The sequence below is a fragment of the Salmo salar genome, chromosome ssa09 (genome assembly GCF_905237065.1).
Source record: "Salmo salar chromosome ssa09, Ssal_v3.1, whole genome shotgun sequence".
Classification (NCBI taxonomy): Eukaryota; Metazoa; Chordata; class Actinopteri; order Salmoniformes; family Salmonidae; genus Salmo; species Salmo salar.
In genome coordinates, this window is record NC_059450.1 from 135,948,406 (window position 1) to 136,077,675 (window position 129,270).

The 129,270-nt window shown below is 42.6% G+C and overlaps 1 protein-coding gene, 1 long non-coding RNA gene and 1 pseudogene across 6 annotated transcripts; 1 reads left to right on the plus strand and 2 right to left on the minus strand.

Moving 5' to 3' along the window:
- Positions 1 to 49,915: 49,915 nt before the first annotated feature.
- Positions 49,916 to 106,668, minus strand: LOC106612963 (CMP-N-acetylneuraminate-beta-galactosamide-alpha-2,3-sialyltransferase 4). 5 transcript variants are annotated; one of them, XR_006771186.1, is made up of 13 exons: positions 106,376 to 106,668; positions 93,490 to 93,546; positions 75,570 to 75,641; positions 74,272 to 74,344; positions 73,821 to 73,913; positions 67,430 to 67,527; positions 63,974 to 64,037; positions 63,385 to 63,480; positions 60,777 to 60,966; positions 60,247 to 60,384; positions 58,908 to 59,724; positions 50,575 to 50,727; positions 50,413 to 50,449 (listed from the first exon to the last, which is right to left on the minus strand). XR_006771186.1 is itself a non-coding variant. In XM_014214690.2 (12 exons), the coding sequence occupies exons 3-12, from the start codon at positions 75,589 to 75,591 to the stop codon at positions 50,360 to 50,362; spliced, it is 1,017 nt and encodes a 338-aa protein (XP_014070165.1). In that variant the 5' UTR covers positions 75,592 to 75,641; positions 93,490 to 93,546; positions 106,376 to 106,668; the 3' UTR covers positions 49,916 to 50,359. The 5 variants fall into 5 exon arrangements, 4 of the variants coding, with proteins under 4 accessions (XP_014070165.1, XP_014070166.1, XP_045580623.1 ...); XM_014214690.2 differs by lacking the exon at positions 58,908 to 59,724 and having other exon boundaries at positions 49,916 to 50,449; XM_014214691.2 differs by lacking the exons at positions 58,908 to 59,724; positions 93,490 to 93,546 and having other exon boundaries at positions 49,916 to 50,449; positions 106,376 to 106,638.
- Positions 90,111 to 114,828, minus strand: LOC106612945 (toll/interleukin-1 receptor domain-containing adapter protein-like; annotated as a pseudogene).
- A 3,830-nt stretch (positions 114,829 to 118,658) lies between these two features.
- Positions 118,659 to 120,791, plus strand: LOC106613042 (uncharacterized). Its single transcript, XR_001330413.2, has 3 exons — positions 118,659 to 119,483; positions 119,590 to 119,864; positions 119,976 to 120,791. It is a non-coding gene; the product is annotated as an uncharacterized lncRNA (long non-coding RNA).
- The last annotated feature ends 8,479 nt before the right edge of the window (positions 120,792 to 129,270 follow it).

The following is a 129,270-nucleotide window of genomic DNA, read 5'->3' on the forward strand; positions in this document are numbered from 1 at the left end:
TCAGACTTGAGAATTAGATACATTTTTGCAGAGGGAGGATATTGTATATAAACAGCAAACCTTTCTTGGACACTGTGGCTTTTTCAGTACTTCTCTGAGCATAAGCTCAAACTCTGAAAGACAGATCATGAGTTTATTTAGATTAACCTTGAGCCTGGAACATTATTGATGTGGTGGGGAGGTACAGTAGCTAGGCATTATTACCTACACTAGAAAATATGTGAGGTGCTTATGAGTAGTGAAGCACACCATTGCCCTGTTTCGTATCACATTCCAATGATAAAACTGGGGGGGGGGAATGCAATTTCAGAATGTGTCCTCCCCGTTTCCAGTAAAAATTGTGCCCCTGATGAAATGCGTCCCTTTTTGCTTGGAACACAAATAGTTACATTTTGAATCATAATGTACGTAGTTTATTTCTGCAGAGTTTGAGTGATGCTTTCGCTGACAGCCGGCAATTTTTGTTTGTTAGACAGGAAAGAATAAAGGACCGTCTGCTAGTACCTTCTGTCTTGGAGCTTTTCAGTCTCATAACATGTAGTTAAGGAAAAGGGCAACCAGATGGTTATTGGAGAAAAGACTACATCTCCCTAATGATTTGGACATCTTTAGTGAAGGAACATTCAAATGAGGATGAAGCAAAACATGTTAAACATGTCCTCATTTTGTCGAAGGATTAAAACGATGGTAAATAAAACAGGAGCTGCTGCTTTCTTTCCAGTTTGATTTGTGTACATTTATAGAATTATATTGAATATAATAATAAACGACATTCATCAATCTGACTGCATTATTTTGTGAATAAATGCAACAGGCCTTGTGCGTGTCAGGAGGATCTAGTCAAGGTAGCAAGCCTCTCATCACCTCTCAGTATGACTAGAATGAACACGTGCCACCGTTTGCAATTATTAAGAGGCTAGATACAAATAGCTAATCCTGGCGACCAATGTTCTAGCATTAATTTATTGAGTCAAGTAGTCCAGGAATATCAAGGTGGAACCCAAGCCTACTGTACTATGTGTAGTATAAATAATATTTACCAATAGACTTACTAAATTCTGAGCATATAGTCAATCAAATTATTATTCTGAACATGGAGGAATGCATTTACTCAATTCAACTAATGGAATTTATTAGTCATGAAAGAATTAACACTCAAACAATCACAGTGTACATTAAATACATGATACATTACAGAATACCCAGAGTAAATGACTATCAACTAAATAAGACTTGATGTGGTTAGACGTGTTTTCAGTTCAGAATAATCTCTAAAACAAAAAACAATGTGAGTCTGATACACACAGGAGCTTGGAAGCAAGTTCTCCAAGTATGAGTGAATACACTACCCATTTAACCAAATTCAGGTAGAAACTCACACTAAACCAGAATTAACATTTCTTGCACTTTGCTAATTTAAACAAAAGGCAGAAACAACACACTCAGATTCTAATCGAATCAACTCAATTAAAATGATAGGAGTCCACTCTTGTGTCGAAACCTCTTTTGAACTATCCACCGTCCGACGAACAGAATAACACAGTTTCCCTGTAACAATAAATCCATAGCGCTTACAGTACAATAAAACATAAAACAAATTGTAGCTCTTTATGAACTCTTAAAACAAACATGACAATTTCATTCACACAGTAACATTCATTTTGTCGATTAAACCTCTCCCCCTGGCATCAGTGACCCCAGGACTTCTGTGGGAACGTCTCTTCCCCGGAGATTTCGACGGCTAAATTGGGGTTCTCTCCTGTGAGATGCAAATATACAGCCATCCATCCAAACAATTTATTGAGGCCTCATGCTGTGCTCCCACACCAGCCAGTTAGTTGCTAGTCGCGAGTATCACCTTCTCTCATTTTTCCACTACACATTTGGAATGATGTATGGGATAGAACTCTCTTCTTTTCGTCATCGGAGGCCTCTTGTGATTCAAGAGGGAGTGTTCTGTTCAAAGTGAGAAAACCTACATCAAAGGTGCTGGTAAATCAATAGGCCCAAACAATGGCTCCAAGTAGAGGCCTCAGTTAGTTGTGTCTTGAAGCTCTATCATCAAAAGATACTTTGTGGTAACAAAGTTCTGAGCTTCTGCGGGGCTTAATTCTGCGCCGAGACAGTTTTCTATACCAATATTAAAACTCTACAATCAGTTGGGATGCAACTTTCTCGTTCAGCGGAATCTGATAAACAGACTTCAAAAGATAGGCAAATGGTTCTGGGCTACTTAAGATTTGATTCAGAAACATCAAAACACCCACCACAGTATACAGTAGGACTGAGTCAGTAGTTGTACCTGCAGTAAGGCCTCTACAGTAGAATAATGTCCACTGTGTCCAAAAATATTCTGATTAGCTATCTGCAAAGAACACTTGAATAACTTGTTGACAAAACACCAACTTGGCACAGACGTCAATTCAACGTCTATTCCACATTGGTTCAACGTAATTTCATTGAACTGATGTGGAAACGACATTGATTCAATCAGTGTGTGCCCAGTGGGTATGCCCTGAGGTACCATTTTCATGGCCCGTTTTAATTGTAAAATAATATGTACTGCCTACTTTGCAATATGCTACTCATTGGTATTAAATAACTGCAGGGACCAAATGACATGTGACCATATGAGCCACACTTTTGTTGCTCTATTATTTGTTTACTAGTGTTCCCTTACTGTTCTTCACCTTGACTATGTGTTCCCCACTTCCACCTACACACTAAAACACAGTGTAAAACACAAGAGGTATACAGTCCTCACTCTCACTACAGTCGTGACGCATCGCTGGATGACTAAACAGTTTTTCCTCCTACTGACTCACTTACACTCTACACTACTGCAGGAGTTTAACAGTATTCCCTTTTCTGCTCAGCCATACAAAATGACACCTACCGTTCCTCATAAATAGAATATATTTCATTTAAATTACAACATTAAGCTTGATATATTCTGCATAAGGCAAAAACCACTCCACAAGTTATTTTATTAAGCGGAATATCTTGTCTACTTGTGCTGCTCTATTGGGGCACATATCCATACAGCTACAATGTCTCTTAACTTTTAGGGTTACGGATATTCTGGACCGGTTCCCGGACTCTGCCAATTACAGGACTAAAATTGGCCCTTTATGTTCAATGGAGTTACATAGTTGCAGGATATCTCGAATTTGGGAAAATTTGGTGGGTTAAGTCAGGCCAGGTTAAAGGCTATTGAAGTTAAAGTTAGTGTGACCAAGGAGGAAAAACTCTAGTGAAAGTTCAGTGATTACTCATCCGATCCAAATGAAATCCTCAGTGAGTGGACCCTGGCTGACTCCTCTGGCTATAAACCTCTAGCTGTAAGTTGCATTTGGATTATAAGGGAAGTGCCGGATGACAAGGAACAAATTTATAACAACCGGAACCATCATTTTCCTTAGCCACTGCAATTTATGAATTTACTGTATGCATGTACTGTATTGACTTCGTATGTATGTGTATTGCCTAGTCCCTTTACATAAATACTCCTGTATAGAAGCATGCTGCAAGGTCCCGCTGGATGTCATCCTTCAATCGTCAGCAATAGTATAGTAAATTGTACTTACACATACATAGCTAAGTTGGAAGAGAAATTGCTCACACAATTGTCACTGCTCTATACAACTAAACAAAAGAGGTTGCAAGCCTCAGTTTCAACCACACTTTATTTTTCTCTAACGTGAGTTTCTTCTCCATTGCTGTTCATCTCAAACAGAGAAAGTACAGGCTTGTGACCTTTCCACAGATTCCCCTGACATCCTCCAGCCTGCAGCCATGGTTCTCAGTCACAGCCTCACTGCAGCATACTTAATGCTTCTCACAGGATCATATGTTAAGTGTCAGAAAACGCCTTGGATTTCATGTCCATAGTTAATGTTTTAGTAGTAATAATGAAGCGTTGTACGTGTAAGTGCATCTGTAATTGCACTGTGCACTGTGGTTTGTTTGTCTACCCTTCGGCATTGGATTAGGACTACAGTATATTTGGCCCTTTCAATCATGGTAATGAGCACCTTGCTACTGGAAGGCATTTATGTTAATGATAGCTTCCACTGTTCCTTGCCAAGTCCACAGTCTAATTCCCACATCCACTTCACTTTACCTTTAGCTTCCTGTTGTGTTGTGATCCTATTGTTTAGCCTACACGCTCTAGGATCAGACAACACTGGATGCCTGATTAACATGGACTTGGGTTTGAAAGGTAAGCTCTGTTAACACGTAGTGCACACATAGTGCTGTAGCATCGTCTAATTGAAACCCAGGCCTCTCTGGAGACATAAAGCGAGGCACTTGCATTGTGCTCCATGAGGAAGACAGAGGCAGACCCTCTTGGGATGTTTTGGTACTGCACTGTTCTTGCTGTCCTGACTAAACCTAGTATGTATGGAGAGTGTGTGTTCAGCTATGCAACCCTATGCAGAGGGGCTTAGTTTGGCATTGTTACAGTTGATTCATGTTTTGACAGGATCATTTTCAATGGCTTTCTTTTAAATCTGGATTCATTTATGCAGATGGCTGTACTGACTGCTTGAATCTGCTCAATGCAGTATGCAGTATTTCCAAGGTCCCCCTAAGTGTCACGTCCTGACCAGTAAAGGGGCTGTTTGTTATTGTAGTTTGGTCAGGGCATGGCAGGGGGTGTTTGTTTAGGGTGTTTCGGGGTTGTTTGGGTTATGTTCTATGTTAGTGTATTTCTATGTTATTTCTAGTTGGTCTATTTCTATGTGGTGTTTATTGGGTTGACCTTCAATTGGAGGCAGCTCCTTTTCGTTGCCTCTGATTGAAGGTCCTATTTATAGGGGTGTTTGTTCCTTGGGGGTTTGTGGGTAGTTATTTCCTGGTTTAGTGTTTGTTGCCCTTGACGGAACTGTTTGGAGTCGTTTGTTTTGTATACGTGTTTATTTTGTTTTTCCTTCTTCAAATAAAAAAAGAAGATGAGTATACATTTTCCCGCTGCGTTTTGGTCCACTCCTTACGACAATCGTGACAGAACTACCCACCACCAACGGACCAAGCAGCGGAGGAAGGAGCAGCAGCAGAGCTATAAGGAATCATGGACATGGGAGCAGATACTAGCGGGAGAAGGACCATGGAGGAAGGCTGGAGAGGACCAGGAATGTTATGTGGGTACACGACTGGCAAGGAAGCCTGAGAGGCAGCCCCAATAAAAAAAAATTGGGGGGGGGCACATGGGAAGATTGGCTAGGTCAAGCAATAGACCTGAGCCAACTTCCCGTGCTTATTATGGGGAGCAACGGATCATGAGAGCACCTGTGTATGTGGAAGTGCGTACAATTTCACCCATGCGCACGCACAGTCCGGTGCGAGCGATCCCAGCCCCTCGCAAGTGCCGTGCTAGAGTGGGCATCCAGCCGGGTAGGAGTATGCCTGCACAGCACATCTGGCCACCAGTGCGCCTCCTAGGCCCAGGCTACCCTACGCCTGCTCTACGCACGGCAGCCATCAGGCCTCTGCACAGCCCAGTTCGCCCTGTGCCAGCACTCCAATCGTGCAGGGCTACTGTTACCATCCAGCCAGGACGGGTTGTGCAGGCGGTGCGCTCCAGACCGCCAGTGCCTACTCATGACCCAGTGTATCCAGTTCCCGCTCCTCGAACTAGCCTTGAGGTGCGTGTTTCCAGTCTGGTGCCTCCAAAGCCAGCACCACGCACCAGGCCTCCAGTGCGTCAGCCCAGTCCAGTACGTCCTGTTCCCGCTCTTCGCACTAGCCTTGGGGTGCGTGTCTCCAGTCTGGTACCTCCACTACCACCCCCACGCACCAGGCCTCCAGTGCGTCAGCCCAGTCCAGTACGTCCTGCTCCTGCTCCTCCCACTAGCCCTGTGGTGCGTGTCCCTAGTCTGGCGCCTCCAAAGCCAGCCCCACGCATCAGGCCTTCAGGGCGCAGTCCCCGTCCAGAGCTTCCGGCGACAGTTCCCCGTCCAGAGCTTCCGGCGACAGTGCCCCGTCCAGAGCTTCCGGCGACAGTGCCCTGTCCAGAGCTTCCGGCGACAGTGCCCCGTCTAGAGATGACCCACAGTCCGGAGCCAGCAGAGACGGCCCACAGTCCGAGCCAGCAGAGACGGCCCACAGTCCGGAGCCAGCAGAGACGGCCCTCCAGTCCGGAGCTCCCAGAGTCGCCCTCCAGTCCGGAGCTCCTAGAGTCGCCCTCCAGTCCGGAGCTCCCAGAGTCGCGCATCAGCCCGAGGTCTCCAGCAACGCGCCTCAGCCCGAGGTCTTCAGCAATACGCCTTAGTCCAGAGACTTCGGGAGGGGTAAATAATAATAAGCAGTTAGCGGGGGTGGACAGGTTAGGTTGGGGAGTAAGGCCGGAGCCTGAGCCACCTCCGTAATAGGAGGTTGGGGAGGGGGTGGGAGTAGCACAAGAACCGTCGGTGATGGTGGCCAACCTCCCTTCCCTCCCTTTAGTTAGGGGATTCTTTTTGTGTTGGTTTATTTTTGTGTTTTTTTGTTTTGTTTAAGGTGCATCCGGGGTCTGCACCTTTGGGGGGGGGGGGGTACTGTCACGTCCTGACCAGTAAAGAGGCTGTTTGTTAATGTAGTTTTGTCAGGACGTGGCAGGGGGTGTTTGTTTAGGGTGTTTTCGGGGTTGTTTGGGTTATGTTCTATGTTAGTGTATTTCTATGTTATTTCTAGTTGGTCTATTTCTATGTGGTGTTTATTGGGTTGACCTTCAATTGGAGGCAGCTGCTTCTCGTTGCCTCTGATTGAAGGTCCTATTTATAGGGGTGTTTGTTCTATGGGGGTTTGTGGGTAGTTATTTCCTGGTTTAGTGTTTGTTGCACCTGACGGAACTGTTTGGAGTCATTTGTTTTGTATACGTGTTTATTTTGTTTTTCCTTCTTCAACAAAAAAAAAGAAGATGAGTATACATTTTCCCGCTGCGTTTTGGTCCACTCCTTATGACAACAACCATCTTTAATTAGGCAGTGAATTAATATTTATACCATGAGGTGGTGGCTTGGGGGAAAGTTTTCTCCAAAAAGTTGTTTGTTTTGTTATTGGATGCCTGTTATACAAGAAAATAACTTACACAAGAGGACTTTTAATGTCAATTCCTTCAAAACCTTTTTTCAAAGTTTGTACAAAAGATTCAAAAGCACCTCCATTTGAAACCATAGAAGATCCAAGTTGAAACCCAAGTATTTCAACACTGAATGGACTTTGATGTAAATCGTTAGTGACACCTGACAATTCAATCTCCTGTTGTCACTCATAGTGACTCACTTCCACCATTCAGTGCTAGGACATATCATTTTAACCCAAAATGCTATTTTATAATGTTGTGTTATTTACTTTACGCCCACCGTTTTATACTTTTCTTTGGGAAGTGTGTCTTTGAATGTGTAATAATTGTTATCCATTGGATTTGCGATTGGACTTGGCCAGTGTAGTTCCTTCCTCAGGAGAGTGACTGAGAAGGAATGAACTTTTAAGGCCTCTTTATTTACAGTTGGACGGCTCCCTGTATGCTGGCTGGCTGTTCTCTGCTAGAACAGCCTCTCTCTCCTCAGAGACACAACCAAGGTACACAAGGCTGTAGAGTGGAAATGGAGGGACATTTGACTATTGGGTTGTTCAATTAAACTATGCTGAATCCTCCAAGGAAGATGGCCCAGCTCAAGTAATTTATTAAAGTTTATTTCTAGGGATATTGAAAAGAGCTTGTATTACTCCAAAAAAGAACATTAAGAAATTATGATTTTTCTATTAGAAATGATTTGCTCCTAACTACTGCTTTTGGCTTGTGTAATTTATCAAGATGGTGAAGATATTACTATTTGACAACCAGGGATATTAACATCACACAATCAATGTATAGTGTGTTACCCTACTAATGTGTAGTAGACCAATTTATAGTGTGTTACCCTACTAATGTGTAGTATATCCATGTATAGTGTGTTACCCTACTAATGTGTAGTATATCAATGCTCCAATTCATGTCTGTGTCATTCTTAATCCAAGAATATTCCCAGTGGGGAGCTTCCTGTCATGTGTTATTATATGGGCCAAGGTACAGCGAGCCATCTGCAGCATGACAAAATCCTCATGTCAGGAGATGAGATCATGTGGAAGCCTGGTGACTAGGACACATTGTGCAGCATGTCAGCATGTCATACATCAACTGGGTATGACAGGCACCACCTGTGTTTTGGATGAGTAGCGTTTAAACACACATTTAGTTACTCTGTGAAATTTCCAGTAGTATTTTTATGATTCCTTCATTGGCTTCTTCATAAACGAGTGAAGGAGGAGTGGAATGGACATAAAACACCAAGCTATGTGTATGAAACCACTGCTGACACAGCCATTGTAGGAGATTTACACTGGCTTCTGGCCAGGAGCCTTGACACCAGCAACTTTCACAGTGGCAAAGTATTTATCCCTTTCCAAGAGTCCTGAGTCCTCGATACAGTCCACCTCACTCTGCTGTGTCCGCTTCCAGTCAATCCATTCCCTCTCACATCCTTCACGTTATGTGACTGCTGCCTTCTGTTTCACAGACAATTGGTTGCTTGGCTCAGTTTCATCACAGTACCCCCTTGCAAACAGAAGTGCTGTCAACACATCCCCAATACCCACTATGTCTTGTCCATTTTCATCATGGCCCAGGAGTCAAATTAAATCAAATCAAATGTTTTGTCACATTTGTCCCATGCGCCGAATACAACAGGTGTTGGTAGACCTTACCGTGAAATGCTTACTTACAAGCCCTTAACCAACAATGCAGTTTAAGAAATAGAGCTAAGAAAATATTTACTAAATAAACTAAAGTAAAACAATTGAATAAAGAGTAACACAATTAAATAACAATAACGAGGCTATATACGGGGGTAACAGTACCGAGTCCAAGTGTGGGGGTACAGTTTAGTTGAGGTAATTTGTACATGTAGGTAGGGGTAAAGTGACTATGTATAGATAATAAACAACAAGTAGCAGCAGAGTAAAAACAATGAGCGGGTGGCCATTTTGGACCTAGACTTGGCACGCTTGCCGTGCTGTAGCAGAGAGAACAGCCTGTGACTGGAGTCTTTGACAATTTTTGGGTCATTCCTCTGACACCGCCTAGCAAATAGTTCCTGGATGGCAGGAAGCTTGGCTCCAGTGATGTACTGGGACGTACGCACTACACTCTGTAGTGCCTTACGGTCGGATGCCAAGCAATTGCCATTCCAGGCCGTGATGCAACCGGTCAAGATGCTCTCGATGGTGCAGCATTAGAACTGTTTGAGGATCTGAGGACCCATGCCAAATCTTTTCAGTCTCCTGAGGGGGAAAATTTGTTGTTGTGCCCTCTTCATTACTTTCTTGGTGTGTTTGGACCATGATAGTGAGCAAGACAAATGAGATGATCGTGGACTACAGGAAAAGGAGGGCCGAACAGGCCCCCATTAACATCGACGGGGCTGTAGAGGAGCGGGTCGAGAGTTTCAAGTTCCTTGGTGTCAACAACCCTTACCACCTGGGGCCAGCCCGTCAGGAAGTCCAGGATCCAGTTGCAGGGGGAGGTGTTTAGACCCAGGGTCCTTAGCTTAGTGATGAGCTTTGTGGGCACTATGGTGTTAAACGCTGAGCTGTAGTCAATGAACAGCATTCTCACATAGGTGTTCCTTTTGTCGCAGTGTGGAGTGCAATTGAGATTGCGTCATCTGTGGATCTATTGGGCCGGTATGCGAATTGGAGTGGGTCTGGCGTTTACGGGATGATGGTGTTGATGTGAGTCAAAACCAGCCTTTCAAAGCACTTCATGGCTACCGATGTGAGTGCTACAAGGCGAAAGTCGTTTAGGTGGGTTACCTTCTCTTTCTTGGGCACAGGGACTATGGTGGTCTACTTGAAACATGTAGGTCAGGGAGAGGAGAGCGTGATCACACAGTCGTCCGGAACAGCTGCCGCTCTCATGCATGCTTTATTTTTGCTTTGCTCGAAGCGAGCATAAAAGGCATTTAGCTCGTCTGATAGGCTCGCGTCACTGGGCATCTCGCGGCTGCATTTTCCTTTGTAGTCTGTAATAGTTTGCAAGCCCTGCCACATCCGACGAGCATCAGAGCCGGTGTAGTAGGATTCTGAACCACTTCAGTGTCCGATTAGATCAACTCTTCCTAACACCTCGCTTCTACAGGGCAGTCAAGGGAGCTACAGTTGAAGTCGGAAGTTTACATACACCTTAGCCAAGTAGAAGCTCAGTATTTCACAATTGCTGACATTTAATCCTAGTAAAAATTCCTTGTCTTAGGTCAGTTAGGATCACCACTTCATTTTAAGAATGTGAAATGTCAGAATAATAGTAGAGAGAATAATTTATTTCAGCTTTTATTTCTTTCATCACATTCCCAGTGGAGTATTTGGTAGCATTGCCTTTATATTGTTTAACTTGGGTCAAACGTTTCGGGTGACCTTCCACAAGCTTCCAATAATAAGTTGAGTGAATTTTGGCCCATTCCTCCTGACAGAGCTGGTGTAACTGAGTCAGGTTTGTAGGCCTCCTTTGCTCGCAAACGCTTTTTCAGTTCTGCCCACACATTTTCTATGGGATTGAGGTCAGGGCTTTGTGATGGCCACTCCAATACCTTGACTTTGTTGTCCTTAAGCCATTTTGCCACAACTTTGGAAGTATGCTTGGGGTCATTGTCCATTTGGAAGACCCATTTGCGACCAAGCTTTAACTTCCTGAATGATGTCTTGAGATGTTGCTTCAATATATCCACATAATTTTCCTGCCTCATGATGCAATCTATTTTGTGAAGTGCACCAGTCCCTCATGCAGCAAAGCACCCCCACAACATGATGCTGCCACCCCCGTGCTTCACGGTAGGGATGGTGTTCTTCGGCTTGCAAGCCTCCCCCTTTTTCCTCCAAACATAACAATGGTCATTATGGCCAAACAGTTCTATTTTTGTTTCATCAGACAAGAGGACATTTCTCCAAAAAGTACTATCTTTGTCCCCATGTGCAGTTGCAAACCGTAGCCTGGCTTTTCATGGCGGATTTGGAGCAGTAGCTTCTTCCTTGCTGAGCGGCCTTTCAGGTTATGTCGATATAGGACTTGTTTTACTGTGGATATAGCTAATTTTGTACCTGTTTCCTCCAGCATCTTCACAAGGTCCTTTGCTGATGTTCTGGGATTGATTTGCACTTTTCGCACCAAAGTACATTCATCTCTAGGAGACAGAATGTGTCTCCTTCTTGAGTGGTATGACAGCTGCGTGGTCCCATGGTGTTTATACTTGCGTACTATTGTTTGTACAGATGAACGTGGTACCTTCAGGCGTTTGGAAATTGCTCCCAAGATTGAACCAGACTTGTGGAGGTCTACAATTTTGAGGTTTTTGCTGATTTCTTTTGCTTTTCCCATGTTGTCAGGTGAAGAGGCACTGAGTTTGAAGGTAGGCCTTGAAATACATCCAAAGGTACACCTCAAATTGACTCAAATGATGTCAATTTGCCTATCAGAAGCTTCTAAAGCATGACAATTTTCTGGAATTTTACAAGCTATTTAATAAAGGCACAATAAACTTAGTGTATGTAAACTTCTGACCCACTGGAATTGTGATACAGTGAATTATAAGCGAAATAATCTGTCTGTAAACAATTGTTGGAAAAATGACGTGTCATGCACAAAGTAAATGTCCTAACCAACTTGCCAAAACTATAGTTTGTTAACAAGAAATTTGTAGAGTGGTTGAAAAACGAGTTTTAATGACTCCAACCTAAGTGTATGTAAACTTCCAACTTCAACTGTAAGTCCCTATAACAATATCAATATTGGTTCTCTTTGTTTTATACTTGAAAATGAGTCAGTGGCTCTAAACACTATCGCTTAAATTTGCTTCCACAAAGAGAATCCATCAGAATCTTAACGTTTGTGTTATGTACGTCCAGATAGCCCACAATTTTGGGTCTTGTGCCCACACCTACCATCTCTGGACAATAAACAATGACTCTAGATTGATAGGTAAATTAACTTTATTAGATCGAGTGCTTGTGATTGCTGGGTGCAACCATCTCATTTGCTGCTGTGGTTGGTATCATTGATTGGGTGTGATCGGGGTCTAACATACCAATTAAATGTGTTCCTGTGGTGGAGTTTTGATAGGTTATGATATATTCCATATGTTCAATATGAAAAATAAAGTAATGACCAGACACAGATCTAGAAGTGTTGCATGGCTCACACACTCACATTCAGTGGTTGACTGACTACCATAAACTGTAGCACAATGGATCCACCATGAGGTGTCATATTAAGTTAGTATTGTTGTAAACAATTATCAGATTTTCTTCATTGTTGTGCCTCAACATTAATGCTCTAATTTGGTCTCATCTCGGGCTATATTCCTCCATGCTGCAGCAGAGAGGCTCCTCTGTGGCCTCTTCCATCCACAGGGAGTCAGTTTAATAGCTCAGTCTCCTCTTTCGTTCCATCCCTAATCTTCAATGTTTAATCTTTTAATGGCTGCTCATGGCCTTCTTTCCTCCATTTCCTCCTTCCCTCCCTTTTCTTTGTCTCCCTCACTACAGAGCTTTCCCATCATACCTTGTGGTGGCTCCAGAGAACAGCTGTCAGTCACCTGTGGAGACGGTATAATGAGCTCCGACAGAACAGGACTGGGCCTCAAAATGGTGCCGCTGTTAAATGTCCCTCCCAGCCACAGTCAGTTTCCTTTGAAATCTGCATACTAGGAGAAGCTGGAATATTAAAGTGGGGTGTAAGACTGAATCAGTTGCAATGAGCATAGTTGGAATCAGTGTGGAATGAAGATTAAAATTAATTCCCAGTTTTTGCTTTACCATCCTTCACTGCCAAGATGAGCTTGGTCAGGCCCAAGGAGCAAAGAATTGGCTGCCGGATATTCTGCTGATCCATGGCTTCATACAGCATTTTTTTACAGGTCAGAGACTGTTGCATTGCTGCCAGAGATGTAAAAGAAATTATTCTGGTAGGATGAGGACACCATTCGGACACATATTGTCAGTCTGAGAGGGAAGTGCCAAATGAAAGCTAGGAGCTGAGTCACCACAGAAAGGAGGGTTGTTTGATGGTTCGTTCCAACATGTCCATTACCACAGGGATGTGTCCTGTTCTTAACTCCTGTACTGATGTCTTGCTATATCATGTTATGGTTTCTAAAAACCACCATGCTAATGGGGAAGACGATACAGAAATCAAATGTCACTACAGGATATAAATCAATTGGTGGAACATTTTAACATTTTGTTTGTGAGACAGATATTTACTAGAGCTGTCTAAATGTCAAAGTGGGGTTGCGGGCTTTTCTTTCCAGTAACTGGCATTCTGGCCCCACAGGCCTCAATGCGATCCAGAGGCTATTCAATCTTGTGTGTGTATGTGTGTGTGTCCGCACGTGCATGTGCGCGCGTGTGTGTGTGAGACCATGCTAACTGGGACAGCAGCCAAGGGAGAGTTGCTCTCCAGCTGCTCCTCCCTGCCTGCTTCTGTACCCCAGGGTCATCTCAATCCTCTGGGACGCCATCACACAGAACACATCCAGCTCCCTTGGTGTCACAATGTGGCTGAAGGGGGTTAGAAGAGGCTAAATGAGCTCCTGACAGACTAGCCTGGTGCTTGTCACAGTCTTATTGAGAATCCAGCCCTCAGGCTCCTTTTTCTCAGAATACAGTTATAACACTCTTGCTTGAATCATTCGTGTCAATATATTTAAACCTACAAGTGACACTTCAATTAGTTGTTTGTAGACACATACAACTCTGTAAGGCCAGCTAACCAGATGCAGGAATACAAGGGATATTTTTTTGTCTGGTGCCCATTCGGTTGTCAAATCAAATCAAATTGTATTTGTCACATGCGCCGAATACAACAGGTGAAACAGTGAAACGATTACTTACAAGCCCTTAACCAACAATACAGTTTTAAGAAAAATACCTAAAAAATATATATATAAAAGTAACAAATAATTAAAGAGCAGCAGTAAAATAACAATAGCGAGAATATATACAGGGGTACAGGTTACCGGTACAGAGTCAATGTGCGGGGGCACAGGTTATTTGAGGTAATTGAGGTGATATGTAGGTAGAGTTCTTAAAGTGACTATGCATAGATAATAACAGAGTAGCAGCAGCATACGGGGGGGGGCAGGGGGGCAATGCAAAAAGTCTGAGTAGCCATTGGATTAGATGTTCAGGAGTCTTATGGCTTGGGAGTAGAAGCTGTTTAGAAGCCTCTTGGACCTAGACTTGGTGCACCGGTACCGCTTGCCATGCGGTAGCAGAGAGAACAGTCTATGACTAGGGTGGCTGGATTCTTTGACAATTTTTAGGGACTTCCTCTGACACTGCCTGGTATAGAGGTCCTGGATGGCAGGAAGCTTGGGCCCAGTGATGTACTGGGCCGTACACACTACACTCTGTATTGCCTTGCGGTCGGAGGCCGAGCAATTGCCATACAATCAAATTTAATCAATCAACCAAATGTATTTATAAAGCCCTTTTAACATCAGCCGATGTCACAAAGTGCTGTACAGAAACCCAGCCTAAAACCCTAAACAGCAAGCAATGCAGATGTACGGTGGCTAGGAAAAACTCCCTAGAAAGGCCAGAACCTAGGAGGAAACCTAGAGAGGAACCAGGCTCTGAGGAGTGGCCAGTCCTCTTCTGGCTGTGCCAGGTGGAGATTATAACAGAACATGGCCAAGATGTTCAAACATTCATAGATGACCAGCAGGGTCAGATAATAATAATCACAGTGGTTGTAGAGGGTGCAACAGGAGTAAATGCAACCTCAGTGCAACTTCAGGAGTAAATGTCAGTTGGCTTTTCATAACTGATCATTCAGAGTTAGAGACAGCAGGTGCGGTAGAGAGAGGGTCCAAAACAGCATGTCCGGGACAAGGTAGCACGTCCAATGAACAGGTCTGGGTTCCATAGCCGCAGGCAGAACAGTTGAAACTGGAGCAGCAGCATGACCAAGTGGACTGGGGACAGCAAGGAGTCATCAGGGCAGGTAGTCATGAGGCATCAGGTCCTCCGAGAGAAGAGAGAGAGAAAGAGAAAGAGAGAGAAAGAGAGAGAGAGAGAGAGAGAGAGAGAGAAAAAGAGAGAGAATTAGAGGGAGCATACTTAAATTCACACGGGACAAAGGATAAGACATGAAAAATGCTCCAGATATAACAGACTGACCCTAGCACCACGACACAAACTACTGCAGCATAAATGCAGGAGGCTGGGACAGGAGAGGTCGGGAGACACTGTGGCCCTGTCCGACGATACCCCCGGACAGGGCCAAACAGGCAGGATATAACCCCACACACTTTGCCAAGGCACAGCCCCCACACCACTAGAGGGATATCTTCAACCACCAACCTACTACCCTGAGACAAGGCCGAGTATAGCCCACGAAGACCTCGCCCACGGCATGAACCCGAGGAGGGTGCCAACCCGGACAGGAAGATCACATCAGTGACTCAACCCACTCAAGTGATGCACCCCTCCTAGGGACGGCATGGAAGAGCACCAGTAAGCCAGTGACTCAGCCCCCATAATAGGGTTAGACCAGGCAGTGATGCAACCAGTCAGGATGCTCTCAATGGTGCCCTCTTCATGACTGTCTTGGTGTACTTGGACCATGTTAGTTTGTTGGTTATGCGGACGTATACAGCTCATTGAGTGTGGTCTTAGTGCCAGCATCGGATTGTGGTGGTAAATAGACAGCTATGAAGAATATAGATGAGAACTCTCTTGGTAGATAGTGTGGTCTACAGCTTATCATGAGATACTCTACCTCAGGCGAGCAAAACCTTGAGACTTCCTTAGATATCGTGCACCAGCTGTTGTTTGCAAATATACATAGACCGCCACCCCTTGTCTAACCAGAGGCTGCTGTTCTATCCTGCCAATAGAGTGTATAACCTGCCAGCTGTATGTTATTCATGCGTCGTTCAGCCACGACTTGGTGAAACATAAGATATTACTGTTTTTTTGTGAGATAACCTTAAAAGTGTCATGTTTGCCAAACTTGTCCAACAACGTTCAGTCAAGCACAACCGCTCAGAAATGATCAGAGTCAAAGGGAAAGCTTTTATTGGTGTCATAATTAGATCAAGGAATTCCCCCTGGAGTTCTGGGAACATTGTGTGACAGTTCCTTTGGGACAAACATTCTTGGAACACTGAAAAGAAAATTGACAAGTTGAGGTTACTTAATTACTTGCTGCTATTCGCTTCCCGTGAAGCATAAGGCTGCAACTAGTTCCATGACTGCAAGATGGCGTGAGCTTAGTATTGTCTCTAACCATGTAATGGGAACCAAAACTAGTTTACTGGTAGACACCCAGAACATTATTTATTGTTTGCAGGCCTTTGACAATGGTTGCAGGGGACATAAACATTACACTGTGATCCTTTGAACTCTGGTGGCCAGCAGTGTTTCTTTTTGTGGCCACTGAGATGTAGAGCTGTGCTGGCTCAAGGTAATATTCAATTTGGTGCTCAGAGATAAGGCTTAGATATATAGATCCTGCTGGTTCGACTCTGCAACACACAGTCCCCCATAAAAGTGCCAAGCAGACAGTCTTCACTGGAGCCCTTTGCAGCCACAAAGCAGCTTTAGCATGAAGTCAGCTTATCAAGGTCCCCCTCATTTGCTGATTGAAGCACTTTTTCCCCAGAAATCTATTCAGGTCTGTCAGATATGGTCTTGTTTTGAAAGAATAAGTCACACAGAAGAAAATGTATTACTTGTTCAAACCCAGAGTCTGCTCTTTTGCTTTTTCTTTTGCATTTAGGCTGCCTACTGTTCCTCGGTTCTCCCTCAATCATGCTTGGCAAAAATCTGTTTTTCTCAAAGCCTCTTAATATAATAATATTTAGTTAATGGCTCTCACTGAGATTATAGCACTGACTGAGGTCTCTCATCCAATATCAGACCACCACTGCAGTTTTTTTAACTAAGCAAGTCAGTTAAGAACACATTTTTATTTACAATGACGGCATAACGGGGAACAGTGGGTTAACTGCCCGGTAGTTCTCAAGTGCCATGTTAGGGAGGAGTTAAATGCAAGGAAGAGAGCCAGTCAGTGGGGCCATACATGGTTGAGCTCCACTGATTCAAATGACATCATCATATATCACTGTCATTTAAGGGCTCTTTGAAAAGAAGGCTTGGATCACCTACAATTCAGTTCCAGACTGCAGAGGTGAAGTCATTCTGTACGTTTTCAATCAGCTCACTGTCTTCAGTGGCATAGATAGACCTACATATATTTTAATGTTGTGAAATACATCTCATACACATGAAATGAGTAAAAGTGCATGCAACGGTTGTGACAAATAATCATAGTACTATTTACAGTAAACGAGTACTGACAAACCTACTGAACAAGTCCTCAACATTATTTCAGAACACCATGGGATCCATTTTCCTCTCCAAGTGTCACGGCTGTTTGAAGGATCGGACCAAAATGCAGCGTGTTTGTAGTTCCACATCTTTATTTATTCGTGAAACGTAATGCAATACACTAAATACTTGAACTAACAAAAACAACAAACCGTGACGTAGAGAGAAAACACACTACTCAAAATATAATCACCCACAAAAACAGGTGGGACAAACAACTTAAATATGACCTCCAATTAGAGACAACGACGACCAGCTGCCTCTAATTGGAGATCATACCAAACAAAACCAACATAGAAATACAAAACTAGAAACGGAACATAGAAATACAAAACTAGAAACTGAACATAGAAATACAAAACAGACAAACACCCCCTGTCACGCCCTGACCTACTCTACCATAGAAAATAACCACTTACTATGTGTCACGCTAGTCGTCGGTTAAAGAGGACCAAAACGCAGCAGGTATGTGAATGCTCATCTCGACGTTTTAATGAATACAAAATGAACACCAAAATAACAAACAGAAATAACGATTGACTGACAGTCTGCAAGGCACAAGGCTAACACAGAACAATCACCCACAAATAACAAACACAAACACACCCTAATATATGGGACTCTCCATCAAAGGCAGATAAACAACACCTGCCTTCAACTGAGAGTCCCAACCCCAATTAACCAAACATAGAAACAGACATACTAGACTAAACATAGAATACCTGAAAACCAAACAGTGCCCAAAAACCCCGGAATACTTAAACCAAATGCCCCTTCAACAAAACACACCACCCCGAACCACATAAAACGAATACCCTCTGCCACGTCCTGACCAAACTACAATACCAATTAACCTTATACTGGCCAGGACGTGACACTATGGTCAGGACGTGACACCAAGAGCTGGAATTAATATTATCAGGGAAGGGAAAACACTGCTTTGAGGGTTATGAAACAGTCTACTTACCACTGTATTTTTACATTGTTTTCTATGATTATTATTCAAGCCTTTCTGTATCGGGCAGACGGAGAGAGACGAAGATGACCTCTTCATCGCGTGGGTGGGTGTTACCACATCAAGAGCCGGTCGACAAGAGCATGGAGTTTTACTTTGCTCAAATCATTTGAATTGCATTATACATTTTTTTTCAGATTTAGGAAAAGTGACATTGCAATATTATGCAAGCATATTCATAACCACATATTTCCTTGGGTAGCTAAATTATTTTGAATAGATATTTTTGAGCAACTAGCTAGTTGCTCAAAATATAATGCAATATAATGCAATTCAAATGATAGTGCAACATTTCTATTGTGGTGGTATTCTTGTCTTTCAGCAAATGTCAAAGGCTGGTGCTGTCAATGATTAAGTTCTCTGACATATGCTCTGGGTTTACAGTAAACACTGCGTGTTGAGTGAAATGCTACCATTTATCAGCAAACACACTTATTCCTAGGAAAAAAATGTGCACTCCACATGATGCCATAAATGGACAGCGTACATAAGGGAGTGTGTGTATTTTCTGCTGGTCTCACCAATTTATATTTTCAATGACAAGGCGCACATTTCATGATGCTGCACAAAATGTCATATGGAGATCAGAATTGACAGATCTTCAAATGCTAACAAATGAAATGTGGTTTCTTATCATTTTACTTTACACAAAAACTTATGCTAAATCTAAACAGTGATGCAAAAGATATTCACCTGACCTGAATAAGACAAAACAGTCAATAAACACAAAGTAAAGAGTTTACACAGAAAGTGTGTCTGGGATGTTGTGGGTCAGGCAAGGCCTGCAGAGCAGGCCTGCAGGTAGGCAGATGGGCAGTGGGAGAGGCTTGGCGAAGCCCCCATGTGACATGTCACTTAATCCATTTGTTCCCAAATTTTCTCAGTAATGCCACTATGCAAATCTAATGCTATTAGTACCCGTAACATGTAATCCATATTGCTTTATATATACTATATGTTAATGTTCTCTGACATGTGCTAAGGGGTTTGCCTATAATAAAATGATCAGACATTTAGCCCTATTCCTCAATCCCAATATCTATATACCTCAGCCCACTTATCAACACACCTAAACCCAATTACCCACATACCCCAGCCCTGTTACCCCCTATTCCCTGACCCTAACACCAACATGCCAATACCCTAATATTGATACAATCAAGTACCGAAACACCTATATCCTAGCTCTAAATGCCCTATTTGTTACTCATAGACCACAGTTCCTTTGCCAATCCACTTCATCCCTGTTACTTACTCATCTCAGCCCTGCTACCCACTTTCCTTAGCCCTGTATTCCCCAAGTCACCAACAGTAACCTATATCCAGCTATTCGCAGTACAATCTAACCCTGTTATTTGCATATCTTAGTCCTGTGACCACTGACCTGTATACACTAATCATTTCACAGATACATTTATAGTACAGTGCCATAACAAATATGCCCCAGACCCATTATGGAGGATATGAATTCGCAATATATGTCCATCCAAACCCATTACCTGTATGAGCCTTGTGTATCCCTACACCACATTACTGATATAAACCAGGTACATCCATGGGCATACTCATATAAAACATGTCTACCCCAGTCCCCAAGCCTCAACATGTATACAAACGAAGTCTATACTTGTACTTCAGACCCAATATTCCTACAGAACAGGTCAACACCAGTACTTCAGCTCCAATTTACATACCTACAAAGTCTGCATCTGTGCTTGAACCCAATTAGTCAACTAAGCCAGGTCTAAATGTGCCGAGGCCTGACAACGTATAAACTGTGAACCAGGTCTACCCCTGCACCTCAGCTCCAGTTCTCCTAAAAACCAATTCTACACCTGCACCTCAGCTCCAGTACTCCTAAAAAACAGTTCTACACCTGCACCTCAGCTCCAGCACTCTTAAAAAACAGTTCTACGGCTGCACCTCAGCTCCAGTACTCTTAAAAAACAGTTCTACGGCTGCACCTCAGCTCCAGTACTCTTAAAAAACAGTTCTACGGCTGCACCTCAGCTCCAGTACTCTTAAAAACAAGGTCTACACCTTTGACTGACTCCCAATACTAATATAAACCAGATCTACACCTGCATATCTCAACCCAAATATCCATACAAACGAGGAATCAGGCAATCCCCTCAACAATACTCTGATAAACCAGGTCTACTCCTTTGACTATTCAGCAAAACTCACATAAACCAGGTCTACCATTGTGCAAGAGACACTAAACAAACCTATTCACATTCAAAATGTTTTAAGTTATTACATTAATTCAGTTTATGGGTCTATACATGGACAATTCCTCCTGAAAAAAACGAAATATGACATCACTTATTTAAGCATATTTAAAGGCTAATGCATAAATGGTAAAATCATCTGTAAAATAACATTGATCAAGTATACCCATAACCCACCTCAAATTCAATACACAGTAAAAATGTATAATCTGCTATGATTAAATATATACAGTTGAAGTCGGAAGTTTTTTAACCACTCCACAAATTTCTTGTTAACAAACTATAGTTTTGGCAAGTCGGTTAGGACATCTACTTTGTGCATGACACAAGTAATTTTTCCGACAATTGTTTACAGACAGATTATTTCACTTATAATTCACTGTATCACAATTCCAATGGGTCAGAAGTTTACATATACTAAGGTGACTGTGCCTTTAAACAGCTTGTAAAATTCCAGAAAATTATGTCATGCTTTAGAAGCTTCTGATAGGCTAATTGACATCATTTGAGTCAATTGGAGGTGTACCTGTGGATGTATTTCAAGGCCTACCTTCAAACTCAGTGCCTCTTCACTTGAAATCATGGGAAAATCAAAAGAAATCAGCCAAGACCTCCACAAGTCTGGTTCATCCATGGGAGCAATTTCCAAATACCTGAAGGTACCACGTTCATCTGTACAAACAATAGTACGCAAGTATAAACACCATGGGACCATGCAGCTGTCATACCGCTCAGGAAGAATACGCGTTCTGTCTCCTAGAGATGAATGTACTTTGGTGCGAAAAGTGCAAATCAATCCCAGAACAACAGCAAAGGACCTTGTGAAGATGCTGGAGGAAACAGGTACAAAAGTATCTATATCCACAGTAAAACGAGTCCTATATCAACATAACCTGAAAGGCCGCTCAGCATGGAAGAAGCCACTGCTCCAAAACCACCATCAAAAAGCCAGACTACGGTTTGCAACTGCACATGGGGACAAAGATCGTACTTTTTGGAGAAATATCCTCTGGTCTGATGAAGCAAAAATATAACTTATTTGGCCATCATGACCATTGTTACGTTTGGAGGAAAAAGGGGGAGGCTTGCAAGCCGAAGAACACCATCCCAACCGTGAAGCATGGGGGTGGCAGCATCATGTTGTGGGGGTGCTTTGCTGCAGGAGGGACTGGTGCACTTCACAAAATAGATGGCATCATGAGGCAGGAATATGATGTGGATATATTGAAGCAACATCTCAAGACATCAGTTAGGAAGTTAAAGCTTGGTCGCAAATGGGTCTTCCAAATGGACAATGACCCCAAGCATACTTCCAAAGTTGTGGAGAAATGGCTTAAGGACAACAAAATCAAGGTACTGGAGTGGTCATCACAAAGCCCTGACCTCAATCCTATAGAAAATGTGTGGGCAGAACTGAAAAAGTGTGTGCGAGCAAGGAGACCTACAAACCTGACTCAGTTACACCAGCTCTGTCAGGAGGAATGGGCCAAAATTCACCCAACTTATTGTGGGAGCTTGTGGAAGGACACCCAACACGTTTCACCCAAGTTAAACAATTTAAAGGCAATGCTACCAAATACTAATTGAGTGTATATTAACTTCTGACCCACTGGGAATGTGATGAAAGAAATAAAAGCTGAAATAAATCATTTTCTCTACTTTTACTCTGACCTTTCACATTCTTGAAATAAAGTGGTGATCCTAACTGACCTAAGACAGAGAATGTTTACTAGGATTAAATGTCAGGAATTGCAAAAAACTAAGTTGGCTAAGGTGTATGTAAACTTCCGACTTCAACTGTATATAATAAGTTAGAGCCACTGTATTTTCCCATTGGTCACAAATGCTAAGATATTTTCGTATGCCACGAGCATAATGGATTCAATGTATTGAAAATGAAGGCACATATGTAAACTTGACCCTTTAAACATATTTACAAATTAAAATATATTTAAATGTCAACAATGTATTTGTTTTTTAAGCTGTAGAAGTACACCTTGGAAATGTATGTTTGAGAAATCTTCTCTGAATCATACTAATCACATTAATAATGCATAATATATGACTTGTTTGTTGATAAGTATAACTTTACGTTTTTTTGTGAGAGAGGGGATTAAATGGGTTAAGCCTTGTTCACGCTGGCAGTTTGAAGTGACACAAATAAACATTTTTTTATCCAATTTGAGTGTTATTTTTCCTATTTCAAATCACATTTCAAACCACGTACGTAGGTAGTTTGAAATCAGATACAAATATGATTCCTAGCAACGTGACTTGTATCTGAACAGTTAAATTGGATTTATTTGCCCTCAAGTGGGTTTTCGAATGTTATTTGGCATATCATGTTGCTTGCTAGATACTCTGTTGACAGTTTGACAAAAACATAAGGTAGCTAACTAGCTTGTTAATTGTTTACAAACAAATTAGTGAATGTTCTAGAAAAGATGGATCATCTTATCCTTTGAGGCTGTCATAGTGATCTTACACTATGATTTCAAACACTCAAAGCAACTGGGAAACTTCCATGGCAGGCATTGTTGTCACATTAGCTTGCTACATAACTTCTGAGTGATAGGAAGCACGAGCACCACCAACAATCAGCCTCCACAACTGCACACACACCCGATATTACCATGACAACTAGCGTAGCCATGTCAGCAAATTACTCCAGTCTGAACACACACAAATCTGATTTGGTCACTTGTAACTTGCCTTTTGGACAGTAAGTATTCCAAAACAGATTTGAAAAACAAAACTGATTTGAGCATTAAGGCCTCCAGTGTGAATAAAGCTGGCATGTCACAATTGTTTACATGTCCCTAGTCAGTCAAATGGAACACTACAGTGGCGTTGTTTATGGAAGCATGGTGCCACGCAGACAGTCTTGTGACACTTTGTCCTAGCTTTAGCTGCTGGGGTACAGGAGGAGAGGATGACATACAGATAAAACTGACAAATAAAATAAAATGTTATTGGTCACATACACATGGTTAGCAGATGTTAATGCGAGTGTAGCGAAATGCTTGTGCTTCTAGTTCCGACAGTGCAGTAATATCTAACAAGTAATCTCACAAATCCACAGCGACTACCTCATAAACACAAATGTAAGAATATGAATAAATATATAGATGAGCGATGGCCGTGCGGCATAGGCAAGAGCAGTAGATGGCATAGAATACAGTATATACAGATGAGATGAGTATGTAAACATCATTAAAGTGGCATTATTTAAAGTGACTTGTGATGCCTTTATTAAATCCATTTATTAAATGTATTAGTGGAGATTTGAGTCTGTATGTTGGCAGCAGCCACTCAATGTTAGTGATGGCTGTTTAACAGTCTGATGGCCTTGAGATAGAAGCTGTTTTTCAGTCTCTCGGTCCCACCTTTGCTGCACCTGTATTGACCTCGCCTTCTGGATGGTAGCGGGGTGAACAGGCAGTGGCTCGGGTGGTTGATGTCCTTGAAGATATTTTTGGCCTTCTTGTGACATCGGGTGGTTTAGGTGTCCTGGAGGGCAGGTAGTTTGCCCCTGGTGATGCGTTGTGCAGACCTCACTACCCTCTGGAGAGCCTTACGGTTGTAGGCGGACCATTTGCCATACCAGGCGGTAATACAGCCCAACAGCATGCTCTCGATTGTGCATCTGTAAAAGTTTGTGAGTGTTTTAGGTGTCAAGACAAATTTCTTCAGACTCCTGAGGTTGAAGAGGCACTATTGCGTCTTCTTCACCACGCTGTCTGTGTGGTTGGACCATTTCAGTTTGTCCGTGATGTGTACGCCGAGGAACTTAAAACTTTCCACTACTGTCCCGTTGATGTGGATAGGGCGGTGCTCCCTCTGCTGTTTCGTGAAGTCCACGATCATCTCCTTTGTTTTGTTGACGTTGAGTGAGAGGTTATTTTCCTGACACCACACGCCGAGGGCCCTCACCTCCTCCCTGTAGGCCGTCTCGTCGTTGTTGGTAATCAAGCCTACCACTGTAGTGTCGTCTGCAAACTTGATGACTGAGTTGGAGGCGTGCATGGCCACGCAGTCATGGGTGAACAGGGATTACAGGAGAGGGCTGAGAATGCACCCTTGTGGGGGCCCAGTGTTGAGGATCAGCGGGGTGGAGATGTTGTTTCTTACCCTCACCACCTGGGGGCGGCCCGTCAGAAAGTTCAGGACGCAGTTGCACAGGGCGGGGTCGAGAACCAGGGTCTCAAGCTTAATGACGAGTTTGGAGGGTACTATGGTGTTAAATGTTTCTGTAGTCAATGAACAGCATTCTTACATAGGTATTCCTCTTGTCCAGATGGGATAGGGCAGTGTGCAGTGTGATGGCGATTGTGTCATCTGTGAACCTATTGGGGCGTTAAGCACATTGGAGTGGGTCTAGGGTATCAGGTAGGGTGGAGGTGATATGATCCTTGACTAGTCTCTCAAAGCACTTCATGATGACAGAGGTGAGTGCTACGGAGCGAAGTAATTTAGTTCAGTTACCTTAGCTTTCTTGGGAACAGGAACAATGGTGGCCATCTTGAAGCATGTAAGCACAGCAGACTGCGATAGGGATTGATTGAATATTGGGGTTGCAGGGTAGCCTAGTGGTTAGAGTGTTGGACTAGTAACTGAAAGGTTGCAAGTTCAATTGACAAGGTACAATTCTGTTGTTCTGCCCCTGAACACTGTTCCTAGGCCATCATTGAAAATAAGAATTTGTTCTTAACTGACTTGTCTAGTTAAATAAAGGTAACATATGTCTGTAAACACACCTGCCAGCTGGGGATGCTGTCTGGGCTGGCAGCCTTGCGATGGTTAACATGTTTAAATGTTTTACACCGTGAAGGAGAGCCCACAGGCTTTGATAGTGGACCGTGTCAGTGGCACTGTATTGTCCTCAAAGCGAGCAAAGAAGTTATTTGATTTGTCTAGGAGCAAGACGTCGATGTCTGCGACGGGGCTGGTTTTCTTTTTGTAATCCGTGATTGACTGTAGACCCTGCCACATATACGTATTGTGTTTGAGCCGTTGAATTGCTACTCCACTGTCTCTATACTGACGCTTTGCTTGTTTGATTGCCTTGCCTAGGGAATAGCTACACTGTTTGTATTCGGACAGTCACACTAACAGCGGGCACACGGACAGACAGACAGAGCGGTGCCTGGCAGAAACCCCACCCACATGCCACACAAAATGGCCAGAGAGAGTCTCAGTGAATGAGGCGAGACCAACATCCCGAGGGTACTGCAGGGGTAAACAACCGAGAGCTGCAATCTGATCTGCAATCAGACCCTGGATCAATCACCACACACACACACACACACACACACACACACACACACACACACACACACACACACACACACACACACACACACTGCATTAGCAGTCAAGGTTTATTATTTACACAGTATACCTGTTCCCCCCTGTGATCCTGTCCACCATAGCAGCCAGCCTCTAACTGTAGTGCTGCTCAATAATGCTAACTATTTTTGGCCACAACACCACAGTTTATGAGAAATTGGCAGCCTATAAGGCTTTAAATTATCCAGGACAACTGATTTTTGTTGGTTGTCAGGGAAATTAATTGCTCCTCTTGGCATAAAACCATGGTAAATTAGGTTAATGTCTCTTGAAGCAATGGTGTTAAAATGTTGGACTATAAACTTTTATGAATAGGATTTCAGCAAATGTATTTCAACTAATGTAGTTCAACAAGTACGCCAGGTTTTCCTTAAATCTGTGAAAATAACCATTCCACCTGTCCTTGACAGCTGCCCTTTTAATCCAAGCTGAAATTGTTCATTACAATTGTGAGCTGTCTTCCTTTCTACCTGAAGCTCTGCAGTAATAGAGAAAATCAAACCTAAAACAGCCAGTCATCACTAAAGTGCCCATGCTAGTGCCCATGCTGTGAACAAACACAGGGGCTCCGCACAGAAGACACAGCCACGCAGGCTCACGGCACGCACACCAAAATAGGCTTTTTCTTTTCACTCTTTTTTTCTCCCCAATGTACCCAGTTCCCTAATTACCTTAGCATTGGTGTTTGGGTTTATATGAGCAGTAGCTGAATCGCCACAGTTCCCCTCACTGTGGGCGAGTGAGTGGTGTGTATAGCTACATCCTTCTCCAGGTAGAATACAACTCTTCTTCCTTGCTTCCCACACAATCTGGAGAGAAGCCTTCCTCTGTGCTCCAGGCTCCTAAACTTCAGCATTGAGTCTCCTTCTCTCACCCGCTTCGGGAGGAGTGAGATATACGATACAAAATACCCAAATTGGCCTCAAGGGGGTGACTTCCGGAGTTATGCAGCCAATAGCCTAGCAGTTAAGAGCGTGGCCCAGTAACGGAATGGTCGCTGGTTTGAATCTCTGAGCTGCCTAGTTGAAAAATCTGTTGCTGTGCCCTTGAGCAAGGCACTTAACCCTAATTGCTTCTGTAAATTGCTCTGGATGAGTGTCTGCTAAATGACTAAACTGAAGGGGAAAGAAACTTAAGAAAAGGAGACAGATGAGCTAAAGCAATATACAGTATTCTAATAGGTGATTAGTATGTATGTACCGTATGTACCAGATGGTGAAATTAGATATGAAATGGCTCTTATTATTGTCAGGGAACACTTATTAAAAGGTCCAATGCAGCTGTTTTTATCTCAATATCAAATAATTTCTGGGTAACAATGAAGTACCTTACAGTGATTGTTTTCAATTAAAATGGGGAAAAAATAAACAAAAATAGCTTTTTGAGAAAGAGCCATTTCTTAAGCAAGAATTTTGTTAGGACTGTTTGGGAGTGGTGAGAGTTGGGAGGGGAAAACTGAAAATAGCTGTTAATGGCATAAAGGTTTGGAACTCTTGCTTATTGGTCTATTACCTATACTGAACAAAAATATAAATGCAACATGCAACAATTTAAACGTTTTTTGAATTCATTAGGCCCTAATCTATGGGTTTCACATGACTGGGCAGGGGTGCAGCCATGGATGGGCCTGGGAGAGCATAGGTCCACACACTTGGGAGCCAGGCCCACTCACAGAGGAGCCTGACCCAGCCAATCAGAGTGATTTTCCCCCACAAAAGGGCTTTATTACAGACAGAAATACTCCTCAGTTTCATCAGCTGCCCGGGTGGCTGGTCTCAGATAATCCCGCAGGTGAAAAAGCCGGATGTGGAGTTCCTGGGCTGGCATGGTTTGACGTCGTCTGAGGTTGTGAGGCCGGTTGGACGTACTGCCAAATTGTCTAATACAGGTATTCCCAAACAGTGGTACGCGCAATGCCGTCGGGGGTACGCCAAATAAAAATATGATTCTCATAAAAAAAGAAATAAATATATTTATTTATTTTTTATGTGAATCACATTTTTATTTGGCGTTCCCCCGACGGCATTGTATATATGTATGTATATATACATATATACAATGCCGTTTATATAGTGCTCAAAAAAATAAAGGGAACGATTAAACAACACATCCTAGATCTGAATGAAAGAAATAATGTTATTACATACTTTTTTCTTTACATAGTTGAATGTGCTGACAACAAAATCACACGAGACATGATGTCCCAGATGTGCTCAATTGGATTCAGGTCTGGGGAATGGGCAGGCCAGTCCATAGCATCAATGCCTTCCTCTTGCAGGAACTGCTGACACACTCCAGCCACATGAGGTCTAGCATTGTCTTGCATTAGGAGGAACCCAGGGCCAACCGCACCAGCATATGGTCTCACAAGGGGTCTGAGGATCTCATCTCGGTACCTAATGGCAGTCAGGCTACCTCTGGCGAGCACATGGAGGGCTGTGCGGCCCCCCAAAGAAATGCCACCCCACACCATGACTGACCCACCGCCAAACCGGTCATGCTGGAGGATGTTGCAGGGAGCAGAACGTTCTCCACGGCGTCTCCAGACTCTGTCACGTCTGTCACATGTGCTCAGTGTGAACCTGCTTTCATCTGTGAAGAGCACAGGGCGCCAGTGGCGAATTTGCCAATCTTGGTGTTCTCTGGCAAATGCCAAACGTCCTGCACGGTGTTGGGCTGTAAGCACAACCCCCACCTGTGGACGTCGGGCCCTCATACCACCCTCATGGAGTCTGTTTCTGACCGTTTGAGCAGACACATGCACATTTGTGGCCTGCTGGAGGTCATTTTGCAGGGCTCTGGCAGTGCTCCTCCTGCTCCTCCTTGCACAAAGGCGGAGGTAGCGGTCCTGCTTCTGGGTTGTTGCCCTCCTACGGCCTCCTCCACGTCTCCTGATGTACTGGCCTGTCTCTTGGTAGCGCCTCCATGCTCTGGACACTACGCTGACAGACACAGCAAACCTTCTTGCCACAGCTCGCATTGATGTGCCATCCTGGATGAGCTGCACTACCTGAGCCACTTGTGTGGGTTGTAGACTCCGTCTCATGCTACGACTAGAGTGAAAGCACCGCCAGCATTCAAAAGTGACCAAAACATCAGCCAGGAAGCATAGGAACTGAGAAGTGGTCTGTGGTCCCCACCTGCAGAACCACTCCTTTATTGGGGGTGTCTTGCTAATTGCCTATAATTTCCACCTGTTGTCTATTCCATTTGCACAACAGCATGTGAAATTTATTGTCAATTAGTGTTGCTTCCTAAGTGAACAGTTTGATTTCACAGAAGTGTGATTGACTTGGAGTTACATTGTGTTGTTTAAGTGTTCCCTTTATTTTTTTGAGCAGTATATATATATATATATATATATATATATATATATATATATATTATTTATTTTTCTTCTAACATATTTTCCTTCACATTTTCAAACAGTCCATTTATATTTTCCAACGGGGCTATACACATGAGTGAGATTTTTTTCTCGCCTGAGTAGCCTCGTTTCACTGGCAAAAATAAAATTCAACCATCTAGTGTTCAGCGAAATAACAACACAATGTCAAATACAGGTAGCCTAGTCAAATAAATAACATCCAATCACATTAACCTTTACTCTCTCGCGGGAATTTCACTAACGGTCCGTATGTAGCCAAACATAGCTGCTGCTCATTTTGGTATCTGTACTGATGGCACAAAAGCCATAACAGGGAGACATAGGGGAGTGGTAACGTGTGTGCAAGCAGTTGCTCCCGACGCTACTTGGGTACACTGCAGCATCCACCGAGAGGCTCTTGCTGCCAAGGAAATGCCTGACAGCTTGAAAGAAGTTTTGGACACTACAGTGAAAATGGTTAACTTCGTTAAAGCAAGGCCCCTGAACTCTCATGTATTTTCTGCCCTATGCAATGATATGGGCAGCGACCATGTAACACTTTTACAGCGTTACAGAAGTGCGCTGGTTATCAAGGGGCAAAGTATTGACATGTTTTTTTGAATTGTGAGATGAGCTTAAAGTTTTCTTTACTGACCATAATATTGTCTGACCAATTGCATGTTGACTAGTTTCTCACACGACTGGCCTATTTGGGTGATGCTTTTTCTCACCTGAATGATCTGAATCTAGGATTACAGGGACTCTCCGCAACTATATTTTATGTACGGGACAAAACTGAGGCTAAGATTAAGAAGTTGGAGCTCTTCTCTGTCTGCATTAACAAGGACAACACACAGGTGTTTCCGTCATTGCATGAGTTCTTGTGTGCAAATGAACTCAAGCTTACGGACAATGTCAAATGTGAAGAGCAAAGCACCTGAGTGAGTTGGGTACACAATTACGCAGGTACTTTCCCAAAACGGATGACACAAACAACTGGATTCGTTATCCCTTTCATGCCCTGCCTCCAGTCCACTTACCGATATCTGAACAAGAGAACCTCATCGAAATTGCAACAAGTGGGTCTGTGAAAATGTAATTTAATCAGAAGCCACTGCCAGATTTCTGGATTGGGCTGCGCTCAGAGTATCCTGCCATGGAAAATTGCGCTGTTAAGACACTGATGCCCTTTGCAACCACGTACCTATGTGAGAGTGGATTCTCGGCACTCACTAGTATGAAAACTAAATACAGGCACAGACTGTGTGTGGAAAATGATTTAAGACTGATTTGTGCATCCTTCTCATTAACCTGTGGTGAGTTATTCATATTTTCGATGAACAAATAAGGTTTTATATGGTTAAATAAAGATGGTTAAATAAAGAGCAAAATTATTGATAATTATTATATGATTATTTGTGCCCTGGTCCTATAAGAGCTCTTTGTCACTTCCCATGAGCCAGGTTGTGACAAAAACTCACACCCATTCTTATGTTTAATAAATGCATCGTGTGTGTGTGGCATGCTTACAACGATAGCAGAAAACAACATTTGAGAGTGCGCTGACCCTGGTGCTAGAGGTTGTATGCAGCTGGATGTTGAATGTGTGAAGGGGTACGGGACTATACAAGGTTTGGGAACCACTGCTCTAATAGATCATTGGAGGTGGCTTATGGTAGATAAATTAACATTAAATTCTCTGGCAACAGCTCTGGTGGACATTTGTGCAGTCAGCACGCCAATTGCACACTCACTCAAAAGTTGAGACATCTGTGGCATTGTGTTGTGTGACAAAACTGTACATTTTAGAGTGGGATTGTATTGTCCCCAGCACGAGCTGCACCTGTGTAATAATCATGCTGTTTAATCATCTTTTTGATATGCCACATATGCCATGTGGATGGATTATCTTTGCAAAGTATAAAATTCTCACAAACATGAATGTAAAAAAAAAATTGCGCAAATTCTGAGAGAAATAAGCCTTTTTGTGCGTATGGAACATGTATTTGATATTTTATTTCAGCTCATTTAACATGGGAACAACACTTTACATGTTGCGTTTATATTTTGGTTTAGCACCTAGTTATGACACCAGGCAGGCCAATACTGTCATTCCCTGACCATAGAGAGCGCTCGGGGTTCTTTATGGTGTTTTAGGTCAGGGAGTGACTAGGGGGATTTCAAGTGAGTTTATTTCTATGTTGGTGTATGTGTATGGTTCCCAATTAGAGGCAGCTGATAATAGTTACCTCTAATTGGGGATCATACTTAGTGTGTTCCTTTTCCCACCTGCGATGTGGGATATTGTTTTGTGTGAGTGCCTTTGTGCGCTACGTTTTGCACAATCGTTATATCTTTGTTGTTTTTTGAAGTTTCACGAGAAATAAAATGTGGAACTCTACTCACGCTGCGCCTTGGTCCAGTTATTTAAACAACAGTCATGACAGAATATCCCACCATTACAGGACCAAGCAGCGTGCCCAGGAGGTAAAGGAGAGTTGGACATGGGAAGAAATACTGGGTGGATGCGAGACCCTTCCTTGGCGGGAGTCGCCGAGGAGTAAAGGGGGACAGCAACGACGCCGGGGTCTGCGACCACAAACAGCCCAAGGGCAACCCCAAGATGCTTTTTAGGGGGGGGGGCACAAGGGGCGGTCGGCCGAGCCGAGGAGAGAGCCAGAAACCATCTGGGAGTCGATGGAGCAGTTGGAGGAGGGATATCGGAGAGAGATGTTGGTTAGGTGTATTCTGCAGCACAGGCGCCCTGAAGAGCGTGTCATCAGTCTGGTTCAACCTGTGCCAGCGCCACGCACCAGGTCTCCAGTGTGCCTTCCCAGCCCTGTACGTCCTGTGCCGGATCCCAGCACTCGCCCTGAGGAGCATGTCATCAGTCCGGTTCAACCTGTGCCGGCTCCACGCACCAGGCCTCCAGTGCGCCTTCCCAGCCCGGAACGTCCTGTGCCGGCTCCCCGCACTCACCCTGAGGACCGTGTCATCAGTCCGGTGCAACCTGTGCCAGCTCCACGCACCAGGCCTCCAGTGCGCCTTCCCAGCCCGGTACGTCCTGTGCCGGCTCCCCGCACTCGCCCTGAAGAGCGTGTCATCAGTCCGGTTCAACCTGTGCCGGCTCCACGCACCAGGCCTCCAGAGTGTCTTCCCAGCCCGGTACGTCCTGTGCCGGCTCCCCACACTCGTCTACCAGTGTGTGTGTACAGTCCGGAGTCTCCAGCGACGGTCTACAGCCTGGAACCTCCAGCGACGGTTCACAGTCCAGAGCTTCCAGCGACAGTTCACAGTTCAGAGCCTCCAGTGACGGTACACGGTCCGGAGACTACAGTGACGGTACACGGTCCGGAGACTCCAGTGACGGTCCACGGCCCGGAGCTTCCTGCGCCGGTGCTATGGCCGGAGCATTCCACTGCACCGATGCCCAGTCCAGGCACGGCGTCCAGTCCCACTCCATGGCCGGAGCTTTCCTCTGCGCCGGTGCCCAGTCCAGGCACGGCGTCCAGTCCCGCTCCATGGCCGGAGCCTTCCTCTGCACCGGTGCCCAGTCCAGGTACGGCGTCCAGTCCCGCTCCATGGCCGGAGCCTTCCTCTGCACCGGTGCTCAGTCCAGGCACGGCGTCCAGTCCCGCTCCATGGCCGGAGCCTTCCTCTGTGCCGGTGCCCAGTCCGGCCACGGCATTCAGCCCGGCTCCATGGCCGGATCCGCGGTCTGAGGGAGTGCTACGTCCCGCACCGGAGCCGCCACCAACGCTAGTTGCCCACTCTAACCCTCCCCAACTAGTTGCAGGTTTCACGGTTGGAGTCCGCACCTTTGGGGGGGACTCTAATTGGGGATCATACTTAGTGTTGGGGATCATACTTAGTGTGTTCCTTTTCCCACCTGCGATGTGGGATATTGTTTTGTGTGAGTGCCTTTGTGCGCTACGTTTTGCACAATCGTTATATCTTTGTTGTTTTTTTAAGTTTCACGAGAAATAAAATGTGGAACTCTACTCACGCTGCGCCTTGGTCAAGTTATTTAAACGACGGTCGTGACAAATACTCCATCCACCAAAACAGACATTTCAGGAGGTCTTTTCAAACAGCTCTTACACTAAAAGGGCATTATCATAATTTTCACAATTTCATAGTATTATTCCAACCTCATAGTGTGTAAATATACAAAAAACACAAGAAAATCATGCTTTTGTCTCCACTTGGCCTTTAAAGTCATGGTTTAATCAGATTCAGAATAATAGGAGCTTAGAATATTATGGTGTTGCTGTGTAAATATCTGAGAAGGCAAGAAAATACATCTCAGTTGGATCTATCTGTTTGAACCCATAAATCAATTAGCCAGAGATACACATCTGTGTACTGTTCCCAACACTAATGTCTAGAGCCAGCCAGGTTGGACGGTGTGCACGCATCCTCCTCCAACAGACTGACCTGGTTTCCAGTTGTCTTGTAAACAGCCCACAGTTTCACACCGTCCTGTTCAATTATGTAACTCAGTCAGTTGCATAAGAGAACAGAGACAGAGAGAGAGAGCAGCCCATCCAGCATGACAGGGTGAGCTTCTCTCATCAACACATCAACACCGTGGCAGTTACGTGTATCAACAATCATCTGACCCTTTAGTTGTGGCCAGTAGTGTCTCGGACAGAATATAGAGGGGACAGGGAGAACCGCACTATAAGCTTTTAATCAGTCAATCCCCTCAACATATAATGGTAGTGTTCTAGACCCAGTTTTTCCAAAGTTATGTATGTGGATTTTGCCTTTCGGAAAGGATTAAATGCAAAGAAATAGAATCAATAGAAAGGATGAATAATTGACTTGAATGGGGACTCCCATTCTAATCATTCTATTTCTTTGCATTTAATTCTATATGATAACCAAAATCTGGATACATAACTTTTGAAAAACTGGGCCCTGGAGACTGAAATTGGGGGGTAAAATGGATCAAGTGAATTTGTTTGAACATGCGGTATTAAAATGGTTTTAAATTGGATGGAATGGCCATGCTACATTATCATAATCACAATTGTTACTGTTGATAAGTTGGGTGGTGAGATTACCCTGGCCTCCTCAGCGCCGGAGGAGCTCCTAACCAATTGTGCTATTGTGTGTGTTTTTTCACGTTATTTGTAACTTGTTTTGTACATAATGTTTCTGCCACCGTCTTTTATGACTGAAAAGAGCTTCTGAATATCAGAACAGCGATTATTCACCTCGTACTGGAAGAAGATTTTTTCTTTAACAAGTAAGATACGAAGGATTTACTTCAGACACCGGACAAGGCCCAAATCCCTGATATTCTCATGAAGAAGATATAGGGGTCGTAGGTCAGGGTGCCTTGTAAGAATCCGACAGCGAGTGGGTAACCCGCCTCTACCATCAGTCCTATTAGCCAACATGCAATCATTGGATAATAAACTGGATGAGCTCAGATCAACACTATCCTACCAACGGGACATTAAAAACTGTAATATCTTATGTTTCACCGAGTTGTGGCTGAATGAAGACATGGATAACATACAGCTGGCTCATTTTCCGTGCATTGGCAAGATAGAACAGCTGCCTCCGGTAAGATAAGGGGTGGTGGTCTGTGTCTATTTATCAATTACAGCTGGTGCACGAAACATAATATTAATGAAGTCTCAAGGTTTTGCTTGCCTGAGTTAGAGTATCTCATGATAAGCTGTAGATCACACTATTTACGAAGAGAGTTGTCATCTATATTTTTTGTAGCTGTCTATTTAGCATGACAAACCGACGCTGGCACTAAGACCGCATTCAATGAGCTGTACACGGCCATAAGCAAACAAGAAAATGCTCATTCAGAGGCGGCGCTCCAAGTGGCCTGGGACGTTAATGCAGGGAAACTTAAATCTGTTTTACCTAATTTCTACCAGCATATTACATGACTGTACGTACATACCCCAACCAGAAGACATGGATTACAGGCAACATCGGCACTGACCTAATGGGTAGACCTAACGCTTTCAAGGAACATGACTCTAATCTGGACGCTTATAAGAAATCCCGCTATAACCTCCGACGAACCATCAAACAGGCAAAGTGTCAATACAAGATTGAATCTTACTACACTGCTCTGATGCTCATTGGATGTTGCAGGGGTTGCAAACTATTACGGACTACAAAGGGAAGAACAGCCATGAGCTGCCCAGTGACACAAACCTACCAGAAAAGGTAAATTAGTTTTATGCACGCTTCTAGATAAGCAAGAATGAAGCATGTGTGAGAGCACCAGCTGTTCCGGAATGACTGTGTGATCACACTCTTCGTAGCCGATGTGAGGAAGACCTTTAAACAGGTCAACATTCACAAGGAAGCAGGGTCAGACAGATTACCAGGACGTGTACTCCAAGCATGCGCTGACCAACTGACAAGTGTCTTCACTGACATTTTCAACCTGTCCCTGACTGAGTCGGTAATTGGTAGTTGTGGCTCAGTTGGTAGAGCATGGTGTTTGCAATGCCAGGGTTGTGGGTTCGATTCCCACGGGGGGGCCAGTACAAAAAAAAAAAAAATGCATGAAATGTATGCATTCACTACTGTAAGTTGCTCTGGATAAGAGCGTCTGCTAAATGACTAAAAATTTAAAAATGTAAACATGTTTCAAGCAGACCACCATAGTCCCTGTGCCCAAGTCACCAAGGTCACCTGCCTAAATGACTACTGACCTGTAGCACTCATGTCTGTAGTCATGAAGTGCTTTGAAAGGCTGGTCATGGCTCACATCAACACCATTATCACAGAAACTCAGACGTACTCCAATTTGCATACCGCAACAACAGATCAACAGATGATGCAATCTCTATTGCACTCCACACTGCCCTTTCCCACCTGGACAAAAGGGACACCTACAGTTGAAGTCGAAAGTTTACATATACATAGCCAAATACATTTAAACTCAGTATTTCACAATTCCTGACATTTAATCCTAGTAAACATTCCGTGTTTTAGGTCAGTTAGGATCACCACTTTATTTTAAGAATGTGAAATGTCAGAATAATAGTAGAGAGATGTCACGTCCTGACCAGCAGAGGGAGTCATTGTATTAGTTTTGGTCAGGACGTGGCAGAGTTTTTGTGTTATGTGTAGATTGGTTGCTGGACTCTCAATTGGAGGCAGGTGTTTCTAGTTGCCTCTGATTGGGAGTCCTATAAACAGGTGTGTGTTTTTCTTTGTGTTTGTGGGTAATTGTTTCTGTTCAGTGTGTTAGCTGTCAGGACTGTTTAGCTGTCGGTTGTTTCTTGTTTTGTAATTATATAGTGTTCTGTCTGAATTAAATTATGAACACTAACTCCGCTGCACCTTGGTCTTCTCTCCAGTATGACAGCCCTTACAAGAGAATGATTTATTTCAGCTTTTATTTCTTTCATCACATTCCCAGTGGGTCAGAAGTTAACATACACTCAATTAGTATTTGGTAGCATTGCCTATAAATTGTTTAACTTGGGTCAAACATTTCGGGTAGCCTTCCACAAGCTCCCACAATAAGTTGGGTGAATTTTGGCCCATTCCTCCTGACAGAGTTGGTGTAACTGAGTCAGGTTTGTAGGCCTCCTTGCTCGCACACACTTTTTCAGTTCTGCTTACAAATGTTCTATAGGATTGAGGTCAGGGCTTTGTGATGGCCACTCCAATACCTTGACTTTGTTGTCCTTGAGCCATTTTGCCACAACTTTGGAAGTATGCTTGGGGTCATTGTCCATTTGGAAGACCCATTTGCAACCAAGCTTTAACTTCCTGACTGATGTCTTGAGATGTTGCTTCAATATATCCACATCATTTTCCTGCCTCATGATGCCATCTATTTTGTGAAGTGCACCAGCCCCTCCTGCAGCAAAGCACCCCCACAACATGATGCTGCAACACCTGTGCTTCACGGTTGGGATGGTGTTCTTCGGCTTGCAAGCCTCCCCCTTTTTCCTCCAAACATAACGATGGTCATTATGGCCAAACAGTTCTATTTTAGTTTCATCAGACCAGAGGACATTTCTCAAAAAAATACGATCTTTGTCCTCATGTGCAGTTGCAAACCGTAGTCTGTCTTTTTTATGGCGGTTTTGGAGCAGTGGCTTCTTTCTTGCTGAGCGGCCTTTCAGGTTATGTCGATATAGGACTCGTTTTACTGTGGATATAGATACTTTTGTACCTGTTTCCTCCAGCATCTTCACAAGGTCCTTTGCTGTTGTTCTGGGATTGATCGTGGACTACAGGACTACAGGAAAAGGAGGGCCGAGCATGCCCCCATTGTCATCGACGAGGCTGTAGTGAAGAGGGCATGACAGTCGTGAAGAGGGCATGACAAAGCCTATTCCCCCTCAGGACACAGAAAAGATTTGGCATGGGTCCTCAGATCCTCAAAAATGTCTACAGCTGCACCATCGAGAGCATCACCACCTGGTATGGCAACTGCTCGGCCTCTGATTGCAAGGCACTACAGAGGGTAGTGCCTACAGCCCATTACATCACTGGGGCCAAGCTTCCTGCCATCCATGACCTCTATACCAGGACCTGTCAGAGGAAGGCCCTAAAAATTGCCAAAGACTCCAGCCGCCCTTGTCATAGACTGTTCCCTCTGCTACCGCACGGCAATCGGTATTGAAGCGCCAAGTCTAGGTCCAAAATATTTCTAAACAGCTTCTACCCCCAAGCCATAAGACTCCTGAACAGCTAACCAAATGGCTACCCTGACTATTTGCATTGACACACCATCTTTTTTCTTGTTTTTTTTCATTTTTATTTAACCTCCCTGGGCAAGGTGGGACGTTTCCATCCCACCTAGTCAATAGCCAGCGGAATCGCGTGGCGCGAAATACAAATACCTCAAAAATGCTATAACTTCAATTTCTCAAACATATGACTATTTTACACCATTTTAAAGACAAGACTCTCGTTAATCTAACCACATTGTCCGATTTCAAAAAGGCTTTACAGTGAAAGCAAAACATTAGATTATGTCAGGAGAGTACCCTACCCAAAATAATCACACAGCCATTTTCAAAGCAAGCATATATGTCACAAAAACCAAACCACAGCTAAATGCAGCACTAACCTTTGATGATCTTCATCAGATGACACTCCTAGGACATTATGTTATACAATACATGCATGTTTTGCTCAATCAAGTTCATATTTATATCAAAAACCAGCTTTTTACATTAGCATGTGATGTTCAGAACTAGCATACCCACCGCAAACTTCAGTTGAATTTACTAAATTACTCACGATTAACGCTCACAAAATACATAACAATTATTTAAAGAATTATAGATACAGACTCCTTTATGCAATCGCGGTGTCAGATTTTAAAATAGCTTTTCGGCGAAAGCACATTTTTCAATATTCTGAGTACATAGCTCGGCCATCACGGCTAGCTAATTTGACACCCACCAAGTTTGGCCCTCACCAAACTGATTTACTATAAGAAAAATTGGATTACCTTTGCTGTTCTTCGTCAGAATGCACTCCCAGGACTTCTACTTCAGCAACAAATGTTGTTTAGGTTCCAAATAATCCATAGTTATATTCAAATACCTCCGTTTTGTTCGTGCGTTCAGGTCAGTATCCGAAGGGTGATGCGCAAGCGCATTTCGTGACAACAAATTTCAAAATATTCTAAGCATGTCAATCGCTGTTTAAAAATCAATTTTTATGCTATTTTTCTCGTAAAATAGCGCTAATATTCCGACCGGGCGACGTTGTATTCATTCAAAGGCTGAAAGAAAAAAATGGAGAATTCACATGAACGCGCATCTCCAGTGTCACTGTTCTCAGCCTGACCACTCACAAAATCTCCTGCTGTTTTTTGCCCAGAGACTGGAGAGATGTCATTCCACTTTCTGGCGCCTTCTGAGAGCCAATGGAAGCCTTAGAAAATGTCACGTTACAGCAGAGATGCTGTATTTTCGATAGAGATGCCACAGAAGGAGAACAAATTGTCAGACAGGGCACTTCCTCTATGGAATCTTCTCAGGTTTTGGCCTGCCATATGAGTTCTGTTATACTCACAGACACCATTCAAACAGTTTTAAAAACTTTTGAGTGTTTTCTATCGAAATCTACTAATTATATGCATATTCTCGTTTCTGGGCAAGAGTAGTAACCAGTTTAAATCGGGTACGTTTTTTTATCCGGCCGTGCAAATACTGCCCCCTAGCCCCAACAGGTTAATTATTGTTTACTTCAGTTTATTTAGTAAATACGTTATTAACACTTACATTTTCTTAAAACTGCATTGTTGATTAAGGGCTTGTAAGTAAGATCTAAACCGGACCATGTGACAAATAACATTTGATTTGATTTTGATTGAATGGAAGGTCTCTTCTCTGGCTGCACCACACTGTTATTGACATGGGCCAAGGCACAGAGACGCAGAGGACATGCCTTGATCGAGCGGCAATGCATTTCAGGCTCCATTTCAACTGAAATAAAAAACAAATTTTTTAATTTAGCCGTTTTTTGAATTATGAGCAGCACAGATATGAACCACAGGAGAACCTTTTAAAGCTTGACCTTGTTGTAATTGAGAGCTGAGCTGAACCTCCCTATATGCATAAGACTTCAGAAAGACGTTGAAAAGGGTATTTTTGGTTGAAAAGATGTCTTTCAACCAATTTTGCTCACCGGCTTGTCTAATGTACAGTACTGTAGTTGAAAGCACAGTAAATCACTCTGCCTTTGACAATAACCTATAACGTTAGATTGTGTTGCACAGAGAGACATATCTGCAGTGTATCTGCAGTATATCTGCAGTGACAGTCTGTGTGTCCCTGAGCAGCATTTGCGCATCATCAGTTCACTCATTACAGCGGAGAGAGAAGCACTTACATGTCTATGATCCAGAAGAAAATAAATGTCCCTGTAATTGTAATCTAATTGTGCATCTCCTGACTAAAGGGACATGGGCATGTGTAAGCACTGGCAGACTTACCATTAGGCATAAGAGGCAATTGCCTCAGGCCTTACATCATCAAGGGGCCTCATGAGCTGGGCTCTGTCTTGATCCACTGCATCTGCCAATATCGGCCTTCCACATCTGTGATGAAAGGTGGCCGAGCTACAGCAGTTTTTTGTCAGACCAGGAGACATCCCAAAATTGGTCTTCTCAGGAAAATGTCTGTAGTATCCGAGCAGACTAATATGCCCCCTCGATGGAAAGATAAAACTCTCACGAACAAATGATGTTCTCCGTTTTGCTCTACCCCCACAAGAGTGACAGGATTCTTCTGAAGGTAACCGAGTACCAGCTGAAAAAATCAGACCAGAGGACATTTCTCCAAAAAGTCCAATCTTTGTGCCCATGTGCAGTTGTAAACCGTAGTCTGGCATTTTTATGGCGGTTTTGGAGCAGTGGCTTCTTCCTTGCTGAGCGGCCTTTCAGGTTATGTTGATATAGGACTCATTTTGCTGTGGATATAGATACTTTTGTACCTGTTTCCTCCAGCATCTTCACAAGGTCCTTTGCTGCTGTTCTGGTATTTATTTGCACTTTTCACACCAAAGTACATTCATCTCTAGGAGACAGAACGCGTCTCCTTCCTGGGCGGTATGACAGCTGTGTGGTCCCATGGTGCTTATACTTGCCTACTATTGTTTGTACAGATGAACGTGTTACCTTCAGGCATTTCGAAATTGCTCCCAAGGATGAACCAGACTTGTGGAGGTCTACAATATTTTTCTGAGGTCTTGGCTGATTTCTTTTGATTTTCCCATGATGTCAATCAAAGAGTTTGAAGGTAGGCCTTGAAATACATCCACAAGTACACCTGCAATTGACTCAAATTATGTCAATTATCATAGCAGAAGCTACTAAAGCCATGACATCATTTTCTGGAATTTTCCAAGCTGTTTAAAGGCACAGTCAACATAGAGTATGTAAACTTATGACCCACTGGAATTGTGATACAGTGAATTATAAGTGAAATAATCTGTCTCTAAACAATTGTTGGAAAAATTACTTGTGTCATGCACAAAGTAGATGTCCTAACCAACTTGTCAAAACTATAGTTTGTTAACAACAAATTTGTGGAGTGGTTGAAAAACGAGTTTTAATGACTCCAACCTAAGTGTATGTAACTTCTGACTTCAACTGTATTCCAGTCAGTGCTAGCAAAACAGTCCTGTAGATTAGCATCTGCTTCATCTGACCACTTTTTTGTTGATCTAGTCACTGGTGCTTCTTGCTTTAATTGTTGCTTGTAAGCAGGAATCAGGACGATAGAATTATGGTCAGATTTGCCAAATGGAGGGAGAGCTTTTTATGCTTCTCTGTGTGTGGCGTAAAGGTGGTCCAGTTTTTTTCCTCTGGTTGCACAATTAACATGCTGATAGAAATTTGGTAAAATGGATTTAAGTTTCCCTGCATTTAAGTCCCCAGCTACTAGGAGCGTCGACTCTGGGTGAGCGTTTTCTTGTTTGCTTATGGCGGAATACAGCTCATTCAAGGCTGTCTTATTGCCAGCCTCCGTCTGTGGTGGTATGTAAAAAGCTACAAAAAATACAGATGAAAACTCTCTGGCAGTGGGGTCTACAGCTTATCATGAGAAACTCTACCTCAAGCGAGCAATAGCTTGAGACTTCCTTAGATATCGTGCACCAGCTGTTATTTCCAAAAATACATAGTCCGCCACCCCTTGTCTTACCAGACGCCACTGTTCTATCCTGCCAGTACAGCGTCGTTCAGCCACGACTCCATGAAGCATAAGATATTACAGTTTTGAATGTCCCGTTGGTAGTTTAATTTTCCGCGTAGGTCATAGATTTTATTCTCCACGTCGACATTGATTGTGGTGAGAGTGGCCTGTAGATTGTCATGGAAATTCAGTACTGAGTCATTTCTTCAAACAATCATCTTTATTTAATTTCGATCAATTATTGCAATAATGAGGCTGGTCGACCCCACACCCTTGAGTGTTGGACCAAGTAACCTAACCTTTACACAAATGCAGAGTACTATATATGGCTGACACTAACCATGCTCAGTCATGGTTGGTTCAACCCCCTCATGCAGACCAAGGAGCATCATAATCCACTCTGGGTTCACCCTGGCTTAGTTTCCCAGATGCAAGGATGAATTTGAGACAATGAAGGATTGTTCTACTCCTAAGCTATCTCTAGTAAAACACATTCTTGTCTATGTAACGCAGTCTATAACTCATCTGTCAGTTTAAGCCATCTCCAGTGACCATACGCCCAGATTAGCTGCAGGGAACTAGAGTGGAGACCATAAAAACACAGACACTAGTAGGAAATGTCTTACTATTAGTTAAATATTAATTGTTAACCATTAATATCAAATAGATCAGTTAAATACGTAATTTTCCTATCACAAGATCTCTTGATGTTACCCTGGGATTCTTGGAGATCTTTCGGTCAGCTCTTGGGCTGAATTTGGTGGGAGGACCTGTCCTAGGTAGATTGCCAGTGGTCTGGAATTTTCACCATTTGTAGATGATCTGTCGGACAATGGAATAATGTACTTCAAATTGCTTGGAAATGTAACCCCTCCCAGACTCATGGGCATCAATAATCTTTCTTCTGAGGGCCTCAGGTAGGTATTTTGATCTTGGCATGATGTTACCACACACCCATATGGTTAAGACCAAACCAGACGAAGTTTCTAATATTTATGGAAGGCTGGACACTCCCAAATTACTCTGTAATAATTTACTAATAATTTGCACTTGTTTTGGTACACCTGATTATAATTTTAACCATTTTATGTGATGGTTAAGGTAGTGGTGTACTAACTTTATCCCGCAGAAAAAAATTGCATTTTTGTTTATTTTAATTGCATAACATTATGAAAGTAAAACATTTTTTGTGTTATTTGTTAAATCGGGTTACCTTGATCAATGAATGTGGTTGGAATTTAGATCAAATATCCATGTGCCCAAATATGTAAAAAAAGAATAATTGAAAAAAGACAACTTTCCAGGGGGTGTACTTACTTTTTCACATGACTTTATGTATGCAACAAGGCACTAAAGTAATACTTATTAAAAAAGCCTTTTGTTTGGGGCAAATCCAACACAACACATCACTGAGTAACTGCCTCATTTCAAGCATGGTGGTGGCTGCATCATAGTATGGGTATACTTGACATCGGCAAAGACTGGGTGGGGGGTTTTTCGGGATGAAAAGAAGCGGGATGGAGGTAAGCACAGACAAATTCCTAGAGGAAAACCTGCTTCAGTCTGCTTTACACCAGACACTGGTTTGTGCAGTCTCTTTCTGGGAGATGAACTCACCTTTCAGCATGACAGTAACCTACAACACAAAGCCAAAATTGACACTGGAGTTGCTTATCAAGAAGACAGTGAATGTTCCTGAGTGGCAGTTATGTTACAGTTACAGTTATGACTTTTGTATAGATCGTTGACAAAAAATTACAATTGAATACATTTGAATCCCACTTTGTAACACAATAAAATGTGAAGAAATCCAAGGGGAGTGTAGATTATCTATAGGCACTGTATGTGATGTTGTCTGGCCAAAAAGACTATGGCATGTCATAGTCTTTTTGGCCAGACAGTGTCAGACAGATGGGCTACATATAGTAAGACAGAGGGGCACTGTTTGGTGCGCTTGGATGCTTTCAGACACTTCCAATTGAAGGAAATTTGGCGGGTGCACAGTGCACTGTTCCGATGCTGAAATTATTTGGCATGAATGTGCGAAGGTAACCTACTTTTTAAAGTGATTTGTTTGACAATCAGATGAAAACATCATGACTGGTTCATGTTCATGGCACATTAAAAGGGCTTAGACTGGCCAAATCACTAAGTCCGCTCCTGTGTGTAAGACTTAGTGACTGCATTGGTTAGACTCCTACTGTTTGTGAGCCTGTGCTTGGCCATTCACTGGCAGTGATGATGTAGCGAAATGCAGAACTCCATTCATGTCAGCTCTAATAAGGATGGCACTGCATTTAGAGAGGTTAAAAAACATTAGCATCTGAAAAAAAAATCAGCATTCCTCAAGAGAGGATGGCTTTCACTTCAGCAGTGATAAATTCATTAACTTCTTTGAGGAAAAGATCATGATCATTAGAAAGCAAATTACGGACTCCTCTTTAAATCTGCGTATTCCTCCAAAGCTCAGTTGTCCTGAGTCTGCACAACTCTGCCAGGACCTAAGATCAAGGGAGACACATATCTCTTGACACATTGATGAAAATAATCATGGCCTCTAAACCTTCAAGCTGCACACTGGACCCTATTCTAACTAAACTACTGAAAGAGCTGCTTCCTGTACTTGGCCCTCCTATGTTGAACATAATAAACGGCTTTCTATCCACCGGATGTGTACCAAACTCACTAAAAGTGGCAGTAATAAAGCCTCGCTTGAAAAAGCCAAACCTTGACCCAGAAAATATTTAAAAAATAATCTGCCTATATCGAATCTCTCATTCCTCTCAAAATTTTGGGAAAAAGCTATTGGGCAGCAACTCACTGCCTTCCTGAACACAAACAATGTATACGAAACGCTTCAGTCTGGTTTTAGACCCCATCATAGCACTGAGACTGCACTTGTGAAGGTGGTAAATGACCTTTTAATGATGTCAGACCGAGGCTCTGCATCTGTATTCATACTCCTAGACCTTAGTGCTGCTTAGTGCCACATTCTTTTGGAGAGATTGGAAACCCAAATTGGTCTACACGGACAAGTTCTGGCCTGGTTTAGATCTTATCTGTTGGAAAGATGTCAGTTTGTCTCTGTGTATGGTTTGTCCTCTGACAAATCAACTGTAAATGTCGGTGTTCCTCAAGGCTCCGTTTTAGGACCACTATTGTTTTCACTATATATTTTACCTCAGAGTGATGTCATTCGGAAACATAATGTTAACTTTCACTGCTATGCGGACGACACACAGCTATACATTTCAATAGAACATGGTGAAGCCCCAAAATTGCCCTCCCTGGAAGCCTGTGTTTCAGACATAAGTGATCACCTATCAACACTGGAGATAGTGTGACTAAACATGTTCAATTCTGAATATTGAAAAAATCTGCCTAATGTAAATTTCCAAATATGGAAAGACAATAGCAACTGAATTCATTCATTCATTATAATTTAGCCTTCCCTGTAGCTCAGTTGGTAGAGCATGGTGTGTGCAACGCCAGGGTTGTGGGTTCGATTCCCACGGGGGGCCAGCACAAAAAAAAGAAATGTATGCATTCACTACTGTAAGTCGCTCTGGATAAGAGCGTCTGCTAAATTACTAAAATTAAAAAAAATAAGGAAGTGGATGGCGGCAAATGTTCTACTTTTAAACTCGGACAAAACAGAGATGCTAGTTCTAGGTCCCAAGAAACAAAGAGGTCTTCTGTTGAATCTGACAATTAATCTTGATGGTTGTACAGTCGTCTCAAATAAAACTGTGAAGGACCTCGGTGTTACTCTGGACCCTGATCTCTCTTTTGACGAACATATCAAGACTCTTTCAAGGATATCTTTTTTCCATCTATGTAACATTGCAAAAATCAGAAACTTTCTGTCCAAAAATGATGCAGAAAAATGTATCCATGTTTTTGTCACTTCTAGGTTAGACCACTGCAATGCTCTACTTTCCAGCTATCCGGATAAAGCAATAAATAAACTTCAGTTAGTGCTAAACACGACTGCTAGAATCTTGACTAGAACACCCCCCCCCCAAATGTATCATATTAATCCAGTGCTAGCCTCTCTACACTGGCTTCCTGTTAAGGCAAGGGCTGATTTCAAGGTTTTACTGCTAACCTACAAAGCATTACATGGGCTTGCTCCTACCTATCTTTCCGATTTGGTCCTGCTGTACATACCTACACGTACGCTACGGTCACAAGACGCAGGCCTCCTTATTGTCCCTAGAATTTCTAAGCAAACAGCTGGAGGCAGGGCTTTATCCTATAGAGCTCCATTTTTATGGAATGGTCTGCCTATCCATGTAAGAAACGCAGACTCGGTCTCAACCTTTAACCTCTTACATCTAGACGTTCCGCTAGCGAAACACCTGCTCCAATATCCAATGATAGGCATGGCGCGAATTACAAATTCCTCAAAAATACAAAAACTTAAATTTTTCAAACATATGACTATTTCACAGCATTTTAAAGACAAGACTCTCCTTTATCTAACCACACTGTCCGATTTCAAAAAGGCTTTACAGCGAAAGCAAAACATTAGATTATGTCAGCAGAGTACCAAGCCAGAAATAATCAGACACCCATTTTTCAAGCTAGCATATAATGTCACAAAAACCCAGAAGACAGCTAAATGCAGCACTAACCTTTGATGATCTTCATCAGATGACACACCTAGGACATTATGTTATACAATACATGCATGTTTTGTTCAATCAAGTTCATATTTATATCAAAAACCAGCTTTTTACATTAGCATGTGACGTTCAGAACTAGCACTTCCGGGGAATTTGCTAACAATTTACTAAATTACTCACGATAAACGTTCACAAAAAGCATAACAATTATTTTAAGAATTATAGATACAGAACTCCTCTATGCACTCGATATGTCCGATTTTAAAATAGCTTTTTGGTGAAAGCACATTTTGCAATATTCTAAGTACATAGCCCAGCCATCACGGGCTAGCTATTTAGACACCCGGCAAGTTTAGCCTTCACCAAAATCAGATTTACTATTATAAAAGTTTGATTACCTTTTGTTGTCTTCGTCAGAATGCACTCCCAGGACTGCTACTTCAATAACAAATGTTGGTTTGGTCCAAAATAATCCATCGTTATATCCGAATAGCGGCGTTTTGTTCGTGCGTCCCAGACACTATCCGAAATGGTAAATCAGGGTCGAGCGCATGGCGCAATTCGTGACAAAAAAATTCTAAATATTCCATTACCGTACTTCGAAGCATGTCAACCGCTGTTTAAAATCAATTTTTATGCAATTTATCTCGTAAAAAAGCGATAATATTCCGACCGGGAATCTCCTTTTCGGCAAACAAAGGAAAAATCACAAAGACGGGGGCGGCCAGGGCATGCGCCTAAGCCCACAGTCCCTTGATCGGCCACTTGAGAAAGGCGATAATGTGTTTCAGCCTGGGGCTGGGATGACGACATTCAGTTTTTTCCCGGGCTCTGAGCGCCTATGGAAGACGTAGGAAGTGTCACGTTAGAGCAGAGATCCTTTGTAAAAGATAGAGATGGCAAAGAAGTTCAAGAAATGGTCAGACAGGCCACTTCCTGTAAAGGAATCTCTCAGGTTTTGACCTGCCATTTGAGTTCTGTTATACTCACAGACACCATTCAAACAGTTTTAGAAACTTTGGAGTGTGTTCTATCAAAAGCCAATAATTATATGCATATTGTAGTTACTGGGCAGGAGTAGTAACCAGATTAAATAGGGTACGTTTTTTATCCAGCCGTGAAAATACTGCCCCCTAGCCATAACAGGTTAAGTCTTTTTGAAGACTCAACTCTTCAGTAGGTCCTATGATTGAGTGTAGTCTGGCCCAGGAGTACGAAGGTGAACGGAAAGGCACTGGAGCAATGAACCGCCCTTGCGGTCTCTGCCTGGCCGGTTCCCCTCTCTCCACTGGGATTCTCTGCCTCTAACCCTATTACAGGGGCTGAGTCACTGGCTTACTGGTGCTCTTCCATGCCATCCCTAGGAGGGGTGCGTCACTTCAGTGGATTGAGTCACTGACGTGGTCTTCCTGTCTGGGTTGGCGCCCCCCCTTGGGTTGTGCCGTGGGGGAGATCTTCGTGGGCTGTACTCAGCCTTGTTTCAGGATGGTAAGTTGGTGGTTGGAGATATCCCTCTAGTGGTGTGGGGGCTGTGCTTTGGCAAAGTGGGTTGGGTTATATCCTGCCTGTTTGGCCCTGTCCAGGGGTATCATCGGACGGGGCCACAGTGTCTACCGACCCATCCGGTCTCAGCCTCCAGTAGCACTAGGACCATGCCTCAGGACTACCTGGCCTGATGTCTCCTTGCTATCCCCAGTCCACCTGGTCGTGCTGCTGCTCCAGTTTCAACTGTTCTGCCTGCGGCTATGGAACCCTGACCTGTTCACCGGATGTACTACCTGTCCCAGACCTGCTGTTTTCAACTCTCTAGAGACAGCAGGAGCGGTAGAGATACTCTGAATGATCAGCTATAAAAAGCCAACTGACATTTACGCCTGTGGTGCTGAACTGTTGCGCCCTCTACAACCACTGTGATTATTATTATTTGACCCTGCTCGTCATCTATGAACGTTTGAACATCTTGGCCATGTTCTGTTATAATCTCCACCTAGCACAGCCAGAAGAGGACTGGCCACCCCTCATAGCCTGGTTCCTCTCTAGGTTTCTTCCTAGGTTCTGGCCTTCCTAGGGAGTTTTTCCTAGCCATTGTGCATCTACACCTGCATTGCTTGCTGTTTGGGGTTTTAGGCAGGGTTTCTGTACAGCACATTGTGACATCAGCGGATGTAAGAAGGGCTTTATAAATACATTTGATTGATTGATTTGTCGCTAGCAACATTATTCAGTCATTCTGAATAAAGGGCATCTCACAGTCTCCTGGTGCTCCAGATGTTCAGGATTGGCTTTAGTACATGTACTACATGGTACGACCGGCTGCTAGTGCTGTTGTTGGAACTGCCCCAAGCTTCAGCTTCTATCTTTGAAGTGGCTGTTTTTTGGGGGCCGTGAAATGAGAAGCTACCTACTGTATCCTTTACCACCTTTATGGAGTGCCTTTACGCTATCTAGTGGCCAAAAGCTGACACAGCACCTCAGCTGCAAATAGACTTCCATTTAGGTAAGACAGGTCAATTATCGCTTTTCCCATAAACCAAATAACAATAAACTAAGCCACATACGCCGAGTGTGCAAAACATTGAGAACACCATCCTATAGTGAGTAGCAGCCCCTTTTGCCCTCAGAACAGCCTTAATTCATCAGGGCATGGACTTTACAAGGTGTCAAAAGTGTTCCACAGGGATGCTGGCCTATGCTTCCCACTGTTGTCTCAAGTTGGCTGGATGTCCTTTGGGTGATGGACCATTCTTGAGACACACGGGAAACTATGAAAATCCCAGCAGCGTTGCAGTTCTTGACACAAACCCTTGCGCCTGGCACCTACTACCATACCCTGTTCAAAGGCACGTAAATCTTTTGTCTTGCTGATTCATCTTCTGAATGGCACACGTACACAATCCATGTCTCAATTGTCTCAAGGCTTAAACATCCTTCTTTAACCTGTCTCCTCCCCTTCATCTACACTGAAGTGGATTTAACAATTCTTGCTTCCCGTGTGTATCAAGAATGGTTAAATAAATAAAGGTTAAATAAAAAATGTATAACAAGTGACATCAATAAGGGATCATAACTTGGCTTCACCTGGTCAGTCTGTCATGGAAAGAGCAGGTGTTCATAATGTTTATACACTCAGTGTATGACTCATAACAGACTAAACTATTCCCAACTAAAAAAAAACTACATCCATAAATGAAAAAATGTGGAAAAATGTTTGACCATGACACAGTCTTCGCTAAGAAATTGTAAACTGAACAGAGTGATATTTTCATTTAGATTTAATTTTAATAAAAATGTATTACATACAATAAAATATCCAGTGGTACCATTTCAAAGACAACAATATATTTTTTGTAAGTTAATTAAAATCAGAACTCAGAATTTTTTTTGTTGTTGTTGTAATTTTCAATGTTTGGACTGTATGGACCATATTGTCAGCAGAGAGTCCACAACTGCCATCTGTGTGTAGCCTAGTCCATAAAACACCCACTAGCCTCTACCATCTAGGCATGTGTAGATCTGAAGAAACATTTATAGGTATTAGCAGTGCAGTGAAAATTCCTTGCAGATTTTGATGAAGTTCCTAGGAGGTAAGGGATAGGGGCTGTTTCTGGACCGTGCCCGTGTGTGTGTGTGTGTGTGTGTGTGTGTGTGTGTGTGTGTGTGTGTGTGTGTGTGTGTCTGCACGTGCGTGTGTGTGTGTGTCAGGAGTGAGGGTGTAAGTACAGGATAGCCCCAGAATCCTCTAGTTTTTTTAAGGCTTCTGCTTCGTGGGCAAGGTCATGGTAGGAATCCTGGAACGGAACAAAAGCAGAGCCTAAACATAACATCACAGTGCACTGAAAAATCTACTAGCATGGCATATAACACTGAGTGTTGATCTGTCATAGGAATTGAGTAAAATCCCATCCACACTCACCTTCATGGATTTCATAGTGTCATATCCATAGTAGTGTATAGGATGCTTCTGGTTTTGGGATGCTGGATATCCAAACCCAGCTATGTGGACCACATCACAGTAGTTGAGTGCCACGAACACAGCTAGGATCCCTGTAGTGGGGTGTACCGGTTTCTGTAGGAGTGAGAACCAAAACCAATGAGACCTACAGTATATTATAAACTGTGTGGTTCCAGCCCTGAATGCTGATTGGCTGACAGCCGTGGTATATCAGACCGTATACCAAATGTATGACAAAACATTTAATTTTACTCCTCTAATTACATTGGTAACCAGTTTATAATAGCAATAAGGAACCTCTGGGGTTTGTGGTATATGGCCAACTTCGCGATGCTGTCGTGCCTAAGAACAGTCCTTAGCGATGGTGTATTAGCCATATACCACACCCCCTCGTGCCTTTTTGCTTAAGTAATATACATGTAGTATTATGTTTGACACACTAGGGGGCATCCGAGACCAGTAAAAACTCCCATAGTCCTGCACTCCTAGTACATTAGTTGGCATGACAAGTAAATTACAGAGCAGTGTAGCCTTTTCTTAATGTGTACTTAGACAAAGCCAGATGGCACTAGGATTTTGGACTTTTTGGCTCCAGGACAATGCGAGGGGTGTCCCTGGTTTGATTCCGTTCATGGACACACATCCCTGGGTAGCTTCTCTTTTCAGTTCGCTGCAGCTAGCGACTGGAACGAGCTGCAAAAAACACTCAAACTGGACCGTTTTATCTCCATCTCTTCATGCAAAGACTCAGTCATGGACACTCTTGCTGACAGTTGTGGCTGCTTCGCATGACGTATTGTTGTCTCTACCCTCTTGCCCTTTGTGCTGTTGTCTGTGCCCAATAATGTTTGTACCATGTTTTGTGCTGCTACCATGTTGTTCTTCTGCCATTTGTTCGTCCTCTCGTGTACTTTTGTATTTTTCGTCTTTTTTTGTATATATTTAAATTTTTATTTTCAATCTCTTTTCCATTTTAATTAAATTATACCTTCCGGTAACCTGCCTCACCCAATGTGATACAGAACCGCTACTATTTTACATTTTTAGACCTTATAGCAAGAACCACCTAGAAGCTAACCAGCTAATTTACCTGCAAGCTATTTAGTCATTGTTAGCCACTGCTAGCGGCCTTTACCTTCTGCACAGATAGCAGCCTTTTTTTTAACCTGGATAATACTCGCCAGCTTACCATTATCGGACAGTCTCTCCACTACAACGCCGGATTCCTGCCATAATCCTTGGACCATTACTCCTGATCTTCACAGCTAGCTAGCAACCACCTAGTTATCTAGTACCGAAGCTATCCCTGAGGCCCACCTCCCGGCCTACTCAGTTGTTCACCCGAACTCCACCCAAACACGGCTAGAACCCACTACTCCACCGGTTCCTTGCCGTAAGCTCTGGACCTTGGCACCGGATCACCGCTGCTACCGAGTGGCTATAGCGGCTAATTCCCCTGCCCCGAAGCTAGCACCAGTTAGCCGTGAGCCAGGCGCATGTCCTGGCTAGCAAACTAAATTACTACAACTACAATACCTCTTTCGCCATCTGGCTTGGATCCTTTGTCGACACGGCGCCCCGCCGCACCACCAAGACTGGTCTGCCAATGAATGCTCCATCTGCTGTGCCTTCAACCGGCTTCCGTCGGAGCAGACGCTTCTACTAGCCCCGGGCTACTAACTTTAAACGCCGTGTCGCCCGCGTGCTAGTGTAGTAGCGACTACTCCGCGGCTTCCCTGTTCCATCTATCGCTGCCCCCTGGACCCTATGATCACTTAGCTACATAGCTGATGCCTGCTGGACTGTCCATTAATCACGGTACTCCATTCTGTTTATTTTTTGTTTATCTGTCGGCCCCAGCCGCAAACTCAGGCTGTGTGTGTAGTTAACCGACCCTCTCTGCCCAGTCATCGCCATTTTACCTATTGTTGTTGTGTTAGCTGATCAGCTGTTGTCTCACCCGTTGTCTAGATAGCTCTCCCAATCAACACCTGTGATTACTTTATGCCTCGCTGTATGTCTCTCTGAAATGTCAATATGCCTTGTATACTGTTGTTTAGGTTAGTTATCATTGTTTTAGTTTACAATGGAGCACCAAGTTCCACTCATCATACCTCTGTTACCTCCTTTGTCCCACCTCCCACACATGCGATGACCTCACCCATTATAACCAGCATGTCCAGAGATACAACCTCTCTTATCATCACTCAGTGCCTGGGCTTACCTCCGCTGTACCCGCACCCCACCATACCCCTGTCTGCACATTATGCCCTGAATCTATTCTACCACGCCCAGAAATCTGCTCCTTTTATTCCTTGTCCCCAACGCTCTAGGCGACCAGTTTTGATAGCCTTCAGCTGTACCCTCATCCTACTCCTCCTCTGTTCCTCCGGGAATGTGGAGGTAAACCCAGGCCCTGCGTGTCTCCAGGCACCCTCATTTGTTGACTTCTGTGATCGAAAAACACTTGGTTTCATGCATGTCAACATCAGAAGCCTCCTCCCTAAGTTTGTTTTACTCACTGCTTTAGCACACTCCGCCAACCCTGATGTCCTTGCCATGTCTGAATCCTGGCTTAGGAAGGCCACCAAAAATTCTGGGATTCCCATACCCAACTACAACATTTTCCGCCAAGATAGAACTGCCAAAGGGGGAGGAGTTGCAATCTGCTGCAGAGATAGCCTGCAAAGTTCTGTCATACTTTCCAGGTCTATACCCAAACAGTTCAAACTTCTGATTTTAAAAATTAATCTCTCCAGAAATAAGTCTCTCACTGTTATCGACCCCCCTCCGCTCCCAGCTGGGCCCTGGACACCATTTGTGAATTGATCATCCCCCATCTAGCTTCAGAGTTCGTTCTGTTAGGTGACCTAAACTGGGATATGCTTAACACCACGGCAGTCCTACAATTTAAGCTAGATGCCCTCAATCTCACACAAATCATCAAGGAACCCACCAGGTACAACCCTAAATCCGTAAACATGGGCACCCTCATAGACGTTATCCTGACCAACTTGCCCTCCAAATACACCTCTGCTGTTTTCAATCAGGATCTCAGCAATCACTGCCTCATTGCTTATATCCGCTATGGGTCCACAGTTAAACGACCACCCCTCATCACTGTCAAACGCTCCCTAAAACACTTCTGCGAGCAGGCCTTTCTAATCGACCTGGCCCGGGTATCCTGGAAGGATATTGACCTCATCACGTCAGTCGAGGATGCCTGGTCAATCTTTAAAAGTAATTTCCTCACCATCTTAGATAAGCATGCCCTGTTCAAAAAATGCAGAACTAAGAAGAGATATAGCCCTTGGTTGACTCCAGACCTGACTGCCCTTGACCAGCACAAAAACATCCTGTGGCGGACTGCAATTTCATCGAACAGTCCCCGCGATATGCAACTGTTCAGGGAAGTCAGGAACCAATACACGCAGTCAGCCAGGAAAGCAAAGGCTAGCTTTTTCAAGCAGAAACTTGCATCCTGTAGCTCTAACTCCAAAACGTTTTGGGACACTGTAAAGTCCATGGAGAACAAGAGCACCTCCTCCCAGCTGCCAACTGCATTGAGGCTAGGTAACACGGTCACCACCGATAAATCCATGATCATCAAAAATGTCAATAAGCATTTCTCAACGGCTGGCCATGCCTTTCCCCTGGCTACTCCAACCCCGGCCAACAGCTCTGCCCCCCCCCGCAGCTACTCGCCCAAGCCTCCCCAGCTTCTCCTTCACCCAAATCCAGATGTTCTGAAAGAGCTGCAAAACCTGGACCCGTACAAATCAGCTGGCCTAGACAATCTGGACCCTCTCTTTCTAAAACTATCCGCTGCCATTGTTGCAACCCCTATTGCCAGTCTGTTCAACCTCTCTTTCGTATCGTCCGAGATCCCTAAAGATTGGAAAGCTGCCATGGTCATCCCCCTCTTCAAAGGGGGTGACACCCTAGACCCAAACTGTTACAGAGCTATTTCCATCCTGCCCTGCCTATCCAAAGTCTTCGAAAGCCAAGTTAATAAACAGATCGCTGACCATTTCGAATCCCACCGTACCTTCTCTGTTGTGCAATCCGGTTTCCGAGCCGGTCACGGGTGCACCTCAGCCACGCTCAAGGTACTAAATGATATCATAACCGCCATCGATATAAGACAGTACTGTGCAGCCGTCTTCATCGACCTGGCCAAGGCTTTCGACTCTGTCAATCACCGTATTCTTATCGGCAGACTCAATAGCCTTGGTCTTTCTAACGACTGCCTCGCCTGGTTCACCAACTACTTTGCAGACAGAGTTCAATGTGTCAAATCGGAGGGCATGTTGTCCGGACCTCTGGCAGTCTATGGAGGTACCACAGGGTTCAATTCTCGGGCCGACTCTTTTCTCTGTATATATCAATGATGTCGCTCTTGCTGCGGGCGATTCCCTGATCCACCTCTACGCAGACGACACCATTCTGTATACTTCTGGCCCTTCCTTGGACACTGTGATAACTAACCTCCAAACGAGCTTCAATGACATACAACACTCCTTCCGTGGCCTCCAACTGCTCTTAAACGCTAGTAAAACCAATGCATGCTTTTTAACCGTTCGCTGCCCCACCCGCCCGCCTGACTAGCATCAGCACCCTGGACGGTTCCGACCTAGAATATGTGGACAACTACAAATACCTAGGTGTCTGGTTAGACTGTAAACTCTCCTTCCAGACTCATATTAAACATCTCCAATCCAAAATCAAATCTAGAATCTGCTTTCTATTTCGCAACAAAGCCTCCTTCACTCACGCCGCCAAACTTACCCTAGTAAAACTGACTATCCTACCGATCCTCGACTTCGGCGATGTCATCTACAAAATAGCTTCCAATACTCTACTCAGCAAACTGGATGCAGTCTATCACAGTGCCATCCACCACTGCGACCTGTATGCTCTAGTCGGCTGGCCCTCGCTACATATTCGTCGCCAGACCCACTGGCTCCAGGTCATCTATAAGTCTATGCTTGGTAAAGCTCCACCTTATCTCAGTTCACTGGTCACGATAACAACACTCACCCGTAGCACACGTTCCAGCAGGTATATCTCACTGATCATCCCCAAAGCCAACACCTCATTTGGCCGCCTTTCCTTCCAGTTCTCTGCTGCCAGTGACTGGAACGAATTGCAAAAATCGCTGAAGTTGGAGACTTTTATTTCCCTCACCAACTTTAAACATCAGCTATCTGAGCAGCTAACCGATCGCTGCAGCTGTACATAGTCCATCTGTAAATTGCCCACCCAATCTACCTACCTCATTCCCATACTGTTTTTATTTTATTTACTTTTCTACTCTTATGCACACCAGTATCTCTACATGCACATCATCATATGCTCATTTATCACTCCAGTGTTAATCTGCTAAATAGTAATTATTCGCTCCTATGGCCTATTTATTGCCTGCCTCCTCATGCCTATTGCACACACTGTATATAGACTTTATTTTTTCTACTGTATCATTGACTTGATTATTGTGTTATTGGCTTGTTTATTGTTTACTCCATGTGTAACTCTGTGTTGTTGTCTGTGTCACACCGCTTTGCTTTATCTTGGCCAGGTCGCAGTTGTAAATGAGAACTTGTTAAATAAAGGTGAAATAAAAAATAAAATAAATAAATAAATACAAATAATCCCAGCCCCTGTCCCCACAGGAGGCCTTTTGTCTTCTGGTAGGCTGTCATTGTAAATAAGAATTTGTTCTTAACTGACTTGCCTTGTTAAATAAAGGTTAAATAAAACTGCTGTGTGTAAATAATGATTACCAATGTTCACAGAGGCAGCAGAGGGAAATTGTTTCCACATGAGAGCTGTGAGGGGGGAATAAAATCCCCTTTTCCAAAGAATAGGGTAAATTTAGACTTTTTTTACATTCAGCATCACTCCCATCAAGGGAAATATAGTATTCTTTCTAACAAAGATATCTACATATATTTCAGGATGTTGTGTATCCCTGGAAACAATCAAAATTAATGTAAACATTACAGTTTTGAAAAATAAAATATCTCTTGGCACAATTTATAACGGGTATGGGGTTAATCCGCCTACAAATGTCTGTACTGAATTAAATAATTACCACTTCCTTTCTAAAACCATGTCTACCTTTATTTCCAAAACACAATTCTAAATAATCCCAACCGCTTTTTGTCTTTTAATCATTATAAGCATCTTTTAACACAGGCTTAAGACCTAACAAACAGTTTCTATTTAAAAAGAAAAACACATAGGCCAGGCCCTGTTGTTACCTCATGACTACTGACCTGTAGCACATCTGGAGCCATGAAGTGCTTTGAAAGGCTGCTCATGGCTCACATCAACACCATTATCCCAGAAACCCTAGACCCACCCTAATTTGCATACCACCCCAACAGATCCACAGATGGTGCTATCTTTATTGCACTCCACACTGCCCTTTCACGCCTCGACAAAAGCAACACCTATGTGAGAATGCTATTCATTGACTACAGCTCAGCGTTCAACACCATAGTGCCCTCAAAGTTAATCACTAAGCAAAGGAGGTCATAGACCTGACCGTGTGGTGCAAAGACAACAATCTCTCCCTCAATGTGAACCAGACAAAGGAGCTGATTGTGGACTACAGGAAAAGGAAGACCAAGCACGCCCCCATTCTCATCGACGGGGCTGCAGTGGAGCAGGTTGAGAGCTTTGTTCCTTTGGCGTCCACATCACCAGCAAACTAACATGGTCCAAGCACACCAAGACAGTCATGAAGAGGGCACGACAAAACCTATTCCCCCTTAGGAGACAGAAAAGATTTGGCATGGGTCCTCAGATCCTCAAACAGTTCTACAGCTGCACCATCGAGAGCATCCTGACTGGTTGCATCACTGCTTGGTATGGCAACTGCTCGGCCTCCGACCGCAAGGCACTACAAAGGGTAGTGTGTACGGCCCAGTACCTCACTGGGGCCAAGCTTCCTGCCATCCAGGACCTCTATACCAGGCGGTGTCAGAGGAAGGCCCTAAAAATTGTCAAAGACTCTAGCCACCCTAGTCATAGACTGTTCTCTTTGCTACCGCACGGCAAGCGGTACCGGAGCGCCAAGTCTAGGCTCAAGAGTCTTCTAAACAGCTTCTACCTCCAAGCTATAAGACTCCTGAACATCTAATCCAATGACTATTTGCATTGCCCCCCCTCTTTTACGCTGCTGCTACTCTCTGTTATTATCTATGCATAGTCACTTTAATAACTCTACCTACATATACATATTAACTCAATTACCTCAACTAACCTGTGCCCCCGCATATTGACTCTGTACCAGTACCCCCTGTATATAGCCTGGCTATTGTTATTTTACTGCTGCTCTTTAATTATTATTATTTATTTATTTTTTAAATGTAGGCATTTTTCTTCAAACTGCATTGTTGTTAAGGGCTTGTAAGTAAGCATTTCACTATAAGGTTGTATTCGGCGCATTTGACAAATAGCATTTGATTTGATTCCAGAGATAATTTTTTTAATTTGCATTTTAGTCATTTAGCAGACGCTCTTATCCAGAGAGACTTACAGTAGTGAATGCATACATTTCATATAATGCCTTGCTCAACTTCCCATTAGCGCAACCATTGACTCAACTTACTCCAAGGCAAACGTTTTGACTATATTAGCCCACATAGCTACAAGGATGCACTATCTTGCTAGGTTTAGGACCTCATATTGAAGCTTATAGAGACCCCAACTGATGTATAGAACAATCTTAAAAGTATCTACTTTGGTTTAGATACAAGCATCGTGAAACCTCTAACACAATAAATTCATTTGACTTGGTGAAAATCAGTTTTTTGTCCCTAAGTTGTTTACCACTTTTTCCATGTGGTTTCTTCCTTCACAGACTGAAATGATGGGGTGACTCAACGTATCCCTTTGGCTCAACTTACCCGACTCTCCCTTCTCTGTTCCATGTAATCATTACCCTTGGTTTACTCAACTACCCACCATTTCCAAGGAAGCTTCTTGTTCAGGCACATTATTCCCCCTACTGCTTTCTCAATTCCTTCCAATAGACCCCTACTGAGGTGCTGGGGGTCTGCAGTATAAATCAGCCAAATAAAATACAAATAAAACAACAATACATAAAACCTTCAAAATGGCAGACCAATACTGAGTGCAGGAGCTTTTCCAAGGTAAATGTCTGTCTGTGAGTGAGTGAGTGAGTGAGTCCTGCAGGGCTTTACAAGCATGCTGTCTGACCTGGACAGCCATTACTCGTGCCCTAAGGAGAGAGAAACTGGACCGGAACAACCAAGTTCTCAAACCTGTGCTTCTCCTCTCTTCATCACACTGTACGGGACATTCCTCCATTCCTGGTTCCTAATGCACTTAGCATAAGTGCCTTTTCTTCCTGAGCCTGGCTGGGCTAAATCTGACATTCTGTGTGCATTAGTCTCATATGGTCGGTCACCGAGCGCTCCAACTTTTGTAGTGCCTCGCATAGTTTGGACATTGGCCCATGGAGCCTTGGTGAGGTGAATATTGTCACTGCTGTTCGCCAACCAGACCAGATTGGTGGGAGTCGGACCTTTGTTTAGGAAGGGGGTGGGGGTGGCGGTGGGGGCTGTCTGACTGACAGGGGCATTAGTTAGCCCTCTAGCACTCCTCAGCTCAGTCAGCCTCTGTATTGTAACCAGGGGAACTGCCTGCTGCTGCCGCCTTCTCACAGGGCATGTGGATGACTGCCAACATGGCAGCGACGGGGAGGGGTGAGAGTTTGGCATTGGGGATGTGGGGCTGCGGTCGGGCCCCTGTGACCCTGGAAAGCAACAGGGGAGAGGGGAATGAGGGGAAAGGGGCCAGGATCGAGTGCTCGGCATGGTTCCTGTTCTCGCTCAGAGTAAACAGCCTACGCCCTCCAGCCAGACACCCAGCCAGCCAGGAGACAGCCAGCCAGGGTTGAGCTCATCTGGCCTGTAGGGCCACGCAGATGGAGCAGGAGTGCTATGCTCGGGCTGCCCCGCTGATCGCCTGCAGGACCCCTTCTTTCCCACTGTTCCCTCGGCACAGACACCAGCCAGTTGTGTTTGCGTTTCAGCAGTCCAAAGAGTGCACAGCCTCAGTCTCTGACACAGGGGCTCGCTGGGGGAACAAATTAAACCAAACTTAAGCTGGCTTTGTTCCATCTCAAAGACATCTCCACCATGCACTGAACAAGCCCTCTTGGCAGATGGACCATTTGGCCAATGAAAACATAATTCCACATTAGTTATAGTTCAAATCAATGTACCATGTATTTCAAACCCCAGAATTCCTCAGCCAAACAGAGAATTGTACTCCCAATTTGTGAACAGAAAACAGCTCAATGGCTTACTATTCAAATGTCATCCATCACAATATTCTATTCCGCAATAATTCTTCTTCATTCCATTAGTTCTGTTGTTCCATTCTGCATATGTTCTACTGTTATTTTGTGGAATTCCCAGCAGTATCGTTTTTTTCTTGCTCATCCATTTCTGGATAATCAGTAGAGTGTTTGGGACTGGTAGAAATGGTAGAAATGTATACAGACAGCACAGAACACTGGCCACTTCACATGGATTTATTTTCTGCCCATTACCTGGTTCCCAAAGTGGCTAGGAGTAAACAGAGCTGATCCCTTACCTGTTTGCTCTTTGGTTGAAGTGGGATTTGTAGCAGACTGCTGGCCGTCCCATGCAGGAAGTGAGGGTCCAGCACCCGGATGCGACTGGTCCTGCCCAGCCAGATCTGTGGAGGGGGCTTCCAGAAACCTTTCCTCACCTGACACACACACACACACCCACACACACACACACATACACACACACACACACAGGAAAAGGTGTGTTGATTAGTGAGTGCACACACACAGAGCCCGTGTCTACACAATTGAGGCCCTGTTTAAGTCTCATTCTCCTCAGTTTCTCAGGGCAACCTAATCGATGTGTAAATGAAGGAGTAATGACCCTGTTCCTAATCGTGCTGATAGCGACCATAGCAGCCTGAGCTAAACCAGAGAGTGGAGGTGTTTGGGCTGCTGAGACTACAGTTGGATTTTCGAGTAGGTTTGGCAAGGCTGCCATTGATAATGTACATTTTGTCACTGCGTGGATTGATTGCAAGTACCAGGGAAGCAGCTAAAATGGAGGTGTGTGTGCGCACACATCCAGTACCCTCTTCTCGTCGTACAGGATCTCTTTGAGCCAGCGGAGGTCCTGCTGTTTGAAAGGCACTAGGACCATGAGGGTGTCAGGGTCGTTGTGCATGCTGGGGTTGTAGGAGGCCGACTCAGGGTAGAAGAGACGCATAGTGGTCTTGTTCCCCACATCATCCTCATAACCTCTGACAGGGGCGTCATTCAACCTGCACAGGGACACAGAGAAAGAGAAACCTTAGCCATTCACTTCTATAAAAATAGTCATTAAACAGAGTAAAAACACCAGCACACAATTCCTGTAGTGTAAATAGCAACACTCCAACCACAAAGGGTTTTCTTAGTGAGACTTCCTATTTATCTTATTTTCCCATGACGTTACTTGTAGCCCGCACCTATATACTTGTAGCCCGCACCTAAGTTTTTTGGATTGTTTTTATTACATTTGAATAAAAAAGCAAACAAGTAACAGTGCTACACTGGACAAAAATAACATGGAGGAGTTGCTAAGTTAATTCTACGGTTGCCACCAGTCACAGTTCCAGTATCCTTGCGTGCGAGGAATGTCAGTCACACCATCGCTGGTGAAATTGACTACAGTTCAAGTGACCTTCATATTCTGAGTGTTCGCATGATAAATTGAAAGCTGTTCTACCCTCCCTGTTATGTAACAGAATGCACTCCACTATTTCACCACCATGTATCAAAACAGGTGAAAACCCCTGTCTAGTTTCTAGTGTTTAGGATTTTACACTTTAATACAAGATTGTTCTAATTGTGTCTGGCGTTTTAAGATTTTTCCAGCCTAATGCAAGTGTGGGAAACATCAGGCTTGGTAGGAGAACAGAGCACCAAATGTCAATGAACTCTGTTTCCTCAGCCTGTGAGATTAGATTCAGAGAATGGGAGAAGTAAGAGCTGAGCAGAACAGAACAAAGCAGAACAGACCAGAGTGCATTGTGCCTGGATATGACCTAACCCTGGATATGACCAGGCAAAATTGCCTGGGCTGTTGGTAAGAGGCTTATAAAAAAAACTAAAAATGCATGTGTTCCTTCCAAGGCTATAAATCTGATTTGAAGAGGGCGCTGGGGATGTTTTTCTGCATGGTAGACCAAATCCCCCTTTTAAGCGCCTGAGTTATTAACCCAACAGTTGACTGATTGCATAAAGAAAGGCATTAAAGCAAGGTCACCAGTCTGAGCTGGCCATTATAGTACAGCATTATGCTTCCATGGGCAAAACTAATTAGACTACCCCTCTTTAGAGGACAACGCATCATAGAAAATCTGTTTGTTTTTACTGGATTGCGGGAATTGCTATGGAAAATGCCATTGGGGGACTGGCTAAATGCTATTGTAGCTATAGACTGTACCCTGAGCCATATTTAGATATCAAATGCAGGCCTGCCAACCCTGTCCAACTTTTTAGAGTACCAGACGGGCGCGACAAATTGGAGATTCAACTCGCAAATCTAGTGCAAAGGCATTTTAGAAGCAATGCCTCTATAGCTGATACCGGACACTCATTCATTCTTCATCGCGTAGTCTTCTAAACTCACGACTCCATGTAATGCCAAGATGTTTATATTTGTTTTTGATTATACTTTTGTAATACTTTTTGTGACGTGGATCATAATTACAGTTACAGTCTATCAGATTGCGTGATCCTCCTAATGTTACGTGGAAAATACAACTATTGGGACTCAGAATTAATTGTATATCACACTCGCACAAATGCGACCAGTTATTTTTCGTATTTGCATTTAATTTCTTTCACTAGCAAATGCGAGTGAACTGCTGGCACTTCAGAGCCCACTGAATGTCCATCTTATGTTCGCTAACATTAGCTTGAAACAATTAGTGTTTACCTTTCCACAACACACAGAGCCGAAAAGGGATTTGTCTATGTGTTCACGTACAGCTGACAGTTGGTAAACTCAGCATCACAACAAACAGGAGGTGCAGACCCGGGGTAGCTACATCAAATAATGATGTGTTAATCTCCATGTCCGTTGACACGAACTCTGTACATGTATGTGTGTTGCAGCTCAATAATACAGCCTTCCTTGTTGCTCAGTTGGTAGAGCATGGTGTGTGCAACGCCAGGGTTGTGGGTTCGATTCCAATGGGGGGCCAGTACAAAAACAAAAAAAAATGCATGAAATGAAAATGAAATGTATGATATGTATGTATTCACTACTGTAAGTCGCTCTGGATAAGAGCGTCTGCTATATGACGTAAATGTATAATCGGGATGTTAGATTTACTCTGTGGATTTATTTTTTAATAAAATGTTTAAAAAAAATCAGGCCCTATTCATTTCTGCGTACTTTTAACTCGGATCTCGTACCTGAGTACATGGGCAGAGAATTGTGTAGTTGGTACGCAAAATGCGTGCATGTCGGCAGGTCTGCAAATGATATGGCTCTTGACTGTACTGTCTGCAATATAATGCACTCTATGTACTGATATTGATTAGGAACACCATTAATTGTGCAGGAACATTATTGGATAAAACAGAAATGGGGAGTCGTAGGAATAGTTCAACAGAAGAGGAGGGAGGATGGACTTAATGAAGATTTTTGTGGTAGAAAACAGGATGGAACCATTAGGCTTAATACTTACCGGATCACCACATCATACTCGTTGATGACGCCCCCCAAGGAGCTGTTTTTAATGGCAAACCCATTTCCTATGACTGCACATGTTCTGCAGTCTAGACTGAGGAAATACAACAAAATAAATTAAGTTCAGTATAATTCACTGCTTCCTATTATTACAATCCATTTACTTTAGTGTTGCCTGTATTATCATTCTAGAGTTCAAGACCACTTTCAGACGGGTGACTGTAACTGCACACTACAGTAGAACCACTGGACATTTTCCAACACTGCCATTGTAATAGTGACTGGTCACACTGCTTGGTTTGACATTTGGCATTCTTGCTTGAAATTAAGTAAGGCAGCTTCCTTGTCCACCCATTATATACACACACCACAGGGACGATTTGAGTCATTATGTTAGCACAGCATTTACACTACATTGTGGAGAGTAATAAAAAAAAGACCCTTGTGTATATTGCTCTCAGACGCATATCACCCATCGGTGGTTCTTTGTGATCTTAACAATTATTGTAAGAAATAAAGTGGTTCATACGGCACACCAAAGGTTAACAACCTTGCTAATATGGCTAAGAAACACTCATCACACTTACCGATCAATGCTGGCCGGCATTTTGTAATTGGCAATAATGGCTAACACTCTCAGCAGCAGTAACTCTGGAAAGGAGAGAGGGATTAATAAAGGTGTGATCACTCAGACTGACTGTAGACAAAAGCATTTATTTAACCTTTTTTTAACTAGGCGAGTCAGTTAAGAACACATTCTTATTTACAATGACAGCCAAACCTGGGCAAATTATGCGCCGCCCTATGGGACTCCAAATCACGGCCGGATGTGATACAGCCTGGATTTGAACCAGGGCCTGTAGTGGCACCTCTTGCACTGAGATGCAGTGTCTTAGACCGCTGTGCCACTCGGGAGCCCAGATGCTGAGGACAGTTTGTCTTCACATAGAGAAGTCTATATTGAGAGGACCAATGACCCAATACTGTTTCCAACTAACTAGTCATAAACTCAATACATGTCGCACACGTTTTCTGGAAAGTGGACATTGACTCCATAATGCTTCTCGATCAAATGTATTTTATAAATCCCTTTTTACATCAGCAGTTGTCCCAAAGTGCTATACAGATACCCAGCCTAAAACCCCAAAGAGCACGTATTACTTTATAGCAGGGGAACAGTGGTGACTTTTAGAGCAGTATATGCAAACGGCTGCTCATTCAAAAAGGAACTAGACCAAACAAAACAGGAAGGGACTCGAGTCAACTCTTGGTGAACTAACAGAGTGTAGAGCTTGGCTGAGAATAAAATGTATATATATTTAGTAACTTTTTATATAGATGTCATTTTTCTTTTTCAGAGGGGCGTTACATGTACAAAAACAATAAAATAAATGCATACAAAGATAACCCTGACCCATTCCCCCTAAGGCCCTATCCACCTGCCCGCATCCTCCCTCCCCACCAAGAAACTATGCTTCCCACCCTGCCTAACTGAGATTGTTCTTTACAGAGTCAAGTATATTTGTCCAGGCCTCAATTGTTCCTTCACTAGCACCATTCATTCTCGCTGTCGATAATCCTAATTCAATAACTTCTAATAGTAACTGTATCCACTGGTTAAATGGGAGAGAGTGAGGTGGTTGCCATCATAGAGACAACATTTTTTTTGCAGCATTGCTTCCTGCCAGCAGTAATCTTCTTTGATTGAGAGATTCAAGGGGCTATCATTGTTAAGTAACAAAATAGATGGATTGAATACTTACATTTCTGCACTTCAAAATGTATTTTATAACTTTTCCCCAGAAGCATTTAAGTGCAGGGTTTCATGTAAAAATCTTCCCAGCGTGAAATAGTTCCCAATCGTTCTGATCGTTCTTCATTGTGACGTCATGCTGTAAAATTTATCCCAGCTTGAAAATATTCCCAGTTCAATAACTACATGCGCATCTCTTTATGTGGATGGCTTAGCTCGTCTCTTTATGCGGATGGCTGAGTTCGTCTCTTTATGCGGATGGCTGAGCTCGTCTCTTTATGCGGATGGCTGAGCTCGTCTCTTTACGCGGATGGCTGAGCTCGTCTCTTTATGCGGATGGCGGAGCTCGTCTCTTTATGCGGATGGCTGAGCTCGTCTCTTTACGCGGATGGCTGAGCTCGTCTCTTTACGCGGATGGCGGAGCTCGTCTCTTTATGCGGATGGCTGAGCTCGTCTCTTTATGCGGATGGCTGAGCTCGTCTCTTTATGCAGATGGCTGAGCTCGTCTCTTTATGCAGATGGCTGAGTTCGTCTCTTTATGCGGATGGCTGAGCTCATCTCTTTATGCGGATGGCTGAGCTCATCTCTTTATGCGGATGGCTGAGCTCATCTCTTTATGTAGATGGCGAAGCTCGTGCGGATGTTTCTCTCACACCATCCCTTAACCTCGAAAAACTGTTCTGTGGGCACGCACATTTGCTTCACACATCTGTCAATCAATGGTGACCAGGAGTATTGACTCGGACCAATCAGAAGCTTGTTGAGGCATGAGGTCAGCATATAAATACCTGGACTCGCACATCAAAGTGCTGAAGGTTGATGTAAGGAGAGATTTTTTGCGATTGCAAAGACTTGGGTGCTACGTTTTCGAATGACAGTGCATATATTTGTTTGTTAGTTGAGTTTATTCATTCTTGCTCACAGATCAAACTGAAGAAATGCAGAATTTACATTACTAATAATGGCAAAACACTCATTTTGATTCATAATTACATTGTTTTTCAATTTTGCACCAAAAAGAAAGTGTGAGCAATAATAAGACCAAAGCATAGTTTACATTGTTTTAAGGGATAAATCAATGAAGACCTCTTCCAGGGCCATAGGAGACACCATATTTCTCTATACTCAGCCAGTGGGGCAGAAGAATCATGTCTAAACCAATTTAGGATAGGGCGAAATGCTAGAGCCTGGAAATACAATTTAAAGTTTGATACAAATAGTCCTCATATGTCTTTCCTTGCAATGTACATTTTAAAACCGCACTATGAATTGTATCCCAATAGCCAGAAGGGGGAGCCATGGGAAGAATTAAACTACAGAAATTTAGCCGTGGCAATATATTCATTTTGACGGTTAAAGCAATTGGGATATAATTCCATCTATTGAGGTCAAATTTAATTGATTTGAGCGTTCTGTTGAAGTTTCTGGCAATGGTTTTATATAAAGAAGGAAGTATTTCTACTCCCAATTATTTCAAATGGGAAATTACTGGGACTCCATAAATAGAGATAGAGTCCTCCATTGGTTCTTGAGAGGCAGTAGCGCTGATTTGGTTAGATTAGTTTTATAACTTGAGATGAAGCTGAATTTATCTTCAATGCGTTTGGGAGCGATTGAGATACATTGTCTACATATAGTAAAATATTGTCTGCGTCTAATGAGATTAAGTGATCTGTAGATTTGAGAGAAATTTGTGTTAATTCCTACGATTGACGAATTGCCTGGGCCAGACGTTCCACGGATAATATGAATAGCAAAGTCAAAATTGGATCGCCTTGTCTGGTACTTCTAGTGATTCTGAATGGAGCAGAGGGATATCGCCTGTTATATGGCTGAGGGATTGACATATAGTATTTTAATAATATTCATGTAATTGGAGACAATTCCTATATGTTCCAAGACAGAGCAGAGATATGACCATTCTAGACTATCAAAAGCTTTTTCTGCATCAAGAGATAATACAGCCCAAGGAGCTGTTGTTTCTGATGAAGCATCGAAGATATGTAATAGTCGATGGAGGTTATCCAAGGATAAACACTTTTTAACAAACCCGATTTGGTCCATGTGGATCAATTTGGGTAAGTAAGTCTTGAGACGACAACATTTTGGAAAAAACATTTAATATCTGTGTTTATCAAAGATAGGGAGCGATAGTAAGAACCTGGGTGGCATCAATACCTTGTTTAAATAAAAGTGTAATTAGAATTAAATGTATTTTCATTAAAGGCTTTGTGCTTTGTGGGAACGAAAGGAAAACAAAGAAATGACACAATGAAATGAGAGAACATACCACTTCCTTTAATACCGTAGGGCAACGCTAATGTGGACTGATGTTGTCGCCAGAAGAAATCATCCAGTTTGAAGAAGAGCTCTGTTTGTCTGCTAATGCTGTATTAGGAACAGTGGAGAAAATAATTCACATTACAACCTGGAAATACGCAAGGGTATAGTGTACAGTTCCTACTAAATATTCCATACTGCCAATGGTATGGGGATATAAAGTACACACTGCTGACCTGGCAGTTATAGTTTCAGTCATTAAAATGGAAATGACCTGAGCCATAATTCCTTCTCATAGTTCAGTCTAATCAACCCCCATGTCTATCAGGCAGACAAATCGTACGTATTATAAGCAAAGACGATTTCAATAAAAATGTTCCCCTCTCAACAAGTAATATGTTTACATGATGTCATTCAGCAAGCATGCCCCTCCATAAAATCAACTGTTGGCATTTTTACTGCCAAGAAGAAGAAAAAAAAAGATGTACATTGCATTCGGAAAGCATTCAGATTCCTTCACTATTTCAATTTTTTTTACTTTTACAGCCTTATTCTAAAATAGATTAAATCGTTTTTTTTAATCCTTTGTATCAAAAATAAAAACGGAAATATGACAATTACATTATTATTCAGACTCTTTACTCAGTAATTTGTTGAAGCACCTTTGGCAGCGATTACAGCCTCGAGTCTTCTTGGGTATGACGCCACGAGGATCTCTGTGTACTTTGCACCGTTCATCTTTCCCTCAAACCTGACTAGCCTCCCAGTCCTTGCAGCTGAAAAACATCCCCAAAGCATGATGCTGCCACCACCATACTTCACCGTAGGGATGGTATTGGCCAGGTGATGAGCGGTGCCTGGTTTCCTCCAGAAGTTACGCTTGGCATTCAGGCCAAAGAGTTCAATCTTGGTTTCAGCAGACCAGAGAATCTTGTTTCTCATGGTCTGAAAGTCCTGTAGTTGCCTTTTGGCAAACTCTTCTTCGACCTCATGGCTTAGTTTTTGCTCTGACATGCACTAGCAACTGTGGGACCATATATAGACATATGTGGTCCCTTTCCAAATCATGTCCAATCAATTGAATTTACCACAGGTGGACTCCAATCAAGTTGTAGATACATCCCAAGGATGATCAATGGAACAGGATGCACCTGAACTCAATTTTGAGTCTCACAGCAAAGGGTCTGAATACTTATGTAAATAAGGTATTTCTGTTTTTTAATTTCTAATACATTTGTAATAAACTGTTTTTGCTTTGTAATTATTGGATATTGATGAGGAAAATGTTTTATTTAATCTACGTAACAAAATGTGGAAAAAGGAAAAAGGTCTGAATACTTTCCAAATGCACTGTACCAGGCAGGGTTTTTACTGTGCTGATAGTCACTGTTTAATATCTTTGCATAGTCACTTTACCCCTATCTACATGTACAAATTACCATGATTTAGAAGGAATTGTCCGTAGATCTGGGGAAGGGTACCAAAACATTTCCTGAGCATTGAAGGTCCTCAAGAACACAGTGGTTTCCCATCATTCTTAAATGGAAGAACTTTGGAGCCACCAAGACTCTTCCTTGAGCTGGCCGCTTTGCCAAACTGAGCAATCTTGGTGTGTTTGAACCACAAGAGTTTGTTGGTGATGTGGACACCAAGGAACTTGAAACTCTCGACCTGCTCCACTACAGCCCCGTCGATGTGAATGGGGGCGTGTTCGGCCCTCATTTTCCTGTAGTCCACGACCAGCTCCTTTGTCTTGCTGATGTTGAGGTTCTTGTCCTGGTATTCTCTAACCTCCTCCCTATAGGCTGTCTCATCGATGTCGGTAATCAGACCTACCACCGTTGTTGTCGTCAGCAAACTTAATGATGATGTTGGAGTCATGCTTGGCCACGCATTCGTGGGTGAACAGGGAGTACAGAAGGGGACTAAGCACGCACCACTGAAGGGCACCTGGGTTGAGGATCAGCGTGGCAGATGTGTTATTGCCTACCCTTAGCACCTGGGGACAGCGTGACAGGAAGTCCAGGATCCAGTTGCAGAGAGGTGTTTAGTCCCAGGGTCCTTAACTTAGTGATGAGCTTTGTGTGCACTATGGTGTTGAACGCTGAGCTGTAGTCAACGAACAGTATTCTCACATAGGTGTTCCTTTTGTCCAGGTGGGAAAGGGCAGTGTGGAGGGATTGAGATTGTATCATCTGTGGATCTGTTGGGGATATATGCAAATTGGAGTGGGTCTAGGGTTTCCGGGATGATGATGTTGATGTGAGCCATGACCAGCCTTTTAAAGCACTTCATGAATACAGACGTGAGTAGGAGGTAGTCGGGGAGGTAGTCATTTAGGCAGGTTACCTTTGCTTTCTTGGGCACAGGGGCTATGGCGGTCTGCTTGAAACATGTTGGTATTACAGACTCGGTCAAGGAGAGGTTGAAAACACCTGCACACCCATCCAGCATCACTACTGGACGGTTCTGACTTAGAATATGTGGACAACTACAAATACCTAGGTGTCTGGTTAGACTGTAAACTCTCCTTCCAGACTCACATTAAGCATCTCCAATTCAAAATGAAATCTAGAATCAGTTTCCTATTTCGTAACAAATCATCCTTCACTCATGCTGCCAAACATACCCTTGTAAAACTGACTATCCTACCAATCCTTGACTTCGGCGATGTAATTTACAAAATAGCCTCCAACACTCTACCTTGCAAATTGGATGCAGTTTATCACTGTGCCATTCGTTTTGTCACCAAAGCCCCATATACTACCCACCACTGTGACCTGTATGCTCTTGTTGGCTGGCCCTCGCTTCATATTCGCCGCCAAACCCACTGGCTGCAGGTCATCTTTAAGTCTTTGCTAGGTAAAGCCCCGCCTTATCTAAGCTCACTGGTCACCATAGCAGCACCCACCCGTAGCACCCGCTCCAGCAGGTATAGCTCACTGGTCACCCCCAAAGCCAATTCCTCCTTTGGCCGCCTTTCCTTCCAGTTCTCTGTTGCCAATGACTGGAATGAACTGCAAAAATCACTGAAGCTGGAGACTCATATCTCCCTCACTAACTTTAAGCACCAGCTGTCAGAGCAGCTCACAGATCACTGCACCTGTACATAGCCCATCTGTAAATACACCATCCAACTACCTCATCCCCATACTGTTATTTTGCTCCTTTGCACCCCAGTATCTCTACTTCCACATCTATCACTCCAGTGTTTAATTGCTATATTGTAATTATTTCGCCAGTATGGCCTATTTATTGCCATTACCTCCCTTATCCTACCTCATTTGCACACACTGTATATAGACTTTTTCTATTGTATTATTGACTGTATGTTTGTTTATTCGATGTGTAACTCTGTTGTTGTTTGTGTCGCACTGCTTTGCTTTATCTTTGCCAGGTCGCAGTTGTAAATGAGAACTTGTTTTCAACTAGCTTACCTGGTTAAATAAGGGTGAAATAATTTGTTCGTTCGTGCATGCTCTGAGTACACTGCCTGGTTATCCATCTGGCCCAGCGGCCTTGTGAATGTTGACCAGTTTAAAAGTCATACTCACAGCGGCTATGGACAGCATGATCACACAGTCATTCCAGAACAGCTGGTGCTCTCATGCATGCTTCAGTGTTGCTTTCCTCGAAGCGAGCATAAAAGGTATTTATCCCGTTTTGTAGGCTCACTTCACTGGGAAGCTCACGACTGGGTTCCCCGTTGTAGTGCGTAATAGTTTGTAAGCCCTGCAACATCCACGAGCGTCAGAGCCGGTGTTGTAGGACTCAATCTTAGTCCTATATTGATGCTTTGCCTGTTTGATGGTTCGTCTGAGGGCATAGCGGGATATCTTAGAAGCGTCCAGATAAGTGTCCCGCTCCTTGAAATCAGCAGCTCTAGCCTTTAGCTCATTGTGGATTTTGCCTGTATTCCATGTCTTCTGGTTAGGATATGTACGTACGGTCACTGTGGGGGCGACGTCGTGGATGCACTTATTGATGAAGCCGGTGACTGAGGTGGTATACACCTCAATGCCATTAGATGAATCCCAGAACATATTCCAGTCTGTGCAAGCAACACAGTCCTGTAGCGTAGCATCTGCGTCATCTGACCACTTCCATATTGAGTGAGTCACTGGTACTTCCTGCTTTATTTTTTTACTTGTAAGCAGGAATCAGGAGGATAGAATCATGGTCAGATTTGCCAAATGGAAGGTGAGGGAGAGCTTTCTAGGCGTGTCTGCTTGTGGAGTAAAGGTGATCTAGAGGTTTTTTTCCTTCCGGTTGCACATTTGACATGCTGGTAGAAATGAGGTAAAACGGATTTAAGTTTACCTGCATTAAAGTCCCCGTTCACTAGCAGCGCCGCTTCTGGATGAGTATTTTCTTCTTTGCTTATGGCCGTATACAGCTCGTTGAGTGTGGTCTTAGTGCCAGCATCGGTTTGTGGTGGTAAATAACCATGAAAAATATAGATGAAAAGTCTCTTGGTACATAGTGTGGTCTACAGCTTATCATGAGATACTCTACCTCAGGAGAGCAATACCTCGAGAGTTCCTTAATATTAGACATCGCACACCAGCTGTTATTGACAAATAGACACACACCACCACCCCTCGTCTTACTGGACGTATCTGTTCTGTCCTGCCGATGCATGGAAAACCCTGTATAAAACCCTGTATATAACTGTATATTATCCATGTCGCCGTTCAGCCACGACTCGGTGAAACATAAGATATTACAGTTTTTAATGTTCCGTTGGTAGGATAGTGTTGATTGGAGCTCATCCAGTTTATTATCCAGTCATTGCACGTTGGCCAATAGAACAGATGGTAGAGGCGGGTTACCCACTCACCAAAAGATTCTCACAAGGCACCCGGATCTGCGCCCCCTGTATCTCCATCTTTTCTTCATGCGAATGATGGGGATTTATTTGGGCTGGTCTGTGAGCAACAGTATATCCTTCGAGTCAGACTCATTAAAGAAAATGTTTTTGTCCAATTCGAGGTGATTAATCGCTGTTCTGATATCCAGAAGCTCTTTTCGGTCATAAAAGATGGTAGCAGCAACATTATGTCCAAACTAAGTTACAAACAATGCAAAAACAAAACACACAAAATAGCACAATTGGTTAGGAGCCCATAAAACGGCAGCCATCCCCTCCAGCGCCATTATCTCAGTCTCATAGCAAAGGGTTGGAATACTTTTGTAAATATGGTATATCTGTTTGTTTTTTTATACACTTGCAAACATTTCGAAAAAACTTTTTTCACTTTGTCATTACGGGGTATTGTTTGTAGATTGATGAGAGAAAAAAATGTTATTCATTTTAGAATAAAGCTGTAAAGTAACAAAATGTGGAAAAAGTGAAGGGGTCTGAATACTTTCTGAATGTACTGTACAGTACTGAGACTCCAAGGAAAGGGGTGAGACAAACATCACAAGCACACTAGTAAAATGTATTACTGTCTCCTGGTGTTTGTTCTCTGGTTGGAATTTAACATGGAGGATTATGTTTTGGATGCCCGCTGTTTACGAGTAAGTAACAGTCTTTGACAGTGAGTCGTTGAGATATATTACCATGGTGTGCCAGTTGTAGTTGTCAGTGAAAGACTAAGGGACAACTTGGGGGCTTCCAATTAAGAGTGACATTGTTATTGCCTAGGAGGCCTCCCAGTGTCTGATACTGTAATTAAGCATCTAATTTGCATGTGAAAAATGACCTGACCTTCTCATCACATGAATCAAAATCAGTTGGTAAACAGTATTGATCTTGAGAAAATGGAGCATTGTTAATCTCTATATTTTACAGGTCCTGTCTGAGGGGAGCTGAGAGGAGGCCAACTGAACTCTATGGTCTAGTGGTCAGAGAAAGAAATAGCTGACCCCAAGGTTGCTGGATGGAGCATATCACTGTTGCACACTTGAGCAGGGCACAGAAACAGAACAGCTCCAGTACATACCCAATTGAATAAACTGATAATAGCACAGAGTAAAAATAAATAGAGGACCATTCAAGTGTCCTGGACAAAGGTACTCAGCAAGCTAGAGAAATACATTTGTTCATTGTCCTCCTGAAAAAAACGTTTAATTGTGTGAATCGAAAGCTCCTTTAAAAAAAATTGCTCTTAGGGGTCTGTTTTCATTGACGATCCATCAGTAGTTTCAACTTAAACAATTGTTCCAGAAAATGTACTTTACTGAGTCAATTGGTAGAAAATTATTTCCTTTCATAATAAAATTGTTCTTACTTACAAAAAATGCTGAAATGTACTGGTGACCGGGTGAAAACAGCCCCCAAATGTCCAAAGATGCTGGCACCTTGCATTCCAGTAAAAGCATTGGCAAAAATTAGTTAGACTGAAACCCATCACCCCCACCCTCCTCGTTTTAAAGACAGACACTCCATTACTCACTTAAAATTGAGGCTCTCCCACTTCTTCTGCTTTAGCCAGCCACCACACAGTGACTTGCTAGGAGTCAGAGGAGACTTGCTGGTGCCTCCATAACTGAAAGAAAAGCACACAAATCCCCACAGTTGGGACAGAAACTGTTGACTGTTTAAACACTCACCATGCCCAGTGACTTTAGTTTAAAAAATGTAAAGGGTGGGTATCTATTGAAGGCCTAAATTGACTGCCGTTTACCCACTTAAAGCTGTGGGTAGACAAGATGTTGGCTAGGTGAATGGAGTGGGCTGTCAACATGTTGTGATTCAGCAGCGAGCCTTATTTCAAGGTTTCCCTTTCCTTCAGTAAAGCATAGATGAGCATCTATGTGATTGTTCTGCCTGCTGCTCCACAGAGAGGGAGCTTCCAGGCAGTAGAGCAGGGCTGAGGCCTGAGGGCCGAGCTGGAGAAGCCATACCTCTGGAGGAAGACGTGGGAGCAGTAGTAGGAGACTAAGAACAGTACAACAGCGAACAGTCTAAAGCACCATCCTGGAGAGGGAAAGAACAACCACATGCAATAGATTAGAAACCAACATAATGCTTTTCTTGTATAGCCTGTGGTCAAATCCTAGTCTATGATATTTGAAATTGCTGCTAATTATGGCATGAGATTGCATGAGATCCAATCTGCAGGCAAGCAGGCAGGCATTACTGCAGGCAGATTTTCACTTCCTATAGTATCACTATCTTAACATCCACTGGAGTGGAATGGAAGAGTGCTATTACTTGAGCAGTAAATAAATAAAAAACAAAGCAGCCCCTAGAACTTTCAGTTCCCATATCAAACAACTCTGCCGAACAAAAGTCCCCTCTACCTCCACACTAGCAACATGTCAATGACCACAAACATTCTCTCATCTGGTAGATAAACACTCCCCAGCCCAGACAGTGGTCTACATGTACAGGGGCTTGGGAGGGAGGGAGGGAGGGAGGGAGGGAGGGAGGGAGGGAGGGAGGGAGGGAGGGAGGGAGGGAGGGAGGGAGGGCAGTCCTCAAGCTCAAAGACATACTTCTCACACATTTGTTCCAGGAATACAAATGGCTACTTATACGGTAAAGGCAAACATGTAGTGCCAAACTAAACATGGTCTCCATCGAGCTGAATCTGCTTTTTGGTACTGCCATTAACTGAGCCAGAGAAACCTTGGACTGGCTTTTCATTTTCAACACAGCAGCTAGTCAAACTGAAATGAGCTGAGCTGAAAAAGGTGTAAATGACAAAAGCAAGCACCCGGCTCTGAAGGCAAGGCCAGTGTTTTCTGTCAAAGCTAAAATTAAGAGCAAATGAAAAGGCCAGATCAAGGCAGCGCCAAGCTGTGTGTTTCTGTATGATGATCATAACACATCCAGGAACATCTGGTTATACATGACAGGCTTGGAATGTGTCTTATGTACAATGGAGTATGTACAATGGAATTAATAATGTACTGTATAGGACAAAACACGGTATGTGAGAGCAATAACACAAGGATGTTATTGTGTAACACTACAACTACCAAAAGCTTGAGTGAATTGAAAGAATGCAACTGTACCAGGCTAGAGTTGTACAAATACTGTAAACCTTCTATAAAAAGAAAAGTAAAGAAAACATGTTTTTCATTTCAAGTACAACTACCACAAATGAAGACAGGAGTTAAATGTCTGATTAAAGTTTTGTTTGTGCAGATGTGTATTGACAACAACTCCTGTAAGGAAGCAGCGGGGGGGAGCTTACTTTTAGCAGTCTTTAGGGACATCTTCACATGCTCCTTCGCCCCCTCATCTCGGTACTGCGCATGATGTTACCCTGAGGGGGAAGGTGAAGGAAGAACAGCATATTAGCACCTCTAACATCTGACTCAATCGGACAGGAGTGGCACGAGCAAATTAAATTAACCATATCCCTTAAACGGAGGCTCTCCGCACTGCTAAAGCTAACTCTCTCTCCTCTGCTCTCATCCTTCTAAACCTATCTGCTGCCTTTGATACCGTGAACCATCAGATCCTCCTCTCCACCCTCTCCGAGTTGGGCATCTCCGGCGCGGCTCACTCTTGGATTGCGTCCTACCTGACAGGTCGCTCCTACCAGGTGGCGTGGCGAGAATCCGTCTCCGCACCACGTGCTCTCACCACTGGTGTCCCCCAGGGCTCAGTTCTAGGCTCTCTCCTATTCTTGCTATACACCAAGTCACTTGGCTCTGTCATATCCTCACATGGTCTCTCCTATCATTGCTACGCAGACGACACACAATTAATCTTCTCCTTTCCCCCTTCTGATAACCAGGTGGCGAATCGCATCTCTGCATGTCTGGCAGACATATCAGTGTGGATGACAGATCACCACCTCAAGCTGAACCTCGGCAAGACGGAGCTGCTCTTCCTCCCGGGGAAGGACTGCCTGTTCCATGATCTCGCCATCACGGTTGACAACTCCATTGTGTCCTCCTCCCAGAGTGCTAAGAGCCTTGGCGTGACCCTGGACAACACCCTGTCGTTCTCCGCTAACATCAAGGCGGTGACCCGATCCTGTAGGTTCATACTCTACAACATTCGCAGAGTACGACCCTGCCTTACACAGGAAGCGGCGCAGGTCCTAATCCAGGCACTTGTCATCTCCCGTCTGGATTACTGCAACTCGCTGCTGGCGGGGCTCCCTGCCTGTGCCATTAAACCCCTACAACTCATCCAGAACGCCGCAGCCCGTCTGGTGTTCAACCTTCCCAAGTTCTCTCACATCACCCCGCTCCTCCGCACACTCCACTGGCTTCCAGTTGAAGCTCGCATCTGCTACAAGACCATGGTGCTTGCCTACGGAGCTGTGAGGGGAACGGCACCTCCATACCTTCAGGCTCTGATCAGTCCCTACACCCAAAGAAGGGCACTGCGTTCATCCACCTCTGGCCTGCTCGCCTCCCTACCTCTGCGGAAGCACAGTTCCCGCTCAGCACAGTCAAAACTGTTCGCTGCTCTGGCACCCCAATGGTGGAACAAGCTCCCTCACAACGCCAGGACAGCGGAGTCAATCACCACCTTCCGGAGACACCTGAAACCCCACCTCTTTAAGGAATACCTGGGATAGGATAAAGTAATCCTTCTAACCCCCCCCCCCACACACACACACACAAAAAAATATATAGATGTACTATTGTAAAGTGGTTGTTCCACTGGATATCATAAGGTGATTGCACCAATTTCTAAGTCACTCTGGATAAGAGCGTCTGCTAAATGACGTAAATGTAAATGTACCGTGGGATATGCGTCAACAGCAGCCTTGGGAAAAACCTCTGTATTATCATTAACAGCGGACTCGTACATTTCCTCAGTGAAAACAATGTACTGAGCAAATGTCAAATTGGCTTTTTACCAAATTACCATACAACAGACCACATATTCCCCCTGCACACCCTAATTGACAAACAAACAAACCAAAACAAAGGCAAAGTCTTCTCATGCTTTGATGATTTCAAAAAAGCCTTCGACTCAATTTGGCATGAGGGTCTGCTATACAAATTGATCGAAAGTGGTGTTGGGGGAAAAAAATACGACATTATAAAATCCATGTACACAAACAACAAGTGTGCGGTTAAAATAAGCCAAAAATAAACACATTTCTTCCCACAGGGCCATGGGGTGAGACAAGGATGCAGCTTAAGCCCCACCCTCTTCAACATATATATCAATGAATTGGCGCGGGCACTAGAAAAGTCTGCAGCACCCGGCCTCACCCTACTAGAATCTGAAGTCAAATGTCTACTGTTTACTGATGATCTGGTGCTTCTGTCACCAACCAAGGAGGGCCTACAGCAGCACCTAGATATTCTGCAAAGATTCTGACAGTAAATCTCAGTAAGACCAAAATAATGGTGGTCCAAAAAAGGTCCAGTCGCCAGGACCACAAATACAAATTCCATCTAGACACCGTTGCCCTAGAGCACACAAAAAAACTATACATACCTCGGCCTAAACATCAGCGCCATAGGTAACTTCCACAAAGCTGTGAACGATCTGATAGACAAGGCAAGAAGGGCATTCTATGTCATCAAAAGGAACATAAAATTCAACATACCAATTAGGATCTGGCTAAAACTACATTAATCAGTTATAGAACCCATTGCCCTTTATGGTTGTGAGGTCTGGGGTCCGCTCACCAACCAAGAATTCACAAAATGGGACAAACACCAAAGTGAGACTCTGCATGCAGAATCCTGCAAAAATATCCTCTGTGTACAATGTAGAACACCAAATAATTCATGCAGAGCAGAATTAGGCCGATATCCGCTAATTATCAAAATCCAGAAAAGAGCAGTTAAATTCTACAACCACCTAAAAGGAAGTGATTCCCAAACCTTCCATAACAAAGCCATCACCTACAGAGAGATGAACCTGGAGAAGAGTCCCCTAAGCAAGCTGGTCCTGGGGCTCTGTTCACAAACACAAACACACCCCACAGAGCCCCAGGACAGCAACACAATTAGACCCAACCAAATTATGAGAAAACAAAAAGATAATTACTTGATACATTGGAAATAATTAATTTTAAAAAACAGAGCAAACTAGAATGCTATTTTTCAGTTTTTCACAATTCCTGACATTTAATCCTAGTAAAAAATTCCCTGTTTTAGGTCAGTTAGGATCACCACTTCATTTTAAGAATGTGAAATGTCAGAATAATAGTAGAGAGAATGATTTATTTCAGCTTTTATTTCTTTCATCACATTCCCAGTGGGTCAGAAGTTTACATACACTCAATTAGTACTTGGTAGCATTGCCTTTAAATTGTTTAACTTGGGTCAAACATGTCGGGTAGCCTTCCACAATAAGTTGGGTGAATTTTGGCCCATTCCTCCTGATAGAGCTGGTGTAACTGAGTCAGGTTTGTAGGCCTCCTTGCTCGCACGTGCTTTTTCAGTTCTGCCCACAAATTTTCAATAGGATTGAGGTCAGGGCTTTGTGATGGCCACTCCAATACCTTGACTTTGTTGACCTGAAGCCATTTTGCCACAACTTTGGAAGTATGCTTGGGGTCATTGTCCATTTGGAAGACCCATTTGCAACCAAGCTTTAACTTCCTGACTGATGTCTTGAGATGTTGCTTCAATACATCCACCATATTTTCATTCCTCATGACGCCATCTATTTTGTGAAGTGCACCAGTCCCTCCAGCAGCAAAGCACCCCCACAACGTGAAGCTGCCACCCCCGTGCTTCACGGTTGGGATGGAGATCTTCGGCTGGCAAGCCTCCCCCTTTTTCCTCCAAACATAACGATGGTCATTATGGCCAAACAGTTCTATTTTTGTTTCATCTTGACCAGAGGACATTTCTCCAAAAAGTACGATCTTTGTCCCCATGTGCAGTTGCAAACTGTAGTCTGGCTTTTTTTAATGGCAGTTTTGGAGCAGTGGCTTCTTCCTTGCTGAGCGGCCTTTCAGGTTGTGTCGATATAGGACTTGTTTTACTGTGGATATAGATACTTTTGTACCTATTTCCTCCAGCATCTTCAGAAGGTCCTTTGCTGTTGTTCTGGGATCGATTTGCACTTTTCGCACCAAAGTACGTTTATCTCTAGGAGACAGAACGCGTCTCCTTCCTGAGCTGTATGACGGCTACATGGTCCCATGGTGTTTATACTTGCGTACTATTGTTTGTACAGATCAACGTGGTACCTTCAGGCATTTGGAAATTGCTCCCAAGAATGAACCAGACATGTGGAGGTCTACAATTTTGTTTCTGAAGTCTTGGCTGATTTATTTAGATTTTCCCATGATGTCAAGCAAAGAGGCACTGAGTTTGAAGGTAGGCCTTGAAATACATCCACAGGTACACCTCCAATTGACTCAAATGATGCCAAATAGCCTATCAGAAGCTTCTAAAGCCATGAAATCATTTTCTGTAATTTTCCAAGCTGTTTACAGGCACAGTCAACTTAGTGTGTGTAAACTTCTGACCCACTGGAATTGTGGTACAGTGAATTATAAGTGAAATAATCTGTTTGTAAACAATTGTTGGAAAAATAACTTATGTCATGCACAAAGTAGATGTCCTAACCGACATTCCAAAACTATAGTTCGTTAACAAGAAATTTGTGGAGTGGTTGAAAAACAAGTTTTAATGACTCCAACCTAAGTGTATGTATACTTCCGACTTCAACTGTATATATAGAGAGAGAGAGGTGTAGAGAGAGAGGCATAGAGAGAGGCGTAGAGAGAGAGGCGTAGAGAGAGAGAGAGAGAGAGGCACAGAGAGAGAGACAGAGAATATGAATTGGCTGATTATCTCTACTCTGTCAGAGATACGAAGCAGAGACATATCCTTACCAAGTACAGGCTGAGAGACCACCGATTGGCAATAGAAACCGGCAGACGTAAAAAGACATGGCTAACCAAAGAGGAGCGTGTATGTGGTCACTGCACGACAGGGGAGGTAGAAACAGAGATGCACTTTCTCCTTTACTGTGAGAAATATTCCTCACCAAGATATTCATTATTCACAGAAATGATCACATTTAATCCACATTTTAACTTAAAGCCAGAGGAAACACTAAAGATACTCATAGGCGAAGGAGCAATGGCTCCTCTTGCAGCCAAATATGTATTTGCCTGCCATAGCCTGAGAGATATTGAATAATAACATCTGCATAGTAAATATTAACTTTCTTATTATTAGTATTATTGTTGTTACTATTATTGTTGTTGTTGTGATTATCATTCCAAATAGTAGTGGTATGGGTATTATAGGGGTATTGGTAATGATAGCAGTTTAGTGATGGTGGTGGTAGTTGTAGTAGTAATGATGATGATGATGGTGGTGGTAGTAATGATGATGATGGTAAGGATGACAGTTAGTTAGTTAGTTAGTTAGTTAGTTAGTTAGTTAGTTAGTTAGTTAGTTAGTTAGTTATAGTTTCATTTTCCATGTTTAGCTTTTTATATTTATTACATTTCTACTACTGACTGTTACCATTTCATTGTTGTGATTTTATATTATTATTTACTACCATTGTATATTATTATTTGTTATGCTTTATAATTTTATTACAATGTATATTGTATACATTGCTGCTTTGGCAATATTGACACAATATTTTTTATGGCAATAAAGCAGCTTGAATTTGAGAGAGATAGAGAAAGGCATAAATAGAGAGAGGCATAGAGACAGAGAGACAGAGAGAGAGAGAGACATAGAGAGAGAAGCGCTTAGAGAGAGAGGCGCATAGAAAGAGATGCGCATAGAGAGAGAGGCGCATAGAGAGAGAGGCGCATACAGTGGCTTGCGAAAGTATTCACCCCCCCTTGGCATTTTTCCTATTTTGTGGCCTTACAACCTGGAATTGAAATACATTTTTGGAGGGGTTGTCTCATTTGATTTACACAACACGCCTACCACTTTGAAGATGCAAAATATTTTTTTATTGTGAAACAAACAAGAAATAAGACAAAAAAACAGAAAACTTGAGCGTGCATAACTATTCACCACCCCCAAAGTCAATACTTTGTAGAGCCACCTTTTGCAGAAATTACAGCTGCAAGTCTCTTTGGGTATGTCTCTATAAGCTTGGCACATCTAGCCACTTGGATTTTTGCCCATTCTTCAAAGCAAAACTGCTCCAGCTCCTTCAAGTTGGATTGGTTCTGCTGGTGTACAGAAATCTTTAAGTCATACCACAGATTCTCAATTGGATTGAGGTTTGTGCTTTGACTAGGCCATTCCAATACATTTGAATGTTTCACCTTAAAACACTGGATTGTTGCTTTAGCTGTATGCTACTGTAAGTAGAGGGCGACCGGTTATGATTTTGCAACGCCGATAACGGTGCCGATTATTGGAGGGCCAAAAAAGCCGATAGATTAATTGGCCGATTTTTTAAATGTTTTTATTTGTAATAATAACAATTACAACAATACTGAATGAACACTTATTTTAACTTAATATAATACATAATTAGTATCAATTTAGCCTCAAATAAATAATGAAACATGTTCAATTTAGTTTAAATAATGCAAAAACAAAGTGTTGGAGAAGAAAGTAAAAGTGCAATATGTGCCATGTAAAAAAGCTAACGTTTAAGTTCCTTGCTCAGAACATATGAAAGCTGGTGGTTCCTTTTAACATGAGTCTTCAATATTCCCAGGTAAGAAGTTTTAGGTTGTAGTTATTATAGGAATTATAGGACTATTTCTCTCTATACGATTTGTATTTCATATACTTTGACTATTGGATGTTCTTATAGGCACTTTAGTATTGCCAGTGTAACAGTATAGCTTCCGTCCCTCTCCTCGCTCCTACCTGGGCTCGAACCAGGAACACATTGACAACAGCCACCCTCGAAGCAGCGTTACCCATGCAGAGCAAGGGGAACAACCACTCCCAAGTCTCAGAGCGAGTGACGTTTGAAACGCTATTAGCGCGCACCCCGCTAACTAGCTAGCCATTTCACATCGGTTACACCAGCCTAATCTCGGGGGTTGATAGGCTTGAAATCATAAACAGCGCAATGCTTGAAGAATTGCGAAGAGCTGCTGGCAAACGCACGAAGGTGCTGTTTGAATGAATGCTTACGAGCCTGCTGCTGCCTACCATCGCTCAGTCAGACTACTCTATCAAATATCAAATCATAGACTTAATTATAACATAATAACACACAGAAATATGAGCCTTTGGTCATTAATATGGTCGAATCCGGAAACTATCATTTCAAAAACGAAACGTTTATTATTTCAGTGAAATACGGAACCGTTCCGTATTTTATCTAACGGGTGGCATCCCTAAGTCTAAATATTCCTGTTACATTGCACAACCTTCAATGTTATGTCATAATTATGTACAATTCTGGCAAATTAATTACGGCCTTTGTTAGGAACAAATGGACTTCACACAGTTCGCAATGAGCCAGGCGGCCCAAACTGCTGTATATACCCTGACTGCTTGCACGGAATGCAAGAGAAGTGACACAACTTCCCTAGTTATAAGAAATTCATGTTAGCAGGCAATATTAACTAAATATGCAGGTTTAAAAATATATACTTGTGCATTGATTTTAAAGAAAGACATTGATGTTTATGGTTAAGTACATTGGTGCAACGACAGTGCTTTTTTCGCAAATGCGCTTGTTAAATCATCTCCCGTTTGTCGAAGTAGGCTGTGATTCGATGAGAAATTAACAGGCACCGCATCGATTATATGCAACGCAGGACACGTTAGATAAACTAGTAATATCATCAACCATGTGTAGATAACTCGTGATTATGTTAAGATTGATAGTTTTTTATAAGATAAGTTTAATGCTAGCTAGCAACTTATCTTGGCTTCTTGCTGCCCTCGAGTAACAGGTAGTCAGCCTGCCACGCAGGCTCCTCGTGGAGTGCAATGTAAGGCAGGTGGTTAGAGCGTTGGACTAGTAACCGGAAGGTTGCAAAAATGAATCCCCGAGGTGACAAGGTATAAATCTGTTGTTCTACCCCTGAACAAGGCAGTTAGTAACCCCCGTTCCTAGGCCGTCATTGAAAATAAGAATGTGTTCTTAATTAATCTGACTTGCCTAGTTAAATAAAGGTGTAAAAAAAAAGCTAAAAAAAAATATAATTACAAAAAATTTCAATTAAAATCAAAAAAACGGCAAATTGGTGTCCAAAAATACCGATTACCGATTGTTATAAAAACTTGAAAATCGGCCCTAATTAAATCGCCCATTCCGATTAATCGGTCAACCTCTAATGCTAAGAGTCATTGTCCTGCTAGAAGGTGAACCTCTGAAACAGGATTCCTTCAAGATTTCCTTGTATTTAGCGTCATCCATCATTCCTTCAATTCTGACCAATTTCCTAGTCCCTGCCGATGAAAAACATACCCACAACATGATGCTGCCACTACCATGTGTCACTGTGGGGATGAAGTTCTCGGGGTGATGAGAGGTGTTGGGTTTGCACCAGACATAGCGTTTTCCTTGATGGCCAAAAAGCTACATTTTAGTCTCATCCAACCAGAGTACCTTCTTCCATATGTTTGGGGAGTCTCCCACATGCCTTTTGGCAAACACCAAATGTGTTTGCTTATTTTTTTCTTAAGCAATGGCTTTTTTTCTGGCCACTCTTCCGTAAAGCCCAGCTCTGTGCAGTGTACGGCTTAAAGTGGTCCTATGGACAGATACTCCAATCTCCTCTGTGGAACTTTGCAGCTCATTCAGAGTTATCTTTGGTCTCTTTGTTGCCTCTCTAATTCCCTCCTTGCCTGGTCTGTGAGTTTTGGTGGGCGGCCAACTCTTGGCAGGTTTGTTGTGGTGCCACATTCTTTCCATTTTTTTATAATGGATTTAATGGTGCTCCAGGGGATGTTCAAAGTTTTGAATATTTTTTATGACCCAACCCTGATCTGTACTTCTCCACAACTTTGTCCCGGACCTGTTTGGAGAGCGCCTTGGTCTTCATGGTGCCACATTCTTTCAATGTTTAATAATGGATTTAATGGTGCTCTGTGGGATGTTCAAAGTTTTAATATTTTTGTATAACCCAACCCTGATCTGTACTTCTCTACAACTTTGTCCCTGACCTGTTTGGTGAGCTCCTTGGTCTTCATGGTGCCGCAGACTCTGGGGCCTTTCAGAACAGGTGTATATATGTGTATATATACACTAAGATCGTGTGACAGATCATGTGACACTTAAAGTCCACCTGTGTGCAATCTAACTAATTATGTGACTTCTGAAGGTAATTGGTTGCACCAGATCTTATTTAGGGGCTTCATAGCAAATGGGGTGAATGCATATGCACGTACCACTTTTCAGTTTTTAAATTTTTTAGAATTTTTTGAAATAAGTATTTTTTTTCCCATTTCACTTCACCTATTTTGACTATTTTGTGTATGTCCTACATGGAATCCAAATAAAATACAGATTTAAATTATAGGTTGTAATGCAACAAAATAGGAAAAATTCCAAGGCGAATACTTTTGCAAGGCACTGTAGAGAGAGCTGCATAGAGAGAGCGGCGCATAGATAGAGATATGCATAGAGATTGAGGCATAGAGAGAGAGAGATGGGTCAGATCAGTAAGAGGATGAACGGGAGAGATGACACTTCATCACTATCCAGGGACATTTTCAATCCCACACTGTCACATACAGCTCACCACAATCTGCTACTTTAAATTGTGCTTTGGAGTGGCCAAATTTAAATTACGGATTAGATGAGATTATAGGTCACTGATGTCAATCACATCAGTCATTGATTCATTCATTGATTCATTGATTCATTGATTCATTGATTCATTCAGACAGACAGACAGACAGACAGACAGACAGACAGACAGACAGACAGACAGACAGACAGACTTGGACACGGATCTTCCACGGACTCCCCGTCTCTGGACATAATCTGACCACAACCCCCAATGTCATTGTCCAGAATTATGACGGTTTGCCCAGCCTTGACGGTTTGCCCAACACTTCACTCAACTACAGATGTTTTTACATTTGGAACAAAACATTGACAACGAAATATATCCATGTAAGATGCTTGTTTCTGTTTAGCAACAACAGTTAAATAGAGCTGGTGTCAATCATGCATGCCCAGCCTGGCAGAGTGTGGCGGATCAAAGACCACTTTATCTTTTAAAACCACCACAGGTTCTGGTTGTGGATTCAACCCACCAGCTAAACAATCTGTGCTTTCACAGCATTAGCACTGATAAGCTTTTCCTTTGGGGAGACGGTCTCTCCTTCAGTTCACCTTAATAGACTGGAGCTGTTTTGAAAATAGGATGGGTGGGGCAGGATTAGAATGTGTGGTCACTGTGTGATTGATTGCACAGCTATTGTAAAATAAAATAGCTAAGAAAACAAGCAGAGGAACACAAACTCCTAATGTCAGTCTTTTGTTTTGTATTCATTAGGGATCCCCTTTTAGATTGTCAGGAGTTCACCTAGGGGTCATGATTGAGGCTGTACCAAATGATTGATGTATTAGAATAATTGACTATGCTTATGTTGTATTAATAGAAGGGGAGGGGTTATAAGACCCCTCCCTCCTTACATTTATAGGGTCCTAGACTACAGATGAACAATATATATACATTATGAGGTTTAATATTGTTCCACAGCACTTTTCTAGGCTCTCTGCCTCTTATGAAGAAACTATCTGAGAAATGTGTGACTGAAGACAGAACTCTGCAGGGGAGTGTAAGAGATAGAAGACTAGTCAGACATTCCACTATAAATCAACTTGGACATTTACTGCTAAGCTTTTAGATAACACACTAAAAGCCTTGTTTATATAGTTGTGTAGGCATGGTTTTGGTCTCATGAGTAAAAGACAATGACGTAGGCAGTGACATCACTCCTTTCTAAAAAAAAGCACTCCTTTCTAGGGAGTTTTTCCTAGCCACCGTGCTTCTACACCTGCATTGCTTGCTGTTTGGGGTTTTAGGCTGGGTTTCTGTATAGCACTTTGAGATATCAGCTGATGTAAGAAGGGCTATATAAATAAATTTGATTTGAAATTTGATTTGATCACGAGGGCTGGACTTCGGGTTAGATAAAATAACATGGGACCTTTTCTTTAATGCAGAACTTACTAGGAAACATGCGTTATGTTCCTGTTGTCAACTTCTGTCTGCAATTGCATTAATAAAGGTTTTGAATGATTTCATTAAAGATATTGTCATAATGCTAATTTCACCAATGAGCCAATAATTGACAAGGAACAAGGAAATAAACCCCAACAAGCTGTTGCCAAGGCAGCAGCTACTCTTCCTGGGGTCCAAACACATTAAGGCAATTACATTACATATAAAACAAAATATAAAACAGTACATCATATAACATTATTATACCACTACATATCCACAATACAAAATGTATAATACCACCATACAACAATATCACAATGTACGTGTGTGTAGGGTGTGTGTGCTAGCGCTTGTGTGTGTGTCTGTACCTTTGTGTGTGTCTCTTTACAGTTCCCGCTGTTCCATAAGGTGTATTTTACCTTTTTTTTTTTCAATCTGATACTACTGCTTGCATCAGTTACCTGATGTGGTATAGAGTTCCATGTAGTCATGGCTCTATGTAGTACTGTGCGCCTCCCATAGTCTGTTCTGGACGTGGGGATTGTGAAGAGACCTCTGGTGGCATGTCTTGTGGGGTATGCATGGGTGTCAGAGCTGTGTGCTAGTAGTTTAAACAGACAGCTTGGTACATTCAGCTTGTCAACACTTCTTACAAAAACAAGTAGTGATGAAGTTAATATCTCTTCTACTTTCAGCCATGAGAGATTGAAATGCATATCATTAAAATTAGCTCCCTGTGTACTTTTAAGGGCCAGTCGTGCTTCCCTGTTCTGAGCCAATTGTAATTTTCCTAAGTCCCTCTTTGTGGCACATGACCACACGACTGAACAGTAGTCCAGGTGTGACAGAACTAGGGCCTGTAGGACCTGCTTTCTTGATAGTGTTGGAAAAGGAGAAATCTAAATTTTCTGTGGTAGGCATAACCTACCTGACAGCCCTACAAACAATAACCTCAAGTCAAAACCGTTACAGAAAAAATGGCACCCCAGATGTGACTCGAACCCACAATCCCTGGCTTAGAAGGCCAGTGCCTTATCCATTAGGCACAACTTGCACAGAGCGTCTCTGGTGTCCACTTCTGTTCAGACCACTGAGGACCAAGCTGGCAGAACAGCCAAGACAAGGCTATGCTGCAGCCACTCCCTGCAGGATGCATCCTGGTGTTCATTTTCATGGTCTGATAACTCCATCACCCTCTACTTCCTCAATCCCTCCTAGCTCTCTTGTTCACGGTGATTTGAGTAGATGTCATGTGGGGGCGAAGCCCATTAAATTGCAATTTCCCACCTTTGGGGTAAAAGGATGACAATACTGATCCACTAATGTATCTGGAAAGATGTCATGACGTTCTTGCCCTCAATCCCCTGGCTGACAAAGAACTCCTTGCCACATTAAGGAATGTGTTGCATGGGACAGCTCGAGACTGGTGGGACATGGCACGCCTCACCACTACCTCCTGGGCTGGCTTTGAGGCAAAGTTTTCCTCTGCATTTCCATCTGAGGACTACACAGATGAGCTGGCAGACAGAGTCAGGAATCGAGTGCAGAGAGAGAGAGTATCCGTGACTTTGCATACGGTTACCACTACCTGTGCAGATGGTGGAAATCTGGCATTGAGGAGGAAGAGGTCATTAAGTTGATCTTGAGGAACATCAACCCTCTACTATCCAGTCAACTCAGAGAAAGAGTCAGCACTGTAGATGGACTGGTTCGACTGGGACAGCAGTTCAAGGACAGAGAATGCCAACAGCAATACAAACAGAGAAAGAAACAGACACTCAAACAGTTACCCAAGCCAGACCATCAACCACAGCCAGAGTCTCCAGCCAAGAGCCCTCCTGTGTTCTGTTGGAGCTGTAGGAAAAAGGGACATTCTTCGGCTACATGTCCAAATCAGTATCAAGTAAACCCTTCCAGAAACCACAAACCGTACAACAAATCACAACAGGCCAACACACCTAACTCCCTTCGCAGGAACGACCATCCTACTCCAGGTGCTTTGACCAGAGCTGAAACCCCAACAGTCACTTCCTACGCCCACCTATCGACATATCCCCTTCCTTTCAGTCAATACCGCACCAACTGGTGTTACCTCTGTCCAAAGGCCCTTGGACAGAAAAAGCCATCCTGGACACCGGGTCATCCTATACACTGCTCATTGAGAAGCTGTGGAAGGAGGATAAAGGTCCACAATACAACTTGAAGCCATGGACAGAAGGTCCTCTATATCTGGCTGACGGTGGGGCTAAACGACGTCTTGGATGGAGTGAGGTAGAGTTCCGACTGTGTAACCACTCCTATTTGATTCCTTCTGTTATTCTACATTCCAAGACCCTTGCTTTTCCTGTCGTGTTGGGAATTGATTTCATGTACTTCAGTGGTGTCCAGATTGATATCGCACACAATTGCTACTGGTTTCCACACAAGCAGAGTGAGAAGCATTTTTCCAATTAAAACCGTAGATGGGCTCTACAGTTGCAAGAGTTCACCTTTGCTGTAGAATCAAAGAAAGGAAAGTACAACACTGTTCCAGATGCCTTATCCAGAGCTCCTGCTGGTGGTAACACTGGCCCTCATCTTACATGTGCTACTGCCCTGTTTAGCCATATGGAAGGCCCAACAGGATGATCCAGAAGTACAGGCTTTGTACCAGACTATCCTGGAAGATGGAGAAAAGATGGTCAATCCTACCACAAAGCTGACCATCATTTAAGACAAAGTCTACCGTGTTGTACAACTACCTCACAGAACACTCTACCAAAATGTACATACCTGAACCTCCACACCTTCAAATGCTGCAACATTTCCATGAAGACCCGTTAGCTGGTAATTTGGGCAGGTTCAAAACCTATAAGCGGTTACAAGCATTACTGTACTGTATTACACATCCATGACCAGATCTGGGCATGGATGTGAAGTCACACATCTGAAACTGTCAGTTTTGTCAAATGTACAAACCAGAAGGCAAAAAGCCAGCTGGCAAGTTGCAGCAAACTGTGGTTACCCAACCTTGGGAAATGTTAGGAGTGGATTTGATGGGTCCATTTCCTAGAAGCTAAAATCAGAATGTGTAAATTCTTGTTTTTGTTGAACACTATTCCAAGTGGGTGGAGCTCTTTGCCCTTTGTCAGGCCACAGCGAGGACCGTCTCTAACATCCTCATGAACGGGATCCTGACTCGCTGGGGAGTGCCTGATTACATCCTGTCTGACCGAGGTTCCCCAATCGTCTCTGATCTCTTTGAGGAGACCTGCCAAAGATGGAACCTGAGACAGAAGTTTACCACTGCCTATCACCCACAGACCAACCTCACAGAGAGGGTTAATAGAACCTTGAAGACAATGGTTGCTTCCTATGTAGGGACCAAGCACAAACACTGGGACAAGTACCTTCACGAGTTTCGATTTGCCCTGAATTCTGCTGTGCAAGAGTCCACTGGAGTCACCCCTGCAGAGCTGAACCGGAGTCGTCCCTTCCGAGGACCCTTGGATATGGTGCTACAGCCCCAGCATGTTACTCCAGAATCTGCTATGACCAGGTAGTCCATCTTCACGACTTGAGAGCTCATCTCAAAGAACATGATCAAGGCTCATCTCAAGCAGAAGAGAAATTATGATAAGAAGAGACGAGACATCCAGTTCCAGGTTAGTGATCGGGTGTGGCTTCGCGATCATCCATACTCAAAAGTTGAACAATTCTTTTAAGCCAAGCTCGCTCCTAAATGGCAAGACTCTGAACTACAGAGTGGAGAAAAGGACACAGGTGAAGGTATGCGTGTTGTCCATGTCTCCCACCTTAACCTGTTAGGGCTAGGGGGCAGTATTGACACGGCTGGATAAAAAACATACCCGATTTAATCTGGTTACCACTCCTACCCAGTAACTAGAATATGCATATACTTATTACATATGGATAGAAAACACCCTAAATTTTCTAAAACTGTTTGAATGGTGTCTGTGAGTATAACAGAACTCAAATGGCAGGTCAAAACCTGAGAGATTCCTTTAGAGGAAGTGGCCTGTCTGACCATTTCTTGAACTTCTTTTCCATCTCTATCATTTACTAAGGATCTCTGCTCTAACGTGACACTTCCCACGGCTGCCATAGGCTCTCAGAAGGCGGCAAAATGCTGAATCATGGCTTTGCAGGCTCTGGCTGAAAAAAAGTAGCGCGTTTGGGTAGTGGCTGGTTACAGTACTCTGAGACTCAGGCTCGTGCCCGCGTCGACCGAAAGCTTTGTTTTCTTTCCTCTGTTTAGCTAAATGGACATTCCCGGTTGGAATATTATCGCTTTTTTATGAGAAAAATGGCATAAAAATGGATTTTAAACAGCGGTTGACATGCTTCGAAGTACGGTAATGGAATATTTAGATTTTTTTGTCACGTATTGCGCCATGCGCACGACCCTGATTTACCATTTCGGATAGTGTCTGGGACGCACGAACAAAACGCCGCTATTCGGATATAACGATGGATTATTTTGGACCAAACCAACATTTGTTATTGAAGTAGCAGTCCTGGGAGTGCATTCTGACGAAGACAACAAAAGGTAATCAAACTTTTATAATAGTAAATCTGATATTGGTGAGTGCTAAACTTGCCGGGTGTCTAAATAGCTAGCCCGTGATGGCTGGGCTATGTACTTAGAATATTGCAAAATGTGCTTTCACCAAAAAGCTATTTTAAAATCGGACATATCGAGTGCATAGAGGAGTTCTGTATCTATAATTCTTAAAATAATTGTTATGCTTTTTGTGAACGTTTATCGTGAGTAATTTAGTAAATTGTTAGCAAATTCCCCGGAAGTTTGCGGGGGGTATGCTAGTTCTGAATGTCACATGCTAATGTAAAAAGCTGGTTTTTGATATAAATATGAACTTGATTGAACAAAACATGCATGTATTGTATAACATAATGTCCTAGGTGTGTCATCTGATGAAGATCATCAAAGGTTAGTGCTGCATTTAGCTGTTTTTTGTGACATTATATGCTAGCTTGAAAAATGGGTGTCTGATTATTTCTGGCTTGGTACTCTGCTGACATAATCTAATGTTTTGCTTTCGCTGTAAAGCCTTTTTGAAATCGGACAGTGTGGTTAGATAAAGGAGAGTCTTGTCTTTAAAATGCTGTGAAATAGTCATATGTTTGAAAAATTGAAGTTTTTGTATTTTTGAGGAATTTGTAATTCGCGCCACGCCTATCATTGGATATTGGAGCAGGTGTTCCGCTAGCGGAACGTCTAGATGTAAGAGGTTAAGTGTTGCAGTCATTTCAGTCGCTGTAGTAGCTGACGTGTATAGTGTCGAGTCATCCGCATACATGGACACACTGGTTTTACTGTCTCTGCTACCACACGGCAAGCGGTACCGGAGCGCCAAGTCTTGGACCAAAAGCCTCCTTAACAGCTTCTACCCCCAAGCAATAAGACTGCCCACCTGGACTATTTACATTGACCCCCCCTTTGTTTTTACACTGATGCTACTCGCTGTTTATTATCTATGCATAGTCACTTTCCAAATTCTCTCGACTAACCTGTACCCCCGCTCATTGACTCTGTACCGGTACCCCCTGTATATAGCCACGTTATTGTTATGTACATTTCCTGTAAATATTTTAGTAACGCTATTTCTTGAACTGCATTGTTGGTTAAGGGCTTGTAAGTAAGCATTTCACGGTAAGGTCTACACCTGCTGTATTCGGGCATGTGACAAATAAAATGTGATTTGACTAGTAAAATTGAAAAAAGTAAGGGGCCTAGACAGCTGCCCAGGGGAATTCCTGATTCTACTTGGATTATGCTAGAGAGGCTTCCATTAATGAACACCCTTGTTTTCTGTTAGACAGGTAACTCTTTATCCACAATATAGCAGGGGGTGTAAAGCCCTTACACAAGTTTTTCCAGCAACAGACTATGATCGATAATGTGAAAAGCTGCTCCGAAGTCTAACAAAACGTATTTTTATCGTCAATTTCTCTCAGCCAATCAGTCATTTGTGTAGGTGCTGAGCTTGTTGAATGCCCTTCCCTATAAGCGTGCTGAAAGTCTGCTGTCAATTTGTTCACCGTAAAATAGCATTGTATCTGGTCAAACATATTTTATTCCAAAAGTTTAGTAAGGGTTGGTAACAGGCGGATTGGTCGGCTATTTGAGCCAGTACAGGGGGCTATACTATTCTTGGGCAGCAGAATGACTTTTGCTTCCCTCCAGGCCTGAGGGAACACACTTTCTAGTAGGCTTAAATTGTCCTTTGTACAACCTGTTACATAACGGAGGGACACAAGCTTGGGTAGTGGGGTCGATTGGGGTTGATTGTAGTGGGTTCGATTCCTGGGACCACCAATACGTAAAATGTATGCACACATGACTAAGTCGATTTGTATAAAACATATATGTATATACAGTGGGGGGAAAAAGTATTTGATCCCCTGCTGATTTTGTACGTTTGCCCACTTACAAAGAAATTATCTGTCTATAATTTTAATGGTAGGTTTATTTGAACAGTGAGAGACAGAAAAACAACAACAAAATCCTGAAAAACGCATGTAAAAAAATGTTATAAAATGATTTGCATTTTAATGAGGGAAATAAGTATTTGACCCCCTCTCAATCAGAAAGATTTCTGGCTCTCAGGTGTCTTTTATACAGGTAACGAGCTGAGATTAGGAGCACACTCTTAAAGGGAGTGCTCCTAATCTCAGTTTGGTACCTGTATAAAAGACACCTGTCCACAGAAGCAATCAATCAATCAGATTCCAAACTCTCCACCATGGCCAAGACCAAAGAAACATCAAGAATGATCAATGGAAACAGGACGCACCTCTGATAGCAAAGGGTCTGAATACTTATGTAAATAAGGTATCTGTTTTTTATTTGTAATACATTTGCAAACATTTCTAAAAACCTGTTTTCGCTCATTATCGGTATTGTGTGTAGATTGCTAAAGATGTATTTATTTTTAATCCATTTTAGAATAAGTCTGTAATGTAACAAAATGTGGAAAAAGTCAAGGGGTCTGAATACTTTCCCGGAGGCACTGTATATTACTAAGCAGTCTTATAAGCAATCAAAGCCCTGTCGATAACCTAAATCCCATACCTTTGCCTTTCTCCATGTCCTTTAAAGGGTGGATGTGTTGAGACTCTGGGTTCCTCCCTGTACAACAAAGGAAATTATTAAGACAATGGAGAACGATATAAAGTGGTAACTGATGTGGTGATCAAATGTATGACTATAATAATATAATATCCTTAATAGTGGTTTATACAATGAAGACAACCAGTATTAGAAACTGTCAAACTGAGTGCATGACTGGTGGAAACCAGTAAGAAAGGATGCTTGCTTTATCTCCATGCTAAGAATATTATCATTCCTCAACTTTAAGTGCAGAATGCCGTGATCTCATCATTCAACCAACTATCTTTAATTGGTATTTCTAAACAGGATTCTGACTCACAAATCATGAATAGGCAAACTGAACATCAAACCATAGCCAAATTGAATCATTTCCCAAGTGGTTTAAAATTAACCCCAATTGACTTTAATTCCAATGCTAACTCTTCCACCCTTGAGTCAAGCATTGTGTGAAGAACTTTTAACACTGTCTTTCAGCTGTAGCCAATATGCCAACATCAGGAGGGTATAAAGGCTCCTTCATTAGGAGCTATGCTGTAGCTGTCCACAATCACATAACTCCCTCTCCTTTCTCCTCCATAGGCGAACTCACATGTGAACAGAGACACACAGAATCACTGACACTCAAACAGACAAAGTCAGGGACACATGACTGTTCCATTCATCAATTTTAATTATCAACCAACAAGAAAGTTATGAAGATATAGACTGATTGACCTAGTCTGGGTACCAGTATCTGTAACATGCCACACATTGTGTCTGTGGCAAACGAGATAGAGTAAGCCTACAACGAGTGGAATGTTATAGCTGAAAAGAGACGCAATCAGGCTATATTTGACCAATGTTTTTCAAGTTTCACACTATTTTACCTTAGGGTACGTCATCTTTATTAGCAGGGTAGCCTGCTAAATTGTATTCATGAAATAAGCATATGACTGGAGAAGAAATAATCAAAAAGCTTTGAATAGTCTCGTTCAGGCTAATTCCACCATTTTAACCACTATCATTTTAAACAATTACATGACAACAAAATGAGTGATAATGAGAATATTGGACATGAGTACTAGAGTAATCAATGAAAAAGATATGCATTGTATAGCCCTAACCAACGGTGCCATATGCTACCTGACAACTCTTGCCTCTATGAGCCCCAGTGCTCTTTTCCATGACGCAGTGTGTGAGAGGACTTCTTTGAGGGAGCTCTAACCAGCTCCACATGCCTGCTCTGAGCAGGAGGCACAGGTTCTCAAAGGCAGCACAATGACTGTCTGTGTGGCATGTGGGGAGCAGCCTGGGAGAAGAGAGGGCCAAGTGCTGGGTAGGATACAGTGGGGCTGGCAGAGGCCCAAGTCCTCAGGCCCCTTAGCATACGTAGAGGGGATCCGATCCAGGTCTGTCTGAGGCACCACACAGCTACCGCTGATTTTTTTACGACTTTACTGTAAGTGCTCTTCTACCTGTGGATGGGAGCTAGGCTGTTTGGCCAGGCTGAGGCAAACTCAAACACAGCAGAGATAAAGATGTCAATAGTCTCCCTAAGGAGTCATACAACCTGAAATTATAGACCAATACTATTGGATTTGAGATTACGTCTTTAACTGAGAAAAATTCCTTTCATGGGAAAAATAACTGCAACATTTTCAGATGAGTAAGTCTACTTAAGTTTCAATGTCACATCCACAAATACAGTGAAAACAATGCAGTAACCAATAACAATGTAATACTAAAAATAACAAAGTAGAACAAAAACACAAGATATAAAAATAAGAAAAACACAATAAAGTAAGTAAGCAAGCATACTATACACAGGGTCAGTCAGGTCCAGGTCCATATTAACTTCTCTAGGGTAGGAGGCAGTATTTTGACGTCCGGATGAAAAGCGTGCCCATAGTAAACTGCCTGCTACTCAGTCCCAGAAGCTAAGATATGCATATTATTAGATTTTATTAGATTTGAATAGAAAACACTCTGAAGGTTCTAAAACTGTTTGAATGATGTCTCTGAGTATAACAGAACTCATATGGCAGGCAGAAACCTGAGAAATAATCCAACCAGGAAGTGTGGAAATCTGAGGTTTGTAGTTTTTCAAGTGATTCCCTATCCAGTATACAGTGTCAATGGGGTCATTTTGCACTTCCTAAGGCTTCCACTAGATGTCAACAGTCTTTAGAACGTTGTTTCATGCTTCTACTGTGAATGGGGAGAGAATAAGAGCATATGGAGTCAGATGACTGAGAAAATGACATGAGCTCAGTGGCGCGCAATCACATCAGAGTTAGCTGTGTTCCTTTTAATTTCTGAAGACAAAGGAATCGTCCGGTTGGAATATTATGGAAGATTTATGATAAAAACAACCTAAAGATTGATTCTATATATCGTTTGACATGTTTCTACGAACTGTATTATAACTTTTTTGACTATTCATCTGAACTAACTGCGCAAGCACACTGGATTTGGATAACTCGACTGAACGCTTGATCAAAAAGGAGGTATTTGGACATAAACGATGGACTTTATCGAAACAAATGAACATTTATTGTGGAACTGGGATTCCTGGGAGTGCATTCCGATGAAGATCATCAAAGGTAAGTGAATATTTATAATGCTATTTCTGAGTTTTGTTGACTCTACAAAATGGCGGGTTTGGTTTTGTGACTGAGCGCCGTACTCAGATTATTTCAACGTGTGCTTTCGCTGTAAAGCTTTTTTGAAATCTGACACAGCGGTTGCATTAAGGAGAAGTGTATCTATAATTCTTTGAATAAGAGTTCAATATTTTATCAATGTTTATGATGAGTATTTCTGTAAATCGATGTGCTCATTCACCGGAAGTTTTGGGAGGCAAAACATTTCTGAACATTACACGCCAATGTAAAATGGGGTTTTTGGATATAAATATGGACTTTATCGAGCAAAACATACATGTATTGTGTAAGATGAAGTCCTATGAGTGCCATCTGATGAAGATCATCAAAGGTTAGTGATTCATTTTAGCTGTATTTCTGGTTTTTGTGACGCCTCTCCTTGCTTGGAAAATGGCTGTGGTTTTTCTTGTCTCGGCGCTGTCCTAACATAATCTAATGTTATGCTTTCGCCATAAAGCCTTTTTGAAATCGGACAATGTGGTTGGATTAACGAGAAGTGTATCTTTAAAATGGGATATAATAGTTGTGTGTTTGAGAAATTTGAATTATGAGATTTTTGTTGTTTTGAATTTGGCGCCCTGCTATTTCACTGGCTGTTGAATAGTGTGTCCCGCATACCCCAATGTGCAGGGATACTGAATCGATAGGTAGATATGTATAGAGGTAGGTGACTAGGCATCAGGATATATGATAAACAGAGTAGCAGCAGCCTATATAATGATTGTATGAGAGTGGGTGTGTGTGTAGAGTCAGTATAAACAGTTTCTGCATATTATGTGTGTGTGAGCAAATTATGGCGTGAGTTTTTTATTTTTACTTTATTTAACCAGGCAAGTCAGTTAAGAACAAATTCTTATTTTCAATGACGACCTAGGAACAGTGGGTTAACTACCTTGTTCAGGGGCAAAACGACAGATTAATACCTTGTCAGCTCGGGGATTTGATCTTGCAACCTTTCGGTGACTAGTCCAAAACTCTAACCACTAGGCTACCTACCGCACCAAGTGTTTGTATGTGTGTTGGAATATCAGTGTGAGTTAGGGCTGGGCGATATATATCGTGTGACGATAGAGCATAATATGAAACGATAGAAAAACGTCTATCGTTTATTTCTTTGTGTCGCAAATCCCACTCTTTGCGGCAATATGTTTCGTCAATTGGACGACGCTTTGCGTTCTTCCACACGGCAATTTGCAACACAAACAAACATGGAAGAGAGTGAACGTGACACAGAGCACGGAGCTCGTACCTAAAAGAGGGGCAACTTCGGTCGCATGGATGTGGTTTGAGTATGAAAAGTCTGACACGGACCAGAAAACCATCCACTGCAAAATATGCCGCTAACCTCAAACACCACTAACCTCTTTTACCACCTACGCAAGAATCATGTGAAACAGTACGGAGAGTCTACAGATGAGACTCAAAAAAGTACAGTTGAGTGCTCAAAACAAACCTGACTCAGACGTTGCAAGAGGCTTTTGCCCGCGGCACACCATATGGCAAAGAATCACGAAGATGGAAGGAGATAACTGCTGTCGTTACAACTTACATCTGCAAAGACATGGCCCCAATTTACACGGTCGAGAAACGGGGTTTTCATGAGTTACATTTACATTTTACATTTACGTCATTTAGCAGACGCTCTTATCCAGAGCGACTTACAAATTGGTGCATTCACCTTATGATATCCAGTTGGTGCTAACACTTGACCCAAGGTACCAAATGCAAATGGATATTGTTACGGAGTCTAGTTGATAGGTAATCGACTAGCCGGACTGTTCCCCGGACTCCGCGTGTAGGGATTTGTACAATGCATGAACAAGGCTATTGAACTAGACATTGGAGTCTCTTTATTACTTTATCCAATATATCATACTGAAACAGATATGTGACACGTATTAATGCCAAAATAACATGCAAAACAGGCAAGCACCCAAATATAAATATATATTTTAGGCCTATATTTATTTTGTTTGCAACTATAGTTGAAGTGTTTTCTATTTACCTTTTCAGATTTTATACATTCATATTTTATATTTTGTTACATGCTTAATAGAACATTTGCACAGGTTCTATATAAAATAAATAATCAAATATGTGTCACGTCCTGACCAGCATAAGGGGTTATTTGTTATTGTAGTTTGGTCAGGACGTGGCAGGGGTGTGTTTATTTAGAGTGTTTCGGGTTTTGTTGGGTTATGTTCTTGTTAGTCTATTTCTATGTTAGTTCTAGTATGTCTATTTCTATGTGGTGTTTGTTGGGCTGACCTTCAATTGGAAGCAGCTGCTCCTAGTTGCTTCTAATTGAAGGTCCTATTTAAGAGGGGTGTTTTTTCTATGGGATTTTGTGGGTAGTTGTTCCTTGTATAGCTGTAAGCCTTACAGGACTGTTTATCGTCGTCGTTGTTTTTGTATACGTGTGTTTTGGTTTTCCTTCTTTCTGCCTAATAAAAAGAAGATGAATATACACACTCCCGCTGCGTTTTGGTCAAATCAATACGACGATCGTGACAATATGAGTAAGTACCTTTTTATTTGTTGAGTATAATTCAAAATGTAATAAGAAATAGGCCTTTACATGTGGTCATTTTATTCATTGAATTTACAGAAAATGTGCTATATCGTGATATGTATCGTTATATGAAATTATCTATATCGAGATATATTTTGGCCATATCGCCCAGCCCTTGTGTCAGTAGGGGGTAGGGCCTGTGAGTGTGCATAGGGAAAGTGCAAAAATAAGAATAAAATACCAAGGTCAACTCCGATAGTCTGTGTAGCCTTTTTGTTAGCTATTTAGCGGTCTTATGGCTTGGGGATAGAAGCTGGTAACAACGCTTTACATTAAGGTATAGCCTACTTTATGAATGATTTAAAAAGGGTTTATAAGTAGTTGGGCTGTTTATTATTAGTTATTTTGTTTATAAACAATAATCTGTAATTTCAACTGTGTTATAACGGTTTATTATGTGATTAGCAAGCAGAAAAATGACAATAGTCTAAGCATTACCATTAGGCCTCCTTATTGTAGTATCTTGCTAATACCAGCAAGAAGGCTACAGGCCTTGATCCTTCAGCCAATATGAAAATGTACTGAAGGAACATTACCATCTAATCCAAAAATTACTGGCCATCTGATTTCTCTCAATCCTGAATAAAACAAAGCCATGTGTGCATGTATTCAGCTCACACAACTCAATCCGTAAAACAAAACAATGTAACATATGCAGCCATGCCAGACAACTTTAGAAAATAGCCTAACAATAATATTATGACTGAGCTTTTATGGGGTGAAAAAAACGTTCAAGTATGCATTAGGTTAGGTAAGGTCTGAACAAGGTGCTTAGTATCTGAAAAACACTTTAACTGAACAGCTCTTATAAGGAACAATACTTGGCGAGAGACACCAGACTTAGCCTAATCACTGCGTGCTACATCAGCACCCTGTATGTTACATTGAGATGACAACAAACGATGGGTCACGAACACAACCAACGGGCCTGATACAGGAGAGTGAAGAATGAGGGAATGCAGCAACACCAAGAACAGCCTTTCCTTTTAACATTAGGCCTAACATAATGGAGGACGCTTGGAGAGTGATGCCATCATGTTCCTGAGTTAGGCTAACAACAGATGACTCCCTGACTCCGAAGATAAAGTTTCAGCAGGATTGCATATTTTCTCTCCAGTTCCCTGGGCTCTGTGGTGTGGCATTTTGTCACTGTTTAAACTTAGCATCACATTAAAAAAGACAAACCCATGTAGTCTACTGTACAGAGCAAGCCTGCATCCCTAGGATAAGTATCAGTCTAGTCTGACACTGGTGATGAACAGTACAGTGCTTACTTTTCATGTGTTATTACAATATTATAACAAACCTTCATTTGTAAAGTAAATTTAGTCTGCACAAACATGATGCATCGACGTTGTGACAAACCACATGGGTTAACCATTTCTCATATTTGTTTGTTGTAGTGATGCACCGATATGCTATTTGTCAGACACCGAAATCCAATATTTTCCTCACCAAAAAAAATTATACCGATGAGTTAAATAGTTAACACACACACAGACGCAGCGGTCCAAGTCACTGCATCTCAGTGCAAGAGGCGTCACTACAGTCCCTGGTTCAAATCGAGTCTCTATTACATCCGGACTTTATTAGGAGTCAAATAGTGCGGCGCACAATTGGCCCAGCGTTGTCCGGGCCATAATTGTAGATAAGAATTTGTTCTTAACTGACTTGCCTAGTTACACACACACACACACACCAAAAAGGTGTTTTGTTGGCATTTACATATGTCCCCATAACCAGTAAAACATATTCAAAACCTATTTCTTTCACTTACTTGCAGTGCTGTTTCACTGTTCATTTGTTCAGTCGCTTCATTCACAACCAGGATTTCTATGGAACGCCGTTTGGGTCTTTGTGTGTCAAAACACTATCTGTCGTGTCAAATAAGCTTGTCTCATCTGTATTATTCGTAGCCGTCTATTTACCGCCACAAAACGAAGCTGGCACTAAGAGCAGTCTCAACCAACTCTATAAGGCCATAAGCAAAGAAGAAAATGCTCACCCAGAAGTGGCGCTCCTAGTGGCCGGGGACTTTCATGCAGGCAAACTTAAATCAGTTTTACCTCATTTTTACCAGCATGTCACATGTGCAACCGGGGGGGGGGGGGAAATCATAGACCACCTTTACTCCACACACAGAGTTGCATACAAGGCTCTCCCCCACCCTCCATTTGGTAAATCTGACCACAATTCTATCCTCCTGATTCCTGCTTACAAGAGAACTAAAGCAGGAAATACCAGTGAATTGCTCAATACGGAAGTGGTCAGATGAGGCGGCTGTTACACTTCATCCCCACAGTGACTGTACGTACATATCCCAACCAGAGGCCATGGATTACAGGCAACATCCGCATCAAGCTAAAGGCTAGAGCTGCCGCTTCAAGGAGCGGGAGACTAATCCGGCCGCTTATAAGAAATCCCGCTATGCCCTCAGACGAACCATCAAAAAAGCAAAGCATCAATACAGGATTAAGATTGAATGCCCAAGAAAACGAAGGTAACCTGCCTAAATTATTACCGCCCTGTGGCACTTACGTTGGTAGCCATGAAGTGCTTTGAAAGGCTGGTCATTGCTCACATCAACAGCATCCTCCCGGACACCCTAGACCCACTCCAATTTGCATACCGACCCAACAGATCCACAGATGACACAATCTCAATCGCACTCCACACTTTCTCACCTGGACAAAAGGAACACCTATGTGAGAATGCTGTTCATCAACTACAGCTCAGTGTTCAACACCATAATGCCCACGAAGCTCATCACTAAGCTAAGGACTCTGGGACTAAACACCTCCCTCTGCAAATGGATCCTGGACTTCCTGACGGGCGCCCCATGGGTTAACCATTTCCCATGCTGATCCTTAACTTCTTATGGGCAGGTGGGACGGTAGCGTCCCACCTGGCCAACATCTGGTGAAATTGCAGAGCGCGAAATTCAAATTACAGAAATATAAATATTTAACATTCATGAAAATACAAGTATTATACATCAAAATAAAGCTTAACTTCTTGTTAATCCAGCCCCTGTGTCAGATTTCAAAAAGGCTTTACAGCGAAAGCACACCATGCGATTATCTGAGGACAGCACCCCGCATACAAAACCATGAAAAACATTTTTCAACCAGGCAGGTGTGACACGAAAGTCAGAAATGGTGATATAATAAATGCCTTACCTTAGATCTTCTTCTGTTGGCACTCCAAAAGGTCCCAGTTACATCACAAATTGTCATTTTTTTGGATAAAGTCCTTCTTTATATCCATGAAATCTCAGTTTAGCTGGCACGCTTCATTCAATAATCCACCGGTTTCTCTCCTTCGAAATGCATACAAAATGAATCCCAAACGTTACCAATACACTTATCCAACAAGTCAAACAACATTTATAATCAAACCTCAGGTACCCTAATACGTAAATTAATGATAACATTTAAGACGGAGAATAGTATGTTCATTACCGGAGATAAATAACAAAACACGCTTTCATCCACGCGCATGGAAACACTACAGCCAAAATTGGAGCCACTTAGAAAAACTACTTCTAGCTCATTTTTCCAAAAACCAGCCTGAAACTCTTTCTAAAGACTTGACATCTAGTGGAAGCCCGAGGAACTGCAATCTGGGAGGACTTCGCCTCATAATAAACATGAAAGCCATTGGAAACAGTGGTAGGCAGAAATTATTATTTTTTGGAGTTTGTCCTCGGTGTTTCGCCTGCCATATCAGTTCTGTTATACTCACAGACATTATTTTAACAGTTTTAGAACCTTTAGAGTTTTCTATCCAAGTCTACCAATTCTATGCATATCCTAGCTTCTGGGCCTGAGTAACAGGCAGTTTACTTTGGGCACGCTTTTCATCCGGACGTGAAAATACTGCACCCTACCCAAGAGGTTAACACTGGGGCCCCTCAGGGGTGTGTACTTAGTCCCTCCTGTATTCCCTGTTCACCCACGACTGCGTGGCCAAACACGACTCCAACACCATTATTAAGTTTGCTGATGACACAACAGTGGTAGGCCTGATCACTGACAACAATGAGACGGCCTACAGGGAAGAGGTCAGAGAACTGGCAGTGTGGTGCCAGGACAACAACCTCTCCCTCAATGTGAGCAAGACAAAGGCGGGAAAAAAGCTAGCTATCTAATGTATGCAAACAATGTTTTTCCCCGAAAATATAGCAAAAACTACATAATCTGTTTCAGTAGCTATAGTTAGCTAGCTAACTATATAGCTAGGTGTCATCTAAAATAACCCTAATTTATAAGACAGTTATTTAATTAATGCTGGTCGGACCCATCAAGAGGAGCTAGCCACAATTAGGATTAGCCACAATAGTGGACTTTGCAGTTAGCCTTCAAAATAAAAGTATGGCATAATTCTACTATTTGTATTCATTTGCATCACTGTCAATGACATATTTTTATTTAGAAAACTGCAAATTCCACTATTGTGCCTAATCCTTATTGTGGCTAGCTTCACAACACAAAACCCCGTCCGGTCGAGCCTCACAAGCCAGATGAATCTAGCTGGCTGCTTATAACGTTAACTTTGGACAACAGGGTTGAGTAGCTGGCTAGCTATTTATTTTCATGAACTGAAGTTCAATTTCAATAGGCGAACAACAAAGTGGCAACCTAGCTAATACTTAAAGATTCCTAAATCATTGCTAAGAATAATGAAAATGACTGCAGTTTCTACTGGTCATTGTTTTTAGGCTGGTTGTATTGGTGCTAGCTAGGTACCAAGCTAAAGCTAGCTACCCCAGAAGTTGCAGTCGAACAAATGATGCTTTATTACCAACGTGGTATTGTAAACACATAGTTCGTGGCCGGTGTTTGCAGACTTTTTTTGTACAGCTTTGACAGTGCTACTGTATATTTTGACACGCAAAGACCCAAATGGCGTTCCATAGTATGTATGTCGTGAAACTAATAGCAGTGACGCTATTAATGTGTAACTCCGGTAGGGCAACATCTGAAAAATAGCGCACTTGGTAGTGTGTACGACATGTCAGCGAAAGCCAACAACACCCATGACAGAACGGTTGATTATCAAGGGCAAAGAATTTCATTATTTTGGCTTTAATGGATTTCGCCTTTGAGTTGTCTCGCTGAAATTTTCTTACTCCTTCAAATGACTACTCGACTTGTTGACTGCTCGATCCACACAGCAGACATTGTGTGGGCTAGGTTAGGAATGCTGTGTTGCACATGTAGCGCAACATTTTACGTGGCGTCATTACATCATGTACCTACGTTATATATGTATGCACGGTAGCTTTGACATCGGTTTTTAACATCGGCGCGTTAAACTAGACATCGGGCCGATACCGATATATCGTGCATCCCTAGTTTGTTGGTTCTAAAATGTTTTGCATACCTATAAATAGTTCAAAACTTGGATATCTTATCATGGCTGTAGATCGAGGAAACTATAGATAATGAGAAAGGCCTATGAGGTAACACATTAATCAATGTTTCTACTGTTACCAAGAAACCACTGTGATTGCCAGTCTATTGAGACAATTGGCATCGCTACTTGTATTGTATTCCGTTCTTTGATAACACCGCACCTTTACCAGGCTACCAGCCATCCTACACCAAATTAGTAGTATGGTGAATAAAGTGGGCATGGATCAGTGGTGTGGCCAAAAATTCATTGGTGGGTGGGCTTGTATAAATTTGGGTAGCCCCCCCCCAAAAAAAATACATGTATTTTTTGTTTGTGAACGCAACTAACTTCCTGCAATTTTACACATTTTGCCATGTGGCTGAGACATTTTGCTAATTAAAGCTCAAATATAGGTGTGTTGACTGTGATAAAGGCAGTGGATTATGAGCTGTCTTGTTTGCTAAATGAACAAATGAAATAGGCAGCGGTATATAGCCATCGAAGCACAGTGACATACTGCATGCCTCATTGCGGTCATATTCATAGCTTACTGGGGGTGTGACTTTTAGTTTGTTATTTTTGGCCACCCATCCTGTGAGAGTGAATGTCATTCCAGTTAATCTGTTACATTTAGTCAAATCTGACTAACCCAGTTCACTGCTTGCTATGAATTCAATCTGATTGAATTGTTACCTAAACATGCAAACACTAATGTCCTGTTTGGAACACTGACAAGTAAAGAGCATACAATTTTTTTGTTGATCAATTGGGCCTGGCTCCCCTGGCATGGATTAGTTTGAGTCAACTCTCCAATGCAACCTTTGCACATTGACTTGGGCCATATTTACACAGGCAGCCCCCAACTGAGCAAAATATCAGAATTTGTGTAATAAATGCAGCCGTAGTGTACTGTCCAGAGGACTGATGTGATGCGAGTTTGTTTAATCCAGCTGTGAGGATCAGAATGGCAGCCAGACGGGCAAAGGGAAACTCATCCAATAAAGACATCCCACCGACGCTTAAGAAAACAACACAATACCCTCGGGTTGCTGGATGTCTCTCAATGTTCATCTGAGAAAACAAAATCTATTGAAGTTAACATTGGTCATCTCATTATACACCAACTATGCTACTTTAAAAAAAATGAGTCATACCTTTCAATACTAGGACCAGTGGGCTGACCTACAACAAACTGAACATGCCCTGTGTGTTGCTGTATAAGACTATAGGCCTATAAATTGATCTGTTTTTTTTATAATGCTTAGGCCTAATCCAAGAATGCTGGGGACATTAATAGAAAAGAGAAGACTGTCAGCACCCTTCGAATTAAAGTTAGTAAAAATATAGTAATTATATAATTAAATGTATATAATTATTTATTTTTTCCCCTATTATGTGGAGCTTCACCAGTTTGCTATCTTCTTTCAAAATCAAAACACAATGATTTAGCCGAATATAACACAATGGACATTGCATGCTGTCAACGTGCATGACAGTTTGTGGACAGTCATAACTGCCACTGCCAACATCATTGCTCTCCATTTCAGGGGCCAGATTTCATTTCAACAGGGGGAAACTCAGGACATGTCCCTGCTGACAGAGAGACAGCACGTGGGGAATCAACACAGAATAGACACTCAAGAATCTGTTAACACACTGTTTAGGGAGATTATGGGAAGGTGAAGATGAAAGGATAACATCTTCCACCTCACCTGACCGCATTTTCAATGTTCCACAACCATTCAACTTCCACAACCATTCTGCAAACTTTCCTAGAACAATTATGAATCCATCAAACAGCCTTGTTGCACTTGTTTTTCACTTTTAATTTTTGGAAACTATGTCCAACAAAATCGTTTTTTTCATAATTTATTTAAAAAGATGACCAAGTTGAGCGTGCCTGTTTCTGCCTCATTTGATGTGATGTAACTTGCCAACCAACAGCGTCAAATTTACAAATGTATTATTAGCTACAAAGTATCAATCCTATGCTAAAAAAATCCATTCGCAAACAGATGTCAAAGTAATTGAATATTTTCAGAAAAGTATACAATGAGAACTTTTAAAGAAATGATACATTTTAAAATAAACAGATGTATTTTAGTTGCCACTATGCGATTGCTAGACATGGAACCGCTATTTTCTGAATGATTAAAATTAGCCAGCTAGCTCACAGTATTTGGCAGCTGTGGTTGCGAGAAAAAAAGCTTGAAAAAGCTAATGTAAATTCACTTACCAGCAATTCAGTTAACACATTTGACAATCCGAAGCACAAGCAGAACATCATAGGTAATTTGCCTAACGTTAAACGCTGTCTTTGAGATGCAAGAAATAGGCGTTTCTATGCACCGAGTGGGAGGCGCCGTGGTATCCCTTTCATTGATTAGGCCTACACGACTTGAAAACATATGGCCACATACCACATTTGAGAAGTAAATACATTTTTCATAGATTATTGCCAACCAATTATTAATTTGCTAACTGGCTGCTAACTCCGCAGGCAGATTGCACGGTCCATTGGAACGTAGTCAGAACAACGCGTACCCTTTTTCAAAATATGTATTTTGGACGCATGCGCAGCTTATGCAGTTCTTGAGCTATTGACCATCAGAAAAGGATCCATCAATTGATTGATTGAATGCTAATATTCATTGCTATTTGTATTTAAATAAGTTCTGAAGTTAAGTAAAACTAAATGTGCTTTTTTCTGTGAACTACAAACAGTTTCACACATTCTCAATTCATCATATTTTATAATAGCCTATTTATTAATATTTAATCAACAACAACAAAATATATTTTAAGTGTGAAGAGCCAATACTATTACTGGCAACACCCACAGTTGACAGTAAGATTTGTTTTGACTGGACATTGAACTTTGTATTGCTGACAGACTACAAAGGTTGAAAGCCAATAATAAAATGGTGAGCAAATGTTTTTTTATTCTTTGCCAAGGGCAGTTCCAGGACACAGTAAAAAAAAAACAGACAGGACTTCCGGTCTCCGTTCGGATGTAACTGCGTTGGAGAAGTCCATTTGAAGTGCCAGTAATCTACATCTTGCAGTCTCATCTGTATGTGTCTTTGGGTGCTTGGCTGTGAATCATCCCTTGAAAAGGGGAGAACGTCATTCAGGACAGTTCTTTACTTGGGTAGACCAGATTCCTGGGGCTGAAAGTATTAAGTGTCTCAGTAAGAGTGCTGATTTAGGATCAGTTTAGCCTTTTAGACCACAATGAACAAGATTGAATGGACCGGGGTGACCTAATCCTAGAACAGCACTCCTAGTCTGAGACGCTTGATACAAACAGCCCCATGCCCCAGGTTTCAAAGTATCAGAAAGTAGTGGATCAGAAAGTAGTGGATCATCCTATCCATCACCCACACAACTAAAGTCTCCTCCATCAGAGGTCAACTGTTTGCTTTGGCTGTGTGGTGGGAGAGAGCCTGAGTCCAGCACAGTCACTGCAGTTTGAAAAGTTGCTGCTCCACCCCGTATGACCACCATTTAAACCACAGCTCTGAGTGCTTTTCCATGCTGTTGGTGGTCCCGAACAAACCAGTTAGCCATCGTCTGGCCCTAGCTGCTGTGGTTTCTCTGCTTGGTGTGGCATGCTTTAAGTTGTTGACACACATTTTGCCTCTTATTTGAGGGGTTTTCCTGCACTTTTTCATGTCCAACTCTTCTCCCATCCTTGATCAGGTTTTACTGCTGCACCCTAAATCAAACCAAACACCTCTCTTGGAAGAAACGCATATCCCAAACCATCCAAATGTAATCTCATTGTATTGCATCTCAGAATATTATTTTCCATTTTAAATCGAACAAATGTTCATACTACAGCCAATAAGCATTCCTGACTAAGATAATAGTAATTAGGTCATATCTACTGTGTGCAACCCCTCACTGTGGTTTACAAAGGTATTGCTATTGCACATTTCCATGGTATTGACTTAGACCTTATCATATAGATAAGATTAAATTAGCAGGGAAATGGTTGCTTCTGTAGAAGGTGGCTATTCATATCTCCCTCTATTTGGCAATACTTGATCCTGGAAATGTTATGAGGCAACAAAAGCTTCTTAGAGCAGCTGTGCCTTTCAGAGATTAGTCTCGATTTTCATTCGTGACACAAAGTTGTCTTGGTCCCAAAAAAAACAAAAGGGACCTTTGGTGGAGGGCCTTTTACAGAGGGCTTAATTTCAAATGCCTGTTAATCTGCTTTAATCCGTAGCAGAGACCACATCATTAAAATACATTTTGTAGGGGAGACGTATTTGTATAACTTTGTATCCTGTCCACATTGATTAATGAATTGACAAGATTTGTGCCCCCTGCATTTCACACATACAGTATAACAGGTGCAATGGAAGTAATAAATAGATAATACATATATTCTGTTCTCTCTGCTACCGCTTGCCGTGCGGTAGCAGAGAGAACAGTTAATGACTAGGGTGGCTGGAGTCTTTGACAATTTTTAGGGTCTTCCTCTGACACCACTTGGTATAGAGGTCCTGGATGGCAGGGAGCTTGGTCCCAGTGATGTACTGGGCCATTCGCACTACCCTCTGTAGTGCCTTGCGGTCAGAGGCCAAGTAGTTTCCATACCAGGCAGTGATGCAACCAGTCTGGATGCTCTCGATGGTGCAGCTGTACAACCTTTTGAGGATCTGAGGACCAATGCCAAATCTTTTCAGTCTACTGAGGGGGAATAGGTTTTGTCGCGCCCTCTTCACGACTGTCTTGGTGTGCTTGGACCATGTTAGTTTGTTGGTGATGTGGACACCAAGGAACTTGAAGCTCTCAACCTGCTCCACTGCAGCCCCGTCGATGAGAATGGGGGCGTGCTCGGTCCTCTTTTTCCTGTAGTCCACATTAATCTCCTTTGTCTTATTTAAAAGTCATTTGAAATATCCACCTCCAACATAAGCTTAGCTAAAGCCACTTAAAGTCAAAAATGAATCTGCCTCAGAACCCTAATTACAACACTGCAGAGAAGTCAACGGAAAACCTGGCAAATAATTTTCTCTGGCCAAGGAAAATGATGATGGTACTTGGGAATAGAAATTAATATGTAACGCTATAATACAAATTGATCAAGTATGATGCTTCATGTTATGTGTTGTGTCTGCTGATGTGTGGTGTAGTTGGTATTGTGACATTTCAGTCTGCTGATTCTTCTTCTGCAAAAACTATCTCTTATAAACATTCCTTAATTGTATAACATTCTTCAGTGATGAAATGTGGCAGATGTATACCACCTAGTGGTAGATACTAAGAACAAGCGTTATTTCCTTTCCAGTTCAGGTTGGCGTTTAGATTTTTTTAATTTAACGAGGAAAGTCAGTTAAGAACAAATTCTTAATTACAATGACGGCATTAAAGGGTAACTGCAACCATTTTAACATGTAGCCTTATTTTCACTCTTTCTGTCATTGTAGTTGATTGCCCCCACCCCCCCCCCAAACTGTTTTTTTTATATATTTTGTTTTGTTAGAGAGGAAATGTGTTATCACATTTCCTGAGATCACTTGCCATTGACTACAAAGCATTATGACAATGTGTCTAAAGCATGTTATAAAACACTCCAAACCAACTTATAGTACATCACAATCTCATTCTGGATGTCTCTGCACTCAATTTAGGATTTTTCCCCCACTGTTCCATAAATCCATGTTTGAATAGGCCTCTATATTATGGACAAGGTATGTGTAAGAACCATTATGAAAACAGTTTTTATTTTATTTTACATTCACTACAAAAATGAATGTATAAATACTGTCATGTGCATGTTTTGTTAATCATCTATAAAATGATTTTTTGGGGGGGATTCACAGACGTCACCCTCCCTACACCTCTGAATATAACAGGAAACCTGTTCGATCACCATGCACTGCAAAATCATTCTGGCTATGGATACAGAGAACATCAACACATTACCACACCAGAGGGTATACCCATTGGACTTGGGGGCTCTGCTGGGAGTTTACCTCATATTTAGATTTTTTTATTCTGCTTTGACACTAAAATCATAATAAACACTGAACTAAAATATTGTTATTGTTATGCATATTATTATTAATCATAATAACAATAGAGGGGGTAGGTCAAAAATTCACCCCAAAAGGTTATTCAAAAGGTTCTTCGAGGATTTATTAAAACAGGTTCTTTGAACACTTTTGAAGGGTTCTTTGAGTAATTTATAGGGGTTCCCCCAGTTTCAATTTGAAGAACCCCTAAAGGATACTCCAGGAACAGTTTCTTTGTGTACAGACTTATACACAGCCCACAGACTGCAATACCCTGCTACATGCGGATAGTACGCATCCCCTTCCTCTCAAGAATGGTCTACCATATAGCCAGTTATGCAGGGTTAAACGAATCTGTGGCAACCAGTCAGATTTTGACAGCAATGCTAAGAGAATGGCAGATACATTCCAAATGAGATGCTACAAGGACAAAACTCTTGATGCTGCAATGATGAAAATATCTCAAAAACCAAGAGGAATTGCTAAAAAACTAAACAAAAGAAGAAAAACTAAGTAAACCAAATGTTCATAAAAATGAAAGGGGGATACCTAGTCAGTTGTACAACTGAATGCCTTCAATTGAAATGCGTATTTTAACCCAACCCTTCTGAAAGCAATCCTGAAAAAGCACTGGCATATTCTGCAATCAGACAAAAAAAATAGCACACCTCGTCTATAAGCGTGGTCGCAATATTGGGGATAGCTTAGTGAGATCTGACCTGCCCCCTGAGCCCAGTCAGACACACATTCCAAATGGGAACTACAAATGTGGCTTACGCGCACATTGCAATAGCACTACAAAAACATCCTTCAGACACCCACATACAGGTTGAAAAATCCCTGTTAGGGTTATCATCTCATGCAAGACAAAGGGACTAATCTATCTCATCACCTGTTCATGTGGGAAAACCTACGTAGGACAAATGAAAAGACAATTAAAACAATGCCTAGCTGAACACCGCAGCTCAATCAGGTGTAAGAACACTGACTATCCAGTAGCAGCTCACTTTGTTGAAGCTAACCATCCCATCTCCTCCCTCAAATACACAGGTATTGAGCATGTTGCTCTACCAAGGAGAGGAGGAAACATGGAGATCCTACTACTACAGAGGGAGGCCTACTGGATATCCTGTCTAAACATTAACCCCTAGTGATCTGAATATTGACTTTGATCTCAGGCCCTTCTGATGAACAATTACATTTTCTGTGAACAAGTTTTATAAATGAAAATATTATTTCTACAGCTTATCAGCGTACACCCAACATGTTCCCCTGTTGATGATGCTTATTATGCATTATGGCTTAACCAAAATATTACATGTAACCAACATTTTATAAAATTGGAAACAATTAAATATCTATGTGAAATTAAACAACTATATGTATGTTGATGATAATCTTATGCTAATGATAACAATAGCCTAATATATTCAATATCCTGTAAACTATTGTCTTTCAACAGTTTTGCACAATTCATTCTAATCAACCTAATATTTATGACACACCCCTCAAGCATTCATTACATTACCCTGAAGAAGGCACAAAGATGCCAAAACATTGGTGTTTTACCCAATAAATTACTGGGATTTTAAACATATGGAGTGTGTGACTCTGTTTTGTAGTGGGACAGTAACATTAGTACTCTCTAAAAATATACTTTAATGAAAATGCTTGTATATAGTTTTATATTTAGCTTACATAATATAATGTAAAAGTATACATTAAGGTGTCTGTAATAGAATAAACATATCAAACACGAACTAATAAATACATTTCTATAGCTTTCAAAATCTTTTTTACACTTGAGAAGAAGTGCCAAGACGGCTGCCTAGTGGCTTCAATACAGAGCCCCGCCAGTCATCCAGGGTTTATACACATTGGTTATGACATACAGTGGCTTGCGAAAGTATTCACCCCCTTTGGCATTTTTCCTATTTTGTTGCCTTACAACCTGGAATTAAAATGTATTTTTGGGGGGTTTGTATCATTTGATTTACACAACATGCCTACCACTTTGAAGATGCAAAATATTTTTTATTGTGAAACAAACAAGAATTAAGACAAAAAACAGAACTTGACCGTGCATAATTATCCCCCCCCCCCCCCCAAAAAAAGCCACCTTTTGCAGAAATTACAGCTGCATGGTGTACAGCAGTCTAAGTCATACCACATTCTCAATTGGATTGAGGTCTGGGCTTTGACTAGACCATTCCAAGACATTTAAATGTTTCCCCTTAAACCACTCGAGTGTTGCTTTAGCAGTGTGCTTAGGGTCATTATCCCGCTGGAAGGTGAACCTCTGTCCCAGTCTCAAATCTCTTGAAGACTGAAACAGGTTTCCCTCAAGAATTTCCCTGTATTTAGCGCCATCCATCATTCCTTCAATTCTGACCAGTTTCCTAGTCCCTGTCGATGGAAAAACATACCCACAGCATGATGCTGCCACCACCATGCTTCACTGTGGGGATGGTGTTCTCTGGGTGATGAGAGGCAATGGCTTTTTCTGACCACTCTTTCATAAAGCCCAGCTCTGTGGAGTGTACGGCTTAAAGTGGTCCTATGGACAGATACTACAATCTCCGCTGTGGAGCTTTGCAGCTCCTTCAGGGTTCTTTGGTCTCTTTGTTGCCTCTCTGATTAATACCCTCCTTGCCTGGTCTGTGAGTTTTGGTTGGCGGCCCTCTTTGGCAGGTTTGTTGTGGTACCATATTCTTTCCATTTTTTTAATAATGGATTTAATGGTGCTCTGTGATATTCAAAGTTTCAGATATGTTTTTATAATCCAACCCTGATCTGTACTTCTCCACAACTTTGTCGCTGACCTGTTTGGGGCGCTCATTGGTCTTCATAGTGCCCCTTGCTTAGTGGTGTTACAGACTCTGGGGCCTTTCAGAACAGAGATAGATATATAGATATAGATATAGATATAGATATAGATATATATACTGGGATCATGTGACAGATCATGTGACACTTTGATTGCACACAGGTGGACTTTATTTACCTAATTATGTGACTTCTGAAGGTAATTGGTTGCACCAGATCTTATTTAGGGGCTTCATAGCAAACAGGGTGAATACATATGCATGCACCACTATCGGTTTTTATTTTTTTGAAACAAGTTATTTTTTTCACTTCACCAAATTTGACTATTTTGTATGTCCATTACATGGAATCCAAATAAAAATCAATATAAATTACATGTTGTAATGCAACAAATTAGGAAAAATGCCAAGGGGGGTGAATATTTTTGCAAGGCACTGTATCAGAGCAACATCAATGGTACCAAGGGATGTTCTGTTCTACTATCTTGCATCACTCCCCAATGTTGGTTTACATATTATTCCACTGACAACCCAGTCCAAGTAGGTATCTGTTGCACTTAACACTGACTTTTGAGCACCGTGTGAATTAGTGTACATTGAGATTGCACGTCTGCACACAATAACATGGATTAGATGTATTAATATTTACATCTGTTGATAAGAAACCTGATACAAAAAATAAGTTACTTGTGGTAATGTCAGATCAGTCAACCATTGCAATCCCACTGGGCAACAGACGTCAATTCAACATCTATTATACGTTGGTTCAAAATAATTTCATTGAAATTATGTGGAAACAACGTCGATTCAACCAGTGTGTACCCAGTGGTGTTTTTCATAAGGGGATATCCCTAAGTCAGTCAGCGACCCTGTTTATTCTAGCTATCTTGAGATTTACAATAGTCCTGTGAATATGCAGCACCTGTCCTCTCAATCTTTTGAAGTGAAAGCAGAGGCTCAGAATGATCATAGTTTGACAGTTTTGTCCTTTGAGAACAGGATGCCCCTTCCAATCTGTTGCTAGTACTATCCATGTTGTAATCAACTATATCAGGATCTTTTTCAACCATGTCCTCCAAGTCTACAAAGGAAAGTACAAAGAGATTATTCAGCCATAGATTTGAACATGCTGTTGTTGACAGATTACTCTTTGTCAACAACCACACAGACTCACAATAGCTAAAGAATTGTAAAGGAAGTCTCCACCAGTCTTTTACTACTCACACATCAGCACCGTCTTCTACACCTGTGTGTAGCCTCGCTCTGGGTTCTTGCTCAAGTCCTTGTAGTAGTAAAACTGTAGCTCCTTTGGGTACTGAGAGTAAGGCAGGTTGAGGACCAGGGGAATGATCCGGTTGGACATGGCCCCTCAGACAGTGCCTGGTGCATCATGTACTGGCACCAGTCATCCAGCAGAAAGTTGGGGGTGACGAGAAGGGCCCAGCAATGGCTGCTCTGCACAGCCTGGCATAGCTCAGTGGGGATGGCATCCCCCACGATGGCATCCCGTTTCCGCAGGAAACAGTGCAGGCCACATGGCGGGTGCTCCAGGTAAGAGGCCAGACTGATGGCTTCTTCGATGTCAATAGGACTATGGCACATACACACACGTCGTAGGTCTGGCTCCAACGAATCGTGGAGCTCAGAAAAAGTGGTGGTGGGATAGGAGTGGAGGTGGGAGCCAATGATAATACACCATCGACAGAAGGGGATGGGTCCTGCCCGGTACATGTGGCGACGAGCTGCTCTGTGGAGACTCTCCTTTAAGTTTCACCAAGAGTCGACGGAACCAACCTGCAACTTGATGATTAAACATACTGTCACGTCCTGACCATAGTAAGATGTGATTTTCTATGGTAGAGTAGGACAGGGCGTGACAGGGGGTGTTTGTGTTTTTCCATGTTTTCTATCTCTATGTTTAGTTCTAGTTTTTCTATTTCTGTTGTTTTTTGGGGTTGATCTCCAATTGGAGGCAGCTGGTCCTCGTTACCTCTGATTGGAGATCATATTTAAGTAGGGGTTTTTCTTCCTGGGTTTTGTGGGTGATTATCTTTTGAGTAGTGGTTGTTTCTCTCTGCGTCACGGTTTGTTGTTTTGTTAATTCAGTTATTTATGTTTTGCAAAGTTTCACGGATGTAATAAAATTTGGAACTACAACCACGCTGCACTTTGGTCCGATCCTTTTGACAGCTGTGACAATGGGTCCTTTCCAGTGGTGTAAAGTGCTTAAATAAAAATACTTTCAAGTAGTTATTTTGAGTATCTGTACCGTAATTTCCAGACTAAGCGCACCTGAATATAAGCCGCACCCACTGAATTTTTTTTTTTTTTAATTATTTTGAACATAAATAAGCCGCACATGTCTATAAGCCGCAGGTGCCTACCGGTACATTGAAACAAATGAACTTTACACAGGCTTTAACGAAACACGGCTTCCTCCTCCTGTGCACTGAAACCACTGAAGTCCTCTCCTTCGGTGTCGGAGTTGAATAGCCTCAGAATTGTTTCATCCGATATTGGATCGTTTTCATTGTCGCCCTCGTCACTTTCATCCGGAGGCAAATCCCCCGCTGAGCCCTCTTCAACACGCAGCAGTCCAGCCTTTCGAAACCCGTTGATGATAGTGGATTTTTTGACAATGCTCCACGCTGTCAGGACCCACTGGCAGACTTGACCATAAGTTGCTCTTCGCATGTGGCCCGTTTTAGTGAAGGATTTCTCCCCACTTGTCATCCAAGCCTCCCGCTGAACACGGAGCGCCACCTTAAATTTACACTGATGTCGAGTGGCTGCAAATACTTTGTTGTGCCCCCAGGAATCAGGGTGACAAAATGACTACCGTAATCAGAATGATGGTTAGTTTGAGAGCGCTCGATTTAATCTAAACAGTAAACAAAAAAGATGTTTGACCTTAACCCGTTCGGCAATTTCATTGGTCTAATGAAAGCTTCATGCCGCCAAAAAAAACTGAGCACGTCACAGAATGTGTTTTTTTTTTTGAAAAAAATGTGAAAGCGGGAAAAATCCATATTAGCCGCGTCATTGTTTAAGCCGCGACGTTCAAAGCCTGGGAAAGTTGCGGCTTATAGTCCGGAAATTACGGTACTTTATTTTACTATTTATATTTTGACAACTTTTACTTCACTACATTCCTGAATAAAATAATGTAGTTTTTACTACATGTACATTTTCCCTGACACCCAAAAGTACTGGTTACATTTTGAATGCTTAGCAGGACAGGAACATGGTCCAATTCACACTTATCAACAGAACATGCCTGGTCATCCCTACTGCCTCTGATCTGGTCGACACACATGCTTTGTTTGGAAATTATGTCTGAGTGTGCACCTGGCTATTCGTAAATAAATAAAAAAACAAGAAAATGGTGTTCTGGTTTGAGGAATTTGAAATGATTTACACTTTTACTTCTGATACTTGTATATTTTAGCAATTACACTTTTTTTAGCAATTACATTTACTTTTTTAGCAATTACATTTATTTCTTATACTTAAGTATATTTAAAACCAATACTTTCAGACGTTTGCTCAAGTAGTATTTTACTATAAAGATATATTTACTCAAGTCAAATGTTATTTGTCACATGTGGAGGGGTGATGCAAAGCAGCTCCAGGCATTCCATGCTGTTCTTAACTCTTGTTCTGAGCACCTGAGATTTACTATGCAATCTGACACACATCAAATCAGTTTCCTTGATCTTCAGATTTTGTGTGAGGATAATGTTCTATACACGGATCTTTACAGGAAACCTTCTGATGGTAACAGTTTGAGGACTGATAGCTGTCACCCGCTTCCCTTGGAAAAACAGTTTGCCCTACAGCCAATTCTGTCGAATCAAAAGAATTTGCAAAAATCAATCAGATTTCGACAGAAATATGGCTGAGATGCAAAGAAAATTCAAGAGGGGGTACAAAAATGGTCAGATTAATACTGCCATTGAGAAAACCCAAAACAAATCGAGACATGGTCTCTATCAAGGACAGTCTCCCAAAAAGAAGCATTCCTGTGTTCTTATTACCCGCTATTCAAAGTGCACTGAACAAATTAAGGGAATCGTTCAAACATTTTCACATTCTAAGCACTAGTGGTTCTGGGGGGGGGGGCGGCAGTGCCCCTGTGACAACAATTTTGGACCCCCTTGTGGCCCCCCTAATTGTGGAGTATGAAATAATTTTTACATAACTCATTTTTGCTATCTTTATTTTTTTTCAACCTATTAGAAAGTGGCAACTCGGAACACTAATTTAACCCACACATTTTCTAGGGGGACGGCTTTAGGCGGAATACAACAGTATCGTACCACATGCAAAACGATATGACAACATTAACGTCTAATGTAACTAGCCCCTCTAACAGTACAACTGGCCCCACCAGTTGAAATGGTCTAAAACCGCCACTGATTCTAAGATCCGATGACAGTATCGGTAATGTTTTCGGACCCTCCCTTGGTTATATTCTCGCGGGGCAGAAATATCAGAGATAAATTGGTCAACTCTGATTTACCACCCCAAAAACCCCAGCACAGCGTATATTTGCGCCTCTACCGGATGGAAACTACAAGTGTACTGGCTGCGCTCAATGCAATGGCACTTACAAATGTAGATCCTTCAAACACCCCCAAACAGGGAAACAGAACCCAATCAAAGGTGTTATCGCGTGCTCCACTAAGGCAGTTATTTATCTTATAACTTGTCCTTGTGGTAAAAAATGATGTGGGTAAAACGAAGCGCGAATTAAAAGTATGAATCTCGGAGCATCGATCTATGATCGTATGCTATCCATTTATGTTCTATTTATATCTGTAAATTAACCAATGATATCAAGCCACACCCGGCCATGATTACAGACACCTGTGTGTGTCCTTTGACACTATATAAACGAGTGACCCGCAGCGTTCGTCATTAAACCCTGATGAAGACAGCTTGTCTGTCGAAACGTTGGTTATTAGGTTATTAAATTATTGCATATGAGCGCCTAGTGTGCGGCTTGCTTTTTCACATGCGCCGAATGCAACAGATGTATACCTTTTTGTGAAACGATTACTTACAAGACCTTATCCAACAATGCAGTTCAAGAAATAGAGTTAAGAAAATATTTAATAAATAAAGTACAAAATTAAATCAAAAAGTAACAGAAGAAAATGATATAACAATAACGAGGCTATATACAGGGGGTACAGACGAAAAAGAGGTTGAATCTAGCAGCTGCAGCTAACTGTTTGTCTAAATGTCTTGATTCCCACAACGCACAATTTCTCTCATTAAATTCTAATGTAGATCTGTTTTTTTGTATCCATAGTGCAGGGCAGGAGACGTCAGGCCTATACCTCCACATACTAAAAATAATCCAACTGTAGCCTGTTTCTTTGCGTAGGCTACTTGGTTGTCCTTCCTCAAACCTGGATTTTCAGATTCATTATTCTTGTCTGGGTTAGAATCAAATCATTTAGGAGGAAATCAAATATTTTAGGGAACTATGTACGCAACCGGATAGAAGTCATGCAGTAATCCTTTATGATTTTGTGGCTGTGGGAATTATTATTGTCTGAGCTAGAATCAAATAATGTAGAAGGCAATGAAATATTTTTGCGAACTATGTAAGCAACCGGAAGGAGTAATCCTTTGTATGACTTTGTGGCTGTGGTAACTAGTGACGACTACCATATTTGGCTCGCTGACAAACAAACACCAGTACTTGAACTGCGTAGCAGCATATCAGAGTAATCCACGCAGAAATGGAACGGAAATCACAGAAAATACAGTAGACGTTGTGGTGGCAGCTGTAGAGAAGTATTTGGGTATACGAGATTTGACTTCAGAGGAGTTACAGTGTGTGTTGAGTGGTAGTGACCCATCCTAAAATTATTCCAATTGTAGCCTGTTTCCTTGCGTAGGCTAACGTTGCTTGGTTGTACATCCTCAATTCTGAAACTGCAAATGTAACGTTGTTATTCTTGTATGGGTTAGAATCAAATCATGTAGTAGGCAATCAAATATTTTAGAGAACTATGTCCGCAACAGGAAGGAAGTCATGCAGTAACCCTTTTAGCCACAACTTCCTAAGAAAAGCTGTGGCCTACATGTGATGTACAGCGGTTTACAGTTTTTTTACAATCACTTACACACTAAAGTGGGACTTGAGGCACACTCAGTGAAACCATTAACTCATGTGCCTAATCTTCAGACCAAGTCTGCAAACGTGCAAACACGTTATCTTTACACTCAGTTTGCAATTGTAAAACACTTTTTGCAAAACACTCAACACAGTTCTCTACATTAGACACATCATTAAATGGGGGGGGGGGGGGGGCTGGGACAAGGACGAGGAGAACGATCACAGATGAGATCCGGGCTGTTTTGGTTGAGTTTCATGGAGGCTGGGCAGAGGTCAGGCCTATACCTCAGGCCTACAACTTAACTTGAGCTGCTACACTGCAGCAAGTGTCATCCGGACATTTCAAAATGAGAACAGGTAAGTAAACCTACCCTCTATACCATGCTCCTGTACTTACAGCACTACAGTTACCATTTCATACTGAAGGAAATCTTGCACCCTAACCATTCACATGTTTTTGCAGAATTGCTAGACAACCCTTCAATGGAGGAAGAAACCGGCTGTTCACTGCAGAGCAGGACCAACACAATGAATATGGTCATTTTAAACAACCGCATACGTTTATGACAACTGCAACCCCACATCATCACTGACAACACAACATTCAGTAACATAAATAGTGTGAGTGTATCCGCACTTGGCCGTCTCCTGAAACGCCATCAGATTTGTATGAAGCAGCTCTACAGAGTACCATTTGAGTGAAATTCTGACAGTGTGAAACAACTGCGCTATGAATACGTAAGCTATACTATCCTGTCATTGGTACTTTATTCCAGTGTACATATTGTGCTACATATTGACTGCTCTGTCTATTCATACTGTCATGCAATAATATCTTGTCTGTTTCAGAGTTATGGAACTAGATGCTGTTGCAGAGCATCATGATTTCGTCTACGTTGATGTCAGCTTTAACATAGCCAAAACAAGATGCAGGGGAAGAAACCTCATAGGACACCGCGCCATCGTCAATGTCCCTGGACAGCGTGGTGGCAACATCACAATGTGTGCAGCCATTAGTCAGAACGGTGTCCTTCATCATCATGCCACTCTTGGTCCTTAAAATACTGCCCACATTATCACCTTCCTTGACATCCTACATAATATCCTCATTCCCAATGACCAGAGGAATGGGCCAGAGCAGTCCAGGTTTGTTGCCATCTGGGCAACGTAAGTTTCCACCGTGCTGCTCTGGTCCGCAATTGGTTCATTGACCATCCACAAGTTTTGATGCTCAACCTGCCACCATATTCTCCATTTCTAAACCCAATAGAAGAGTTATTTTCGGCATGGCGTTGGAAGGTATATAATCGCATACCCCTTCTCCAGGTGATGGAGGAGGCCTGTGGTGACATGAGGGAGCATGCCAGGGCTGGATACGCCACTTCAGACGCTACTTCCCCCACTGTTTAGCCAGAGAGAACATCTCTTGTGATGTTGATGAGGTGCTGTGGCCAGACTCAAATAGGAGACAGGATGCACCCGAATAGTTTTTGTTCTTTATAAACTCAGCGAAAAAGTAAATGTCTTCTTACTGTCAACTGCGTTTATTTTCAGCAAACTGAACATGTGTAAATATTTGTATGAACAAAACAAGATTCAACAACTGAGACATAAACTGAACAGACATGTGACTAACAGAAATTGAATAATGTGTCCCTGAACAAAGGGGCGGGGGGGTCAAAATCAAAAGTAACAGTCAGTATCTGGTGTGGCCACCAGCTGCATTAAGTACTGCAGTGCATCTCCTCCTCATGGACTGCACCATATTTGCCCGTTCTTGCTGTGAGATGTTACCCCACTCTTCCACCAAGGCACCTGCAAGTTCCCGGACATTTCTGGGGGGAATGGCCCTAGCCCTCACCCTCCGATCCAACAGGTCCCAGACCTGCTCAATGGGATTGAGATCCAGGCTCTTCGCTGGCCATGGCAGGACACTGACATTCCTGTCTTGCAGGAAATCACGCACAGAACGAGCAGTATGGCTGGTGGCATTGTCATGCTGGAGGGTCATGTCAGGATGAGCCTGCAGGAAGGGTACCACATGAGGGAGGAGAATGTCTTCCCTGTAATGCACAGCGTTGTAATTGCCTGCAATGACAAAAAGCGCAGTCCGATGATCCTGTGACACACCGTCCCAGACCATGACGGACCCTCCACCTCCAAATTGATCCCGCTCCAGAGTACAGGCCTCGGTGTAATGCTCATTCCTTCGACGATAAACGCGAATCCGACCATCACCCCTGGTGAGACAAAACCATGACTCGTCAGTGAAGAGCACTTTTTGCCAGTCCTGTCTGGTCCAGTGACGGTGGGTTTGTGCCCATAGGCAACGTTGTTGCCGCTAATGTCTGGTGAGGACCTGCCTTACAACAGGCCTACAAGCCCTCAGTCTAGCCTCTCTCAGCCTATTGTGGACAGTCCAAGCACTGATGGAGGGATTGTGCATTCCTGGTGTAACCCGGGCAGTTGTTGTTGCCTGTCCCGCAGGTGTGAAGTTCGGATGTACCGATCCTGTGCAGGTGTTGTTACACGTGGTCTGCCACTTTGAGGACGATCAGCTGTCTGTCCTGTCTCCCTGTATTGCTGTCTTAGGCGTCTCACAGTACGGACATTGCAATTTATTGCCCTGGCCACATCTGCAGTCCTCATGCCTCCTTGCAGCATGCCTAAGGCACATTCACGCAGATGAGCAGGGACCCTGGGCATCTTTCTTTTGGTGTTTTTCAGAGTCAGTAGAAAGGCCTCTTTAGTGTCCTAAGTTTTCATAACTGTGACCTTAATTGCCTACCGTCTGTAAGCTGTTAGTGTCTTAACGACCGTTCCACAGGTGCATGTTCATAATTGTTTATGGTTCATTGAACAAGCATGGGAAACAGTGTTTAAACCCTTTACAATGAAGATCTGTGAAGTTATTTGGATTTTTACAAATTCTCTTTGAAAGACAGGGTCCTGAAGAAGGGACGTTTCTTGTTTTGCTGAGTTTAGTAACAAGCCTTCTTGTTTATCTTCTACTGTATTTGTTTTGTCTGTTACTGTTCATCCTGAAATCTGGATGAAAATACAATGTTTTGAGAAAGAAATGCATTTAATTTTTTCCCTCCTTGTATTTCTGTTTATTGTGTAAATATACTGCTCAAAAAAATAAAGGGAACACTTAAACAACACATCCTAGATCTGAATGAAAGAAATAATCTTATTAAATACTTTTTTTCTTTACATAGTTGAATGTGCTGACAACAAAATCACACACAAATAATCAATGGAAATCCAATTTATCAACCCATGGAGGTCTGGATTTGGAGTAACACTCAAAATTAAAGTGGAAAACCACACTACAGGCTGATCCAACTTTGATGTAATGTCCTTAAAACAAGTCAAAATGAGGCTCAGTAGTGTGTGTGGCCTCGGCGTGCCTGTATGACCTCCCTACAACGCCTGGGCATGCTCCTGATGAGGTGGCAGATGGTCTCCTGAGGGATCTCCTCCTAGACCTGGACTAAAGCATCCGCCAACTCCTGGACAGTCTGTGGTGCAGCGTGATGTTGGTGGATGGAGCGAGACATGATGTCCCAGATGTGCTCAATTGGATTCAGGTCTGTGAACGGGCGGGCCAGTCCATAGCATCAATGCCTTCCTCTTGCAGGAACTGCTGACACACTCCAGCCACATGAGGTCTAGCATTGTCTTGCATTAGGAGGAACCCAGGGCCAACCGCACCAGCATATGGTCTCACAAGGGGTCTGAGGATCTCATCTCGGTACCTAATGGCAGTCAGGCTACCTCTGGCGAGCACATGGAGGGCTGTGCGGCCCCCCAAAGAAATGCCACCCCACACCATGACTGACCCACCGCCAAACCGGTCATGCTGGAGGATGTTGCAGGCAGCAGAACGTTCTCCACGGCGTCTCCAGACTCTGTCACGTCTGTCACGTGCTCAGTGTGAACCTGCGTTCATCTGTGAAGAGCACAGGGCGCCAGTGGCGAATTTGCCAATCTTGGTGTTCTCTGGCAAATGCCAAACTTCCTGCACGGTGTTGGGCTGTAAGCACAACCCCCACCTGTGGATGTCGGGCCCTCATACCACCCTCATGGAGTCTGTTTCTGACCGTTTGAGCAGACACATGCACATTTGTGGCCTGCTGGAGGTCATTTTGCAGGGCTCTGGCAGTGCTTCTCCTGCTCCTCCTTGCACAAAGGCGGAGGTAGCGGTCCTGCTGCTGGGTTGTTGCCCTCCTACGGCCTCCTCCACATCTCCTGATGTACTGGCCTGTCTCCTGGTAGCGCCTCCATGCTCTGGACACTACGCTGACAGACACAGCAAACCTTCTTGCCACAGCTCGCATTGATGTGCCATCCTGGATGAGCTGCACTACCTGAGCCACTTGTGTGGGTTGTAGACTCCGTCTCATGCTACCACTAGAGTGAAAGCACCGCCAGCATTCAAAAGTGACCAAAACATCAGCCAGGAAGCATAGGAACTGAGAAGTGGTCTGTGGTCCCCACCTGCAGAACCACTCCGTTATTGGGGGTGTCTTGCTAATTGCCTATAATTTCCACCTGTTGTCTATTCCATTTGCACAACAGCATGTGAAATGTATTGTCAATCAGTGTTGCTTCCTAAGTGGACAGTTTGATTTCACAGAAGTGTGATTGACTTGGAGTTACATTGTGTTGTTTAAGTGTTCCCTTTATTTTTTTGAGCAGTGTATATACTAAATATGCATATATATATATTAATATATATATTTGTGCACATACATTTTGAGGAATTAAAATAGTTTTGAATTAAGTGTTTGGTTTTGCAAGACATGTGTGATGTTTTGCGTGTGTGTGTGTGTTTTGGAATTTTGTGTAGTCTAGAGAAAAGGAGCCATAGTTTCAGAAATCATGTGCAAGCAATTGTCAAACTGTAATGCTCTGTCATGCGTGTAGGCTACTGTATTTACAAAACAATGTACATTTCCGTGTGATTGGTAAAATAACTCTAAAATGGCCTAAGCATTTAACAGATGACTGACATTTCTAATCAGAAAGATGGATTTAGCACCTTGTCCAAGAGGAGGACAAACATAAGCTTTTCTTTTGGTGCAAAGAAAAAGAGAGCGGATGAGCTCTTTGATTAGGGCTAAGCCTACATATCAGTATTGGAGTTGAGTTGATCCCATTACAGTAATTTTATTACCAGAAGACCATCTGATCTGCAACGAGTTGTTTTGCAATGTATAGAGTTCACTCGGAGACGGAAAAGGAAGCAAGACACCCCACTTTTTTAATGTTTTTTTTTTTGGCCTAAGGGAGTGTATTTTCTGGCTTTCCATGTCACCATGAATCTCAGTGTTTGAAAATCACATTTTTGTCATTGGGTAGAACTTTATAACTTTATTTTTTCTACGAAACATACAGATGATGTTTTCACATTATGTTGACAGTGATTGTGCAGGAGATAATGAAAATAAGATTGAAAAGTGGTGAAGCAGCCCTTTAAGAAGAGAAATTGTAGGAATAGGCAGGGTTTATGACTGAAACTAGTGACGATTACCATCTTTGGCTCGCTGACAAACGAGCCAATACTTGAACTGCGCAGCCGCAGATCAGGGGAGGGGGGTTGTACAGAATGATGATTGATAGCACAGTAGGGGGTGGCATACACCTTAAATGTTTGTTTGCGAACCGCCATGATATCATAGAAGAAGTAGTAGAACTCCACTGCCGAAATGGAACGTAAATCACAGACAATAGATGTGGTGCTGGCCGCTACAGAGAAGTATTTGAGCTTTGATTTGATTTCAGAAGAGTTACAGGGTGTGTTGAGTGGTGGTGTCCTGTTCTTCCAGACCATTGGCATGGTGCAGGAGCAGATGGGGTCAAAGTAGTGGGTTTTTAATGAGCTGGAGGCGGATATTGCAATTTTAGGTGTTCCAGTGGAGGACACAAAACCACTGCTGGTGGTGGTTGAGGCTGTGTAGGAGGGGCTGAGGGAAGGGCTGGTTCCTCAGTACACTTAGAGTTTACCACCCAAGATTTCTAATTGGTTTCTTAGTCCCCGTATTGTTATACCAAATTACTTACATTTTTCTTGTTATCTTAGTTTTTTTTCTTGTTACTTTATACAATCTCTAGTAACCCATTATACACACATTTATCACTTAATCTCTCTTTATCCAACTACGTCTCTCAACAGACACAATTTTACCTGACCACTTCTCGATCACATTCTCTCTATACTCAACCCGTCCTAATCCAAACCAAACAATTACAGTCAAATTTCTGACTAATCTGAAAACAAGTCTCCCTAAATTTTATCAGCATCTCGAATGCACGACCCAGGCTGGCAAAACCCTGGATCATTGTTATTCTAACTTCCGCGATGCATATAAAGCCCTCCCCCGCCCTCCTTTTGGAAAATCTGACTACGACTCCATTTTGTTGCTCCCAGACAGAAACTAAAACAGGAAGCGCCCGTGCGCAGGTCTGTTCAACGCTGGTCCGACCAATCGGATTCCACGCTTCGATCACGTGGACTGGGATATGTTCCGCATAGCGTCAGACAATAACATTGATGAATACGCTGATTCGGTGAGCGAGTTTATTAGCAAGTGCATCGGTGATGTTGTACCCACAGTGTCTATTAAAACATTCCCCAACCAGAAACCATGGATTGATGGCAGAATTCGTGCAAAACTGAAAGCGAACCGCTGCTTTTAATCAGGGCAAGGTGACCGGAAACATGACCGATACAAACAGTGTAGCCATTCCCTCTGTCATGGGCGTCGTAAGGATAGGACCAAGGCACAGCGGGTAAAGTGCTCATACTTAATTTATTTGATGAAAACACTTAAACAAAATAAACGTACGACGAAAACCAGTTCCATAAGGCACACAGGCTATACAGAAAATAACCACCCACAAAACACAAGTGACATAAACCTCAACTAAATATGGCCTCCAATTAGAGGCAATGACAACCAGGTGCCTCTAATTGGAGGTCCTACCAAAAACCCAACATAGAAATAGAAAACTAGATTTAAACAGAACCTACACCAAAACAAACACCCCCTGCCACGCCCTGACCAAACTACAATGACAAATAACCCCTTTTACTGGTCAGGATGTGACACCCTCGGCAAGGCAATCAAACAAGATAAGCGTCTGTATAGAGACAAAGTAGAGTCGCAATTCAACGGCTCAGACACGAGAGGTATGTGGCAGGGTCTACAGTCAATCACGGACTACAAAAGGAAAACCAGCCTCGTCGCGGACCACAATGTCTTGCTCGCCTTGAGGACAACACAGTGCCACTGACACGGCCTGCTACAAAAACCTGCGGGCTCTCCTTCACTGCAGCCAACGTGAGTAAAACATTTAAATGTGTTAACCCTCGCAAGGCTGCCGCCCCAGATGGCATCCCTAGCATGCGAGCATGCGCAGACCAGCTGGCTGGTGTGTTTACGGACATATTCAATCAATCCTTAACCCAGTCTGCTGTCCCCACATGCTTTAAGAGGGCCACCATTGTTCCTGTTCCCAAGAAAGCGAAGGTAACTGAGCTAAATGACTACCGCCCCGTAGCACTCACTTCCGTCATCATGAAGTGCTTTGAGAGACTAGTCAAGGACCATATCACCTCCACCCTAGACCCACTCCAATTTGCTTACCACCCCAATTTGCTTACCGGTCCACAGACGACACAATCACACTGCACACTGCCCTAACCTATGTAAGAATGCTGTTCATCGACTACAGCTCAGCATTTAACACCATAGTACCCTCCAAACTCGTCATTAAGCTCGAGACCCTGGGTCTCGACCCCGCCCTCTGCAACTGGGTCCTGGACTTCTTGACGGGCCGCCCCCAGGTGGTGAGGGTAGGTAACATCTCCACCCCGCGGATCCTCAACACCACAAGGGTGCGTTCTCAGCCCTCTCCTGTACTCCCTGTTCACCCATGACTGCGTGGCCATGCACGCCTCCAACTCAATCATCAAGTTTGCAGACAACACTACAGTGGTAGGCTTGATTACCAACAACGACGAGAAAATAACCTCACACTCAATGTCAACAAAACAAAGGAGATGATTGTGGACTTCAGGAAACAGCAGAGGGAGCAGCCCGCTATCCACATCGACGGAACAGTAGTGGAGAAGGTGGAAAGTTTTAAGTTCCTCGGCGTACACATCACGGACAAACTGAAATGGTCCACCCACACAGATAGCGTGGTGAAGAAGGTGCAGTAGTGCCTCTTCAACCTCAGGAGGCTGAAGAAATTTGGCTTGTCACAACAAACACTCAAACTTTTACAGATGCACAATCGAGAGCATCCTGTCGGGCTGTGTCACCGCCTGGTACGGCAACTGCTCCACCCACAACCGTAAGGCTCTCCAGAGGGTAGTGAGGTCTGCACAACGCATCACCAGGGCAAACTACCTGCCCTCCAGGACACCTACACCACCCGATGTCACAGGAAGGCCAAAAAGATCATCATGGACAACAACCACTCAAGCCACTGCCTGTTCACCCTGCTATCATCCAGAGGCGAGGTCAGTACAGGTGCATCAAAGCGGGGACCGAAGACAGAAGCTGTTTTTCAATCTCAAGGTCATCAGACTGATAAACAGCCATCACTAACATTGAGTGGTTGCTGCCAACATACTGACTCATCTCTAGCCACTTTAATAATGAAAAAAAATGGATGTAATAAATGTATCACTAGCCACTTTAAACAATGCCACATTGAGTAATGTAGGGTATGTAAACATTATATATCTCATATGTATAGACTGTACTCTATACCATCTACTGCATCTTGCCTATGCCATTCGGCCATCGCTAATTCATATATTTTTATGTACATATTCGTATTCATTCCTTTACACGTGTGTGTGTGTATAAGGTAATTGTTGTGAAATTGTTAGGTTAGATATTACTGCATGGTCGGAACTAGAAGCACAAGCATTTCGCTACACTCGCATTAACATCTGCTAACCATGTGTATGTGACAAATAACATTTGATTTACATTTACCAACTTCATTAAACATGCTCAATCCTTCAATTCACTTCCTCTCATATGAAAATCAGTAATATATATATATATATATTAAACATACAACCACTATATATATATATATATATATATATATAATAACATACAACCACTATATATATATATATATATATATATATATATATAATAACATACAACCACTATTATATATATATATATATATATATATATATATAGTGGTTGTATATATATATATATATATATATATATATATATATATATATATATATATATATATATATATATATATATAGTGGTTGTATGTTATTATATATATATATATATATATATATATATATATAGTGGTTGTATGTTATTATATATTTGTGTGTAATTGTAGGGAACCCAATCCCTATTTATATACTGACCCATCCTTACTTATATACTTATCCAACAGTATTTTGTCACTGATCCAACCGTATTCACCTGCAAGTGTAGAGAAATGAATACCTATTTATATACTGACCTGAACATTATTTTCAACTGATTGTAGGAAAACCAATCCCTATTAGATACACACCTGTGCTGCCATTGATTTTACATTTACATTTGAGTCATTTAGCAGACGCTCTTATCCAGAGCGACTTACAAATTGGTGCATTCACCTTAAATATCCAGTGGAACAACCACTTTACAATAGTGCATCTAAATCTTTTAAGGGGGGGTTAGAAGGATTACTTTATCCTATCCCAGGTATTCCTTGAAGAGGTGGGGTTTCAGGTGTCTCCGGAAGGTGGTGATTGACTCCGCTGTCCTGGCGTCGTGAGGGAGCTTGTTCCACCATTGGGGTGCCAGAGCAGCGAACAGTTTTGACTGGGCTGAGCGGGAACTGTGCTTCCTCAGAGGTAGGGAGGCGAGCAGGCCAGAGGTGGATGAACGGAGTGCCCTTGTTTGGGTGTAGGGCCTGATCAGAGCCTGAAGGTACGGAGGTGCCGTTCCCCTCACAGCTCCGTAGGCAAGCACCATGGTCTTGTAGCGGATGCGAGCTTCGACTGGAAGCCAGTGGAGAGAGCGGAGGAGCGGGGTGACGTGAGAGAACTTGGGAAGGTTGAACACCAGACGGGCTGCGGCGTTCTGGATGA

Coding starts and splice junctions, on each gene's coding strand:
- LOC106612963 (XM_014214690.2), bottom strand. CDS start 75,591: ATGTCCCTAAAGACTGCTAAAA. Junction 73,914..74,271: donor TCCCACGTCTTCCTCCAGAG/GTATGGCTTCTC, acceptor CTTTTCTTTCAG/TTATGGAGGCACCAGCAAGT. Junction 50,728..60,246: donor TTCAACCAAAGAGCAAACAG/GTAAGGGATCAG, acceptor TCACTCCTACAG/AAACCGGTACACCCCACTAC.